General features: G+C 38.0%; 6 protein-coding genes across 6 annotated transcripts; 3 read left to right on the forward strand and 3 right to left on the reverse strand.

Annotated features, from left to right (window-relative positions):
* Positions 1-5,573: 5,573 nt before the first annotated feature.
* LOC139743725 (uncharacterized) lies at positions 5,574-20,536 on the reverse strand. The gene is made up of 7 exons (XM_071654177.1): positions 20,406-20,536; positions 16,944-17,131; positions 15,326-16,084; positions 11,449-11,565; positions 9,258-9,378; positions 7,128-7,318; positions 5,574-5,749 (listed from the first exon to the last, which is right to left on the reverse strand). Exons 1-7 carry the CDS (start codon positions 20,534-20,536, stop codon positions 5,574-5,576), a joined length of 1,683 nt encoding a protein of 560 aa, XP_071510278.1.
* A 5,780-nt stretch (positions 20,537-26,316) lies between these two features.
* LOC139743692 (uncharacterized) lies at positions 26,317-29,091 on the forward strand. The gene is made up of 2 exons (XM_071654151.1): positions 26,317-28,453; positions 28,544-29,091. Exons 1-2 carry the CDS (start codon positions 26,317-26,319, stop codon positions 29,089-29,091), a joined length of 2,685 nt encoding a protein of 894 aa, XP_071510252.1.
* Positions 29,092-47,332: 18,241 nt separating this feature from the next.
* On the reverse strand, positions 47,333-52,965 carry LOC139743724 (uncharacterized). Its single transcript, XM_071654176.1, has 4 exons — positions 52,711-52,965; positions 50,138-50,721; positions 49,401-49,542; positions 47,333-48,886 (listed from the first exon to the last, which is right to left on the reverse strand). Exons 1-4 carry the CDS (start codon positions 52,724-52,726, stop codon positions 47,577-47,579), a joined length of 2,052 nt encoding a protein of 683 aa, XP_071510277.1. The 5' UTR covers positions 52,727-52,965; the 3' UTR covers positions 47,333-47,576.
* A 15,196-nt stretch (positions 52,966-68,161) lies between these two features.
* LOC139743709 (uncharacterized) lies at positions 68,162-69,883 on the reverse strand. Its single transcript, XM_071654166.1, has one exon. The coding sequence runs from the start codon at positions 69,881-69,883 to the stop codon at positions 68,162-68,164; it is 1,722 nt and encodes a 573-aa protein (XP_071510267.1).
* A 14,714-nt stretch (positions 69,884-84,597) lies between these two features.
* Positions 84,598-115,841, forward strand: LOC139743710 (glycerol kinase-like). The gene is made up of 16 exons (XM_071654168.1): positions 84,598-84,672; positions 87,833-87,906; positions 91,540-91,724; positions 92,442-92,521; positions 98,920-99,057; positions 99,789-99,898; positions 100,424-100,526; positions 102,111-102,178; positions 104,558-104,681; positions 105,279-105,357; positions 106,312-106,408; positions 109,215-109,299; positions 110,614-110,734; positions 112,236-112,367; positions 113,482-113,578; positions 115,621-115,841. Exons 1-16 carry the CDS (start codon positions 84,598-84,600, stop codon positions 115,718-115,720), a joined length of 1,668 nt encoding a protein of 555 aa, XP_071510269.1. The 3' UTR covers positions 115,721-115,841.
* Positions 115,842-126,539: 10,698 nt separating this feature from the next.
* Positions 126,540-139,908, forward strand: LOC139743693 (tyrosine kinase receptor Cad96Ca-like). Its single transcript, XM_071654152.1, has 12 exons — positions 126,540-126,600; positions 127,470-127,622; positions 128,634-128,664; positions 131,678-131,745; positions 132,370-132,540; positions 132,939-133,040; positions 134,481-134,674; positions 135,652-135,747; positions 136,598-136,724; positions 137,906-138,002; positions 138,673-138,772; positions 139,820-139,908. Exons 1-12 carry the CDS (start codon positions 126,540-126,542, stop codon positions 139,883-139,885), a joined length of 1,266 nt encoding a protein of 421 aa, XP_071510253.1. The 3' UTR covers positions 139,886-139,908.
* Positions 139,909-144,179: the final 4,271 nt, after the last annotated feature.

Raw genomic sequence — 144,179 nt, forward strand, 5'->3', positions numbered from 1 at the left:
GTAATCATACTATTCCAGTAGTATGTTTGTTTTTTTTTAACCATACTTCTACACTTTTTTTGAACTTTTTTTATAACAGGGTCACAATGTACATTTATAGTGAGATACTTGATATACCTCGTAATGACATAATTTCATTTTCATTTTGTATTGTTTTGTTTTTATCCATGACGTAACAGACCTGAGGCCCGTTTCATAAAACTCGTCATCAGTGACAACTGCCACATTTCTATGACAAATTTGCTTTCAGCCAATCAGATGCAAGGATTTCAGGAGCTTGTCACATCTATGACAACTGGTCACTGATGACAAGTTTTATGAAATGGGCCCCTGATAAAACAGGGAAACGAGTGTTCCCAAGCAGCTCATGATGACGAGGACCCCTGTATTTGATTTTTGCAGAGTTAAGAAGTGGCTGCCTGTTTTAACTACATACAAATGTAAATCATACTTCTCACATGATACCTTGTAGAGTTCCCCCCCCCCCCCCCCGAAAAAAAAAAAAAAATCTCTGAAACCTTCCAATTGTATGTTCAAATGTGTATCTTCATAGTGTCAAGTACTTGCACAGATGACATTATCCTATTTATTGTATTTACCAGGTGTTAGGCCTATATTTAAAGTAGCAATTTACTGCCTGATAAATGTTCTAAATGACCACTGGTTCGTGAAAACAAAAATCATGTTGTATGTAGGTGTACGTTTGTCTATTAAATACAAACATGTAAATTATAGTAATGAAATTGATACATTGTGCATGTACTGTTTACTTTGTGTTAGACTTTATTGTGCCCTCAGCTTGCTTTCTTGGTGCGTGTGTGTGTGTGTGTTTGTAATGTGTGTGGTGTATAATGCACAGTGCATTGTATGGTAGTAAGTCTACTACTCATCGACCACCTATTTTTAGATCCACCACCTTGGCGCAATGGCATCCTTGTGTATAGAATAAAAAGTACATGTGGGACTGGGCGCAATAGGCTGGAACATTCAAACATATAGAGAGAAATGCGGTGGGTAAATGTAAATGACTCGAGGAAACAGAAGGAAAAAGAATTTAAGAAAATCTGCATTAGCAAATAAACATAATTGATGTTAACACGTCTTTGCCATCCGCTAGATTTATATGCTTTATCAATAGAGAACAGGCAGTCGGTTAAAACGATGAGCTACAAGTGTAGCCCGGCGCACAGTGAAAAATGCCACTTATGTTTGTGACTGAGAATTCTGTGCATACAGTATGACTCAACAATATAAGCCGGTGATGTGAATCAGCGGTATTTTCTGCAATTGTGAAATGAAATTCAGGTGGAACTGAGGAATATTTTCTATAAAGATACACAAGGTATTTAATCCAAAAGTGATTGATGAGCAGCAGGTCCAACCATACTGTATTCTGTATCGTGGAATTGCTGTTGGTACAAGATATATTAATATTGTGAACATGGACGGCTGCTGTAGATACACTTCCAAGGAAAAATTGAATTTTCTGGAAATGCCAGGGAATTCCCCTAGGAGAGCACAAAGTAACTAATGCCACGAAAACAAAGTGCACATTTCCCCGAAACTGACAATTTGTTTCTCTGTCCCTACTGTGTACTCTCTGTCATCTCTAAAGATCTCTCTCTCTCTTTTTTTCTCTCTCTATCTCTATCTCTCGATATCCTTGCACACAATCTTTACTCATGGCCCTAGACTCCTGTGTTCATCACAATATACAAATGATGCACAGGTCTGAGTGCATCAGTCGGAATTATGTGCATAAGGTAACTATGGAATGCTTAACCCACGAGGTAAAGCTGAGTGGGTTTAGGCTAAATAGTTACCGCATGCACACTATATTCTGACTGACACACAAAAAGACATGTGCGTCATCTGTGTTTAGAGCAATATAGAATGGGTAAATCTCTTGCCAAAAATAACTTTCTATCATGTTACCCGATGAAAATTTACTGGATGCATTTCCTCTTGGCTTGCCATAGACAAGAGCCCGAAAATCATGCATCCAGTATTTACTGGATGCATGATTATTTAGCTAATGGGCATCTCGTACTGAGTGCGCGAACGCTTGCTTAGTGCGCAAACCTTTGTTACAAGTGCGCGATAACATGTTTACCACTGTGACTCAGCATGTGGCCAGTACAAAATCAACACATACTGTATCTCTCGACCAATGAGATCGCAGGATTCTAGCTACCCATTCTATAATGTCTATTGGTACGTGACTTTTCTGGTAATCACAACACAGGGAAATCTGAGTGTAATGCTACTATACCTACATTCATTTGACATAATAAAAATATGTACATTTATTACATAACACATGGAAATGTACAACTTATATTGAATTGGTGTAAACAAGCACACCATAGATAATATGTACAACTTGCATGTCTGTAACATACACAACTGTATTGGGCAGTTACAAATGTAAATGACTAACAACATGCAATAAGACTGTTCAAGGGAAATACCTCCCAGAAAAGTGGAAATTCAGTACAACCAGGGCCCCATTTCATAAAAGATGTTAGGATAGCAACTCTTGCTGGAATGGCAACTTCCAGTAACAACAGCCAATCAGGAAGCTGGATTCTTGTTGTTACTATGACAATTGCCATTCCAGCAAGAGTTTTTATCATATCAACTTTTTATGAAATGGGTCCCAGATCCTTGGGACCAGGTGAGGACATATTTGTTCTTTACATTGTGTATATCAGATATATTGTTTCATTAGTAGTCAATAAACAATACAAAACAAAGGAAATTCATTGGGACCAGAGAAATTAGTGTGTTATACAGTGGAAACTCAGTATAATGGAATCCTTGGGAACAAGACACTTTGTTCTTTATATCAGATATTTTGTTATATCAGTAGTCAATAAACAATACGAAACAAAGGGAATAAATTCATTGGGACCAGAGAAATTACATGTAGTTTGTTATATCAGGTATTTTGTTATATCAGATCTTGATATCAAGTTCCACTGTATTGCAAACCTTTTTTTCTTTTAGTGCAATAGTGATATACACATACTATTAAATTGTTTACTGTAGTGTGTTTTGGTCAATCCTGTAATGGCTTGGATATCACTACAATATCATTCTTGATATTAAAAGGGAAACATGCCGATTATACTTTGTTAATGTGTTTCTCAAATACAAACGACAAGTTGAACTGTACAACTTCAGGAAATTTTGGCACAGACTCAAAAGACATACTGAAATTTTGACAGAAAAAAAAATGACACTAATCTCATGCTCACATATTTTGTAAGTGGATGTACCTTGTGTTTGCTGTACACAGAGACAATAATCATGAAAATGGGTGTTTACGTTGAAATTATAGTTTGCTGGAGTGTTGTTTCAAATCCGCAGGTACCCTTGACTAACAAAGATTTCACAAGGGATTAGCATTCATAACACTTCCCAAAATAAAACTCATTGCTGCCAACTGCAAAGCAATTACAAAATAGTCAATACTAATACATTGTGCCATTGTAAACTTCAGAGACTACATGTACGTTCAGTACAAACACATAATAGATCCAATGTAAGTGAAATTATGTTCTCTATTTGACATACAGTCAACCTTGCCTAAGCTGAATCTATTTGAACCGAAGAAAACGCTTTGACTTAGAGGCAATCGACTTGTGAGGGATTAAAATCAATAGAATATAAAGAGATAAAGAGAAGAGACATGATTATTCGACTTAAGCAAGGTCGACTTAAGAAAGGTTGACTGTAATTTCTTATCCAAATTCATGAATTCTTCCGTCAAGTTTATGATTGTAACTTACTGACTAATACACATTGATGTACAGCAAAATTGTTGCAACATCATTTCTTGTTCTGCTGAATCCGAGGTGGAGCAAACTGTGGATATGCCGTGTGTCCCCCCCCCCCTCCCCCCCCCTCCCCCCCCAAAAAAAAATACAACGGGACCCTCAGCAATTATAACTTTAAAAATAGTGAATCAATACAAATACAATTTGAGGGTGTGAAACTATAACTTATTACCCACATCTTACAGGGGTCAAAGAGAAATGAGGATTTTTGTAGAGCATGTCAGGAATCCCTTCCCTCCAAGTTCTATCCATTGTGTTCACACATTAATATGCAGTTCGAAGAGCATCCATATGCTACACTTGGCAGAATCAGACCCATAACATGCTTTACAATGATTCATATTTCTCTGTAACCACTTAACCAAATTGAATGGGGTTTTCTGCAAAATATAGCTAAGATTTTGAAATAGACTTCAAACAATTTAATCATATTGGAAGTTACCAAATGCAAAAATCTGGTTGTATTTTTTTTTTATTTATTTTTTTTTTTTGGACATACTGTACAGGTCTGAGGTAGACCCTGGGCATCACTTCCCATTTTAATATGCATGATATCTTAATTCATATACTATAATGATATACAAATTATGAATGTTTATGAGTGCCATGGATCAATAATTTCATCTTTCACCGAATGAAATATTCTGTCCATTGCACGAATGAAGAACATTTATTATTTGTTTTATATAACACCTAAAATAGATCCTTGTCATTTGATGTTTTATGAATTTATAAACAAGAGAAATGTGCGGGATATGAGATCAAGAGAGTGCTTGCTGAGCACGTTATACGCTAGCATGCTGTTGCATGCCGAGCTCTCGGAGTGCGTGCAATGGAGCAATTGTATGGATCCAAGATTGCACCGTAAATGGAGCCACAATTGCACCAATGATGGCATAATACAAAAACGGGACAAATGATCAATAGAAAACAACCAATCAAATAACAAGGATCTGCCTAGGTGTTTAATAATTATATAAAGTAAAATATTTCATCTTGGTTGATTGGTACCATCTTGAAAAGGTTTTTACCGGTAGATAATTCAATAGCACCAATTTGATGCTTACATACCTAAGCAACCAAAACAGACACAAAAACGAACATAACACAAAAACAAAAACAAACACACACACGACAAGAAAAACTAACACAAGTCACTAAACAAGACACACAATCAACAAACACAGACATTAAAGGTGCATAGACCCGGTGTTTGTGAGGGTGCTGTTGGATGATAGTGCCGATCACCGTTAGCATTGATACGAAGATTGCCAAAATTGAGCTGTCATCAAGAGTAAAGCGCATAGGTGTTGCTATAGGTAATGATGATATGATGATATAATGATATCATTATATCATCATTGCCTTCACTGTCTTCTCTGCGCATCACGCAGTCTGTAGTGATGCCACAGGGTGCGTGCTTATGATGTCACAAAAGAAGTTTGCTATTAAAAGCTGTCATCCCCCTCAGCCGAACCATGAGCCGAACTGTGATCGGACCACTGACTACAGTGGATCGGACTTCCTCTGACTCATTGAAATAGGTCCGAGTGTAAGCGCTGAAGAGAAGTCCATAGCGTAGGTCTCTGTAGGAAACTTGTGCTGTGCGCCCGCGTACGCATTTGACTAAACCACTGGGTCTATGTGCCTTGAACAGAAACAGCACAACACATACAATGTAGGAGAAGGTTGAAACACTTCATTTTCTGGCGAAACCAGCTTTTATAGTCTCTACATGTCCTCGACACTCCACTTGTAGGCCAATTCACTGGTAGCTTTCTTGTCTGCTTGCCGCTGGAAGTACTTGCGCTCGAATCCACTGGACCTATCCACGCCATCCCATCGGTACCCAGGTTGGATGTTGAAGCGGTTGGGTGGAGGCTTCGGTCCTTGATATTTCGGTTTCTCTGTAAAAAGTAAAACAAGTTTACGTTGGACTACTGAACACGATATTTGCCAAAATTTTCACAGAGTGGTTTTCATTTCACAAATTTTGCATTATAGACTCTTCTTCACATAAGAAAAATATTGATAATAATGAAAGCAAAATCTAGTCTGGCACTGGCATGTACAAAGTATGTGCATGCTGAAGCTGAATGCTTCTTGCTATTGCGACCTCCTCCTGCTTAAATCCTTAGTATACTTGTATTTTTGTTCGAAGAAATTTGATGTTATTTCAAGCACAGTTTTAACAAAACAATTTGTTTGAAGAGTCACACCATCTTCTGAACGTTTGTGTTACAATTTTTTTTGTTGCAATTATGATGAAAAAGCCACAAAGAGTGTAATAACTTGCGAAAATGTCTGATCAACTGCTATTCACGACGATACAAAATATCAGTGGGCACAGCATTAGAAAAGCAGACAATTCAAATCAGCAGACAACTTGGAAATCTTGGGTTATTTTGCTACAACTACGAATAAAACTGAGTAGTAATCAAAATACGCTGTATGTGTACAACTAGTAAATATCTTGGACATCTTTGACATAAAAATAAGGCAAGCAATGGCCACCATCAGTTATAAGCAGCCTATTCATAATTATCTTCCTGCTAAGTGCAAAGAAGTAGAGAACATTTTGATATCTCTTTACAGCACTGAGTATAACTGTGATGAAAAAAGTGAGGATTTGTGAGAGAAGTTAATGTAGATCCATTTAAAGGGGAAATCCAGTCCAAAAATAAGTTAATCTGATAAAAAAGAGTAATATCTTACGAGTTCAACGGTAAAAATTTGACTGAAATCGGACGAAAAATAAGGATTTTATGAAATTTTGAAGTTTTGCTGATTTCTGCAAAACAGTTCTTGTACAGTGGGTATGAATATGCAAATACGTGAGCTAGCCACGTCATAACCTCACAATTTTCCATTGATCGTGTACAAAAAATGATGAAAATTTAATGTTTCTATCATTGAAGTCTGAAACATGACGTTATTCCTGGTTTAATAAGTTCAGAATAGTGATCAGGCAGATATACCAGGATTTGAGCCTCGGGCAAAATTGTGTTTTAACGAAAAACTGGAAATTTCAAAATTTTATGTACAAACTATTTGGCAAGTTGTGAGGGGACGACATGCTCACTTTGCCATTTGCATATTCATATTGACCGTTCATGAACTGTTTCCTGAAAAAATTTAAAAAACTTCAAAATGTCATAACTTCCTTATTTTTCACCTGATTTCAGTCAAACTTATACTGTTGAATTTGTAAAATTTTATTCTTTCTTATCAGACTAGCCTAATTTGGACTGGATTTCCCTTTCATGTGAGGACAGTGATATTTACCTTTAATACCAGCCTTGGCCCTGGCCTTGGATTCTCTCTTCTTCAGGAAGGCCAGCATGGGGTCTCCCTCTCGGTCCTGTTCCTTCAGCATCAGGTCCAGGTCCTCGTCATCTTGGTATCGTGCTAGAGGCTTAGCCATCTCCTTTACTATGTCTTCCACTTGGTCCTGTTGCTGTTTGACTTGGGCCAGGCTGGACGCAAAGAATGATCCGACACAAAACTTTTAACATACATCTTCTCCCACTCCATGGTCTTTCAATGATCTTTGCTTTAATAGATTCCAGGCCCTGTTTCATAAAGCTGTTCGTAAAGTTACAAACAACTTACGAGCGACTGGTGATCAGTTCTGATGTGCTATACTTATCAGAATTTCCATAAATCAGCACAAGAACTGATCACCAGTCGCTCGTAAGTCAGTCGGAACTATACAAAAAGCTTTATGAAACACCCCCCAGGTCTTCTATTACCACACAAGGCAAGTCTTCCCTCCAGATAACTCTTTTTTACCCTTTGTTCTATTTCTACAGATATTTATTTGTTGTTTTTTTCAAAATCCAGTTCAAATGAATACAGTGCACTCCCATTATTATCAACACAGTTATAACGAAAATCTGGTTAAAATTCAAGCTGCAACATTATCTGCTGTATGTTTTTTTATTGCTTATTTGTTCCGTTAATGAAAGTTTGATACACAATGAAAGAAAAATGCTTGTCCACAGGACTTCGTTGTTATGGGAGTCAACTGCACACTAGCATCACAGGCCTAAATTCTTAAAAGTCATGTTTTGACATATTTGGCATTCCATTGATTTTTGTTGTCGTCATTATTGTATTTGAGAGACTTTATATTATATAGGAAATAAGAGTTGAATTGAAACAAAAAAGGCACAATTTCTTAAACACAACATTGTACCGTTTAGACAACTAAATTCCACTTTTGGTACAGTGCTCACTTCAGAGTCATGATAGAAAATTTCACAAATCCCATGAATGATATTGAGTTTGTATCGACTTGAAGTCAAATGAAAATACCAATGAATAGGACTGAAACAATTCATGTCTATTTAGTGAAAGAATGTACACACTTCCAACTAAGCCAGATCATATTTCAACTGAGAAGCAAGTGAATTGAAGGAGAATTTACCGCAATCCTACAATTGCCGGGATACTGACACAGTACATATGAGATTCTGAGCAAAGCCACATTTGGGACTTTATAGATAAAATCATCTCACATTACATGACAGCAGCATCTTTGGAGACCGTTTAACCCGTTGAGGACAGGCTGATTTTGCTACAACACGCATTTCCCATAGATGCTTGCCTGAGTATTCTCGGGACTGGTCCTCAACGGGTTAACATGTTCACTCATCAAAAAAATCCTAAATGTACGGTAATTAGCAAATATTAGTTCCTCTTCTACAACAAGCTGTAAACACTAAAATTTTATTATCATCTGCATTAGTATTTGCTAACACACCATACCTTTAGTTTCCCTGCTCAATTAGTTCAACAATAATCATTGTTCAGACAAGATTATATACAGGGGACTCTCATTATAACGAAGTCCTCAAGACCAGTAGCTTTCTTTTGTTACATCAAAATTCCATTATCGCTGAAGAGTAAATTACACTAAGATATTTAGATAATAATTTTGGGACCTGGATTTTTTTCTTTGTTCATTATAACAAGAACTTTGCATCACGGCAGTGTTTGTTATAACGAGAGAACATACTGTAGTATCCTAATAATTTCAAGACATGAAAGTTGTGCCAGTCCCATGACCAATGCAAATAAGAATCAAGAATTGTAATCTTAAGTCTAAACACAGACAAGTCTTCTATGGACAATTCATTCTCAGCAAAGAAAAAGGGAGTAAATTTGAAGTGGACTTCACACTATGGAAGGGTCGGCAACTTTCTAAACAGCATTGCAGGGCCAACAAGGCACATTTTTCATGGGAAGACATACTTGTATTTTCACCTTTCTTTCCATAGACACTTGGAAAAACCATATTTTACATGAAACTTGCCATTATTTGGCAATAAAAAAAGGAAAAAGGAAAAACAGTACAAAATACTGCTCATAGTAACAGTTGGCATCTCTGTTATGGCCAAAAAATTCACTGACCCTTTCCCCCACTGCATGAATTTCTCGTCTTTCTCTGCTTGCTTCTCCTCCTCTTCACGTTTAAAGCGACGTTCAGCCTTCAGGTCTCTCCTCTTGCCACTCTTGTCTCTGAAGATGGTCTCTAAAATTGGCATCACACAAAAAGAACTCATGATAAACATCTTACAAAACACTGCAGCAGAAACCTCACACAAATATTCACGGGGATGCCAGCCTTGTCAACAGCACTGCTGTATTCCGAGGACTGAAAAGGCATATTTTTGGTGGTAAACCAGTATACCGTAATCACCCCTACTACAACAGACATGTAGTAGTACGATTAAAAATTTGAAGAAAAAATAAGCCTTTTCCATGACACTTACTGCATATGGCATCTCTGCATTCAGCCACAGCACATCAAGTCATCTTGGAGATAATAGGGAGCTTTTGATTTTCGCGGGAGACGTTCAGAGGAAAAAAAATGTTCTGAGCATGAGCAGAAGTGCTCGTCAAGTTGATCTATTTTTAGCTTGCGTCGCCTGAGTTTTTCACTACGCGCACTGGGCTATTTTTACGTCCGCACAATTTGCAACATAGAGAACTACTTCATGCACCGATCATATGGAGTTGCCATCTTATTTTTTATACGTTGCATCCCAGCGTAATCTAAAGCTACTGTAGGGGAGAGGAGAACGTCCAGCGCAAACGTCGTCTCAAATGTCCGCACGTCAAAATCTAAAGCTCCCTAATATCACACTTGTTAAACACTTGGAAAATCTTCTTTGTACTGGGACAAGTGTCTTCAGTACCAGTCTTGGACGTACAGTAAATCAATTGGCATGGCTTATTTCAAATGTCTTACACTGCTGCAAAAACAGTGTGTGTCTATTCAGTAGATGTAAATTGATTCTCCACAGAAAATCAGGTGCAGATTAGCATAGTGTTCAACTTGCATAGTTGGTATCATGGAAAAAAAAAAGTGTCTTTAATCCAAAGCTAGAGGCATAGAATTGTTTGGCCCAGCATGAAATAATAGAGTCTGGATTTCCACTAACATGTGTTTGTCTTCTTCTGGTAAATGACTAAAAGTGTTGCTTTTGATTTCTGCGATGCAGATGTTCAGAGTAAAAATAACTGTTCTGCGCATGCGAAAAATTGCTTATCAAAATCCATCTTGCATCGTCCGAGTTTTCATGGTCGGGTCTGGGGCATTTTTGTGTCCGCTCAAATTCACAATGCAGAGAGCTACTTGATGCACTGATCATACAGGGGCATCACTTTACTGTGCATAGGTTGTGTCTTTGCGTAATCTAAAGCTAGTAGGGAGTTTTCGCTACACAACGCAGCCAGTAGTTGAGCATGCCAGGTGTAAAATTTGCTTCTGTGCATGATCAAATCTGAGAAACGTCCTGTCCAGGGGAAAACGAGTATGGTACTTGGCCAACATAGCGTTCGGTCCCGATGCTAAGCAGGAGTGAGCCAGCTAGCCAGCCAGCCAATCAGTGATCTTGTCCCCATGCCTCCGTCCTAACAAGAAAGCCCAGCTGCTGAGATATGGGGACGGGAGTCCGAGTATGGGGACTGTCACAGCTGATTGCTTCCGCGTATTCTTGATCTTCTCGTCGTGTAGCGAAAACTCCTTACTTTGCAACAAGAAGCAGGGAGAGAGGAGAACAGCAAACACAATCGTTGTCTCAACTTTTGCCTCCCAAATCTAAAGCTCCCTAAATATCTTAAGGATTTGTCATTATCATTAAGATTTATTTTTGTATTACAAGAGGATGTTTCACATTGCTATTGGTTAGGGAACCTTCCAAAATGTATGACGTCGTTAATAAATAAAATAATCACAGGATACAATCCTGAAAGGTACATGATTATCAGCTTTGCAACTTAATTTTTTTATCTAACCACATCCCTCCTACGAGACAATCGTCATGTATTTGATTTTACCTACACTATGCTATAGGTAAGATTAAAACACTAATACATAGATCCTGATATAGATAAGAAACTAAATGAGGGTCATAAAGCATTTGTTTTATACACATAAAATGCACTCTACTCAACTCAGCTTTGCCTCATTCAATAGAATGCCTCATCTTTCACCTTATGCAAAATCTTGCACCATTGAACTTGAGATCATTCTCTGAAATCTGTACACAAGAGAATGGGAACAAAGATGAAAAGACAGATGACAAAATGAACTAACCAGCATTTCTCCCGCTGACGTCGTCTGAAAGTTTGTTGTAGGCGTCCTCATTTCTCCTCCTCGTCGCTTCGTTCTCTCTCCTCAAGGCCGCTGCATCGGAGAGACCAGCCTTGGCTCCTGGAGTGCAAGTGGGGCAAAAGTTTATGAAGACTTTATGACATTGGAAAAAGCTTTTGCTTCTAGTCATCCATTTTAACTGACAAACATAGAATACATACTGTATTCGCCGGCGATAAGATCCCACTATTTTTAACAAAAATAAAGCAGTAAAGTTGGGGTGAGGCCTATATGCCAGCACAAGCAAATTACTGTTTTGTCTTTCCAACTCAAGAGAATCACCTGCCGAACTGACACACATAAGTATGTATGGGACTATGCAATGTGCCGATTGCTATTGTTATCAGTAGGAAATGTGTGGAAACACATAAAAATAACAAAGATTCTTTACAACGTACAAAAACATCAGTTTTGATTAGATCAAAATCCCTTTGATTTTTTTCCCCTGTTTTTCATTTATTATACCAATGTTGGGATGTGGCTTATCCAGCATTGCAGCCTTATCACCAGCAATCACTACAGTGCATATTGTCCCTCAACTCACACAATACACATAATGGAGGAATCAAAAGTACACTACCTCTTCTGGGCAAGTCCAAGATAACGCGCGCGTTACGTATGGGACATTCAGAGACTTTTATGACCTGAAAAATAGTGTTAATGGCCTTTGATCATATTGAACTTTATCACGGTGATTGATATCTAGGAGAAGTATAATCATGTAAAAAATTGAGAAAAATGACCTTGGCAATTATATTCTAGAAGAGAAAATATGTTCCGTTACGTATGGGACCAGAAAAATTTTGTTTTTTTGAACATTTTTTTCAACCTCAAAACTCTCTGAAAGTATTTCATTCTAACTTGTAACTCACTGTGATGAAAGTCACAACACTCAAGATTATCACAGGTACACTGTAAGTTTCATGTCATTAGGCAAAAAGCTCTAATTACAGGTTCTAATTAAAGACAGACATGACATGTTACGTATGGGACAGTTACGTATGGGACACTTTCTCCCCCATTCATTTAGTGTGTGGAGAACCATGTTTATGGGTATTTTGCATAATTATTGAAGTAAAATCAGTTGAAACTACTCAAATACTGATCCAGATTGTCAAGGAAACAATATTCCCCAAATATTCACCATCATAGTCATATTCAATCATATTTGTATATTTTTATGACCAACCTGAGTATGCATGCCCTTTGCCCCCCATTCGTTTAGTGTGTGGAGAATCATGTTTATGGGTATTTTGCAAAATAATTTTGCAAAATACCCATAAACAAATTTTTGCATAATTATTGAGGTGGAATCAGTTGAAATTACTCAAATATTGATCCAGATTGTCAAGGGAACAATATCCCCCAAATATTTACCATCATAATCATATTCAATCATATTCAATATTTTTTATGACCAACCTGAGTATGTATGTCCTATTTTTATCATGATAGTTACCACTAAAAAATTGAATAGTTTAAAGTGTTTACTTCCATTGATGAAGGGCAGTTTGCCATTTAGTTTCAATAAAAAACAACTTGACACAAGAAATATTAATTTTAATAGATGAGCAATACCTGATGCGTGGAATTCCAGTAATCAAGTCGATGTATGATGTCTGTCTAGCAGTCAGGTCATTGATTTGAGTCACACCTCAGTATGTATACCCATGAATTTTGTTGTGGCTACTATTGAAAACTGAATGCTTGAAGGACAATTTGTGTATCACTTGCAATAAAAAAAAAAAATCATTTTATTTTTTGTTGTTGTTTTTGATAGCACAACCATTTCAAATTGGATCTCCATCAAATTAACTTTGAATTCCTCTAATCTTAGAATTGTATGCTCTTTAGTAATTCATATTATTGGTTTCCAGTCATCTCATAAAATGTTGAAAACTGATCCCCATTTCTACAAAAACTGTACCATCCTTTTAATGCTGATTTTCATAAGTGTATTTTGCCATCTTCCCCTCCCCCTTTCTGAAAATTGTTCAGTCAAGTACATGTATTGTTTCAAGTGTCTATAACTAAAAAAGTATCTACAAAGTTGGGATGCTTTCTTCAGGATGATTGACCATTTGTGTACTGAGAGACCTTCCCAGCTAGCTACATGCATTTACATGCAATATATATGAGGATGTCCCATACGTAACGCATTTGTCCCATACGTAACATTATTTCAATGCCTAATAAAAAATATTTCTTTTACTGTTTTTTCTTTTTTCTATGGTATTTAATTTCTCTAAACAATAAATAAGAACTTTCCAAAAGGGCATTCCAATAACCTTAGCAATTTCGGAAAAAACCTAAAAAAATGACCTCATTTTGTTACGTATGGGACATGTCATGATAGGACACGAGCTAATTTGCATAATCATTTGCATAATCCCTAAATTTTCACACCAAGTTAAATTATTTGATGAACTTCTTATGTCCACATATTAATCAAATATCATTTGCTTTCCTTTGAATGAATATGAAGTTTTATAAATGTCCCATACGTAATGCTGTGTTTTACATTTATGCAAATGAAGCCCTTGAAATTTGCATAAATTTACATAATATCATTTTTTCTTCCATGGAAATCAAAACTTCAACTCATAAGCTTCAAAATGATACCAAATATGTCAATATTGAGCAAAGATGAAATTTTGCCTTCTGAGGGGACCTTATCTTGGACTTGCCCTTCTACAGACTATTGTAGATGCAATATATTTGCAAGTTTTCATCTTTGCCGGTCGGGTGGTATTTGTGAATTTAAAGGGGACCTCCGGATGATTTTCAGACTTTTACATTTTAACAACTATAAATTAGCTAAACTGAGTACAGAGTTTCAGAATTTATAGTGATTGGGATGAGGAATGAGAATGTTTTCAAAATCTATAACAAATTGCAATGAACAAGGATGGTGACATGGCAGCCTCACCATAAGAATGTGTGAGTTGGGACTCGAGGAAGCAGAACAAAAGAAGAAGGCATGTATGGATTTTTCACAGGTGAACTTGTTGAGCAAGTGGTCTTGTAATGGAATTACACTGCTACATTTCTGAAATATATGAGGCTCTGATGTCATCAACACTGTTCAGTGTAATTTGTTTAAGATTTTTAATTTATTGGTTTCTCTGCTAAAGGATCACAATAAATTCCACGAATCTATACATGGAACTGTCGATTTATGTACTACATGATGTGAAATTATGAAAATTGTCCGGAATGCCCCTTTAATCCATTGTGTACACGAACCTGGTGGCCTGCGTATTAAGTCAATGGGCATTTCAGAATTCAGTGTGGAACAGGTTAACAACACATTAAACTATCAACTCTGATTCCCACAGTAATGTGTTGTCCAAGCTTACATTTCTCCATTCACTATTGCACTTCATGATCACGAATTCGTCATTTAGTCCAGATTCGCAAAAAAACAGACTCGCTAAATGTATGATGTATACCATATAAACACACATCCAAAAAAGCAAACACAATGCTAACTTGAATATATGTCAAAGACATATGAATGCGCTGGAGTTTTTCTTGGATATCAACAGGCAGGCAATTTCACCACAGTTGTGTCTGTCCATTGACAAAAACAAACAAAACAAACAAACAAACAAACAAACAAACACAACTGACACACTATGTACAAGTCAATGTTACATGACTGCAGCACCGACTTGTGAGGTGTAACATTCTCTGTCTACAGATAATTACACCAATACAAGGTGTACAGTGTGCTGTGACAGTATTTTACAGACTTCCAATGCAAATAGGTCATAAACACTACAAATGCAAATTTGCAGCCTATCATTATGTATCCCACCTGACAGAGTTTTGCTGGGTTTCTTCAAGCTCTGATTATCATGCTTCTTTCCTCCCCTCCTCTCAGGTGAGAAATCCGAGTCAGATTCCATCCTCCTCCTGGAGCCTCCATCTTGCCCTGACCTCCGTGGGGGCGAAAGGTCAGAATCGGAACTTCCCCTTTCCCCTCTCCCAGATTTTTGCCTCGGTGGGGAAAGATCTGAATCCGAGTCCGGTGGTCTTGACGATGCGTTTGACTTGCCTCGAGAACCAACCTTATCTTGCCTTCGAGGCTGACCATCCCTACTTGACCTGACCGGTGAGAGGTCAGAATCGGAGTCATGCCGTGAACGTTGACCCCGGGAGTCTTTAGTCTTTGATGGCCTGGGTGGGGACATATCAGAATCGCTGTCGTGTCTCCTTGATCTATGCACTCCTCTCCGAGGGGGTGACATATCGGAGTCAGAATCGTGGCGCCCTCGTGAGGCGCGCCCTTTTGTCCTCTGGGGTGAAAGGTCAGAGTCTGAGTCATGGCAACCTTTGGACCTAGCCCCTACATCAGCGTCCTCCACTGGTTGCCTTCTCACAGGAGACACGTCCGAGTCCGAATCGTGTCTCTTTCTGCTGCGAGTGTGGCTGTCCCTTAGAGGCGAGAGGTCAGAATCTGAATCCGCGCGACGTCTGCGTTGCTTGACCACAGCGTCAGATGAATTGTGATGACCTTTACTACCCTTCACTGAGGTATTCCGATGGTCATTTCCCTTGGATGCCTGGTTATCATCTAAATATAAAAAACAATAACAGAAGACTGACAAGCATACACTTCTGCATAAATAATAAATTCTACTCAGCATAGTTAATAGTCTTAAAACATCAGTGGTTTGTATAGCATTGTGAACAATTGTCCCTGATATCAAAGTATTATGAGATTGGACACTTATTATATTAGAAGAAGAAGAAGATAAAAAAAAACTAGAAAAGCACTCGGAGAGCACAGACCTCCTCCAAGCCAGCAACTCAACAGAAGCATTTTGTTTACTTCACTGCACGGCCCCTTGCCCGAGCTGAGCACACGCTTTAGTGTGCGTATGTAAACCTCCATTACACACAGCTAGAACCCCAAGTTCGTTGACCATATATGCCCAAAGATGAAAAATCCTTCAAAAAAATCCATAGAAATTCCTGGATCACTACCAAAATTGAATGAGGTGTTCCTTGTGTCATATCAACTTATTATGCAAGTTTCATTTTAATTGGTATACAACTTTTTGAGTTATTTTACAGACAAACCAACGCTGATGATCACTTAACCTCCTTCTTCCTTGGTGGAGGTAAAAACTCCTTGGGACCATTTAACTCACTGTGTCACATTATTTCATTTTGTGCTTTTGTTTTACCATTAAAGGGTTTTGACACAACAAAGTACACAGAAACATGAAACTTTTGGGCTGGCATCAATAAATTACTCATCTTCCATCATAAAACTGGGAGGAAGTTGACATGATCCATACATTGTGAGTCCACGATCTCTTTGCAGTCTTCATTACACCAACAGCTTATCGTTTTATTTTCCAATCTTTTTATTTAACAAGGGAATACAAGGGAGTTTATTTCATGGCAGACATAGAACAGGAAAGTACCTTCATCAGCAAATGTCCTCCATTTTCCACTGCTCCTGTATGCTTCTAACTTGATTTCTTCCTCGGGACGTTCATCCACGAATTCAGCTACCAGAGGGGCCTCATCCATCTCATCAAGCATGGATTCGTCATCATTGTGGTCTGTTTTGTTCTTCCGGATGTCAAAGTCATCGTCGACGACCATCACTCTGTGATGTGAAAGGAAAAACCATGTTCCTCTATTAAATGCTAGAAGCACACGGGGTAAGAGTGTCCTATTCTAAATGAGTCAGCAAAAATATAAAGAGAATTCAAAATATCTTTTACGAAATGAAAGAGCACTTGAGTTACCTCTTTCAAAAGGCAGCAGAATAACCACCATTACCATATTAAAGTCAGTAGCAAGTTAAAGAAATGTGTACTTTGAATAAAAATAAGATCTTGTGAAATTCTCCTGACAAATTATAATCTTCTCATCCAGCCATGGTGGCACCAAAATTTAAAAATTCATAACTTTTCAAAGGATTGTCCAACTTTCCTCAAAGTCTGCTGATGTGTTTTACTTTTGAATGTACATGTATACTGCTGCATTCACTCAATCCACACATGTAGTTGGGTTTCACTCCCTGTTACAGTCCAACCGTCAAGCAACTCAAATCCTAACAAATTCTTGGTATCCCTGGACACCATGGTCTGCATACCCTAGGATAATAAACAGGCTCTTAAAGGAAACCAAAACCCAAAGAGCAATGTGGATTGAGTGAAAGCAGCAACATTAATACATGTAGTAAAACACATCAGTGAAAGTTTGAGGAAAATAAGACAATCGATGCAAAAGTTGTTAATTTGTAAAGTTTTGGTGTTGTAATTACTGGATAAGGAGACTTATAGAGTATGACGTCATGTGTGGACAACAATACAAAGAAAATATAAAGAGAATTCCACAAAAATTCATTTTTCAGGAAAATTACACATTCCATCAACTTGATACTGACAAATGTTAGGGGTAATAATTATTCCCCCTGCTTTCTAAAAGAAGTTAGTCAAGTGCTCTTTCATTACGCTAGAAAAGTGAAAGCATGTTGAATTTTCTTTATATTTTCTTTATAATTGTTGTACTGTAGCAGTGTAGCCTTTTGACCAGGCACTCTTGCTGCGCGACATCATGTGGTGCCCGATTGCTCTCTGCTGGTGTGGGCGCGTTTCACTCGAACCCTTTCGCTCGCCACTATACAGCACGCAGCGAAAGAGCCTTGTTCAAAGGCTAAAATCATTGCGACTCTCATGCATATTCATATCACTATCGCCAATGCGCAAAGTGCCACGCAAAGGTTGCATCAAAAGTTAAAGAATGAATCATGGGAGGTATGGAGATGAACTCGTAGAAAAACATCTTTTCAAGACCACATGGGATCAGTGTGGATATGAACAAGTGAAAATATCGTATGAATTAGGTAAAAAATTTTCATTATGTACATATGTATATTAGAAAAGTAAGCCTTTTGCTGGTGAAATTATAATTTATAGAGGCGCGAAAACTTGTGTTTCTTTTTCACCATTGTACAGAGATAGCACTCTTTTGACTCAGGGTGCTCTCACAGTATAAACCTAACTGTGTGAAGGAGCGCCCCGGGGCGGGGTTAGGGGTACATATGAAATTCTTGCCATATTTTCTTCCTATCGTTCTACACATGTGACATCACAAGCTGTAGTAGCATAGCCATAGGGAAAGAAACGCTATTGGAACATTTACTTCACATCCGCATCCCATCATCGAACACCTAGAAGTTAGAACCTAATGTCACTTACCATAAGGTCGCCACCATTTTAATCCGCCACCAACATGTAGGTTGTTTACTTGAATCCTTTGTGTTTTGAAACTAAAGTGGTGAAAGGCCCTTCTGACAGGCAAGTTCAATGGCCGATAAAATATCTTTTCGTCATGTAATGAGTCCGTAGTCTCCGCGGGAATATTTGTTTTTACGGAACCCCATTGAAAGCCGTGTACTAGCCTATGCGATCACATGACACAGTCGATCAGCTTGGGTGAAAATCAGTGAATGCCCAATTGGAATCTCTTGTGCGGAGGCTAACCGGACGTTAGACTGGTACGCCTAATCATTTTGTAAGCGAAACTAAGGGAATAGACTGATATCACTTTTGATGGGGAAATAACTCAATATACAGAAAAAGAAGGGGTGGCAGCTTTGGGAAAATACCACCTGTCTTCCCTGGCGGACTAAGGGTAGTGCTGGCGAATGATTTAGCCCGTGTGTTTATACTTGCGTAATGCAGTGTTGGCGCGATGGTGATATGTGAATGTTTGGGTGCAGAAGATTCAAGGTGTATTCACCTGTCTTGTCGGGCTTCTGGAAAGACAATAGTCTTGTAATGCCCTCCCACTTTCAGTACGTTTCCACTGTATGTCAAACTTGAGTACCTCTTCTTCTTTATTGTAGTAATGACTGCTACTATTTGAGATATTTACTCTGCGGAGTATGTGAATTTGTTGTACTTCTTTGACAGGAATGCATCGACTTCTGACTTGAATTTCTGTTGACTGTAGTTGCTTCCACAGCTGACTTTGGTAGCATATTCCAGTGAGATACTACCCTGTGAGTGAAGTTGTTTTTCCTGATGTTCAAGGTGTATGGGATGTATAGATGTGGAAAATAAAAGGCGTGATTTGTGAGAATGTTTGTTTCTTCCTGTGAAAAAAATAATGAAATTTAATAACTTAAATGTATTTTGTGAAATTAAGACACAATCTCTAACAGTTACATGTAGCGTAAAGATGAGCTGTTAAATGCGGATAAACTTTCCTTGGCTTTGTTGCATGGTTTAAGAGTGCTTGTGAGGTTGCGTGTGGGTAGCTGTCAATGTGCACAGCGCGGCGTGGCGCACATATCAATAAATTATAGCCTTTAGTTTAGCTTTAATTTTCATGACGGGGATGTTCAGACTACCAGAGGGAAAAAAACATGGTCTGAGTGTGCCCAGAATCGCGTATCAAAGTTGATCTATAGCTCGCGTCATCTGAGTTTTCACTAACTAGTAGTTGTCTAGACTTAGACTCTTTATTTAGATAAAAACCACCAATTTTCGGACCTTACCAAGCTTTTCTGCAATATTTGTTCAACTCAAATAATACAAAATCACCATATCTATAACAATGTATGTTAAATAATTCTTTATATTGAACTACTTTTTCCCAATACTGATTTTGATAAATACATCATAAAATTTCACAAAACCCCAAACATTATCTTATAGTTATACCTTATGGTAAGTAACGTTAGTTACAACACGTGCAATAAACAGAGGCAGGAAAGGAGGGCCTGGCGCTGAGCGAGTCGGCGATTACCAAGTGCCCGCAGCCGCTGGCGTGGGTAGTAGATGTCGTCGAACTCGATATTGGGCAAGTCTCACAGATGCAACGTACCCGGTACGTGTCTAAAAAATCAACAGATTCTACATTCATACCTTGAAGTCTTTGGTTTTCCTGATGCATTTCCCGTTCCTTTGAGTTTCTTTCTCCTCTTTTTCTTCTTCACTTCATTCTCGCCTCCCGACAAATACCGTTTCAGATATTCTTTTTGATTAATCGCCGTCATTTCGAGACATCGAGACTAGCTAGCTGTCGAAGGCTCTACCTTTATCTTATTTATGGGGTTATTCACATTACAATACTACTTCTTTGATTTTTTTTTACATTAAACAGAAATAAAATCATTTTTCTTGTAAAATAAATTTCAACTCAATTTAAATGTCAATATTTTTCTTTAAGATAAAATTTATTGTCTTTTTACAAAAACATTCTGAAAGAGGATGCAATGAGCTATCGCATCCATTCATTCTGCTTTTTACGTACAGGATGCCAGATACTCAGTAACATTCAGCTGTGAAACTTGAGCCTATCGCCGCCCGATAAACATGGCACTAGATTCCACCAAGTTGTGAAGTGCCGCATTGCTACACTGGTCGTAAACAGCGAAAATGGCAAAATTTCGCTGTTTTTCTCAGTAATAGTGGACTTGAATTCTCCCCTCGTTATGGATAGAGGTAAGAATTTCCTTTACATCCGACCGAGATTCCGATTTCACTGTGTGAGAAAGTGCAATTGGCAAATAATGAGCCTTTTCCAAACTCCGTCCAAAAGAGAAAAGTGAAGCCAAAGGGTGAACATGTTATTGTTAACATGTTGTTACCCTAACGTTAGGTATTTGCACACCATTAAATCTTACATTTACAACATGTTAGTCCAGAGTGTTTTTAGTCATAGACCATACCATGGCCATGCATGCCCATCTTGAACTTGTCAGTGTAATCATACTAGTGTCAGTTACTGTATAAATTTACTAAGTATTAGTATGGCTTATTTACTGTAATACTACTGTGCATTGCCGTCATTGGTATGCATTGAACTTTAGGCCCAAAACCACTATTTCGGCGCAATTGGTCAAAAATCGTGTCGCTTATGTTCCTACTCACCTAGGAGAGATAAAAAGCTCTTTCAAAATGCCCCTGTGATTTTATGTGATGCCAAGGGACATATAAACAAAAACTGAAATCATTTCGAAGGCGAAATTATACCAATAAGCCATTGGTGGAGGGTTAAGTTCGGCCAACAGGCTTAAAAGTGCATGTCGCCAACGATGATTTTTTATGTTTTCTCAACTTTGTGGGAAAATATGAGCATACATGTAAAGAGGAAGCTTACTCACGGTTGCAGAAAAGTGGCTTAAGGTTCTATGAAAACCTAACACAACTTTTTAAACTAACCATTCTTTATCAACAAAATAACTGATGGAAATGTGTCGCCAGATCCGCTGAAACATACGTTACCATCTTTGTACTGCCAATCTGGTTATGCTATTACAGTGAGTACTACACAATTGTATTGTTTTTCTGACCAAAAGGGGTGTAAGTTTATGTTAAAAGATATTTCATCACTCAGCTTCAAAAGACATGAGACTGCTAATCTCGCAAATATAGATTTTAAAAAGGTAGATTTAAGAGAAGTAACATATGTTACCATCTTTGTAAAAAGTATGAAGGTGCATGGCTCTGAATGATTGTTCTAGAGTTGAGACTAATGGAGTAGATTGTCGTCATACCCATGGGTGGCAAAAGATTCATTATTATGTTGCTAACTTATACGATTTAATCCACAAGTGTAACATACGTGATGTAACTTACGTTACCACCAAATGACAGAAAGCTTAATTACACCATTAATTACCACCTAAATGTACATTTCTCGAATCTGTGCCGTCGATTTGAGGTCATGGGATAGCTCAGCAACTTCTTTCAATGGCATCTTGAGCATTGGCAGCGCGTAAAATACCTTTACATGATGTGTTGAAAAACTGAGTAAGTATTTGATTGTTGGAAATGTGTTGTTGTTTTTCATAGAATCATGCTTTACTTCTGTTTATTGTGTCTTTATTAAGTCAGTATATTCCACCGTAAAAATCCAGTTATTGCTTTGCTGTACAGGTTTATTCTTTTGAAATAAATCACTCAATTTATTACGTAACGTATGTTTCAAATTTTGGTAACGTAAGTTTCAAGATGTTGTCATGTTGATAACAGACAATCCACAGAAAAGCCCATTTAATTTGAGACAATTTAATTGTTGCAGTTATGATGCTGATGAGTTTCTCCGTCAAAACATATCAAATTCATTTACAGCTGTATGTTCTTGTTTGTTAGGAGGATGCAGTAAAAGGGGACATAATCATAGTATCTTTGAAAAAAAAAATCGTTTGGTGGGCGTTGATGTTCAACTTGGCTTTAATGATGTCATATTCCAGGTATAAACAATGAATTTAACATTGTTTTAAGAAAATTCAATGAATAGCTAATAAACTTAGGGATTACGCAGATCTCTACTTCAAAACTATTGGATCAGGTCCCTGCATTAATATAGTAACGTAAGTTTCTAGTTTTGGTAACGTAAGTTTCATCAATTCATGTCATTGAAAAAGGATATTTTAGAGAATGTGCGTGGATAAAAATAACATTTAATTGTTCTAGAACTATAGTTGAAGGAATTCCATAGGGAAATAAGTCTTTTCAATTATATTTATCTTCGGTTATCATAAATCAATATGGTGACTTACTACTACCTGACTATTTTTAACGGAGAAAATTAACTCAAATTTGTGTCGCTATATCGTTGATGATCTCAAAGTGAAGAAAAACACACTTTGAATGAAGAAAAGGTAACAAAAATACATGTGCATTAAAGAAATGCAATTTTAACTATTACTGAGTGTACCATCATAGATCAGGCCTACATGATAATAATAATGCTAATAATAATTATAGTGATGTATGTTTCAGTAAGATATATGTTTAAGACATCAACATTTTTTGTTCTTCCTTCTCGTTGAAGTTAATGCAGTTGCAATGGGGAAGAGCAGTGCTGAGATTAAAACCCCATATATAGGGAACGTATAAGCTGCAATCAGATTGGCGAAAAATCATATCTCTAAGCAAAGATTCAAGAAAAAAAATGTACCCGTCGCGTAGTTGACAAAAAAAAAAGAAGCAAAGTCACGCATCTTTTTTTTTTTTTATTTACCCTACCAGGGTAAGTATAGGGGAGGGGGTTCGAGGTCCCCCGCCCCTTTGCCAGCAGTCAAAATATAAACAAAAGGAAATAAAAAGAAAAAATGAATCGCAGAATCCTCCTCCCCAGTTTGAAATAAACAAATAAAAAAACATGAAATTGGGCTTGTACTGGCAGCATAGAATTAAGCTGAAGCCTTTCTTTATATTTCTTCAATTTTCTTTTCTTTCTTTTTTTTTCTTGCTTGTCAGTCGATGAAACCCGGTAAAAGAAATGAAACAAAAGAAAAAATGGCACGGGAGCTTTTATTTTTCTCCCTGTCAGGTGATTAAAACTGGAAGAAGTAGACTTTTTCTAATTCTGACCCCATCCCCCTCCCCATGAAAATTCTACTTACGGGCCTGCCTGTAATCATTATCAGTACCTTTGTTGTGCATGTATAGCAACTTGTCCTTTCACTTTTCTTTTGAAAGATTCAAAAACATTTTTCCATGCAGGAGACAAAGATACGGCAAGAATTATTAATGCAAGACTTGTTATTCTTGTTATCCTTGTGGATTATACTGTCTTATGCATACATAACAAGGACAATCGAGTACATCATTTCACTAATGACAATTTCATTCATCCTACCCAGTATTGTGCTAATGCAACTATGTAATTTGACGTTGTTTCATCGACCTCATTTGCCATAGTCAACTTAGTAAAGTGGTCATTTATTTAATTAACAAAGAACATTTCTTGGTTCCTTCTGTCCCTATCTCTTGTTTACCGAGTTCAGAAATTTCAAATACAAGCAATACGGCATTATTGTTCATTATGAAGCACTTTAATAGAGTAACCATCTCGTTTCTACCGTTTCTTGTTTCATACAGGTGTTAAAAATTTTGTGAATACTATTGTATTGCAACTGCTATTTTCAAACTGTTCCTGCATAGAATAACTGTTGCGACAGCAAAGTTATGGAGTCTGTAAAGTTATGGATTCGAAACATATCTTTCAACAGCATGAAGTGACAGCTGAAGATAACAAGTTACAAGACATCAATATGAAGATAACACGTTACAAGACGTCAAGCATACGAAAACTTCCATTATGATAAAATTGAAGTGAAACCTACGTTACCCACCACTCGTTTTATATTACACGTACATCATGACAATATTTTCGTCCGTGAAGGCACGTGAAAGCATGTTCCCAACTCTTATCATTTCAATGCCATAAATTCATAAGTATGAAGCCAATTGTCTTCAAAATATCAACAGTAACGGATTAATGTTCTACTCCAGAGTTTATACGCGGACATGTTATAAAGTCTTGCAGTTTTACAACTATTTCAATTGTAATTTTTGAGAATTGTATCACCATGATATTGCGACATCTTGATATAATATACGTTCACTTAGAGTTGACGAGAAATTAATTTAAGAATATATACCAAAACCAAAAAGAAAAAGTACCAAAATCAGTTGCACATGTAGTAGTATTATCTTTGTAACTTACGTTACATTAACGTGAAACATACGTTACGTGGAATCTGACGAATATATTTTTGCGCATATAGATTCACATGTTTCATCGATGATACTCAAGAATTGGCTGGCAATTTGGGACTGATAAATGTTGAAAATATTTTCTGAAGAAAGTCTGACATCAAATTATCAAGAAAACAAATGAACATTACATGAAATAAGATTTAACACAGTAGGACATGCTGTGTTCAGTATAGCATACAGGTCATTTGCCATCCTTCCCATCTGCAGGCAGCATTTACAAACATGGCAGCCGATGGTATACTTCACATCTGACGCATAATTATCTCAATCATAGACTGTAGTCACCAATCTTAAAGCATTTGAAATAGAATGACATTGGTAACGTATGTTACATGATGAAATCTACGCCCTATGAAAGAAATTATCACACCACAAAAATAAAGCAAGATTGTGTGTTCATATTTTTCAACTGCAAACTTGAATATTTGTGTCATGGATTGGTATAAAAATTAAACCTATTCTAAAAACTTTAATTTTCGCGTTTTGCGATTGTCCAATTGTGCCGAAATAGTGGTTTTGGGCCTTTAGAACCCCCTAGATAGACAATACCCCTGCCTATCCCACCACAGCATTTAAATTATTCTCAAGTGGGATAAATTAAAGTAGATTTTACATAGTTGTGCCAACCAGCAATGCAGCATGACCAGTGGTCTAGTTCTAGTCTCATCATGACCGATCATAATCATCGCAAAGAGCAGGGTGTTTAACCCGGTGAAGTGGTTCCACCTCTCATCCAACTGGACCCCATGGAAGACCAGCTTCATAGCTGAATATGGGCTATCCAGCCATCTTCTCAGATGGAAATGAACAAACAAACAAACAATCAGACGTGGCTGTGAGTGTGAGCTGTGGGACACAGTGTGAGAATAGAATAGATGTAACCGTGTTAGAATTGACTTTTTAAACCTACACTGTACACGTAACCCAAATGCAAACAGGCCAAGTTAGGCACATCTTCCATATGCTAGAACCCATGTCTTTTTGTGAAAATTGTGGAAGGAATGGATATTAGCATAATGTTTTTTATGAAAATTGTGAAAGGAATGGATATTAGCATAATTGTTGTTGCCTACTCAAAGTAGATCTACAATTGTACTCTACTGCAATTTTTTTTTTGGCCTAGGCACAAAGTTTAAAGCTTAAAGGTGACTGATGAAAAAGTCAAGTTTATCTACCTCCACCTCCCCCCACCCTACGTATTTTCCCTCTGCAACTGACACAACACTCAATACATTGTATATGATTTTCTCTTTCTTTTTCAATGCCGTCTTTTCTCTTTCCAGAGGTTGTCATATCGACATTCCCCTGTCAGTTTTGTGGTGAAGAGTTCACATCCAGCATTCTGCTTGCTCAGCACTGGCAGGACCAACACGACAGCAATCAGTCAGTTGGCGAGGGGGCAACAGTTCTACACACTGTGCTTCACGCAGTTGTTACAACAGGGTTCGTTACAGACTATACTGACCTTGCAGAGGAAAAGACCATCGCCACATCAGAGACGATTTTACTTGACGAAGAGGGCCAACAAGATGGTGAGACCAACGTGGTGATCTGTAATTATCGTGAGCATCAGACAGCTCCTCAGGCTGTCGAGCATGTCCAGACCCAGACTTCTTCGAAAAATGATCACCCTCCATTGCAGGAGGAGCGCTCAAATGGAAAGTGCGTCAAGAAATATTGCTGTGAGATATGTGGCAAGACGTACACGACATCATCAAACTTTTACAAACACTGCAGAACACACTCTGGAGCCAAATTTAAATGTGCACATTGTAATAAATCATTCACATACAAAGAGACTTTAAAAAAGCATGAGAGAATCCATGAAGGTGGCTACACGGCTGAAAGCAAGGAGGACGTTGCGACTGAATATCCATGTCCCTATTGCAACGAAAAACTGCTAGACAAGCAGGCACTAGCTATCCACCTGCGTTCTCACCCGTTTGAAAAGCCCTACAAGTGTGACATTTGCGGTTCTTCCTTCTCGCAGAAGAGTGGCCTCAGCAGGCACAAATTAATGCATTCAGGAGAAAGGTCACACAGGTGTACGATGTGCGATGCAGCTTTTGTAAAGAAAGGAAGCCTACGACTTCACATGAGAACACACTCCGCGGAGAAAGCATTTGCCTGTGATGAATGCGGCAAGAGATTCCTTCTGAAGCAGACACTGGAACAACACAGGAAAATACACATCGTCAGCGAAGCAGAGGCGCGAGTGTACAAGTGTGGAGTGTGTGGGAAAGGTTTCCGACAGCGAGCCACTCTTTGGGGTCACGAGAAAATTCACAAGAGAGCAAAGGTGCACAAGTGTAAGATTTGTGACGAGAGATATGGCACCCAGAGAGAATTGGAGAGACATGAGCGGAAACATCTTCGAGACTCAATGGAGAAGGCAAGAACAGAGAAAGGTGATGGAGACAACGCCTCGAAGAAAGCAAAACTCTTTGCCTGTGAGCACTGCGACCAAGCCTTCACCCTGCGGTCGGTTCTGCAGACGCACCTCCGCAGACACACAGGCGAAATGCCCTACTCGTGCAAGGTGTGTGGCAAGGCGTTCAGGCATCTGGCTTCTCGCCGCAGACACGAATTAGGCCACAGGGGTGAGAAGCCATTTAAGTGTGACATATGCCCCAAAGGCTTCACCAAGAAAACATACCTGGAGTGGCACGTGAAGAGATTCCATTCAGGAAGTGGAGCATCTGTCACAACAGCAAACAGTGCAATGTCAGGGAATAAATCTTATCTATGTGGAGGTGAAGTAGAAGGACAGTCAAGTTTCCCAATGCAGACAAATGAAGGAGTATCCACGCAAGTGAATTCAAAGCAGAAGAGGAGAAAGGATGCCAAGCTCAGAGCAAAGTCGGCACCAGACAACCATACCCCTCAAACCCGTAGCACTCTGTCATCAGAGCCTTGTCAAATTAATCCAGACAGCAGCAGTGGTGATACTCTTTCGATAGAAGACTGTGTGCTTTCCTGTGATGAAGCGGATAGAACCAATCGAGATGGACAATCTGTTGTCCAGATGAAGGTATCTGATCAGGAAATTATTTCACTGCGGGACATCTATCAGCTGCCAGCAAATGAGGAGTGTGTCGAGACAATGAACCTCCTGGATCATGTCATGCAGTTGGCAAATATTTCACAGTCAGACGTGGCAGGGGAGCAGCTCACGGAGACTCTTCATCCGACTCAGCTCGGTGCACTACCTGCCAACAACATCATCCCAAGTGTTGCCCAGAATGCCACTGAGGAGAGGGTTTCTGCAGATGTCAAGCAATTTGTCTGTGAGCTGTGTGGCCGCATGTACAATTCACACTCCAACCTCTTGCGGCACAAGCGGACTCACACGTCGCCCCGGCCGCATCAGTGCCCTCAATGCAGCAAGTCCTACAGTCGTAGGCCACTGCTCATGGAACACATCCAGTTTTCACACACAGTCGGGGGCAAAGTGCATCAATGTAGCTACTGTCAGCTGTGCTTTCCCAATGCCGCAAGGCTGTCTCTACATAAGAGAGTCCATACAGGTGAAAGGCCATTCAAGTGTCGAGAATGCCATAAAGCCTTCTCCGACTCGAGCAATCTATATCGGCATGAAAGAGTGCACAAGTGTGACAAATGCGATCGCAAGTTTGTGGAGAAGTCAGCCCTTCATCGCCACCTTAGGAGACATTCCCAGTCAAAGCCATTTACATGCGAACACTGCGGGAAGTCGTTTTCCCTCCGCTCAGACCTAAAGAGCCACGCCCACATCCATGTGGCAGCGGAGAATCCAAAGTGCGCCCTCTGTGGGATGGTGTTTGCCAGGCGTGTGAGCTTCAACAACCACAAGCGGTCCTCCAGGAGGCACGACTGGTCCTGTCGGATCTGCCATCAGGGATGCAGCAGTGCCTGCACCAGGAGGCAGCATGAGATCCGTGCCCACCAGTTTCTCATTGGGGAGTCCGGCTTTGCCTGTGGGATGTGTGATGTCAAGTTCAGCAGTCAACGAACTCTCATCCGCCATCTGAGGAAAAACTGTGGCATTGTAGAGTAGGAGGTCGTGAGGACTTTGAGATTTGCCATTTTTCTGCTGTGCTGTTCAGTTGGAGCCTTGTACACTTGAGTTAGAACTGTATAAGGGACACAACCAGCTGCAATAGTATTGTACACGTTTTTGTAATTTAAGAATGTGGTCTGGACTAATATACATATACTTTGCAAACACTTTTGAGTGCTACAGTGCATTCCCATGAATAGCAAACATGGTTAAGTAACAAAATTCCGCTCACAATGAAGTAAAACTTCAAGCTGTAACATTATCCTCTCTGTTTTTTATTTTTTATTTGTTCGGTTATAACGAAGTTTCAATATAACGAAAGAAAACTGCCGGTCCCAAGGACTTCGTTGTAACAGGAGTCCACTGTATGATTTTTCAAATGTTTGAAGGACTTCATTGTAACATGAGTCCACTGTATGATTTTTCGAATGTGTGAAGCTCGGTAAGGTTATCATTTGTAATCGGTCATGCGTCTATTATTTTTGAATTGGCACAAAGCCATTCCTGTTAGATATGGTAAATTAATAATACAGAGAGGTACATAACTCTACTGATTGAGTCATCAATTGCCTTTATGACAAGTTGGTTCATCTTCAGCTGACTTTCGGCTTTTTCATGATCGCTGTTTCGGCCTGTTTAACTTTGTGCAATATGAGGAGTTTTCAATATGAAAAAAAAAAAGCACAACAGTGACGACTGCCTTAGCAGAAATAAGTGCATAATGTAATATTGTTTCTCAAATTCCAGTGTGCTTAAAGGGGAAATCCAGTTCAAATGTAAGTTGGTCTGATGAGAAAGAGTAAATTATTATGAGTTCAATGGTAAAATTTTGTTCGAAATCGGATGAAAAATAGGGAAGTTTTAACATTTTGAAATTTCGGTAATTTTTGAGGAAACAGTTCTTGAACGGTCAATATGAATACGCAAATGGCAAAGTGAGCAGGTCATCCCCTCACAAATTGCCATATAGTTTGTACATAAAATTGTGAAATTTCCAGTTTTTCATTCAAACACAATTATGCCCGAGGCTCAAATCCTGGTACATTGTTTATCTAACTGATCACTATTCTGAAGTTATTAAACCAGGAATAACATGTTTCAGATTTCAATGACAGAAACATTGAATTTTTGTCATTTTTTGAACATGATCAGTGGAAAGTTGTGAGGTTATGACATGATCAGCTCACTCATTTGCATATTCATATCCACTGTACAAAAACTGTTTTGCAGAAATTAGCAACTCATCAAAATTTCATAACTTCCTTATTTTTCATCCGATTTCAGTCAAATTTTTACCTTTAAACTTGTAAGATTTTACTCGTTCCCCCTTAAGATCAAAGAAATGATATCTGTAGTGGTTGAAACAATGATATTAGTGGCTTCATGGATTCAGTTGTACTGGAAAGTAATAATGATGTGACAAGAGTTCCATAAAACTCCACAGGAACCTCAAATACCTTTCTTTTAATAAAAAAAACCACCAAACAATCAGCACTTAATTTTACTTCATTGAATAGAAAGGAATGGCTGTTGTGTGTGTACTATTCAACATTTTAATGGAAAAGTCAAGTACAATGTGTACTGGAAAAAAAACAACAATTAGACAAAACAACAACTCTCAAAATAGAAAATTTTCAGAGCTGTAACTAGGGAAGTATTGTAACTTTGTAAAAATGAGTTAATCAAAGAATGAATGCTTTTTCTGAAACTGGTAAAGAAGTGCAGAGTGACTACAGAATGTGAAGATAAAATGACTTCCTTTTTTTTAATTATGCTTTTTACAAGATAGTGTTTGCAGGCATTTCATCTTTGTGAAATGAATCTGAGTGATACCAGGCAAATTGCATGAGTTGTTTCAAAACAACAGCAAGAAGTCCTTTGCTTAGTAAAGGAAGATCGGAGAGGGAGAAAATACTGAACTGCCTCTGACATTATTTTTGCATTGATTATGATTTTTTTTTTTTAGGGTCTGAACGGTGATACAGTACATTTCTGTTATAACAAACACAGTTATAACGGAATTCCGGTTACAATGAAGTAAAAATTCAGGCCACAACATTATCCAGTCTTTGTTCTTTATGGTTTATTTGTTCAGTTATAACGAAATTTTAATATAACAAACGAAAACTGTAGGTCCCAAGGACTTTGTTATAACAGGAGTCAACTGTACTAGAGAAGATGCTGTATACCTGTGACTTGATGAATTTTGAGGTGATATATTCAGTGTGTTTGAATCAAAATATTTGAAACAGAATTACATTCGTACAGCTGTGTGTCTACCCTTTGATACCACAGTTAAGGAAAATACAGAAATTTTGTTCTGCATTATTTTACCCATCTTGAGTGTCTCAGGAAACCATAATGTATTCTGGTACAACTAAAGTTTGATGCCTTTACTGGGGAGAATATTTCCTTAGATGTGTTTATTGCTGGTGTACAATATACACCTGTAATTCAAATGATGCTCAGTGCTAGCTTATGGAGTTTGTGTATTGCAGTAAAAATGTGTGCAATTATAATTATGACAGTGTTTGTAAAACAGAGTGTGTATATGAATGTGCATTTCTGTTGGTAGTATATGTATGTGTAGGGCCTACATGTATGATGTTTTGCAATGATGTATTGTGATGAAATATGGTGTTAAAAGTTAGTGAAGCTGAGGCAGTGAACGCAACTAACGTTTGATGCCTTTTGAGGGAAAATATTTCCTTAGATGTGTTTGTTGCTGGTGTTTGATTCAAATGATGCTCAATGCTAGCGGAGTTTGTGGTGTGTGCAAGTACACGTGTATGATTATGACTGTGTTTGTAAGACAGAGGGTGTATATGAATGTATGGTATGGTATGGTATGGTATGGTTTATTAAATGAAATGTTCTCGCAGCCAAAAGGCTGAATTGCAACATTTGTTCACACAATACATAGTTGATTAAAAAAAGACAGTATTTACAATTTTCAAATCATTCATCACTATTTAAAGAATAACAATTAACATCATTTACAACATTATGATGAATGTGTGTTTCTGTTAAAATATGTATGTTTACATGGAGGATGTTCAATTGCATTAATGTATTGTGATGACAGAATCTGATGGTGTTCAAAGAAGTCAGTGAAGGCAGTGAATGCAACTCTCCATAAAGGACATTAATTTTGTCAAGATGGAACATACAGATGCACAACTTTTGTCTCGTTTTATTTCTTCTTCTACCCCCCCCCCCCCACATTTGTCTTATCACTGTCTCTTCGCATTTGTATATCATAATCCACAAACTTCTACACGTATTTATTATTTTTTTCCACCTGTTTCGACCTTTTCATCGCGCCGAGGTCACGAATAGTACTCTACATATTGATGGTGTAGCGCCCTCTCAGTCCGATATCTGATCACTCAACAGGCAGGTCTGCGTGACTTGTCGACGAACCGATAAAATAAACGGGGAAACTCAAGTCAGTGGTCTATACTGCCCTACTTTGGCAAAAGGAAGCAAGTGACATCGAGTACAAATGCTACAAATTAGGAAAATAATGTTTTTTGGTAGGCCCTTCAACATGGAAATTTGTGATGAGAAATAATCATGTCGGTATTCTTGTAAGTCATATGGTGATGCATTTATGACAATTCGAAGAAATTTGATATTCCCATGGAAACTCATTATTATGTAACTTGCTACCTTTTGCCAAAGTACTATAGATTTATAGCAAACATGAAAAATCTGGCAAAAGGAAGCATGTGACAATCATATCATGAGTGTGTTACTTGCTTCCTTTTGCCAAAGTGTTATAAATTTGAAGAGTTTGTTCGCAAAAACCGATAAGTCCATTTTTGAAGATTTTGAAGTACGGTCTCTGTCATAAAGTACAAAATAATACCTTTTAAATGATATATTGGTCACTACATGCAAAGGTAAATTTTTGAAGTTAATGTCAAAAGAAGCACATTTTTTTTTATTATTCTCCTTATTTTTCTTGACCTTTAATTGCAAATACTGTATCTCCATTTGGCAAATATGGACATCGGTTTTTGCGAACAAACCCTTTATTTGTAGCAAACATCAAAAATTGGCAAAAGGAAGCAAGTGGTGATCATAAGGATGTCACTTGCTTCCTTTTGCCGAAGTATTTTATATTGTGTGCAAATATAAATACATTGGCAAAAGGAAGCAAGTGACAATCATATCATGAGGTTGTAACTTGCTTCCTTTTTGCCAAAGTATTTCAGATTTTTAGCAAACCTGAAAAATCTGTGATCTGGCAAAAGGAAGCAAGTGACAATCATATCATGAGAATGTTACAGGTGTACTTGCTTCCTGTTGCCAAAGTATTATAGATTTGTAGCAAACATAAAAATTTGGCAAAAGTAAGCGAGTGTCAATCATATAAGGATGTTACTTGCTCCCTTTTGCCAAAGAATTTTAGATTGTGTGTAAAATATACAATGTATAAATGATTTGGCAAAGGGAAGCAAGTGACAATCATAATCATGAGGTTGTAATTTGCTTCCTTTTGCCAATTTTTTTTCATGCAATTTTGTGCACTTGCTTCCTTTTGCCATCCGAATATCTCAGAAATGGGCCCAAATTGTAACTTTTTGATTTTTCAGTTAAATAGAGCATGCCTCCAATATACCAAATCAATAGAAAAGTCAATATCCATAAAAATGTCACTTCATTGAGTATCTGAATATAAGAATGACCCAAGTCCATGGAAGGCCATTTCGAGTAAACTTAAAAAAACTTCATGTCTTTTTTATTTGTCCAATAATATTCTATTCAGCTGTGATGGGAAGGCAACATTGTATATGCAAATTAGAACATATATTATCATGACAATTAATATTTATATACATTAATTGTGGAGAGGCCAATTTGTGTGAGAGACTTTGGTCGTTCTTTGAATCATATTGACTTGGGTCGTTCTTTGAATCATAACAGGATAGGCTGCTATATGAGATGAGAGAAGCGATGAGAGAGGGCGCTATAATATGAATGTAAAAATGACCCAAGTCCTGGACTTGGGTCATTCTTACATTCATATAAGCTTTCACTCATTCATTTCAGACACTTCCGGGGGGTAATCAGGATTTATCATGATACACAAGATGAGTCCATGCATAAGCTACAATTTCCCATGTCAAACTGACTTTGGCCAAAAATTGGACTTGGGTCGTTCTTCTTCTTCTTCTTCTTCTCTATAAGTACAGGCCACCGTCGGGTGTATTTTCGTACTGTTGTGCTGTGCAGGCATATGTACAGTGTCTGGATTAAGAAAAATCTACATGGAACGTACTATGTGCGGCTAAAAAACAGGCATCCGTGTCTTAACGGAGCTGGGTCTTGAGTACCTCTCTCTTAAAGCTTGACAGAGAGGTACAGGAGACGGTGGCCTGGGGTAATGAGTTCCAAAGCCTGGTTGCATCTGGGAAGAAGCTTCTTTGTAGGACTTGTGTTCTTGCGAATGGTACTTGGAGTTTCTGGTCGTGTCCCCTGTTTGAAAGAGGTAGCGATGGGGTCAGAACTGTTGCGGGGACGGATATCATGGAGTTCTTAATGCAGTAAATCATTGCAACCTTTGCCTGTGCTCTTCTTTCTTGCAGGGATGGCCATTGAAGTTTTTGAAGCATGGCTGTGACACTGCTTGTTCTGTGTTGGTCATTGCAGACGAAGCGTGCATACCTCCTCTGGATCATTTCCAGTTTCATGATATTTGCCTGGGTGAAGGGATCCCAGATTATGCTTCCATATTCCAGGACAGGTCTGAGCAGGGTGAAGTAGCAAAGCACCTTGACTTTGAGTGGACATGATCTGATGTTCCTCTGGAGAAAGGCTCTGGTGGAATTAGCCTTTTTTGCTACTTGGTTGATGTGGTGGTTCCAGCTGAGCTTCTCATGGAGGTAGACTCCAAGATATTTTGCAGTGTCTACTTTCTCCATGGTTTGTCCATGAATGGTGTATGACGTCATGATGGGTTTACGTTTGTTGGTAACATGGAGGACCTGGCATTTTTGGGGGTTGAACTCCATTAACCAGTCGGCTTCCCATCGTTCCAGTGCCTTGATGTCTCCCTGGAGTTGCACGCTGTCTTCTTCTGACCTGATGTTGTGATAGATTAGGCAGTCGTCTGCAAACAGCCTAACAGTGGTATTGTGTGACAGATACTCTGGTAGGTCATTGATGAACAGAAGGAATAACATGGGGCCAACAACACTACCCTGTGGGACTCCAGAAGTCACATGGGACTTGGAAGAGACGGATCCTTCAAGGAGCACCTGCTGTGTGCGATCCTGAAGGAAGTCAGCTATCCATGCATGAGTAGAGTTTCGTATGCCATAGTAATCAAGTTTTTGGAGAAGTCTTCCATGTGGCACCTTGTCAAAGGCCTTGGCTAGGCCGTTCTTATATTCAGGCCCGTCTTCAATTGCTTCCTTTTGCCAAAATAGGGCAGTATAATAATTTGGTCTATCATAACACTTGATTCGAGGTATACCATCAGAAGAGTGGGGGGGGGGGGGGAGGGCCATGACGGTTCTGTCTTACATCAAGGCTAAAAACCATAACAAAAAGATAAATCATCATAATTCTCTCGAGTATATATCAGGCTTGTATTATAAAAATGATTACTTAGTATACTGTGTGTGTGTATAAGTTGTTATTTTCGAATACAAATATTTTTGCGAATGAGGAGGTCGCGGACCTTTTCGCGAGATGTTGTTTTCGCGATTTTGACACCGACGCTATCATAAGTGCCTGTCAGTTCGAGATATTTTCGCGTGTTGTTAACTTTGCGGTCCAACAGTGATTTGAGAAATTCGCGAAAATTGAACCCTTGCAAAATTTGCGAAAATAACAGCTTACTGTCACGCACACAGAGGCAGATAAATCCCTTTGCATGACGGAAACAACCGTCACACGATACAATGCAAGTCTCTATAACAGCCGAAATTCACTTACATTATTTTTGTTTTATGTTTTTGTCACCTATTCTAATGACACCAATCGCACCATTTTTGAACTGCAATGAACCTCGCATAAGTGAAAATGGGATTCTTCAATGCGTATTATACTATATACTCGCTCATAGAGATAGACAAGTTTAATTAAATTTGCACTCAATTTACTCATCATACAAAGAAATTACTACATAGTGTACATCATCAACCCAAACCACGGATCTCAATCTACAGATGGTTAAAGGGATAATACAGTATTGGTGGAGGTGAGAATTGGGCATTTAACTTTTTGCGAGATACCAAGAAAACACTTATGATATAGTACAGAGCATACCATTTTGAAAGGAATTCAAAGTTTATTTGATGAAAATCGGGTTTGAAATGACTGAAATATCCAAAAACAAAGTAAAACAAAGCGATTGTAATAAAGTATGGGTCCCACACTTTATTAGAATCGCTCTTTTTTGGATATCTCAGCCATTTCAAAACCAATTTTCATCAAATAAACGTTGAATTCCTCATAGAATTATATGCTCTTTCATATTTCATAAGAGGTTTCTCATTATCTCACCAAAAAATGTTAGAAACCTAAAATTAGGTCTCAACCAAAACCGTACGTTGCCTTTAAAGTCTTCTCCCGTCCGTTGTCATCTATACCGTTTCCACATCTTGGAAAAAGAAAAAAAGTTGCTGAAAAGTGCCTATATACAGTGGCGGCGAGACATGCAGTAGAGTAATGGAGTCAAAACCTGTTTCAACATCTTGGTAAATACAATCCTTCCACCTAGGATGTCCTCTGGTCTTTTTATTTATTCATTTATTTATTTATTTATTTATTTATTTATTTATTTATTTCTTTCTTTATTTATTCATTTATTCATTTATCTATTTACTTATTTATTTTTCAGGCTTTCTCCCTCCTAGTACATGTAACATCAGCTGCTCACCTATATCAAGTATTTATCATTACAAAAACAAAAACCTTATCTTAAATCTTATTCTTTATGGCAGCATCATTTCAGAAGCGCGCTCATCAATATATTTCTTATAGCAGCAAACCTTAATTACCACCAAAGACGCATGTTTCACGCCTTTAGAGCGGCCAAGGGGCGGGGGAGTGGGGGGATATGACTATAATCATACAATGTCTCGGAGAACTGCATTGGGTGCACTGGGAAGGATTGAGTATCATGACCATCTTTTATCATTGCTGTTTATGCTTTTACTAATTTAGACCATTTTTTTCCATTTTCTGACAATTACAGTATCATTGATATCATTTATTTCTGTTGTCACAATCATCATCATCATCATCAATATAATCACCACCATCATCATCACCATCACCATCATCATCATCATCATCAGTACGATCATTTATCATAGCGCATATACTGTCATTCATATACCGTGTTATATTTAGTATTAAAATCCAGAGTAAGAGTTCATGATAATACCCCCTCCCTCGTAAATTCTTCTCTTCATTCAATGCTCACGAGGTCTGACGGCAAGCGACAATCAGTATTATCAAGAATATTTAGGAAATTGATGGCGATAATGTCGATGAAGAAGATTGTAGTACGTGTAATGATGGCCGGATGAAACAATATGACATTAATCAAAATCAATACCATGTGTTCATTATTTTGTTACTGTTATGACAATTATTGAATCAGAACAATTCTATAGCAATAGTAGTATAGTAGTATATTAGTAGTAGTAAGTGGTAGTAGTAGTAGTAGTAGTAGTAGTAGTAATAATAATAATAATAATAATAATAATAATAATCATAATGATAATAACTCTCATTATTATCACTGTTATTATTATTATTATTATTATCATTATTATTATTATTGTTGTTAAATTATCGTCATTATTATACTGATATTACTATTAGCATTATCATTTATTATTGTCATCAAACTTGTTATCAGAATTAAAATCATTAAAATTACCCCGCCTCCTATTAGATAGGCCTATAGTGAATATTTTAATTCCATTCGATCAGACCTCTAAACCTTTGAATACAATCCAAAAACCAGGATAAGAAACGTTGAAACCAGTCTATTCCAGATCGTAGATAGTGGCGTATAGGGTAAGTCAACAGTGCTGGTGACCGGTCGGCCGCACTGGCGGGGGACACCTAGTACAGCGTGCAGCTGCACGAGTATACAGGGACCGCTGTGTGTGTTCCTTGACCTTCACTGTACAATGACATTGACATCGATAGACCTATATATATTTTTTTTCTCTCTCTCCTCTCTCTCCTTCTCACTCTCTCACTCACACACACTCTCTTTCCCATCTCTCTATAAGTATATCAAATTTGTTATTCTCTATGGCGGTATATGGAAGAAAATTCACCCCTTTTTTAATGTTTGTTTTTTTCACTGCAGCTCAACGACAATAGGCCTACTTGTAGACGATGGAGTCAAGAGAGTCTTAGAAATGAATAGCGCTATGCATGTAAAAAAAAAATCGTGTATGTCTATAAACATAATAATTATGTATACATTCGTATTAATGTGAATGCAAGCCCTACGGCAATAAGTATGAAACATAAAAACCGATTCATGTCCACTGAAGTTTCATTCAAGTGTCGAGACGCGCCCCTCCCCTTCAAGAAATCTTTATGACGTCACTCATAGAGCGCGAGCGATCGCACTCACGTTTTTTTCCTTTTTCAGTATTGATATTATCATAGGCCTGTGTGTGTTTAATGTTTCTTTCCATGTCTATCAATGATGCTGCTGCTGCTGCTGCTGCTGCTGATGATGATGGTGATGATGGCGATGGCGATGATGATGATGGTGATGATGAGGATGATTACTCTTATTGTCATGTGATAAAAACCTAAAATGGCATAAAAGACGCTTCATCCTGCCGGGGAGGTTAAAGGGATGGTACAGTATTGGTGGAGATGAGAATTGGGCTTTTGAATTTTTGCGAGATACCATGAAAACACTTATGATTTAGTACAGAGCATACCATTTTAAGAGGAATTCAAGTTTATTTGATGAAAATCACGTTTGGAATGACTGAAACATCCGAAAACAAAGTAAAACAAAGCGATCTGATAAAATGATGGTCCCACCTTTTATTAGGATCGCTTTGTTTTGGATATTTCAGCCATTTCAAAACCAATTTTCATCAAATAAACGTTGAATTCCTCATAGAATTACATGCACTTTCATATTTCAGAAGAGGTTTCTCATTATCTCACCAAAAAAATGTTAGAAACCTGAAATTAGGTCTCAACCCAAACTTGATCCTTTTAAGCGCATGTTTTAGAAACCAGACACCAGACAAGTTATATAGTCGTCTTCATCGGCGATCAGGATGAGATGTCATGTTGGATTAAAATCCGTTTCTGAAGCAGACATAATGATACACACAAGGTTATACGTCTGCTCCTGGTCGATGATGATGATGACTCTTTTTCTTCTTCTTATAATAATAATAATATAATAATAATAATAATAATAATAATAATAATAATAATAATAAAATTAATGATAATAATTATAACATTAATAACAATAATAACAATTATTATTATTATTATTATTATTATTATTATTATTATTATTATCATTATCATCATTATTGTTATAATCATTATTGTTATTGTTATTGTTATTGTTATCGTTATCATTATCATCATCGTCATCATCAGTAATCCTATCATGGAAATGGAAAGCAAAATTAAACACAAATACATGACAGACACAATATATATACTGAAAAAGGAAAAGAAAACTTGTTCGACTGCTCGCTCATTACAGCATTAAAGCGGGAGCAGTCATTTATGAATACACTCCCACTGGCGAGATATTATACATCCATTGATTAACGAAGTGTGTAGGCCCCTAAAACTTTTTTTTTGCACGTGTGTGCGTGTGTGTGTGTGTGTGCGTGCGTGTGTGTATTAAACCAAGGAGGTATACGGTGGGCGAGCCTTTACAAGTACATGCACCTCCTTGGTGTGATTTTATATCTCAAGAGTGTGGGGTGGAAAAAAAATACTCCGATACATAATGATATAAAAAAAATAGGCCTATATTCAACGCCAACGCACACGCGCGCACACTCACACGCACACGCACAATGTCAACGTTGTCCAGCTAGCTCAGCTGTTTGCACACTTCTTAGCAGCGCGAAGTTCAAAGTCTGCATATCTATAGCGAGATAACTCGGCGATCATCAGATGCACAGCCAGCAAACAATATGAACTTGATATGATATTTTGTCTATTCGCAAGGTCAAGTCTGGGTTATTAGCAATGGTTCAAATATGTGGTCACGTGCTGAAACACACGACAGTTTTCCGCTACATGTATAGCATTTCTGAAGTTCCTGCAATGCGTTCAGTCACAGTACAAACGTAAATCCGCACAATGGTGACGAAGATTATGCGTGTATATGACAATTTTACAAAATTACCCATAATCTCTTATGCGATATAAGCTAGCCTATATAAGGATAAGAAACAACCTATATGTCATGTGTTTCGCAGCAATGGGAGCTGTTGGATTATAAATTGCTCTCTTGATCAACCAGCAAACGTGCTTTGAAAAAAATCCCCCAAACCACCAACAACTATAAAACATCCGAAAACAAGGAGTACGTAAGATGGGGGGGGGGGGGGGGGGGGGGGGTCATGACGCAACGAATGTAAAGAAAATCCATCCATCTATCTGTGTATGACGTTATAGCTTATCAAAATTATTCTACACCCGTCCTGTTATAAGCCTATCTCTATCATAGCAATCAATAAAATTGTGAAAAATAATACATGTAAAGGAAACAAAAACACATAGAGCAATCTGGATCACTGAAAGCAGCAATTAACATTAGTAAAACGCATCAGTGAGAGTTTGAGGAAAATGGGACAATCGATGCACAAGTTTATGAATTTTTAAAGTTTTGGTGTTGTATAATGACTGGATAAGGGGAATATACTAGAGTTTATGATGCCATTGCATGACATTTGACATGTGTGGACAACAATAACACTAAAGAAAATGAAATTTAAGAATTCCACAAAAGAAAAATAATTTTTCATGAAATCCATTCCATCAACTTGTTGCTGTCACTATGTTAAGAGTAATATCATTCCCCCTGCTTTCTGAACACGGTTTGCTGATGAGAAGTTTATAGTCAAGTGCTCTTTTATTAAGCTAGAAGAGTGAAAGTGTGTTGAATTTTTTATATATTTTCATTATATTTCCTTTAAACATTAGACTATATCACAAAACATACGAAAAGCGAGCTGTAACTCTCGCGCTTCAATGAAGACTCACTTTACGGTTCATTGCTATCATGTTATACAAACCCACGCTGTTCGATATTTTACTGTCTTTAATTAGTACTCATAACAATGTGCAGCGAATTCCTGCTTTCGCACTATTGTTTGCAAAAGTTCGATCAATATAACCCCATCAGTGTGGTCTGTGGTGCGATGTGGTACACAAACAGAGTTACGGATGAGTTACAAAGATCTCTACATAAAGCAGCATAAAGCAGCACCCGGAGCATATAAATCGCAAGGCTGTGCATGAAATCAGGGAGTTTTGAGAAAAAAAAAAGTTTCTCTCAATAGGTCACATGGTCTGTAGAGGCTTCTCACTTTTCTTTTCTTTCTTTCTTTCTTTTTTTTTGCCACCCTGCTGAATGAGAGAGACTTCGATTAGAAGCTCTTGTATGCCGTATTGATATACACGTACGTTGTACCAAGCTATGGAGGTGTTCTAGTACATCCATGTGTTGCTCTTTGCTTCCGTCTGCTATGTTCAGTTATGCAGTCTCTGCGCCTCTGGAATTTTCCGTCGGTAGACACGTGACTCGGGGCTCACGTTGCCCGGTGCAGCACGGACGCGCACCTTGGAAAACCCTGGGTGTGTACATGCCCCTGGCTCTATCATAACCTGCCTTTCTACTACATGTAGATGTTTAATTTTTATCACTACCCCCTGGCAACTTACTGGCACGTGATACCAGTGACATTCGCAAATAGTTGAACTTGAATGCTTTTTAGGCAAAATACAGCACCTTTTATCAGATGTTTTAAAGGGGACCAATTTTGAGGAAAATAAACAGGAAAAGGTCTTTGCAGCAATAAAAACTATACTTGATGAACAATGGAAAAGCCACTTAGGGCACAATGGTCTCGCGCCATCCTTCTTGAATCCCATTGTCATCCTACAGCAAACATGAACACATGTATTGAAATGTCAAGCGTTTAAAAAGCCTATGTATACACTGAAAGAAATGAATTGTGTACTCCGCCTCGATCGCTAGCGCCATGTTTGTTTTTTTGCGTTTTGATTTGAATTAAATTGCATGTTTCACGTATTATTGCATGATAATGACGTATCCTTATAATTTCACCTGCTCCACAATTCCAGGAGGGCGCCACTTATGACACGTCATTACTGATGGCGCATTAAAAGAGGCTAGAGGACTACTGAGTATCATTTTAACATACTACATACACCATTTCCCTTCCGACAGTGTGTATTACCTCTTTGTTATGTTTTCTATTTCCCGAGGGGCATTGTTTGACATACAAACAGCATCACCATCTAGTCCTATGTGTGCATGTGTCGGGAGTAGAGACATTTATAAATGCATGTGTGTATAAGCATTGATTACCTAATGGATATCTGTATCTTACAATATAGGCCTACATCTCACATTATATCTAATATACATCATCGTTTTGACAAAGGTAAGGATCCATACAGTTGTATAATGCGTATGTAACTCATGTTTTAGTGCTGATTTTAAAGTGACCACACATACCTAAATAAAACACACCCTGTGGTTATAAAAGTATTCAACATTATCTTCTCCATCAACATTGCACCAACACTTGTACAATATATACACGTACACGTGTGTGTATATATAATCTCTCTCTCTCTCTCTCTCCCTCTCTCTCTCTCTCTCTCTCTCTCTCTCTATATATATATATATATATATATATATATATATATATAATATATATATATATATAATACCATAAAAACCTAATTAGATCTATTGCCATTTTAGGTTTTTATCATATACTGTATATATATATATATATATATATATATATATATATATATATATATATATATAATATAATGAAATATATAAGATCTGTATAATTCTCTCACTGTCTTTTCTTTTCCCATACTCCACTTCATACAGTATTTTTCCTTTGGGTTCAGTGCTGTTCACATAACTCTCCTCACAACACTGAATTCAAACTGTGGTATAAAAGGGCTCACTTTTTTCCCCACATTTTTCCAACAGAAGGCATTTCTATCACCAACACTGGGCAGAAGAATCCAAGATGGTATATCAAAATGTGGAATGGCCCAGTAAAAAGAAATGCAGAAGTCAAATAAATCCTGATTGTTCAACTGCAATGGCAGAATGATCTTTTGATGAGTGAAAAATAGCAGGGTTCGGGAGAAGGGCTTGCATCAGCTATCACTGAGTACAGAGACAGGCCACTGTACTTCTCGTATACCGATAAATACCACAAAACGCTCCTACAGTCTGTATTCAGCAGCTCAACGCACTCACATATGGGACTATCAAAAGTCTGATTTTCCACAAAAACACAATCTGCTTGTTTTGTTTTACAATTTATTGGACGTTTTTGTAACAAATCTCACGACAGTAACAAAACGAAAATGAGAATTGAATCTTCACCTTCAACTTAAATATATTTCACACTGTTTCCCTCTCTCACGATGGGTAAATTGCAGAACATGTATAAAAAAACCAAAGATATATATGGATGAAGTACAAAAACAAAGTACATGCTGAATGAATCATCATCATGGCGATGATAGTACACCGGTCTACAGTGTCTTAGATGTGCAGAAACTGACAGTCTGCCTGGCAAGACACACATTGCCTTCAATGCACATCTGAGGAGTTGTACAAAACATTTTGATTTAATGTCGGTGTTTTCAATACAGCACGCTGCTTGAACTTCAAAGGCTCTGTCATTCTTGCAACAGAAGTTGGGGAATATACATGTAGCTTTCAGTCTGAGTCGAGTTTACATTATAGGTATGGCAAGCGAAATCTCAGAATTTAAAGTGTGTGACAGTGACTTTCAACACATATTAATTGTAGCTTGAAAGTGTTTCAATAGGGAGGGATGGACAAGTGTTGACTTATCCCACATGAACTTGGCCCTATCAAAGTCAAAATGAATGGGTGGGTGGGGGTTGAACACTGTTTTTTCAGAGCTCGACATGACAGTACTACTAAATGCCATGTCCTCAAAATTATAATGTGGACAAGTAAAGGATAAACTGGTGGTCTTTTCCCACTATGATATGTAACATCTTTAGTGCATAGGTGCAGGGAGGCACTTCTTTGATAGTTTACTGATGTTAAAAGTTTGTATTTTATTGTTTGGACCATCTATCGTGAACATCAACGTCTTGTGATGTAAACACCAGCAGTGGTTTGCTGAAATGACGAGATACAAAAAGTTCAATGTCCCCCAAAATCTCTATCAATGAGTTCATCAAGCTATCAAAACCACATCACAGCTTCCTAAAAAACAAACAGTAAAAAAAAATTATATCCTTGTGAAAAGTGCGGGAAGAGAGCCTATCGCCTGTAGGTTGTCGACCTACATCGTCCTTGACGAGAACACATGATGCAAAAAAGAGAGGAAATAAGGTGAAATGATGCTGTCCAGCAGCTCTCAGATTTATACAATGCAAGGTATGACCAACAATTACAATATGGATGAAGAAAAAAATATGCTGATATTGTGACATTGTACTCATAAATGGCACAGGAACACAGCTGCAAACTATAATTGTAACCAGGCGACTTGTAGGAGGTAGTCTCCTTTCAGCCGCTTTAAATAAAACAATGTCCTCATTACTTTTTGAATAACTTTTGAACATGTAAATCAAAATTGCAATGAATCCTCAATTCCCTTTTTATTTATCTGGACTTATGCCAAATTACCTGATACACAAATAAACTCAAGTTCATTTCACTAAATGCATTCTTAGGTCATTCAACTTCAGGAGTAAAATGAATGCACACGCCCATTTTTGTCCAAATTTATCCAAAGATGCGGGATCACATTGTAATATGTGTGTGCCTACTTGAAAAACATGAATGCCAATATCTAGCATTAACTACAGGCTGTATATATATAGATTTGGTGTTTCCCATGTCTTTGAGGCAAATCAAATAAAATCTAGCTGATTAATCAGTGTATCAAACAAATTGAATATGAATGAAAAAAAAAGCCAACATATTAACTACGTCATGTGAAAACGATGGTTATGAAACACAGGCAGTTAAATTTAACACAGCCAAAGCGAAGAAAGCAAAATTTGCCATAATTCTCAGTTGCCTGAGTAAAGCTGGTGAGACAAAACCAAGCTAGAGTACAAATTTCAGCAAGATCGGACACGGCTGCACGTACCAGGAAACTTCTTGTAGTTTAAATGTCAGATGGTCCTCTACCACGGGGTGAAATGATCTCGTAAAAATTGTACAGCCCTCATGACAATCGTGCATGATTTACTATCCAGACTGCTGCTTGTCATGGTTATTCAAAAGAAAAAGAAAAAATCTGAAATTAGTGGAAGAGTTCACTTCCTGTGTGCAACACCATTCTGCTTTTGGAATACATCTAGCGCAGCTGTGCAAAAACTAGTCTTTTCATTCATTATTGTGACTTTTTTTTTTTGGCTTTGTTCTGAGCTTTGATTTACACAGACAAGAAGACAAGAAAAAATTTTGGACGTTTCTACCTCAAAGCATTAATGGACATGTTCCCCAGTATCCTCACTTTCAGATCCTCACCATTGCAAGCCTTTGGCTTCACAAATCTATCACAAAGTGCAGTGAAATTTGGCAGCTTAATACAAAACAACTTTAAGAAAACAAATGCATTTCAGTTACAACTGTATGAAAATAGGTAAAGTTTGTATCCATAGCACATGAGGAATTCAATACAGACAATAAAACATCATAATGGTTCAATAACAAATGATATGCTGCTCCTAGCCCTCCCCCTTAAAAAAAAACAAGCAAATTAACTCAACTAAATTCGACAAATCATTGGTTCTATGAAGAGGTCATTCTGAATACAGTGCACTCCCATTATCATGAGCATGGTTATAACAAAATTCTCATTAAAACGTAAAATTTCAGGTACAGCACACTCTTGTTATAGCGAACAGAGTTATAACAAAATTGTGGTTACAACAAAGTAAAAATTCAGGAAGCAACATAATTGGCTCTATGATTTCTTGTTGTTGTTGATTTGTTTGATTACAATGAAATTTCAATATACACGAATAACAAAGGATTTTAATGTAACTGGAGTCCACTGTACCAAAATCATCATCATCTATGTATCCATCTTTACTTTGCTGTTCATCTACACCGAAATTTCAGTATGAAGAAAAAATAAAGCTGGTTCCAAGGACTGATATAACGGGAATGGTTATACGTACATGATGTAACCAGGTAAGTAGTCAACCGCACACATCACAAACAGAAGGACCAGTATACATTGTACATCTAGACAACTTGCAAAATTTGTGTGCTTGAGTTTGGATTCATTGCCTCTACACCCATTAAAAGCAAAATTTCTTTGTAAGCAAGCTTGGTGTAATAATGGGGTTTCCTTGCACAATTTGTGGAATACTGTTTGTTGAAAAGAGCTACAGCTGTTGGGAGATCCCTTCAGTGGATTATGTTAGACTCTGCTTTAAAACCTGATTCATCGTTTGAAGCCTAACAGACGGCAAAGGAATACTTCCAGCAATAGAGATAGATTTATTAATGTAAAGATTCAAATTAATATCAAATTTGCAAGCCATATAATTGAATTACAGAGTATCAGAAAGATGTGTTTCTATGAAGTGGTTTGCTCTCAAATTCACATGTGGTAAAAAGCAAGGGGGGGGGGGCATTCTGATCAAAATTAAATCAAGAATCATACTTTGGCAAATGTAAAGTTACTTTGTGGGTACGAATGGTAGTGACATTCCACTGTAGCAGAAAACACTTAAATTGAGAAGTTTTCCTCAATTTGTCTGTCCTCTGTACAGTATATTCACCCCTCTCCTTGATAATTTCTTGCTTTCATTAACACTTACACTGCTGGAAAACAAAGACTTCAGAAAGAGTGTAACAAGATACTGTACAAGAAGCATGCCATATTCACAGGCATTAAGTCAGGAAGTTTTGATTTTGGAATTTACAAACGTCTCATCTGTCAAGTAGGTGTACCCCAAATTCAGATGTAAACAAAAGCAGCCATTGGTGTTTTGGAAAAGCACAGTACATTACAATACTGGAAAAATGTCTACATGCACAGTAAGCATTGTTATGACACCGATTCCACAATATAAACAGGGTCTACAAGATCTAGCTGGTGAAATAAATACTTCATGACTTTTCAATGCCACTTATTAGTTGGTGTCAGCCCTACTCTCACAGTCTACTCACTTGTGCCATCCGATTTCGAGAAAACTACCCACTATTCTGGCTCACATTTGATCTTGATCAGTGGGGCCGGTGATGGTTCAGAGGAGCTGGGAGACCATGCCCCAGAAAAAGAGTTTGCAGCACCATCAGAACTACCCTGGACTGGACTATTCGGCTTGCTGACCGCCTGGGTGGCGTCCACATGAGATTTCTCGTGGGCCTCGCCCTCAGCTTTGGAGGCAAACCTCTGAGGACACAGTCGACACTGGTAGGTCTTCTGGCTCTGGTGGGTCTGCATGTGCAGCTTCAGGTAGTTGGCATGGGTGAAGGTGAGACAACACTCCTTACACATGTAGGGGGTGTACTCCCGCTGATGGATCTTACAGTGCTCCTCCAAGAGACACTTCTTAGAGAATCCCTGGCTGCACAACTTACACTGGAAGCGTTTCTTCGCCGACTGCAGGGGGCTCTTCTTATTGAAGATGCCAAACTTTGTCTGCGGCAGCTGGTTCTTCCTCGTCACTGCAAGCTTCGCTATGTGGGTCTTTGCGTGAGAGTCCAGTTGCACCAGCGTTGGGAATGTCTCCTGGCAGATGTCGCATTTGAATTTGCGGACAGTGGATTGCAAACACACGTGACTCTTCAGACGCTCAATTTCCGTGAAGGCGTTGCCGCACTGGTTGCAGGAGAAGAGTTTCTCGCTCTCGTGCACACGCTCGTGCATCTGCTTATGCGACATAAGCATAAAGGTGCGGTCGCAGAACCTGCAGGGAAACCGCTGCTGTTCCTGTTCCACAGAGTGCAGTAGTTCGTGGGCCCGGAGGCCGGCAGCGCGGTGGAATGCCTTGCCACACATGCCGCACTTGAAGCTCTTGATACTGCTGTGTCGGCGGACGTGGAGCTGGTACTTCGCCTCCACACTGAACGACTTCAGGCAGACGCGGCAGACAAAGTGACTGCGACCCTTGTGCACCAGTTTGTGTTCGTGCAGGTTAAACGCGTGCATGAATGAGAGTCCGCACTCTGCGCACTTGTACGCTTTTACGCCATTGTGCTGCCGCTCATGGCTCTTGAGGTTGAAGCTGAATGCAAACGACTTATCGCACTGCGAACACTTGAAGGACTTCTGCTTGATGTGGTTCAGACGATGTCGGTTGAGGTCGACACGGCAGTCGAAGGCCTGGTCGCAGTCTGGACACTCTACCACGTTGGACGGCATGGAGAAGGGATTCCTCAGGAGCTGAGATGTACTGGGAGCATCAATGTTGCTGCTCTGCCTCTGCAGAGGGGATTTGTTGCTGGACTCATTCTGAGAATGCTTGAAGGAGCATGGACATCTTCTTCCTGGTTTCAGTTCCTCATCTGAAAGTCAGAGCATCCATTAGCAAAACAATAGAATGACGGCTTAGCATCAAGAGAAAAGATAACATTTCTATCATGCTAATTTCAACAAATCCCTTTCAAACTATTATAATCCTGTGCCAGTTTTTGTTATAATCTGAGCTCATGTTCGCTAACTGTTGAGTTTCCAGCACTATGACGTATAATCACAAAGTATGGGAAATATTTACCAACAGCAAGCTCAAATGTACTCATTCACAAAATATTTAATGGAAACTCAGATAATCAAAAATTATAGTCATCATGTAGTATATACCTCTGACATAAAAGTAAATTTTGTTCTAGTAGACCTGTACAGGAGGCCATTCTTTTCTTTAATCATTATATTCATTTCTATAAAATGTCCATTTATTGATGCCTTCACTGTATCTCCCTTTCGTTAAATGCTACCTTTACCCTTCCATAGAATCATATAGATAACGGCTCTAAGTTATTTTTTACTCCCGCAATTGTCTGTACAAACAAAACGTCATACCATCTTCATCAAAGCTCCATTCTTCGTTGTCGTCCTCGTCGATAAACTCCTCATCATTGTCATCTTCGTCGTCATCTTCAGAATGGCTGACATCGTCTATTCGCCTATTCTCGCTGTTGTTCTCCATCTGTGGGTATTTTTCCTGCAACAGAGAGTGGAACAAAAGTACAAAAAAGGATTGGAACAATGGGACAAGTTTATTCCTTAATGCTTTATCAACTGTGCACAGCCTGTGCATTACACATCATTTAACAATTACGTCAGCTGCTCCCCCCCCCCCCCCCCCCCCCCCCCCCCCATCTTCAAGAGAAAACTACAATATACGTGTAATGCACGTTTGGTCTACTTTTCTTTGAGGAGGAACATGTTTCAGCTGCAGGGGCTTTAATGTAATGTACCATCGGATTGTGTACAACGGTATTTGGTCATAAACATTAATCATGAGCGCCCTGGGCACCTCTGAGTGGATATGTTATGCATTATAAATGTCTGTACATTATTATCAACATAATTAATAAATTTGTCCACAAAAGTCATAGAAACATATTCTCACCATTTGGTGATATGACAATAGTTAATTTTGAAAAATTTAACTTCACAGATATCATTTGGATAACTGTTCATAGATCTGTAAATCCTATGAATACCATAATAAAACGTACAATGCTACATGTATTTATGCATTAACGCTATATTCATGCATTAACACAAAAGTGTTTCATTTTCTGAAGCCTCACCTTACGCAACACATTGACAGCTTCCGCCTCCCTGCCATTGCTCCCAAGGGCGAGGGCGACAGACTGAACATGGTTCACCGCTGGCAGGGCGAAGAATCGGGCGATGTTCTGCGGGGAGACTTTGTGCATGGTGTACAAGCCTCTTCCATTGCCCTGAACCATTTTAACAACTGCTGAGGTGTCCTCCGGGGACACTTTTCCGAAAGAAGAATGATTCGGTCCTTCAACTTTTGTTGATAATGTCTCTTGGTTGGTGTTCTCAGTTGGGGTTAAGTTTCCGTTCTGGGACTGGCAAGCTAGAGAAGCGTTTTCCCTCTCAGCATTCAGTAGAGGAGAGGGCTTCCCTGGAAAACTTTTGACAGTGTCTGTAGACGCGGCACACTCAGCTGAACTAGGCTGGAACAGTTCGTCTTTCTGGACAATTTTTGATGACTTGTCTTCGTTTAAATTCGCTTCTTCTGGATCTTGGTCTTTTCCTGAGATCTGGCCGTTGTTGGTGTCAGATACGCAACATTTCGAAGTGGCTGAAGTGGCATCTAGAGACTCTGAGGGCTCGACAGTGGGAGGCAATCTTTCACCATTATCTGCACAAGGAAACAAAAATAAATAGAGCAATTAGTGCTTAGTAGGTGCCTTTGGCTGTCTTTTTGTTTTTTCCATCATTTCCATGTAGAGTCAACTTCAGTGTTCATGTAATGCCTACTGGTGTGTTGATTCAGCTCGCTACGATATTACCGAAGACAAGGTTTTCACCTCTAAGACCTTAAACTTTAATTTGAGGGTCGAGGGTACATTCTGCTAGCCACATCTCCCGGGAGATATCTTTTTTTTTTCTTGAATCATAAAGTTTTCTTCTGTCACATTTAGTAGCAATGCTTTGCTTGATAAAATGTCAGTTTGTACAGTCATTAAATAGCATTGTAAGAATTGTCAACAGTTCCTCCAGAAATTGTGCCCTCTAAAAAAAAGTTTTTTTTTTCTGTTTTTTTTTTTTTTCCCCTGTCCGGTTCCAACATTAAAAAGAGGGTGATGATTTCAGGGGTATTAAGTAAAATTGGCCATAGAATCTCGACTCCAAGGGAACACAATGAAGAAATAGAAACCTTCTGTAATAAAATTTTTATCAATACATGAGTCATAACACTCGTCCCTGGTCCAACTCTGGAATCCTCATAGCTTACAATGCAATGTACAGGGAGTCTTCAAGCCTGAAGGACGAACAACTACCAGAAGAAAAAGAAGAGATGAGTCCAATTCAACTTTCAAGACTCCTTTGAGTATGGAATGAGATTTCTTCATAATTGATTCATACAATGCAATGGTCCCCCGCCCCAAATTGAAAGGAATGATCAGTTTAACATTTTCTTTTATTATTATTTTTTTGTTTGTAATATTTGAATAAAGATTAAAGTGTTGCATATTTTGTAGAGTTCTAGTCCTCCCTAATCCCAAATACTGATCAGTTGGGCCATTTTTAAGTAAAAACTGTGTACAGGGACTACTGTAGTTATATATAAAATATGTAGACCCTCTATGGGTAAACCTGGCCTAGCGGGTAAACTTGGTGCCAAACTACAATTGTAGGCCTGTGTCCCTTGAAATGAGGGCCTGGCGCGCCCTAGGGGAGTTTACCTGCTAGGCCGAGTTTAGGCACCTACGAGTACTACCTCAATTCAGGTACCTTTCTATTTTTTTTTTTTTAAATTAAATATTCTACTTCTATAGAGTCTACACAGCCCTGTCGCTGCACCTTCTCACTGGTTAGCCGGGCCGGGCTACCCTCATCATCAACATGCCCTTCTTCGCAGGACCCCCACCAACCCCCCCCCCCCCCCCCCCCCCACATAGCATGGATATAGAACTTTAGGGGTCCAACATTAGAGCTTGACAGAGGTATTAAGTCTAAATTAAAACAAATCTGGTTGTGTAAATTGGGCCTAGGCCTACTGCTGATAAATAAATGCCTTCAATCATGCTTGGTTATATGTTGCATCATCAGGCATACATGCCGCCGAGGCCGAGGAGGCAAGACGGCGGTCCCAGGCCCCAGCGGGCTGGGGCGGGGGCTGGGACGGGCGGCCCGCGGTCGCGGAGGACTAACTGACCCACTGTGAGCACCGCACACTGCGCCGCGCCGGCGGCAACCCTGCAACGATTTACCAACATAGCAACACACATCCACACAGACACAGTGCTGCCGACGGCCGTCTCTTTGTGTACGATTTCATACTTTGTGCACAAAATATTGAAAATAAATTGAATTATGATGAATCACTTACATTCAAAATAAATTCTTTTTCGTTTTAATAAACTCTCCTCTCAGCGTTGTCAATCCTGACACTTGAGAAACAGGGGCACGAAAAGTCTGAATTCATCAGCGCAATTCGTTCGATTGATCAGCCACAACGCACGGGTAGCATTCCCAATGCGGGTGGGTACGCACGTCGTAACAAGCAAGTCGATGAGGCGTCTGCCTCGGACATCGAATAGAACTTGTATGAGTTAAGAAAGAAGTAAAATCATACTTATTCCCATGAAAAGCAAGCATTAATCACGAACTATAATTAACTCACGTTTCTCAACATCCATAACAACGGTAAATCATCGAAAATCGGCCATTCCATCCTCCCGAATATATTATCCAACATACAAGCATCCCGGCATCACACATATCAACATACCTCTGTGTACGTACGTCCGCTACGATGCAAAGTTAACTGCATTACACACAGCTGTTTACGTGCGACGTGCGAACGCTCACAGACTGCTGATCGGAAAATCCCCAAATCGCCAGCCAAGAACACTTCTATCGTTCTGCACGAGCAACACGAGATCGATTCCAAAATAGTAATAATCTCTGACGGAATAAAACGTTCCAAGGCTCACAAATTTGATAAATCCGCTTATGAATGTTCTTAACTATGATTATTCAAAATGTTTATCGGGATGAAGTTCCTGCTATTATAAAATTAAATCTATATGCATGTCATGGAAGGTGCTTAGAAATGTAATCGATTGATTCAGCAGCTCTTGATCGGAGCCATGCCAAGGTACTGAATGGAAATATTGGGGAGCAGTAGGCGATATTATGTTGTGCTCAAAAGCCCAACCGGTTCTCTCTGGTTCGTATGAGGGGAAAGTCGGGCGATAGCTAAGGACGGCTCGCGAACCAACCCCGACCAGTTTTTCCGGTGCACGCCAAACTGTGACATTTGTCTTTCTCACCGATGACTGCATCTTTATTATCTTTCCCATTTTTTTTCCAAGTAGATAGATAGTAATCATTATTGATAGTAGAAGCTGAAATTTGAACAATTTCACAGTTAAGCAATATCGAAGGAGGAGTCTTTGCCTGGTAATCTTATCTCCTATGGCATGTATGGCGACCAGGAATGACATCTCATACTATAGTCATAGCGTTTTGGGAAAGGCGCTAATATCAACTTCTATGTTTATTACTACGCAGCCTTTGGCAAAAAATAAATAAAGAGATAAATAAATAAAAATAAAAGAATTAAGAAAAAATGATTTCTGTTTTGCCAAGTAGAATTGTGTTTGACTTACACTTTTTGACAAGAATTGTATTGCGAGTCGACTTTTGAACGAGCAATAAAGCTCTGTTTAAAATCAACATCTGCATTATATCGTGTTTAAAAAAAAGAAAAAGAAAAATAGGTGGTGCCCGGGAAATACACAAGATGTTGAGTTATAAGTCAAAATATCGCGTATAATACCAAAATCGAATGGTGATATTGTTATTTGCTGTGAAGTATGATTAATATTGATGTTATGATGGTCATGGTGATAGCGGCCTCTATGACAAAATGAAGGAAGAGACATATTTTTTTCCCCATTGGTGGGATTGGGGTCCTATAGGCCTAGGCCTCGGTGAACTTAATCTATCTGAACATTGGCATTCAGAGTCAGGGCTGCCAATAAAAACTAGTCGAGAGGGAGACTAGCTCCCATAGGCCAATGCTATCGGAGTCAAAATGAGTGAGATCAAATGCATGCAAATAAAATAAAGTTTTAGAGTGAGAAAGGATCAAAATGAGTGAGAGTTGGCAGCCCTGTAGAGTAAACTTATTGAATGTTGAAGCGATTTACCATCAAATTCTAGTATTAATCGGCCTGTTTTCATCCCAATATAGCTTCATGTACAAGCTGCTTCAAGGGATTACTGTAGGCCTACTCAGTACATCAAGGTATCCCAAGGTTTCCGCTACATGTATGATGTAGGCCCTAGGAGTCCTTTTATTTAGATGATTTAGATTACTGCTGGTAAATTCAGGGCCTATAGGCCTACTTTCCATTTACAATCGGAATCAATTTCGATCGTTTAACTGACAACTTTGGGGGAGACACAGGTATAATGGACATTGATTGATTCAAGGTAGATTGATTGATTGATTGATTGATTGATTGATTGATTGATTGATTGATTGATTTGTTGATCGATTAATTAATGGAGAAGTGTAATTTACATGCGTCGAGTATGTTCGTGTATATTAAAGTAGGCCTACATAGGTAATCATGTACTCAGTAGATGGCATTGTGTGTATGATCTGTGTGTTTGCGTACGAGCGTGAGCACAAGTGTGTGTAGAAAGGGAGAAGGGCGTGTTGGGGGTCAATACAGTACTTTGGGCGGTGCTGGGGTGACTGGGGAAAAGGGGGGGGGGGGGTGGTGGGGAGTGTTTCATCAAAACTTAAATTCATAATTCGTGATTACATCTCCAAGGGCTAGACCAGACTACCCTCTTCCTCACCCCTCCGTCCTCAATCGATTTCTACTTTCAGAAGTATTCTGTTATCGTATCTTTACATTTTTATGAACAAGAATCCATGCACTATACGACCTAACGTGATTTCAATACCAAAAAAAAAAAAAGAAGAGACAACCCCCCCCCCCAAAAAAAAAAAAAAGATGCTGCTACCATAGCAATGCATGACAGCCTATTTATTTAGCCGGACAAAACGAAATAACAAAGTTTTGCATGGCATTTTTAACATTTCACATTAATTCCCGCCAAAAGCATAGGTCCCTAGATGCATTTACCCTACCAATGGCTACAACCTACATGCCCAGTAGACGACCACGTGCCGTCACTATACATACATGTACGTCTTATGCACGATCTATAAATGTTCCATAAATATTCTTCTTCAAAATTAGTGCAAGCATGAATATTTATCATCTTTCTCTCAAATCATTCAAGAATAAAACGTAAAGATAGTGCCATGGATTTTATGGATTATCAGGGGAGGATCCAGGAATTCCGTAAAGGGAAGGCGCCTTTACAAAATTTAAGGGGCGCACGCGTCCTTCTATTCTTTTTCATTTCTTTTGTTTTAGCAAAAAGTAAAGAGGGGGCACGTGCCCGGTGCACTTCCTCTGGACCCGCCACTGATTATGATGAGATAAAGTATTAATGACCGAAAAGAATTGTTTTTACGCTCCGTTTATGTACTAGTCAACAAGGAATCGCTACATTTTCAAAAGTGAAAGTGACGATCCGATACCGCTGTAGTATAATGGCCCGATTAGACTGGAAACATTGCGTTACGATGGTAGTGCAGGCTATCCGATAGTGTGCTCGACTGTATAGGTATCATTTGAGGCCCTATATATGCCTACCGATTGATTATAGATATATATTATATTTCATAAAGGATACTAGTAATCGTTTCTCACATAGGCCCATAACAGGTGTCTATAGGCTACGTTCAGTAACATCCCACCGTGGCATTTATAAAAGTGTTCTAGATGAGTCAGTGCCTTCCGCTTGATGACACGGTGAAACAAACTATAGAAAGAAAACACTTTTTCAGTAATCTTTATTTGTCTTCTATCTAGTATAATTTCACATATTCCAACAAAGACATTCATCTTGAATGCAAAACACAAACGGAGCCTAAGCATGAGCAATGTTCGACTAAAAAAAAAATCCTTGAATCTGTGCACGACCCGAAATACATAGGTTCTACAACTTACATTTTACGCGTAGATAGCTTGCAAACAATAACAACAACAACAACAACAACAACAACAACAACAACAACAAGCAGCAGCAACAATTAACTCTTCCTACCTGCCCTCTTACCAGTCCCCACCCCCCCCCCCCCCAGTCACGTGCAGTATGTGAGGGTCCCCGCTCACATCTCGATCTCTATACACCTATAATAAAGTTTTTTTTTTTCATCAATCAAATTCTACAACATATTCACATCCTATTATGATATACATCATTTTACCTAAAGCATCATGCATTGGCCGTGAAAGAAACTATCAGAAAAAAGGAAGAGAGAGAGAGTAAAAAAAAAACCCCACAAAATAATAATAGGCGTTCACAGCAAGCTCCAGAGAGAAGTACAGAACTTTAAACCCTATAACAAATCCCAGTCGCACTCTAAAAATCAGTTCAATAGATAAACAACATTTACTAATTTGTTCAATCGTGTCAATTACCATATTTCCACTTCATTAATGCAAAGCTAATTTCATTCTCTTAATTGCCAGTTTCTTTTCCTCTTCAATACATGTAGTTTTCCTTATTCTCTTCTGAATTATGTTGAATGATGATAAAAAAACAAACTTGTTCTTGCGTTGAAAATGATATATTTCAGAAAAATTTATCAAAAAATAACAGAAAAGAACCACAAACAAACACATTTTTGTTAGTTACTCCTATGACAATCACGGATATCTTAGAAATAGACGTTTCACTTGATTAAAAATTTCGTGTGAATAACTCCCTCAACCTTGCCCTTTCGAATCTGCTCATTCCTTTTTCGTAGGGTACCTGATGATATTGATGTACTGTCTGCTGGCCAGCTGGTTTATTCCAGCCCCCTGCATTGGCCACGCCCCGATTAGCTTCATTTCAATGCAACATTTGGTAATTTGAACCAATGAGGTGGGAAGAAGACGGACGAAAGAACGCTCACCATGCCTAAACTGAGAAAATCACTGTTGGCCATATAAATAACTAAGACTGAATTAAGGCTAAGAATCGGCAATGTGCATTTGTTTACGGTATCTTAATTTCAAGGCTTCTAAAGTATTCTACATACATATTATTCTGCAGTAGGATCTTAATCTGCGAATAACAATAACTTTTTTTATGAGTTTATAAGAGATACCATTACAGACCTAAGAATATTTAAAATACATGACCAAAATTAGCAAAGTATTCCATACTCGTAGGTATCTATATATGCAAACAATTTGTACTGAGGCAAGAGCCACACGTGCATGATGGAAAATTACTCCGTACAATTCTCCTCGTAGGAAAGCCACTGAACTGTGATACCTACCCGAATGTCATGTTCCGTGCACGTGCTACGTGTCGAAGATAATGCAAAGCCTGTTGATCGATCATAATCGGTAGTGCACATAAATAGAACGTGGATACTGAGTAGTCTATGTCCTAGGCATAATCGATCAGACATGACGACTACTATATTTGGCGAATATTACTCAAGTATTCACACTGTCAGGTAGAGAAGCTTGAAAATTTACAGCAGACGATGTAATAAAAGCAGGATCAATCTCTACCTGGCAGTTCCTTTCCCAGACCAAGGAGGTACTACGCACCTCCTTGCCCAGACTACACTTGTGAGTGGAAACACAAGAGGACACATTTTGTTTGTTTTGAAGAGTTCTAAATTCACTGAAAATGAAACCCAAGTAAGTGGATATAGTTATGCTTCCTATGGGATACCTACATAATACACGTGTATTACTGTGTGTAGATTGAGGGAATAAATCCGAATAGAGGTTATGAATTATATAAAGTTTAGGTGTCGCCGTCTCTGGATGAGGAGACTACCACAGTTCGTGACGTCATGCATGACTGTACAAAGATTGAAAATAGAAGAAAATCAACACAACGCCTATAATTGCACTTTTATTAAATGCATATGAAAAACACTTAGGCCTACTAGCACCTCTCTCAGAAGGGGAGGGGGGGAGAGGGGAATAATATTATCCCAAACATGATATTATGCCAGTGGCAAGCCAAAGGAATGTAAAGGCCTAATTATATAAGAAATTAAAGTTTGTGGAATTTTCTTCATATTTTCTTTATATGTCCGTGTACGTGCGCATAAGCAGCGATGGTGCCACCCAATCTTTAAAAATTCATAACTTTTGAACGGATTGTCCGATTTTCCTCAAAATTTCACTGATGTGTTCTACTAATATTGCTACACTGACTCCATGTGTATATTTGGAATTCATTTCCTCTTTTAAACTATAGTGATGTGAATAACCACGATTGTCAGCCTCCATAAACAACTGCTCAAAATTCGACACAATCATAATTTCAGAACTCACGGCATTGTAATCAAGGTATCTATTACAGCCAGGTTGATTTCGGCAGGAGTTATTATAGAACGATCGATCGCTTTTGCACTAACAAAATAATACCTCCTTCTAGGAATATATGACATTATATTTTGGATCAAAAATATATCCCTTTCGTGATTGGTTGAAAGAGCTTCACGTGATTACATGCATTTTCAGCTATGTCAGAGTGTTGACACTCCATGGCGTACTATTTGCAGAATGACGTTACTTTTATGACATTAGTAATACAAGTGTACTATTTTTTGTGAAATGATGTGCAAAGTAATTGTGACGTCACAAAGCAATTCTGACATAGCGCACAGCTTCATGTGCTTCATGTTAAAATGTAACGGTTAATGTGACATCACAAAGCAATATTCTGTCATCGCGCGCTGCTTCATACAGTCTAGTCACTCACTCGGTGATATGTAACAATTTCTAATAAATCAATTGTGACATCACAAAGCAATTTTGACATCGCGCGCTGCTTCGTATGTCACTCCGTGAAACGTAACAATTCTAACAATGCAATTGTGACATCATAAAACAATTTTGACACCGCGCGCTCCTTCGTATATGCACGTCACTCCGTGAAATGTAACAATAATTTCTAACAATGCAATTGTGATATCATAAAGCAATTTTGACATTGCGCGCTCCTTCGCATGTCACGTCACTCCGTGAAATGTAACAATTTCTAACAAAAGCAATTCTGGCATCGCGCACTGCTAGATCGTCGTTTACTAGTACTTGCATAATTTGCGAAATGGCACATTATACTAGTAAAAATAACATTATCGAGCCCTAATTCATGTGTAATTCCCTTGTAGGATCCCTCCACAACATCGCATCCATGCAAAACACGACTTCCCGCCTCACATTTTCCTCTTCTTTAGTCTAAAATTTTGATCCGTATAATCCCAGGTTTCAATAAGAGAAAACATAGGGAGGCCTATACTCTGCCTAATTTCGCGTTTCTGGTTAAAGCAATTAGGAGGTATGAGAGCGAATAGTATTATTTTGGAGTTACTTCTGCCCATAGTTTTAACCAGAAACTCTCAAGGCAAAGTATATTATTTTGTATGATATTTGCTGACAAAAAAAAGAAAGGTTAGTAAAGATGATAAATATGTATATCTGTCTTCAACATGAAGCCTGCACTTATTTATTTTCTTTTTTTAACGGAAGAAAAACGATAATTTGATTTAATCATATTGTATGATTGCTCGGATTACATGTATAACAACCATAATGCTAATCATATAGATGGGAGTACTATTGATAAAGAGTAGCACTTATCATATAGATGGCGATTAGGCCTACAATATGAATTGTAGGCCTGCAAATTTACAATGATAAGATAGATAATGTCAAAAATGGTCAATGATTTATAGTAAGATGATAACTTTTTATCATAGAAATGATTATAATTTCTCTTTTGAGTTGCTTTTTGCACCCACATTGAATTATTCAATCATCTTTATCATAGTCCCCTGACATCACCATTGAAATTGTCAAATTTCCGCTAGTGGTTATTGGATGCTGGTATGCGGTTGTTGTTTTCATTTTGTTATTGAGTGACTGTGTGTGTGTTGGTGTGAGTGGGGGGGGGGGTGTCATCGTGGTTTATAATAATGATAATATTGGTTTCGAGTTTTGTTTTGGGTGTCTTTTTTGTCAAGAATGTAAATAGTTTTTTTTTAATGTCACAGTAAACTTTATTTGCATTCTAAAACAGGTATATGTTTTTTTATTTATGTTTTATTGAAAAATTATACAGAATCACACTATTTACAACAATTAACTTGATTAGAATAACACAACCACTGAACAATGTAGAGGAATTGTAAAAACGAACAAAAAAAAAAGCAGAACATTAAGTTACCATACACAAATCAGATCGTGTTCAAGAGCGATATTCCGAGATGGGGAAGGAGAATAAAACAAACAAACAAGCAAACAAATTAATGAGTGACCAATTAACAGTTTCATCCTCCCTTCCAACTGAAAAAAAGTGTGTGCACTGCAGAGACTGGAACAAGCCAAACCAGGAGGTAGAATGTTAATAGTTACCGACTATATCGAATTCATCCACTTTTGAAAGATATTCTTCTTTATAGTAATCATGATGGTAACACACCTACATCACACCATAATCGTCATTATCATGATAATCATCTTCATTAAAATACAGGACAGTTTCGCCTCAAAACCTAAAGAGTGATGACTCATCTTATGTGAATAGCGCCTCACGCGGTTTTTTTTTTTCGTTCCCTCATGGTAAGTGTTGACCTTCGAATATGCCTGCTTTATGATGATTATGCCCACATGAAGCCATTAGACATGCAGACCGGTGAGAACCGCTCCGTCCGAGTAAAGAATGACCGTAATTTGTGCCAAAAACAGAAGGATTTTGCCAGTCCCGTACTGATTATTCCCATGCAGAAGTCAGGGCAGAAGTTTAGTTTATTATCTAAACAGGCTAAACAGGACCAGGGCATTAAAAGACAACTTCTACAAGAACAACATGTAGGACGGCAACTTGCAGAGCTTATACAGCCAATCAGCTTCACGGAACTTCTCGGTCCGTGTTCTATTGCTGTCGTTGAAAGTTACATGTATGTCGAGCTGTTGTTTTTTTAGACTTCAGAATATTTCACGTGACTAGACATCGATCACTTAACGACTTAAATGGCCAGGCAATTAGCACAAGGTCAGTCCGGGTCATCAAAATTGTGGCAGCGTCAGTCCGAAGGTGACCATTTGGCACAGAAGTGGATTTCGAGGGACAGATAAACAAACAATGCGACAATCTGTGTCCAAGTTCTTGTGGGCTGCGAGCCCTTTACTTTACAGCTGAAAAGTATGAAATCAATGTTGCCGTTTAAATCACCGAGACATTCCGAAACGAATATGACGTGTATAGCTATTCAGACATAGGCATTATAAACACGAATGCGATTGAATATGAATACGATTATAACTTTTTCTGAAAACTATGTATTGCACCTTATCACATTGCACTCCTCTTCAATGTTTTATTTTATACTGTATAATGCATGAATGATATTGATGTAAATAATCATTTTAGGCTCTATATAGGACAGCTCTTTAGTTTACAGCAAACAGGTGGGAATCTCGGTCCTTGGCCTGCATAAGCCATAACGAGATGAGAGAGATTTTGGATTAATGCATAAAAAAATATGATTATCCATTGTTCCTCTCCATGATCGAAATTATTGATTGATTGATTGATTGAATGAGCGATTATTAAGTGAGTATCAAGTTTAACCAAACAGAACGGTGGAAGTTTCGTTCAAATCTGATCAAGATTTTAAGCAAGCGTGAAATTGTAAAATTAAGGTGTTCACTGATTCCGCTTACCGGTACTGGGGTCGAATATGCTATAATGAGATGCAATTGTTTGGGTGATGATCGTCATTCCAAAGGTTCGGTAATCCGAAATTAAAAGGAAGGTGCGTAACCCTCGGAATAACGACTCTCATTTTGCATTTGGATTAACGAATTTTTGGAATAACGAACCTTATTTAATTTCAGATCAACGAACCTTTATAATAACGACTGCAACCGATGCCGTATGACTCGTGAGTAACTCTCCCCATTCATATAACTATCTATTATCATTACACAATATTGTAAATGAAGAGGTTATATTTTGAGGGGTCTCCACTCACTTCACTGTTACTTGACTGGAAATGGTGACAGCTCACACACATGATTCCCACAACGAGGGTTGTAAACGGCTGCTCTGTTTTATCAGAGGGTCTAAACAAGATGACAAGCAACCCCGAGTACAGAATAGATCATGATTCTTGTCGTCAAGTTTCCAAGATGTCGTTCAGATTCTATTGATTCTTTTGAGGCCTACCTCTTGATCTTTACTAATTGTTTCTTTAGCGTCAGTAACAATAGGTGCATTAAAATGCTGTACGCAAGTCGATTTACCCTCTCAATAATCATCATGGGCCCTTCAGACGAGCTACGTCACATTAGTGCAGATAAGTGCCTCTTATATACGTCATAATACAAAGATAAGCGTCTTGGTATTGTGACGTTTCTGCATAAACACACGGTTTTCCAATCAATTAGTCCGAAACTACAATCCCCTCCCGCTTTAAAAGTTAACATAACCGACACTCTGTAACACTTTGGGCGTAACTGATTCAAAATACAAATTCAAGTCATTTCTAGACAGAAAATTAAGAGAGGGTTCGAGTACAGGTCTATTTATGAGCGTTGTTAGGCGATGCCGTCGTATAACCTCTTCTACCTGGCAATCAACATCACTTTTTACAAAATTGCTTTTTTACTCTTGTATAGGGGATAGGCCATAGCGGTTATTTAATGTCCGTATTGGGCGCAAAGTCTGTTGTTGTTCGTTTGACTTTACTCTCTAAAGCTGTGACAGGGACTGCTGTGAATAGTGTTTAAAACGCAATGGGGGTTTCTGTACCATTTGGCACTCAGCACATTCATGCGATTGCACAAGAAGCAATTTCCATTTCTTCCTTTTTGTTCGAATGAAATTTCAATCTGTCTATGAAAATAATTTGCTGGAGCAAATTGTCGATTGTAAACTGCAAATTGTACGGTATTAAAAAAGTTTCTATATCGTTGAAAGTTTTGAAATTTTACGGAACCACAATCTAATGGCCACTAGACTCGAAAGAGGAGTCCTCCCCCTTCTGCTCCTTTCCTTTTTTAAATATCTTTTTTTTTAATTTCTTGTCCTGAAATAGGATTCTAAAGCCTGAATCTTTTTGAAGTACTTAAGGAGTAAAATTCAATAACCTTCTATGAGTTGCAATGTATCAATGTATGAAATATTTGCCATCGAATTGGAGCATTCTTTAATCACACTTTTCATGAGAACAAAAGAGTTTGCAGAGGGATGTTTATCTATTGATGAGAGAGACGTGCACAGAGCATGGATGTATCCAAAGATATTATAACCATAGAGGCATAATTCAGGACGCCCGCCTATATCCCGGGTTATATCCCCATCGCTACAGCCATGGTCTTGGTCCGTAGTAGTATACAGTCGGTGAGAAAGTCCTCCAAAGTTTCTTAACCTTATGAACGCTTTCATTCCGTCTGCGAATACCAGCGGCAAACGAACCTGACTTATATCATCGTTCACACAACTTCGCAAATTCTACGTATACTCATGATGTAACCGACTGGATAACTTTCATCAGGTTATCGGGTTCAGAACATCAAATTACCGGCACACTCGCCATGTGCCATCTGTGAGGCTAAACTCGTCCGAAAGACACAAACTTCAAAGACCACATGGGTGGATTTCAGGCAGGGATTTCAGGTCCCTTATTTCATTTCATTTTTATTTCATTTCCGGCCAAAGCATATAATATGACAATTTCATATAAACAATTAAGTACAATGTAACTATTACATTTCCAAATGATTAGATACACGTCATTTGTTTACATGAATCAATAAACATATACTATATGAAGAAATACATGGGCAAAATGTGACTGAATCATAAGAAAGAAAAGGTTGGAAATGGAGGGGACTGCTAAAAAGCCAAGTTTGGTAGAATGCAGTCCCCTCGTGAGTCGTGAAAATCATAGTAATAATGCAACAAGACAATTTGATATAGTCCTCGGGAAACAGAACATAAAACGAGTACGCACACACATTGCAAGATGATAAATAAAACCCGAAAGTTTAAAGGAGAAGAGGAAGGAGAAACGGAAGAAGAGGAAGAATGAGAATCAGAAAAAGAAGAAGACGAAGAAGAAGAAGAAGAAGAAGAGGAAGAAGAAGAAGAAGAAAAGGTGATGATGAGAACAACAGGAAGATAACAAGAGAGAGAGAGAGAATTAGAAGAGGAAGGGAAAAAAAAGACAAATTGGAAAACATCAAACAGAAATGCTGAAATGAAACTGTAATAAGATTGTGTCATTTCATCCAATGATCACAGATTGTAAACGGTTGGTTTAATCTCCTCCCCCTTTAAAAAAATCCACAAACGATGATAATGATACCCAGTCCAAGTTACTTAAAGATGAATTTACTTCATTATTGTTGTTTGTGAGATGAATCATAAGGATCATAAGGTTACAGGGTTAGCTGTGACAGTTCAATGTTGCATCTCTGGATTGTGAGATTTGAGCAAGACATTTAACAGAATACCCACCGATCTCTATAGTTTGCTTGTTTGTTTGTTGTTGCTACTGCTGCTGCTGCTGCTTGTGCTATTGTTGTTGTTGTTGTTGTTGATGATGTTTTGTTTGCTTGTTTTGTGGTTTTGTTTGTTTGTTTGTTTGTTTTTTAGCCATATCAGAGACAAGTGAGAATACCACGCACCAGATTTATTACGTCTAGTTGTCAACAGATGGCGTTCTTTACTTTTGCCTGCTGTTGCCGCTGATGCCACTGGTCTCACAGTAAGTACAAGTACATTCTGTGAGTTGTTGTTTGTCAGAGCAATCATTTATTTCTTGACAATGATGACGCTATTGCTTGTAAAACAGCAATCCTGCGTCTCAGCGCTTTGTCGGGCTTCCGCGCTGACTGTGTAGCTGCAGCTGAATGAGGATAGCAGAAGAACAGTCCCTTCGGAGAGTTTGTTGACAAAGCGAGTGAAACGTCATTTCTAAACATGTTAAAGTAAGTCCCTCATCAGATAGAGCCAAAGAAATCCTGTCTAGTTATTCTTCACTTGCTGCACAATAAGCAATATTCTTGAAGTCGTGATTAAACATAATATGCCCCATACATGTTTTTTTTTTCCTCTCAATATTTTCCTCGTTTTTTACAACACGTTTGATCGCATACTGTCTAATTGATCGTTGGAAAAAGCAAGCATTAATTTTCATCTTCAAACTGTTTAATAATTTTCTACCAGAATGTTTATGTGAACGTCTCGAGAAGAGAGAAAGCCACTACGATCTACATAATCATGAAAATATTCTTTACCTCCCTAAGCCCAAATCAGCTATTCTTAAAAATAGCACTTTATAGGCCTATTCGGCATCGAGATTATCTAATACATTACCAACAGAAACAAGATCCTAAACTTGAATTACTGCATTTAAAGAGCAATTTCGTACATTTCCTTTGATGATTATTGTACCTGATCATATCAAATTTCTCAAAGTACACAATGCTTATGTAATGACCGTCTCCCACTATATAACTTGTCACATGTTTTATTTTTCGTTTTTTTTTTGTCTGTACTTACACATTGTATACTCTCTGACTTTTCATGTCTTTTTTTGGGCGTTCGTTTGTAATGATTATTTTGTGTTTTTTATGTGCATTCTCTTCATTGTATGATTTCTATGTTTTGTTATCATTGCACGGCCTTGCTGAAAAATAACTGATAGCTGATAGCAAGCATTTTACCGTTGTTAAATAGATAAACTCAACTCAACTCTACTAAGTATAGCTAAGTCACAAGGATGTGGTAACATTTATATAAGTCTTGACCCATTGTCTCCCAAAGCACACACAACACACATACATGCACATACATGCACATTATACACACATACTCATGCTTTTTTCCTTAACTGATGCACAATCATTATAAATGTGAATTTTACGGCTTATTTAACTCTAGTTCATATCTTGAGCACACTCTACTCTCAAATTGCCTGAACAGCCATTGTGCAACCTTTACTCTCTGTCTTAGTGAAACAGCAGCTTACTGCACTAAATTGGCTAATTACAATGCACTCGATCGAGACCGTATAGCACTAAGTGTTATAATTATGGTATATAAGAGGGTACAGACAGTCTTGCATGTAGAGAAAGAAAAATATGAGTATAATTATACTATTATGTAATGTTATGCATGCAGCATAATCATATGCAATCATACGATTATATAGATCGATAGATAGATACAGACATATGGATAGATAGATAGATAGATTAATAGATAGATCAGATAGATAGTAAAAGAGGAGAGGGAAGAGAGATGAGACAGACAGACAGACAGACAGACAGACAGATACGACATTTTGCTCTTTCGACACGTTTGCTATTTTCTCCAAGGACTTATGGTTAGGATATGGGTTGTGATAGGGTTTTAGGTTTAGTTTTGATGTCAGAATTAAGATTAAGGGCGATATAAGGGTTATGTTTGTGGGTATTATAGCACGTACGTTTTATGTTTAGCTTAGCTTGCAGATATTTCATAGGAGCAATATCATTGTAACAGGAGCTAACGTCACGGAACCGCTCAACTCACTGGCTTAGAAAGGTAGACGTCATGACTCGTACTGTAACAGAACTTCAGATACAATATACGTACATCGTGTGGAAATGTATTTTTACTGTTTTATTGTCTTTAATCATAAGTAAATAATTTTGTTATTCGTTTATATAATTACAATTATAATATATTAGCTCGCTCGCTCATTCATTCATTCATTCATTCATTCATTCATTCATTCATTCATTCGTTCATTTATCCAAGAGTTCGTTCGTTAACTTGATAGCTTGGGTGACAGTCGTCTAGAACGTGTAAAATTTGTGACATATTGTTTTATCGGAAAGTGGATATCTGAAGGTAACACGTTTACATTATATCCACAGCCATTCAGTGTACATGGGGAAGGTCGCAATTAGCATTGTACCAAGATGGCTAAACCAATAACGTAGACGTGAATGCCAGATTAGAATGATGATTTAAATCCAACGTGACAGAGACGTATCACGAACTTCTGAATAATATTTACGGGTCTCAATGTAACATAACGGAATTATCTTTGATATGGCAATAATGGATTTTATACACTTGTAGTAGAAAAATTCACGATAATCAGATATTTTATCGAAAAGAGTTGTTGTGCTGGCATATTCACAGCGACACCGCGAATGTAAACCCAAAAAATTTGATTACTTTCCTTCCGCTTCTCATCTTATCTTAATTTGGGAGTGATATGCTATGGAGTGCGCGGACAACGCCAATCGATCTCGGAGAACCGATTGTCAATTTTCAAGATCACTTCCCTGGAAGAATAAGGGATTGCTTGCACAAAGTGTGCATAAACTTAAATGACGTTGATGTATTTTCTCTACACTTAATCCATATCAATTGATTTAAAAGAATCAACCATGCTTTTTACTTTCAAAATGTCATGAAACGTTATTTCTCCCGTAAAACCTTGTAAACAGAAATGAAATTAAAAGCGCATTCGAGGTTGCAATGGCTACCATATAACGTTATGCCTTAGTGGCCGTAAGTGGACAACCCTTAAAGGTTTATGGTAATTTATGTTCATCCTTGTAACTCTTTTTGTGTCAGGAACTTTCGACATTGTGTACGTTTTTGGCATTTCGAAGCAAATCAGCACTCAATACGCACAACGGCTTAATGACATGCAACATTGCGCATAATTGTCAAATACTGATGTGTCGCACACAACCAAAATGACCCGATATCAGTTATACGGTCAAGAGAAGAACATAACTCTCAAAAAAATTCCCACCGTCCAACCTTAGTAATAGACAACATTATAACCATAACATTAATATAATATTTAGCAAACTTTTACAACTACTGCTCTGGAAGTCAATAACATGTAAGGAATTTGCTGATCGTCATTATTCGACTGCAACACAATGGCAGAGATCATTTCTATAGGACAGCATAGTTCAATGACTGAAGAAGTATAATCATAACGAATTTAACAGTTCTTCAAATCTCGTCAAGTTCTGAAGACTTTTCGACTGTCTGAACTTGCTGTCCGCTTTCCGCGAGGCGTTTGTCTTGAAGGCCGTGTTCACGTGATCGGGCAAGCTAAATTTCCCCATCGACTTGTATAAATCCCTTGATCCGCTCGAATCCGGGATCAGCGAATCGGCGAGTAGTGTAAACCGCGGATCTTTCATCAGTTCGGTTCTATCCGAAGGGTGCAAGCCGCGGGAATGGTGTCCAATTCTTCGGGGCCGCCGCTTCTTCCTAGAGTTTGTGTTTGTTCGTAAGAGCGCAATTTGTGCCGCCACCGTTTGAGGTTTTTTAGCTTTTTTGTTCACGTCACCTGGCGAATCCCTGCCTTCATCCACATAACTCAGTCGTTTACCTGATGTGTGCGTGTACGCCATTCGTTTCATTCTGTCGGGAGTGGCACTTCCTCTATCCTCGACCCGAACGTGGTCTACCGCAGTTGCTGAACCACTCGGTCTTGATGAAGGCTCAGGCTTTAATAACTCAACAAATAATTTCCCTCTGCTAGGAGGCTTTGACTGTTCCTTAGAGTCTCCTGACTCTGTCACTCTCTCTACAGGTGCAGATGCATTCTCACCGGTATTCAAAGCCTTTTGATTGATGCTGAGTTCTGTTGTCGGAGGCGAAACTGGGGATGCCTGCTGCCTTGGTGTGGACGAGCTCTCCGAGGTCTCCTTGATGTTCTGAAGCCGTTTCTGGAGAGCTTGTTTATTGAGAGAGCGTTCCTGACTAACAGGCCTCTTCATTTCCATGTGCTCGCTTGGCGCCCCCAATGGCACTGATTCACCATGCCGCTGGTTCCCGTCACCATCCGCTGCTGCAGATCTTTCCCTTGCTGAAGCCGACCGCGATTTGTTGCTTCCCCCTTGAGAGGCAGCCTCGTTGGCCTCCCGAATTCCTTCCAGAACTCGATTTGTATTCTCCTCGTCATTGATATTGCTCAAGCACGCCCTCATGTAAGGAGTGTTCAAGAATCTCTCCGTTTCCCCGACGGCGGAGTCGTGTGATTTGTCTCGATTACAGCTCAGGGGACGCATGTATCCCGGAGATTTCCCCCTCGACTCGGTCCGCGGCCGATCCTGTGAGGACAGCATGTCTCGGAGATGTTGCTGAGTGGCGCCAGTAGGGTGAATGTTTGGAAGGTGTTTCCGATCACTTTCACTCGTCGTCGGCACAAGCGGCGAACGCCGGCCGTCGGCGCGGGTAAGAGTCTGTCGCTGCTGAACCTGTTGCTTCTCGTTGACAAACTCCCGTTTCTTCTGCGTCATCTGTCGCTTTTTCTGGTCCTCGTCTTCCAAGAGCTTCTTGAAGTTGCGATTGAATCTCCGCACCTCGTAGTCGTTGGTCTCCATGATGCACTTGCCCACTCGGCTCTCGGCGATGTTCTTCGCCATCTCCAGTCCCTTCTGTCGATCCATAATGGATTTTCGAGACATCTCTCGGTTCGGTTCCGTGTTCGTATACTTGGAACGCATCTCGGCGTCGATGCTGGTCTTGTTGGTGATTCTCAACCCGACCTTGCCGATGCTGGTCAGCTTCAGCTTCCTAGCGATGTCGATAGCGGCCTGCTTGTTGATGTACCGGGGAGGAGGAGGGTCGCGGGGGTTCCTGAGTGAAGACGGCTTCTTCGTCTCCACCGGGATCCCCATTGCTCTTTCCATTCGGGCCATCTTGCTGACAACGGGATGGGTTCGTTTGCTGAATGGCAAATAAAAAGTAAGAGATGTCTGAAGTCCTCTACTGCTAAACACTAGTCATATCATCCTTGGTCATGCTGAGGGATTGGACAGCGTCCGTATCATGCGCCTTATTGTTACTTTCTTGAAGTACTGGTGTGATCCTCTGCTGAAGAGCATAGACAGTATCAAGGAAATGCCAATTAGACTTCCACGTAGACGTTTATTTCCATTTCATTTTTGGTCATGGTAGCACTCTGGAAATCTGCAATAAATTACACAAAAATAGAAATATTAGCAATTATATAATGTATCGTAACATTTACTATGCGTGATAAAGGCAGAACGTGGGAACGCACCAACACAACAAGAAAATACAAGAAAAGAGTCAAAAGCAAAAATTAATGTAAGTATCTCTTTACATCTATTTTCATTTGTACTCTTTCTATATAGAAAAAAGAGTGTCATCAAACAGACCAAATTTTTGTGGATATACCTAAATATATACACCAACAGCATGATTATAATCATACAGAGATCAGGAACCGAAAGAAGCGATTTCGTCACAACCCAGCAAATATTTGGCGAAGTAATACCCTCTCTAACAACAGCACTTACGAATATCAGTCGATCTGAAAGAGGAGGAAGTGAATAGATATGATTTAATTCTATTTTATAAGTTATCCACTTTCAAAGAACATTAACCCTATAGACTGCTGTGATAATAATGTTTTTGACAATTTTAATGCAAAGTACAATCATTATTGTTGATCTCGATTTTTGTTTATACTATACGGAATATATACATAAATGGATTTGGAACATAATATGTCCTTTTCTCGTGAAATCATATACTTAGTACATATCATAATTATAATTATGTGAAATAGAACAAATCATATTTTTCTGTTTGTTTTGTTTTACAGCGACGGCTGTTATAGATTTCAGTATCAGACAAGAATCATCCATACATCGCATGGGCTGTGGAACAGTTAGGAGGGGCCTAGTGAGGGTTTGAACTTCCCTCCTCGCACAAATATTAGGCCTACACAAAGTGAATAAATACTGTCATGACTGTTATGCTTTATGATAATAAATTGTGTTTCTTACATTCGTCAAATCAGGCAAATTTGAAGAGGTATATTCAGGTATATGGTTACGACCGCTTTATGTTTCGACTAACCAATAGCATAGAAACTGGTTCAGCAATAGCAATACAGGATACAAAACTCACATAACTTTTTTTGCCTATTCAATGACGTTTAAAATATAAATTGTAGCTAAAAGTTTGCATGTTCCTGCGCGATAAATCTGCGATAATGAAGAAACATAGCGATATCTAGTCGATTTCAACTCTTTCGATTCGAATGGATAATGAAACGAGCAAAACTTAAATGCCACTGGAACACTATGTTTTAATCGCTTTTGATATCCCGTTAGTGTCTAATACATAATTATCGCAGAGTATCAAATGACAACGCTAACACTTTGTCTAATTTGATTGCCATGATCACCTCTATAATCTAACGTTGATTCCTATACATAGTTTACAATAATGTATGCATTTTTTCCACAGCTGTAGGATTATTAGTGTTGCAATATATCTATGGACTCTCAGTTTAAATACTTGCAGTCCTTCTTTGTTCACTCGAACATTATAGAATATAGGGCCTACAAGATATTATGTAAGTAAGGCAATGCATTTTATGTTAAATTTCTCTTGCATGACATGACTGTGACGATGCACATACTAAAACACTGATTTAAAATTTATTTTATAGAATATCAATGATCAAGACAGCTCAGCATCATATTCTTTTTACAATGTTGCTTGTTTATAACCACAAATTCTGATGAGTGACCCACGATTATTATTTTGGTATCAACGACATAATGTCGTGACTTTTTATTTTATGTTCAGAATATTCAAGGACGAAGAAATAAAAAAAAAATTGAACATAATATATTGCTTCGTGTAACCTTCGCAAGTATAGATTTGAACTCAGATTTCAGTCCTAGAAATTTGTTTACCTTTCAAAGCGGGGATATTTTACGAGCGAAATTTAATTGGCACTCTGAAAAAGACTATAGATTAGGCAAACACGCACTTTGACATCGTGTCTTTGCATGAGCAATAATGGCTCCCAATTATAGAGTAATACACCAACGTGTCACATGACATTATTATCTAACTATTGTAGAGAGTTTTATACTTTTATACACAATTATGTTTCAGTTTAGAAAACCACTCCTGATGCCAAATAACTGGTAAAATATACGACAACTTAAGACATTGCGGAATATGAACACATGTTGGATTGTCGTGTGTCAATCTCATGAGAATGAACGAATGAGTAATTCTACAGCCATCAATGCAGGTGAATATACAAGGTATAAAAACTTACCATAATACCAGTGGACTCGGGAATTCATCTGTAGATTTGACGAATGCTTTTCAAAATATTAGTTCCGTTCGGCTGAGTTGAACATTTTGATTGTGTCGTTGCTGTTGTTTTCGCGAGCAAACCTCGGCCAAATCATGAAAACAATCGTTTTGCATGTATGGTCCTCCAGGAAATTTTCTACTTTTCGCTAGACCACAGCACAAGGAGGTACATCGCATCATGTACAGAGAGGCGTGCGTGCGGTGAAGGGGGTAAGCCCTTGCCCCGGGACACGTCGAGCGATCGAAGTATACGCGAAGGTCCGTGGTCTGTGTGTTGCTATGGGAAGCCCTTTGCATAGCGACACACTGAACTCTGCCCTGTACTCAACGGATCAATGGCGCCGGGGTGTTTTTATCACAACCTCAGAGGAGAGATAGAAAGGGAGAGCGAGAGAGGCTGGGGGAATGAGGATGAGTTGGTGTTCGTGCTGTCGCTGGGGAATATACTCAGACTGACAAAGTGCTTTTTCTAAATGAAAATCAAATTGCGTTTAAAGGGAATATTCCTCCTTATTCAGACGCCTCAAATTTCCTTGATCTTTCTCCTCTGGTGATCAGCTACAGAATAAAACGTCACGACTTTTAGATCCAACTATAAATTTGTATGTAAATGTATGTTATTTTATATAGCAATGTACACGATGCAATATGAAATATTTCCCCGCAGTTCTGCTTGGTTCCTGAGATAAAAGTACTCTCTAAAAAAGAAGAGCGAATAAGAAAAAAAGAGTGAGTTTCGAGTAAAATTAGAGTGAATTTTGAGTGAAAATGTTCATTTTCACTAATTTTGGAGTGACCTCAGGGATCACTCGAAGATTTTGGAGTGATCCCTGAGGTCATTCCAAAATTAGTGAAACTGAACTTAAGAAACCATCTTCCTCTGATTAAAAAGAGAGGGGATCATGAAAGAATATTGCTTAACCAATCTGTGGGCCTACTAATGCTAAAAAAAATCCTGATATATAAAATGCATGCATTTCCACTCCATAGTGATATTCCAGCTACCTCTCATAAAATGGAGCGAAATGATTCATAAAGGAAGACGTCTCTTGGAGAATTGGACACCTGAGGAAGGTTATTATTTAACGTAAAATTTGTAATTATTCTGACAAGTAGTAGGCCTACGAGTCATTCCAACAAACATACAAATCTAGATGAATTTTGAAAGAAGGATATTATGAATGAGAGGGGCGAAGGTTGAGGTGTGACTTTTTCTTCAATTACATCCAATTCAATATCAGCAGTTGTGATCTTATACAAATTTCATTTGTAGAAGGAGATAAAAATTTGGGAAAAACTCACACCTCAACCTCCATGAATTTTGTTGGGCATGAGATCAACAATAGTCACGTAACACACACACACACACACACACACACACACACACACACACACACACACACAAACGTTGTTCAAGGGCTTATCGAAATCGGATTCTGAGAAAACTGCAATTATTCTGCTTAGTATTATCTTACTTATTTTTTATTTCATTTTTAACATGAACATGACAAAAAAAAGGAATAGTACATCATTCAAACATATCAGTGTTATACTATAATACACATCACATGTTTTGATACGTTTAGTCGACGTGAGGATATCAAACATGGATGATTAAGTTAGGGTGATGATGACGCACAAAATTGATAATTTCTCTTGGCGTTTTGTACATTTTTTGCCTTTTGTTATTGAAAGCGAAACGGACAGACTGATGAACAAATATGAATACGAAATAGGATTCGATTGAAAAGAAATAGCAAGGGTGTGTACTCTGCGCCATTCCGAGAAAAATTCGAAGCCTCCGGTGATCCGATTTTTCTCGTCGCGGGACAATGTGGGTAGCCACACACAGGCCATTCAGTAGCAGTGGTTTGTTGTTGACAGCTATAGCTTTCCTCTGAGCCTGTAAAGATGCTATACACAGATTCGATCTTGTTTGTCTCGCAGCGACATTCTTTACACAATGCCGCTCAATACGAACCTATTGTATTTCTGTTTACAATTTCAACCGGCTTCTCACGCACACGAAGAGAAACCTCTGCCCTTTTTCTTCAATGAAAACCGCTATCGCGTTGTATCGAACAATGATGGATCGACGGTGGATGAAAAGTAAATCATTGTCAAATCTCCAATAACTATCATTCAGTAACGTATAGAGGGCGATACAGACAGTTGTCTTCATATACTGGCAAATCAGCCTGACAACGGTAGCTAATGATTTTGAAAAGCTCCGAAAATGTGTGTGAGTGTCTAAGTGTAAACTGCATAAAAATTAATTACAGTGGTGTGTGCGTGTGCGATTGTTAACGCAAGTAAAAAGACAAGAATCGTTTTAATACTCTGATGATTCCAAAAATGTCAAATTTCAAACATAATTTGCCAGAATACAATAACAAACCCCTTGAGAAGATAGCACCCATGATTATTGCTTCTTTCATTAGCAATATTTTGTACCTTTATTCATATTGCAAGATAATATGTCTTCGGGAAATTACTTATATCACAGTAGTAGATGGGCAAACGATACAACAGTGATGACAAAATTAGGACCAAACTAGAACGGGTGCATTCTGAGAACAGCGCGAAAGAAATCACGAAATCAATGAATAGTACTTGAGAACCCTTTTCTAGCGATCTGATGAGATGAGCTCTACTTTATATTTAGATAACATCAATAAAATAATAAGAGAACAACTCAAGTCCAAAATTTTTGCGACCCTTTGGAGGTCCTTAACGAAGTCATGCCAGGCCCGTAGCCAGGATTTTTCAAGGGGGGTGCGGTCACTAAAAAAACGGACCTTCGGTACCAATACCAATGATGACACACACACACACACACACACACACACACAATTATATATATATATATATATATATATATATATATATATATATATGTATATATATTCTTTGGACGACCGAACTACAAAAGTTGTATAAGAATTTGCGCGCGAAGCGCGCCGCAAATTGTGAATTTTGACTGTTTTAATGACGTTTTAAAGTCTCGAGGAAATTTGTATTTTTGTCTGTTGCATGCAATCGCGTTACGGTATTTCATCTAGGAAATAGTAAAAACTCATTTTGCCAGGAAGTTGCAAAGTTTAATTGTGTTCGAGACTCTGCGCGCGTAGCGCGCCGCAAAATTGAGAATAGTGATTTTCCTGGTGTTGTTTTAACTTTTATTTTTTCTATTGTATATACCCGCGTTAGCAGGCCTGAAGCCAGGATTTTTAAAGGAAGGGGGATTGCGTTAATTAACAAAACGGTCCTTTGATACTGTCCCGGGAGGGTAGCGACAATTAAAAGTTGGACACCATGCTCATACATGGACTTTCAAAATGGCCCCTAAACGAGTAATGATCATATGATTTTTTTGGGCCTTAAAAACAAGTATTCCTTAAATGTTTCCTGCACCCTAAAGAAGTACTTCATCATGATTGAACAATATACCATTTTCCCAAATTTCGGCCTTTTTGATACCCTTTGATTATATACGCTCGTACATCACACTTTCCATCTAATCCGTGAGAAAAAACGACCCCTATTACGCGTTTTCTTTAGCGAGTATGGTCACGGTGTCCACCTTTCAGTTGGAGTTTTCCATCCCATTGGATGCTGTTTGGAAGATGAAACATTCACTTTACTATACAGTATATCAGCCGTTGGTATGCGAGTTTGTCAAAAACGAAAATAAATAAGAAAATTTTTAAAACAAAATGAATTGTAAATGTGAACCATTTATATTTTGCCTCCTTGTGGTAGGATATTTCCAGCATTTCCGAACTTTCAAATAATCATTTTAGATTTAATAATATCAAAGGTAGTAGATCCGATTCGCAAACATCTCCAATATCAGTCAAATGTCATATTAACCATCATGCTAAGAAGGTTTTCTTTGTGAAATTTGGAGGTCAGTGAAATTCAAAAATTAAACATCCATTAGCCATTGGAAGAAGTATATAAGCGCCCGATTGCAGACAGCAGGTGGCAAGGTGACCGTTGCAACTACGTACATTATTACCACCTCCGAAGGAAATGCACCAGTCCGACTACAGCCATCATCGAAAAATGAGATGGAATGTGGAATGTATTTGGTCGTTTTTGCTCCCAAACTTAACAGTTATGTTGTCAATAAGGCTGCTACGTATCTAGATAATGTCTCACATATAACTGTATCTGGATATTGCGTTGAAAATGATATTTGGCGAGAAACAAAAGCTTGAAATCACAGGAATTCACACTGCTGACAACGGCAGACAGTGAAGGTCAACGGCTCAAATTTTCGTTGGTAGTCTCGTCACGTGATAGTTCTGTATGGATTGTACACGTTCCCTATGACAGCAATTGTGAATGGGTAGTCTAGCTTTACTGCAAATTTGCGTCAGGACTGCTCAACCAATGGACAAGATTCTTATGTCACAAAAATGGGCAGAACCTCTACTTTCTGAAACCGTGCGCCCCAAGTTTGTGCGATCTTCCGTTCTCGAGATATCCCGTCTGGAAGAATTGCAAGACGGCAAAATATGCTCAAATTCGTCAAATTTGGACTGTTCGCCATAGACAATTCTACTCATAAGGTACTTTTCTGATCTAATTTGCGTCACTGCTACAAATGTTACAATAAAGATATATACACATAAATAATCCCTAAAGTGTCCACTTTCAGAATCCGGGCGCCCCAAGTTTGCTTCTTAAACAGTTTAAAAGTTATGGCAGATTTTGTGGAAAAATGCGTCGATTTTTGACCCGTTTTACGTGTTGTACACTCTTAGAAAAAAAGGTTCTTTTGAGCACCATTAAATGGTTCTCAGCACTGTCACAATAGCGACACCCTTTTTGGTGCTCGTGAGAACCTTTTTTAAATGGTGCTTGTCGGCACCTTTTGCAAAAGGTGCCCATTAGAACCTTTTTCCCGATGAAATGGTGCTCGTGAGTACCATTTGAAAGGTGCTCATGGGCACCTTTTTGACTAAAGATGGGCACCTTTTTGACTCTTTTCAAAAGGTGCTCATGAGAACCATTTCATAGGAAAAGGTTCTGATGGGCACCAATATCAAAAGGTGCTGACAGGCACCATTTAAAAAGGTTCTCACAGGCTCCAAAAAAGGTGTCGCTATTGTGACAGTGCTGAGAACCATTTAATGGTGCTCAAAAGAACCTTTTTTTTTTCTTAGAATGTAGTATGTGAATTGATGTCTGTGTATTTTTGGTGTTTCACACGCAGTGCTGGTAAGTTGCTTCACTGGCACCATTCTTAAAGGTACATTTGTACATATCTGTATTGAAAATGTGCATCACAAACTCATTTGAAATGAAATGAATTGAACTGAATTTCATCTCATCAGTCAAACATACGTACAAAATATGTATTAGCAATACATAAGCATGTCATACATCATCGTTGACACTGGAAAAAAAAAAGCAAGGATAACACACCCATGCACACACAGTTTCACAAGCATGAATACAAACGTGTACATGAAGGTTTTGTTCGCAAAAAACCTATAAGTCCATATTTGCCAAATGGAGATATTTGCGATTAAAGGTGAAGTAAAATAAAGAGAATAATAAGAACATTTTTGCTTCTTTTAACAATAACTTAAAAAATGTACCTTTATATGCAGTGACCAATATATAATTTAAAAGGTATTATTTCGTACTTTATGACAGAGACCGTACTTCAAAATCTTCAAAAATGGACTTATCGGATTTTGCAAACAAACTTTCACATGTACATGAAATTCACCATTATTTTTTTCATGAAACATCACTCAACAACTGAAAACCATAGAAATTTGCTCTTTCACAAATTCGCAGAAATGTATTTATTCACCTTAACTTTTACAATCTAAAGGTGAGGTTTGTATTTGTCATGTTATAATCTGTCAAATATTCTTAACAAAATATTTTCATTTGTTCACTAATTTTTTTTTCCACAATATTTGTCATTTGTGTACCGAGCAGTTCTTGAAACACCATCACACATCTCTGTACAGATGATATGAAATAGCAAGAGGTGCATCAGGCTTTTGAAATACATAACAAAATGTCTAATTCTCTGTGAAATAATTCCTGCATGGATGAGATACAGTAATTGTGTCATTAAGATAGGCAGAAGTCAAGTACATTACTTACAGTTATTGTAAGTAGTATGAGGAACTTTTTCCACATATTTGCTAGTTTGTTTGGTGTTGGGGTTTTTTTTTTGTTTCTTTTAAAGCATATTTGTCCTAACAGCAACTACAAAGGGCACGAAAACAATTCCATTAAACAGGACCTTTGGTATTGTCACAGAAAACATACATTATATTGCTGGTATGATACTTGGGAGAGGATAAGCTTTATACTCCTCCACTTCACTTCACATTTATAACGTCGAGTACTTGAATTAACTTATCTTTGTTTGTATACGAGTGACCTTTTGTTGTTGTTGTTGTTCTGCAATTTGAAAGCACCATAGACAATTCTATACAACTGCAAATACAAGAAGAGTATCAATTCAGGTTAATCATGAGCTCTGACAATTTACAGCATGTCCTACGAAAACACACACACATACACACATACACACACACACACACAAGAACACATTGTATTATAATGTGAAAAATAATAGGAATCCCAAGGGGAAAAGAGCTAGGATACCACACCCACACAGTTTCACAAGAATGAATGAACAAAATTCCTCAACCATGATCTAAAATATATAACATTGGGAATCAATAAAAATTTACACTTTTTTTAAAAGCAGAGCCATAAATTCATTAGAGTAAACTATATACAATGCAGGCCTAAAGCTGAGGTTTGAATTTGATGTCCTATAACCTGCCCATGACAATATGTTGTTAGCATTTGTCATTTTGTTCACCAAATTTGGCAACAGTCTTTTAAACACCACCACCACGTACAGATAACATCCCGTACATTTTGTATCTCTGCAAAAACAATATAAACTGTTGACAAGAGGTGCATCAGTGCTTTGAAATAAATTACATAATCTTCAATTCTCTACACAATACGTAATTCCTGCGTGGGTATAAATGCAATAAGTTTTACCAGTCTAGGTGCAAACTTTAAAAAGTGTGCAGAAATTGACCACACAATAACTGGAGAAGTATAAAGAGCATTTTCCATCTGTGCTTTTAAAGTTTAAAACTATGAATGACTCCACTTCTCAGATTGGCATCTGGTCTGATCTCATTTAATACGTCTACCCCCCCCCCCCCCCCCCCCCCCCCCAATACAGTTGATTCAAAGTTGTTAAATGCAAATTATACTGAAACATTATCACTGGTACATTGTAAGTTGCAAATACTGTATTGGGATCATAACAAAACATATGTGACCCTCCATCACACAAACCAACAAAAAGTCGCCAGACATGAATTTTTGGTTGACGGCAGATTCTGAAAGAGCAGCTATAAAATACACTATGTGAAAGTCAATGCAAACGGACTTACCTACCCTATCTACATATTTCTAAAAGGTTTTCTCTGGCAGCATCAGTGTTTTCTCTTTAACTCAGCTCATTCTTGGCTAGCATAGGTTTCTGGTCGATGCTGTCAACGGGCTATCTGGGCCAAAATTGTCATTCTGATCGATGTATTCTTTTGGGCACCCAGCTCATTCTTTACTATCCCAGGGTTCTGTCTGATGCTGTCAACGGGCTATCACGGGCTGTCATTCTGATCGATGTATTGTCTTAGCAACACAGCTCATTCTCGACTAGCCCAGGGTTCTGGCTGATGCTGTGGATGGGCTATCCCGGGCTCTTATTCTGATCGACGAATTCTTGTGGCCGCCTAGCTCATTCTTGGCTAGTGTTAAGCCTACGGTTCTGGCCGCGGTCAACGGTCTGTCACGCACGGGTTGTCTCTCTGATCAATGTAGAGTCTACCTTGTTCCCTAACCGCACCAGCGACCCAAACACGTCCGTACTGGTTATCGTCCCGGCCGGAGTTACTTGTTCCCTGGTTTCTGTGCATGTTGGTGTGTCCACTTCCCTGACATATGAATTGAAAGATACAACAGACCTACACCGCGTTAATAAAACAAAGTCATTGCTATAATTCGATAAACAGAACACGGCATTACATGACGTGACTCCTTACTTAGAATAAGCCTAAAAACATACTGAAGAGATTTTGACCTAGGCCTACTGGGCTGTAGACAGACCTCTATTGGCTCTATCAAACGTTAATACTTAACATTAAACAACAGTTATAACTTATATAGAACAAATTTCCTAATTGCATGTACCGGTATAGGCCTTACCCCGGGGTGCTCCTTGTACACAGTATATATCTTTGCGTTCGGCTGCGTTTCGGAGTTTGACTCTACTTTTAATAGGCATAAACGTTACATGCAGGCCTAACTAAGTAACTTAGCTCGGCCCAGTCGCTGTAAAAACGTGACAGCCATGCTCCGCACGGCGTCTGTTCGGGCTAGCCCATTGCTATGCCAAATTTCTAATTGTAAAGTTTTAACGTTCGGCCTAACATGTTATTAATTGTTATCTGGATCTACTGTACCTGGTAAACATTACACAAGATAGCTGCTACGATCAAATCAGATCTTACATTAGGATCTAACCGTTACTTAAAGGTTATCACTGTAGCTGTTAGATTCTACTGACTGAAACCGAAAACTGAGTGATCAATCTAACTTGATTTTGTACCAACGAATGTCATCTAAAAATGAGATAAAACCACATTAAAACTAAAAATCTTACCTATTCTCCTAAATTGTGATGACTGCCTAGCGAAAATGGAATTGACATCAGTGACACGTTTCCAGTCCACTTTGACAAAATTAATGTCTAACGTTACCGGGTGCCGTTCGTGTGATGCATAGACCTACTGTGTATGTGTCTACTAGCCGTCGTCTAACCTGCAACTGCTGCTGCTGCTGCATGCACGGTATCGCATTTACACTCTACCCGCTGTGTGGTGGTAGGTTTGCATAGGCAGGGCGCAGGCAGCACAGAGCTACATAGCCGCGGCGCGTGCCGCGGCGGTTACATACACAAGATTCCCATTTGCGATGGTGCAACAGTGCAGTACAAGTATGTGTGCGTTTACGCGTACGCATATCTGATCGAGCGCTAAAATTGGATGGTGGCAGGTATCAGTTGGCACGCAGCCAAGAGAAGTCATTAGTCTACGATAAAAAACAATATGTACTTTTTATTATCACAGCAGTAGAAACAAATACAATATTTTTGTACCAATACCACATTTTTGGTGATTCTTACATCTGGCATTCGAATACACAGCAAGGGGAAAAATGAAAGTAAACCTAAAGATATTGTTTGACCTGCAGGAGTACCACAAATAACACTCGGGGACTGGGTCGCATACTAGCAAATGGTGACGAACGGAACCATTTCGATTGGGAACCATTTAAAGGTGCTCATCGGAACCATTTTGCGAGAACCATCTGATGAGAACCATTTTGGAGCCGACGAGAACCATTTGAGAACCTTTTTTTCTTAGAGTGTAGCGTTCGCGCGGAAGCGCGGCTTCGCAGATGACCGAAAGTTTTCAATGTAATAGCTCGCACAAATTGATACATAACATTTGTGTTTGTGTGCATGGGGACGATCCGATGGTTCATACAACAAAAGGGTTTCGTACAATTATTTTTAACATTGTTAAACGTACTCTTCCACATTTACGTAGCATATAATGTGTCTTTATATTTATTTGGATTGTTATCTTGAGAATTGCTAAAAACCGTTATTATGAAAAAGTGGACCTTTCAGAATTTGGGGGGGGGGGGGGTGCGTACGCACCCGACGCACCCCCCCTGGCTACGGGCCTGCATGCAAAGATAGATAATCAGTCAAGTGACTGTTTTACATTTGAATTTGTATATATAATCTTCCAATAACTGAAAAATACGAATATTAAGAAGTTACTTACTTATTTCCATTTTTCCTTAATTTCCTGCAATTGATTTGGGTCTTTCTTATATTCAGGTATTCTGTTGTATAATCAGATATTACAGATGTAAGTACAATATTGCGGAGGTTCGTATGGAAATACAACTGTAGGAAAAAGGATAAATATGCCTTTTTTAATGATTGCGTGTTGCATAAAACAGCCAATTAGTAAGACAGTCACAATAAAAGGTATAATTATAAAATGATATTAAAAACAAAAACAAAAAATCTTAAGACGAGTTAAAGAGTTTTGAGCAGACTGCTTTAGGAACTTGCAACATCAATGCAATGTCTTTTTTCCGAACGATTTTGCTTTTTATCGAGCTTTATATCCGTGGAAAATCAGGTAACGACCAAACAGTCCTCTTTCATTTCGTGCATGCCGACATCTCAAACATAAGTTAATTCGTCTGACTTAGCAATAGTATATAATTTTGTTATACAGGCTGACACTATTGAGGTGTGAATTCGTTTTCTTGTGCAAATTTACTCGCATATTTGCAAATATTTGGCAACGTCTAGTTCGCCAAGGTCAAAGTAATTCTGAAAGGTCACGACCATAAAGAATTTGTGATATCTGCGGTGTCTTTCTGTGCATAATCATGCTGTGTCACGTGTTTTGATATTATTTCGGTTAACCCTAAGATGTTTATTGTCATTCTCGCGTTCGCGGATCGGCTTCAAACAAGGGTGAAACGTAATGATAAATCTTGAACGATCATGAACATGATGGATAGTCTGTAACGATCAGAAATCATTTTATGCTCCATTCTCAAAGAATAAAATAAATGTAACTTTAAAAAGAGAAGAAAGCAATTAGAAACGATGAAATAATTATTGGAATGAACTGATGCAACTAACAGTGACGAATAAATTCAATCACTGTACTTTGATTGGTGCATTGGACCATCTTTGCAATCAAGAAAATGAAGAGTTTGTTCGCAAAAACCGATAAGTCCATATTTGCCAAATGGAGATATTAGCGATTAAAGGTCAAGAAAAATGAAGAAAATAATAAGAAAAATTTTGCTTCTTTTGACCATAACTTCAAAAATGTACCTTTATATGTAGTGACCAATATATCATTTAGAAGGTATTATTTTGTACTTTAAGACAGAGACCGTACATCAAAATCTTCAAAAATGGACTTATCGGTTTTTGCCAACAAACTCTTCAAATATTCTTGAAGATCACTTTCTCTATCATAGCAATCTCAAATCAAATAGTTAAACACTCATATGAGAACCAACCATTTAGTGTGTGTGTGTGTGTGTGTGTGTGTGTGTGTGCGGTTGATGATAAGTTGTGACAAAACTTTGAAAGTCAGAGGAGCCAGTGATGTTTGGGAGAAAACAGCGGCCAAAAAGTCGAGATCCTCCAAATCAAGAAGTAGATAATACCAAAATAACAGTTAGACCCCTTCCCCCTAAAGTATCAACTGAGCTACTCATTCAACAGAACTTTTACTACATGGACCGAAATAAATAAAAATGTATTCAAACGGATATTTTATCCTGTCAATTCGCTCTTCAACATTCTATCAGTCACCTGCTCTGTGTGTTCATGGGATACGCTTTCTTAGTACCATTCCTTCTTGTTAAACACTTTGTACCCGCGTGGGAGATGAATGGAGGTATACCCAAGTGTGTACTGTATGCCTTTCTCTCGAAATACCAGTACATTGTACTCGAGTGTACTAGTATGTGAAAAAAAGTTATGAATGACAGGTGTGAAGGGGGTGTGTCCATGACCGACGTGCCATCGATAGCTTGCTCCCAGCGTTGTGGGGTAGTGCAGCGCAATTTCGCGCGGGTCGTTTTCTTTGTACGACAAACATTAGTGCCCGTTTTATTGACTGCGCCCTGGATAATGCGTGTCGCGTTATCGGTGCGACTGCATCTAGTCGTATGAACATCCAGTCACTAGTACAGCTAGTAAATCACCACCACCACGGGGCATCCGCAGCAGATTCGGGTACAGTACACATTGTATGCGTATGGTGTGTACCGGTACGATACGATGCTATGCGGAGCATGCACTGCTGAAAATAAATTTAATGAATCTCACTTGCATTTGGAGGCAAATTGGACGTATTCGTGCCACCGCCAGTGAGTAGGCCTAACAAGTTACACCTGGCGTTTTGGAAACAGTTCACTTGACTAGAACATCGTCTAGAAATCTGCTTCACCATCAACTTCAAGTCATACGTCATACACAGATTTACCTGCTACCTAGACGTGCTAGACTCTGGCGTGTCTGTTGTGCTCCTCTTCGTGACCTTGTGGCTAAACCAGCAAACGAACGATCATTAATTAAATCATGGCTGAGAGTGGGAAAGATCTCGGACCTCTAGTTGGTGCCGTAGACCAGGGAACAAGCAGTACAAGGTTTCTGGTGAGTTTATGCATAGACTTCTACTGAGTTTCAACAAGAAATTCAACGATCGTGCTTATGGTCTGAGCAGATCTTTGCCAACACGTATGTCAGCTTCTCTGCTCGGACCGACCGCCGCACCGCCAGCTTTCGTCTGTCTGCGTGCGTGCTGCGCCTGTGGCACTCAGCGGGGCTGCGGGAACGCGGCAACATTCGTTCGAGGCCTCCGAGCCACACCCGCACCCCGAGATGCCTGGCCAAAAAACAGCTGCAGACTTCTTCTTCTTCTTCTTCCGATAAAGTGCTGCCCTCAAATGGTCGAGGATGAACGCACTGCGAGAACATGCGCATACGCCGCACCGGGGCAACAGAAATTTGAAATCAGGTGAAAAATATTTACAGGTGCGAGTAAAAATCTCTGGATGAAGAGTTACATCCTACAGAGTTCCCTCAGCGCAGTTTTGAAGGCGATGAGGGATGGGTATGTGGCAGGATCAACAGGCAGGCTGTTCCAGTCCCGGATGGTGCGTGGGAAGAATGAGTTGGCATACGCTGTAGACTCTAGTATTGGTGTGGGGGATAGTGAATCGGGAACAGTGTCCTCTGGTAGATGTTGAGAGCTGGGTCAGGTAAGTCTGCCAATGGATGTCAACCAAGTGATGTCTGATCTTATACATCATCAGCAGACGATTTTGGGAGCGACGTTCCTGCAGTGGAGGCCACTTGAGATGATCGAGCATGGCTGTGACGCTGCTAGATCTTTCGAAGTCGCCCGTGACAAATCGAGCTGCACTTCTCTGAACCTGCTCAAGCTTGTGTATGTTCCGTTGTGTGTGCGGATCCCATGAAGTCGCTGCGTATTCGACAGTTGGTCGGATGAATGTTGTGTAGACAGCTTCTTTGACTTTTTGGCTGCTATGACGTAGGTTGCGTGAGAAGAAAGCTTTCTTGGTGACGGTATCCACATGATTGTTGAAATTCAATCTTGAATCGATATGGACACCCAGGTATTTGGTTGAGCGGACAACTTGTAGTACATGGTCATGAATGGTGTAGGAGGCAGAAACGGGATTCCTCTTGTTGGTGACCTGCAAGACCTGACACTTGGTAGCATTAAATCGCATCAGCCATTTCGCTTCCCATTCTTGAACTGCATCTAAGTCCCTCTGCAAGCGGGTTGAGTCAGCAGGTGAAGAAATGTGCCTGTAAACCACACTATCATCAGCGTATAGTCTGACAGATGAACTTGAGATGCAGTCCGGCAGGTCGTTGATGAAGATGAGGAAGAGCAGGGGGCCCAAGACACTTCCTTGTGGGACTCCCGATGTAACAGGGGATTCCCTGCTCTCCTGGCCATCAACAAGAACAGATTGTGTGCGTGAGTGGAGGAAATCAGATATCCAATCTGCTGTTTTACCACAGATTCCATAGTGCTGGACCTTCTCCATGAGGTGTCGATGGGAGACTTTATCGAAGGCCTTCTCATAATCGAGAAGGACCACATCAATTTGTGACTTCATGTCTAAACCCTTGGCAAGGTCATCCAGCATGCAGATGAGTTGTGTTTCGCACGATCTCAGTTTGCGGAAACCATGCTGGGCATCCGAAATGATGTTGTTGTCAGTCAGGTGACGGATTACAGCACAGTGAAATATGTGTTCACACAGCTTACACACTTGTACTGTTCGTACTCTTGTATAGAGTCTAAGCCAACCATTGATCAGCCGATGATTGGCAGTGAAGGGGAAGAATGTGAAAAATGAATCACGCTGGTAAACAAGCGTTAGTCTTTCCTCGTTTATGACTTGAATTTATGGTCAAAGTCCAGATAAAAAAAGTGACGTGCCAATAATTTTTATGCCCTGCGCCAGTGGTCAGTGTTATTTCACCCTTGATCTTGCTGGCAACGTGTGGGACCCATTAAAGGGATCAGCGTGGAGATCCCTGCTTAGATTTTGAACCTGTCACATAAAATAATATGAATATTTTCAGGCCTATAAAAAACAAAACCCAAAACCTTTGATGCTCGTTAATCATGTGTGATGTGATGTGATCCTGTGACATGTGGAGTAAATTAATCTGATCTCATTTGGACATGATTTATTGCCAATCAAGCTATGGTAATTGCTATTCTTCACCCCCCCCCCCCCCCCCCCCCAATCGTCACCTGCTGGAAAAGCTCAACCATCCCAGTTTTTCTCCCCAAGGGCCCTGGGCTTTAAATGTGTTTTGACATGCATTGTTAATGCTGCTATGGTAACAGTGGCAATGTAACAGTTGCTATACATTTTATTGCAGTTGGCAACCAACAAAGTGGACCTTGAATATGGTGGCAGAGAAATGTTCTGATGTAAACAAAAACAAACAATTTTGCTAAATTTGTATCTGAATTTTTAAATGTAGCAGTGTTGCAATATAGTGCCATTGGTTGCTCCTCTTCAATGGTAATTGTCTGTACAGTCATCTAGAAGTCTACTGTATGTACAATTGTTTTTCATCTATATATTGTTTCAAAATGTTTGAAGTGAGAGAACAGTACAATGGTAAAATGTATTCAGGTTTTGAATATCACAAAAGGTCTTTATAATTATATGATGTCCTTCGTTACACAGGGAAAAAGAATTTAGTGCCTCAAGTGATTTGTTAAAATCTTTTAATGAAATAAATTTATTTGGAACAAGTTCACATTTCCTGACAAGAGGAAGCATTTAAAATGCTGAAATGAATCAGCTACCATGGAACAAATGGCCTGAAATTTCCTACATTTAGGACAAGGAGGGAATAGTGCTTTGTATGAAGGTGGCTGACCTGCTTTTCCAAATGGACGTGAACCAGAGACCTCAGAATTTAGAGTCTAGAGATGGTCTTATCCACCCAGCCACAATACCTCACCTGTGTAATGTTACAGTATGAGAATATATTTACAGTCTGTAGCAGGTACGATTATCTTTAGGAACTCTGTAATGTCAAATGGGTGAATAGTCTTCATTCAACCACATCATTTGGCAATAGAGTTCAAGGAACACTCACAGTACTTTGGAAAGAGTTTTACACTTAATCTTGAACATTTAAAGTTCAGTTGAGTTATTGTTTAAAGTTAGTAAAATGTTTTTGTCACTGTACACAGCAGCCTTCTGGCTTTCTGATTACAAGATTTCAAAACTTTTGTTGTTTTCACTAGGTGTTTTCAAGTAAGACGTCGGAGCTGGTGGCCCACCATCAAATTGAGCTGAAGCAGTCTTTTCCCAATGAAGGGTGAGTCATGGGTTGAATGAACTTACATGTATAAAACCCATTGAGGATGACTCCCAAAATCTCGGGCAAGTGTCTATGGGTGTGTGTTATAGTTCATAGCAAAATCAAACCGTCCTCAACGAGTTAAGTCTCAGGCGTATAATAAAGTAAGAACTGAGATTGTTTTTAAAGAAAAGTGGAGAAAGAAATGAATAGAATCAATAAGTGAATAGACTTCCAAACAGCTAATAGATACTACAGGTAAGTGATATACACTGTCGTAAGAAACAGAGAATTTTCATCACATGTTCTTACATTATACTTCTTATTGATGCATACAAGTTGACAAATTATGTTAATAACAATTCTTTATAAGTGACACAGCTACTAAGTAAAATATTTATGAATGCATCGATGAATGCCTGGTAATGAGCTATTTTGTGCTTCAGCTTCTCTAAATTGTGGACTAATTAAAGACATCCCATCTATGTCTGCTTTTGCTGTGTCAGGCAATGCACAGCAGGCATCATGTTTTACCATGGTAATCTTAGTCATAGCAGGAGGCATGAGTTTGTGTGATGCTAGATCAGCAAACTGGTCCATTGTTTGTGAGTGTGAAAGTATGCTTTGAAGTACAGTGTGTCCCCCCCCCCCCCCCTAAAAAAAAAAAAAAAAAATACAATCAGATTTTTTTTTGCATTGATAACTTCCAATATGATTAAACTGTCTAAGTGCTATTTTAGGATCTAGAAATATAATATCTTACCTTTATTTACTGAAAACCCCATTCAATTTGGTTAAAGTGGTCACAGAGAAATGTGAATCGTTGTGAAACATGTCATGGATGTGATTCTTCCAAGTTTAGCACTTACAAATGTAGGATGCTTTTGGACCTGCATACAGTGTACACCTTGTATATTTAATTTTATCAATGTGTGAACACAATGGACAGAACCTGGAGGGAAGGGATTCCTGACATACTTTACAAAAATCCTCATTTTTATTTGACCACTGAAGCAAATCAGATGAGGTTTTCTGCAAGACGTTGGTAATAAATTATAGTTTCATACTCTGAAATTGCATTTGGATTTATTCACTATTTTTAAAGTTATCATTGCAGAGGGTCCCGTTGTATTTTTTTTAATTTTTTTTAATTTTTTTTATTTTTATTTTTTTTTTTTTTGGGGGGGGGACATACAGTACAGTGCACCCTGTTGATTTTGCAGGATTTCAGGTATCATTCATCAAGCTGGGAGCCAAGTTGGTTGTCATAAATGACTTGAATGTCACCTCTCTATGTGTGTACTGCACTAATCCCAAAGAACCATGATTAACCCATTGAGGATGGACTGATTTTGCTACTACACGCATTTCCCATGGACGCCTGCCTGAGTTTACTCGGGACTCATCCTCAACGGGTTAACAGCTGATGTCTCCAAAAAGCACAACACCTGTATCAATACCAAGCTTGCCCAAAAGCCATTGCCAGTTGTGTTTTTCCACACTTTCTCCCGGGACAGGGTTAATTTGATTAGGAAACTCAATATACTGACCTCATCCATGACACAGGCTTCACTTCCTGTACCAAGCTGACAGCTCTCTTCTCACTTTCTCTTTCTATCTGTCTGTATCATCTGTTGTTGTTTATTCACTCGTTTATCTATTCATTTATTTATTCTTGTATTCAAGAAGATATTGAATGTATGCATTTATTTATTCATGTATTCATGGAGTCATTGAAAAAGTGAAATGTATTTATGAAGTCATTCATCTATTCAATTGTTTATTTGACATGTATTCACGAAACAATGATCTGTTCATTTATTCATTTATGTATTCATTAAGTCATCCATCTATTCAAATTAATTCTTGCATCATTTTAGTTATTCATCTGTTAGACTCATTCCTCTATACTGTATTCTTTCTTTTGTGCTTTCTCTCAATGCTTATTTTTCTTCTTTTCCTTTCTCATTTCTTCTCAACTTCTTATGTTCCTTTTTACACTTTGTACATGCAGTAGTCATTTTCCCCCTTCTAACAGCATACGGATTAATATCATATTGCATTGGACAAATAATGTGTTATTTGTTTTATAATTCATAATTTGACCATGACCCATCAGACAATGTGTACCGGTAGTCGGTCCCTGTCCAAACCATTTCCCACCATTTGAGTTTTACTGATGATCATAACAGCTTACAAGGGAAGTTCAGTAAAGTGCAGTTTGCTGTTAGTAGGGCCTAATCCTTGATTACTTTTTCTTTTATACTCTAACTATTCTTCCACATTGATCAGCTATGATAAGTCCTCATATATGGATAGTCTAAGGCACTGGATTTTTTTTTTCTCCTTGTGCTTCAGTAAAAGATTCAGTGATTCCAGCTGAATGGATATTGAAAGGTATTTGTTAAAGTTACCCTTCGTTTTCAACCGTACTTTCTGCAGAGAGGAAACATGGTTTGAAGAATTTAGCAGCAAATTTAGTCTTTTAAAGATAAAAATGCAAGTCCATTATTGATAGACCTGGGGCCCGTTTCATAAAACTTGTCATCAGTGACAAGTTGTCATAGATGTGACGAGTTACTGAAATCCTTGAATCTGATTGGCTGAGAGCAAATTTGTCATAGAAATGTGGCAGTTGTCACTGATGACAAGTTTTATGAAATGGGCCCCTGGATAAAACACTAGTTAGCATTTAAAACAGCATGTGGATTTAGACACCATAAGATAGTGTGTGAATATTAATTACTTCAGAGTGTTTTGATACTAACATTACCTCCTGTCTTAATACATCAGTTGTTGGAGGTGGTGCAGTGTAGATACAGCTGGACTACTCTATCTGAAAATTTGGGTTATAAATGTCTGCACAAAGCCATTTATTGTCACTATGTCTGCTAAGGTTCATCCTGTACATTGAACTTGGCCCAGGGGGTACACACTTGTATTTGTTTTACTGTGTATTTAATAGGCAGCATGCTGTCTGCCAAAAATGGCATCATAATCTCACAAGCACAGCTTTATCAGCATTTTATCATCTGAAGAACATCTCTACAGCATATCTTACAATCACAGCAATATGTTATGAAAGGGGGTGGGGGGTTATACGAATATGGGTGCTTACGCCAGATTACTAGTGGTTGTTTAGATTCTGAATAATGGACAAATTTTGATCCTGTTATGATAGCAATGACAATAATAAATTGTTATTGTTATGAAAAAAAATGATATTTATATAATAATGGAAATAATAATGATAATCGTATGAAGACATAAATGGTAATGATGAAGATAATGATAATCATCATAATGATAATTATTCAAACGATAATAATGAATCTACTTAGAACTACTAAAGATTATATCATTTTCAATCATGTTTATTATGGCGAAGAATATGATCAGAACATAAGTAAATTTGAATTTAGATAGTCATAATCTCCACCATCATCATCACCATAACCATCATCGATTGCCTAGAAGACCAGTTTCAATGGACTTTGAAGGCACATTCGCACAGGGCCTACTCTAAAACATGAAATTGACCTGGACCGACATTTCGTGGTTCGCCCAAGGTGACTAGCAATAGTCAACAAACGCTATCAACCGGGCGCCTATGCTTAAATGAATGAATCTTTTCTCCTGTCTGTCTTCCAGGTGGGTTGAGGAAGATCCCAAGGAGATCCTCTCCACAGTCAAGGAGTGCATCGAGAAAACCGTCAGGAAGCTGAGAGACCAGGGCGTCGACCCCGCCGGTATCAAGTCCATCGGTATCACCAACCAGCGTGAGACCACAGTGGTGTGGGACCGGACTAATGGAGAGCCCCTTCACCCTGCCATCTGTGAGTATGGTGGCTGTTAATACTCTATGATTGTCAGTTTATGAGTATGGTGGCTGTAAAATAAATGCTCTGTAACAATTGGTCTTTTTGTTGCCCTGTTGATAATGTTGTATGATTAATATTTTTATGACTATGGTGGCTGCAAATGCTCTGTAACAATTGATCTTTTTGTTGTCTTTGGAAGCACTTTGCCATAACTGGCCATTTGTTTCTGTTTGCGCAAATTCTTCTTAGAACTTGACAATGCTAGTGAGACTTTCATCAGGTGTAATAGCATGAAGTCCCACAAGACGGCCATGATGGTATAGGAAAGTTGAGGGAGATAAAATGATCTCATGTCGTGGAAACTTAGAATGAGGATACAGATATAGACAGTGCATGTGAATGCTTGTGATGATCTGTGAACACTATAGTACGAGTCATCATGGACCTACAGGCCCAACATGAATATAGTCTGCTTTTTATGAGATAATTACTTGTAAAGTTGATGAGTGGTAAAATGCAAATATCATAATTCCAGTAACGGAAAATGTCCAAAAATCTATATTTTCTATGTGATCTTTTGTTTTGAAAGAGCCGTCGTATCAACCAGTACTCAATTGGATTTTTTGTACTCCAAAGAATAAAATGAATATCATAGGTTATGCTTTTCTGAAGTGAGAATTATTTATTCATTTATTTGTTCTTATAATTAATATATTTGTTTTATCTTTTTAGTGTGGCTAGATGCAAGGACGGCCACCACTGTTGACCAGCTGGTTGCTAAGACACCAAGCAAGACAAAGGAACATTTACAGGTATTGTGCTCAGTGTGTCTGCAGAAACTTTACCTCTTTGTTCAAGTTTACTCCTGTGTGTGATGACATGTCTGCCATGCAAGTCTTTTAATGCCAGTAATGCTCTCCATAACAAATGGTGACAGTAAACTTTTATTCTCTCTAAAATGTGAAACTTTCCTATTTAATTTCACAAATTGCACAAACAATAGAGATTCTGATGAACTTCTGTGAATGATATTCACTGAAGAGAAAGAAGTTAAAGGACAAGTTCACCTTCATAAACATAAGGATTGAGAGAATGTAGCAATATTAGTAGAACACATCATTGAAAGTTTGAGGAAAATCAGACAATCCGTTCAAAAGTTATGAATTTTTGAAGTTTTTGTGCAGTAACCGCTGGATGAGAAGACTACTGCAGTGTATGAATAACTTAGATGTCACATGCGTACAACAATATAAGGAAAATATAAAGAGAATTTCACAAAATTCCATCTTTTGAAAAAAGTACATATTCCCCTGACTCGTTACCGACAAATGTTATGGGTAATATTATTCCCCCTGCCTTTAGAAAGAGGCAAGTCAAGAGTTCTTTTATTATGCGAAAAAAGTGAAAATATGTTGACTTTTCTTTTACATTTTCTTTATACTGTTGTACGCATATGACTCACAAGCTGTAGTAGTCTCCTCATCCAGCGGTTCCAACACAAACATTTTAAAAATTCATAACTTTTGCATCGATTGTCCAATTTTCCTCAAACTTTCACTGATGTGTTCTACTAATATTGTTGCATTCTCTCAATCCTTATGTTTATGAAGGTGAACTTGTCCTTTAATGTCATCTTATTTCCCGCTCAGATACAATGCACCTTGTTTGCGTGTGATACGTGAGAATTTATGACTATCAATGTATTCTATGTAAGAAACATTTCTGGTTGGTGCATGTTAACCCCCCCCCCCCCCCCCCCAAAAAAAAAAAACAAAAAAAACCAAAAAACAAAAAACAAAAAACAAAAAACAAAAAACAAAAAAACAAACAAACAAAAAAACACACACACAAAGAAAAAGAAACAAAGAGCAAACAAAACAAAACAAAAATGTATGTCTTGGAATGTACAGAACATCATTTCATTTTTTTTTTTTTTAAATTGCTATTGCACTGTGTGGATCATACAGCTTGGAAAGATTATAGACCATTGTTACAGTGCATGCACCTGTGTTTGCTGTGTTGCATTAGGGTGCTGTAATTCTGAAAACTTTCTGTGTTTTACTGCATACTAAAACTAGCACCTGTGCAAGCAACATCTTGGCACCACATTAAAGCAAGGATTAAAGGGATTATATAGTTCTGGTTGAGACCTAACTTCAGGTTTCTAGCATTTTTTGGTGAGATAATAAGAAACCTCTTATGAAAAATGAAAGAACAAGTAATTCCAAATGGAATTCACCGTTTATTTGATTAAAATTGGTTTGGATGTGGCTGAGATATCCAAAACAGAGTGATCCTAATAAAAGGTAGTACCCACCTTTTATTACAATCTCTCTGTTTTATATTGTTTTTGGATGTACCTCAGCCATTCCGAAACTGATTTTCATCAAATAAACTTTAAATTCCTCTTCGAATGATATGCTGTGTATCATTTCATAAGTCGTGTCCTGGTATCTCGCAAAAAGTTAAAAGCCCAATCCCCATCTCCACAAATACTACACCATCCCTGAAAAATTTGTGTTAGAGACTGTCTTTGGTGCTGTTTTGTGATTAGAAGCCAAGAGAGTAACACATTACTTCCTGTGGCATTCAAAGGGCAAGCATGCCTCAACCCTGGAAACAGATCTTTCTCTTGGTGAAGGAGGACACCTGTCGTCAAAATTTGATTGGCTTTGCAGACTTTGCTCCATGCCTCTAAATCGTGTCTGAATGAAAATTCCATTGTTGTCTTCCTTTATGCCCCCATGCCAGCCTGGTAACTAGGCCAGTTGGTTTAGATTTCCTTTATCCAATTGATTTACCAATTATGCATGGCGTATTGTTTGTCCAAAAAGTGATTTATGTATAAAGCATACAAATATGAGCATTACCTAGGCTATGCATGTCTCTGTACAAATGTGCACACATACATTATCATAATACGATGTACTTAATATACACATGTAACAAAGTGTCATATCAATATAATACACACAGTATATATACAGTAGAGATATTCATACTATGTATGCATATGTTCAAGTAAAACATAATACAAATATATTAAACATCAAATGTGACCTTGCATCACAAAACGAACAAAAAGTCGCACCCCTTGTTTTTACGTGAGGACTCAAAAGAGGTGAAATGGGTCAACCAAGTCATTATCGAGTTTTTCATAATATGAAAGTGTGTTTTCAGCAGTTTTTCTACAACCCTTTTATGGGGGAGAATAGAATGATTGGGTATGTCTTAGAGTATCCTTTTCATTTCTTGAAATTTCTTGAAAGTCTAATAACTTTTGAAAGGATAACGCTACTGCTTTGAAAGTTGGCATTAATCATGGACAGAATATGTTAATAGAACATGCTCAATTTCAGTTTCATCTGATAATCCCTTCATTGTTACCCACGCCGATGAAAATCGGCAGGGGGTTATGTAAAGGGTTCCGTATGTTTGTTTGTTTGTTTGTTTGTTTGTTTGTTTGTTTGTTTGTTTGTTTGTTTGTTTGTTTGTTTGTTTGTTTGTTTGTGTACAAGATAACAAGAGAACGGGTAAACGGATTTGCACGAAATGTTCAGGGAATGTTTGGATAATGACAGGAAAGAATCGATTAGATTTTGGTGATAATCGGTTGACCCTTGCAAATTCTGTGTGACCTTGAAGTTTTGACCCCATGGTATAGTGACCATTCCGAAAATTTCCCGTTTCTCACTTTGCGATTTTCCGCTACCATACGAAGACATAAACTCCCCAACGATCCGACTTCGCTGCTCAAATGTTCGTAAGAATTCCGAAATTTACGTTTAGGCCTATTTGAGGGACTATGTCCTTCTAGATTTATGAAAGTTCGTTCTCCGTCATCACAAACTGGCCCGTATTTTGATGATTTTTCAAATTAACATTGATTGTTTTTTTCGTTGGAGGAGCATTTTGCGCGGTCGCAGTCACACTGCACGATATGCGTGCTCAATGTCAATGCGTGTGCAAGGCCGCTGAAAATGCATCGCGCTCTACACTGTTGGTGCAAAATTGCACCGGGGACGTTGCGGCGCTCGTTGGTGGCCGAATACTGGTGCAGCCGACATTTGCATTCAACCCTTGCATTGAATAATTCCCGTAGACACTAATCATAGGGGTAATTGCCTAGGGGGTACGTAAATTTTGTTTTTCTTTTTTGCTTTTGTGGATACCATCAAAGATCGTACACTCATACGACCTTTGATATTTGATGATTTTTCAAATTAACATTGATTGTTTTTTTCGTTGGAGGAGCATTTTGCTCGGTCGCAGTCACACTGCACGATATGCGTGCTCAATGTCAATGCGTGTGCAAGGCCGCTGAAAATGCATCGCGCTCTACACTGTTGGTGCAAAATTGCACCGGGGACGTTGCGGCGCTCATTGGTGGCCGAATACTGGTGCAGTAGACATTTGCATTCAACCCTTGCATTGAATAATTCCCGTAGACACTAATCATAGGGGTAATTGCCTAGGGGGTACGTAAATTTTGTTTTTCTTTTTTGCTTTTGTGGATACCATCAAAGATCGTACACTCATACGACCTTTGATATTTGATGATTTTTCAAATTAACATTGATTGTTTTTTTCGTTGGAGGAGCATTTTGCTCGGTCGCAGTCACACTGCACGATAATATGCGTGCTCAATGTCAATGCGTGTGCAAGGCCGCTGAAAATGCATCGCGCTCTACACTGTTGGTGCAAAATTGCACCGGGGACGTTGCGGCGCTCGTTGGTGGCCGAATACTGGTGCAGTAGACATTTGCATTCAACCCTTGCATTGAATAATTCCCGTAGACACTAGAACCAATATAGGGGTAATTGCCTAGGGGGTACGTAAATTTTGTTTTTCTTTTTTGCTTTTGTGGATACCATCAAAGATCGTACACTCATACGACCTTTGATATTTGATGATTTTTCAAATTAACATTGATTGTTTTTTTCGTTGGAGGAGCATTTTGCTCGGTCGCAGTCACACTGCACGATATGCGTGCTCAATGTCAATGCGTGTGCAAGGCCGCTGAAAATGCATCGCGCTCTACACTGTTGGTGCAAAATTGCACCGGGGACGTTGCGGCGCTCGTTGGTGGCCGAATACTGGTGCAGCCGACATTTGCATTCAACCCTTGCATTGAATAATTCCCGTAGACACTAATCATAGGGGTAATTGCCTAGGGGGTACGTAAATTTTGTTTTTCTTTTTTGCTTTTGTGGATACCATCAAAGATCGTACACTCATACGACCTTTGATATTTGATGATTTTTCAAATTAACATTGATTGTTTTTTTCGTTGGAGGAGCATTTTGCTCGGTCGCAGTCACACTGCACGATATGCGTGCTCAATGTCAATGCGTGTGCAAGGCCGCTGAAAATGCATCGCGCTCTACACTGTTGGTGCAAAATTGCACCGGGGACGTTGCGGCGCTCGTTGGTGGCCGAATACTGGTGCAGTAGACATTTGCATTCAACCCTTGCATTGAATAATTCCCGTAGACACTAATCATAGGGGTAATTGCCTAGGGGGTACGTAAATTTTGTTTTTCTTTTTTGCTTTTGTGGATACCATCAAAGATCGTACACTCATACGACCTTTGATATTTGATGATTTTTCAAATTAACATTGATTGTTTTTTTCGTTGGAGGAGCATTTTGCTCGGTCGCAGTCACACTGCACGATAATATGCGTGCTCAATGTCAATGCGTGTGCAAGGCCGCTGAAAATGCATCGCGCTCTACACTGTTGGTGCAAAATTGCACCGGGGACGTTGCGGCGCTCGTTGGTGGCCGAATACTGGTGCAGTAGACATTTGCATTCAACCCTTGCATTGAATAATTCCCGTAGACACTAATCATAGGGGTAATTGCCTAGGGGGTACGTAAATTTTGTTTTTCTTTTTTGCTTTTGTGGATACCATCAAAGATCGTACACTCATACGACCTTTGATATTTGATGATTTTTCAAATTAACATTGATTGTTTTTTTCGTTGGAGGAGCATTTTGCTCGGTCGCAGTCACACTGCACGATATGCGTGCTCAATGTCAATGCGTGTGCAAGGCCGCTGAAAATGCATCGCGCTCTACACTGTTGGTGCAAAATTGCACCGGGGACGTTGCGGCGCTCGTTGGTGGCCGAATACTGGTGCAGTAGACATTTGCATTCAACCCTTGCATTGAATAATTCCCGTAGACACTAATCATAGGGGTAATTGCCTAGGGGGTACGTAAATTTTGTTTTTCTTTTTTTGCTTTTGTGGATACCATCAAAGATCGTACACTCATACGACCTTTGATATCATCACACTCTCGGCTTGCTATAATCAAAATATCCCGCAAGAAAACGGCGTATTTCTCGATTTTTAGCGCTTTTTCCGCGACCCATCGCGTAGACAATACTCTTAAAACTGGACTTAATTCGCGCGCGCTTGGAAAAGTTCCGATTCTGCACTTTTGACGGTGGAACTTAGGATTTTCGATGGATTTTTGGAGGAGACTTACGGACTTTCCTGTACGTGAATGAGTGTTAATACCGTATGTGTAATTATGTGATTTGCGTGTGATGTGACTGTAGAACCAAAGATCGTACACTTCAGTGTACGATCTTTGGTAGAACTCACTGGCTGGTGATAAAGCACACTGGCAATTAAGTGGCCGAATTCTGGTAGATGACCGAATGCACATTATGTTTACCCCGACTTTGTACTTAGGCGTGGGTCTGCCGCCTTTGACGGCCCCTCTCTAGTTGTTGCTGTGGTGGTTTACTTCCTGTGTTTTGTCCCTTTCATTCCACAGCTAGCACAGCTTGGTAAATATTAAGTGCTTGAATAGACCCCGTACTTCAGAGCCTCTTTTCTCAGTTCACACTTTTCCAGAGTGTGTGCTTTCTTTCTAGTATTTAGATAGGTTAGGGGAGTCCATTTGAATTGAGTTATACATCATTTTAAAGCTTAGAGTCTGCTCTTTTAGAATCTGCCCTTAACTAAAAATCCATGTCTGGCGACTTTTTGATGGTTTTGTGATTGCAGGGTCACAAATGTGCCTGCCACATTTACAATAATTTATGCCTGTGTACATCTGCCAGCACAGTGTAGTGGAGGGTTTGCCACGGGAACACATATCCTAGCCTGAAGGAAACATTACCTTCCTCATTCATAACTCTCACTTTTCCTCTCTCCTTTTTGAATAACTCTCTCTCTCTCTCTCTTGTCCAGCCACTGTGCGGTCTGCCACTCTCAACCTACTTCAGTGCGGTCAAGCTGCGATGGCTGCTGGACAACGTACAGGAAGTGGCCGCTGCTGTGACTGATGGGAGATGTATGTTTGGCACCGTGGACTCCTGGGTGATGTGGGTAAGACATGCTGTAGAAATATTTGAATGAGTAATCAGGTGTGAATATGTGCTCAATTTGAATATGAATATGAATATGGGTGTGTTTAATTAAGAAGTTACATCGTGTAATGTATGAACATGCGTACAAATATTAAATGAATATGAATTTTTAGATAATAAGGTAGGTAATAAGATTGTGGGTAACAAGAATATTTATAAATTCATTGCTAGAAGAATGATTAAGTGCTTTAATTTAATGTGATTTTATTAAGCAATATTCAAGCCTTTTCAATTTTGTATCCCTTGTTTTAACCCTTTTGAGGACGAACTGATTTTGTCATACAAAGTGTAACACACATTTCCCATTGACACCTGCCTGAGTATGCTTGGGACTAGTCTTCAACAGGTTAAATTCATCTGTGCAAAATCAGATTGAATGTCAGAACTTTAGAGTTTGTCATCCCTGAATGTCAGATAACACACTTCATGTGGGGAAACATCCTAACTGCCGGAGAGGAGACTATTGCTTTTTAAACCAAGCCATAGAGGAAGAAAATGTATGTGTGTGATTTCAAACATTTGAATATATTAGAGTCTAGTATCACTTTGCATTTCACCACATTAACAACTTGTATATTTCCATTGTAGTATGGCATCAATCATTTCAACTGGCATTCTGTGATTATTTTAAGTCACAGAAAATGCGTTTTATGTGAAATGGGACATTTAAATTTCTGTTCAATCTTCTAGAATCTGACGGGAGGAGTGAACGGTGGTCTTCACATAACAGACGTCACCAACGCCAGCCGCACCATGCTGATGAATATTACTTCTCTTCAGTGGGACACAGAGCTTTGTAGGTCAGTATAGGAGTCTATGTTCTGTTTCTGGTGAACAGAACATTTTGATTCCAAGTTTCTCAAGAGGAAATGTCTTATTTAGAATATGAGAATATTGCACTCTTCAAAATGATATTCTCATCATATAGGCCTACATTCTCTGTGTACAAATATTCCTCCATATTAGTATGAGACAGAGAGAAAAACAGAATGTTTTTAAAGTATAAAACAAATGATGATCACAAACTGTTTCCTGCAACACCTGTAAAATCCATTTTGAGAAAGAATAATATGCAAGAAAAAACAACACAAAGATTTGCTGATTTGGCCGTGTTCAGTGATGCAATGGAATGGTTTCTGAATGATTCGAAGGGAGTGATATTTGTGAAAGAGTGTTTTAACTCCCTCAAAACAGAATCTTAGTTACAGAAAGCCCTTCTCATTTGACCCCTGTCGATCATGTGATATTAATGAATCTATCAGATCTTTCAACTTAGCTCGAGTACATGTGACTATTTTACAACGTGAATACTATCTGTTTAACAGCTTCTTTGGGGTGCCCAAAACCATACTTCCTGAAATCAGGAGCTCGGCTGAGATTTACGGAAGCTTGGTGGACACTGCTCTCAAGGGAGTGCCCATAGGAGGGGTGAGTGAACGGTCAGAACCACTGGACTTTGACCTTGTCCTGTACCTCCGTTCCATTCCTTAACAGTGGGAAAAAATGGTGTAAAGTGGCCCATTGAGTTATCAGAATATGTGAGGTTCTTGGCAAGAGTTACAGTTAAAATGAATTCTTTGCTCTACCAATACAGGATTTGGAGATATATGGTTTTTGAATTAATGTTCCTGGACACCTTGTCCCTTTTACTATCTTTTCTCCTTTTTCCTTCTCTTCCTTTTCTCGTTCATTCTTGTATCTCTCCTGATATGTGACATGATTGAAGCAGAGCTTCCAAGTCTTCTTGACTCTGCAGGAAACTCCTTGAAAACTTGACTATATCTCCCCATATCCACATCAAAGAATGCAAAAATCTCTCTGATTCAGGAATTATTTTTGCCCATTAAGATACATGTAATAATGATAATGATACAGGGGTACTTATACTAGTAATGCGCCAATTCCACATGACTAACGTGCTCAAGGCGCAGTAGGAAAAGTGAGTTATGAAATACAAAAACCATTACACACACATGCACATGTAACACACAGGTATCTCCCTGGTTGCTCTTTGGAATCTCACTGATTTTTGTGGATGAATGTTGACAGCCCTGTTGAAGGGCAACAAGAGAAAAAAAAATCTCTCTTAAGTCCTCTTCAAAACAGCCTCTCAACTCAGTCTAGTGATGCTAAAAGGAAAAAAAAGGAGAAAAAATGGGCAATCAAGTTCAGAAAGAGAGCATGACAGCCTGTATTCCTGCAATGACAAATAACCATATTTTCCATAGTTCCACTTTCTTTGGGTGCATTTATCTAAACATTTTCTGAGGCAGAATCACGATCCTTAACGCCTTTGAGGCATTTTCAGCAGTTAGATAAATGCTAGTACTGTGTTTTCAAATGCATTTAGAAATGTCGATTTGAAATGCCGTAGGGCGATTTGAAATGCATTTCAGACCCTTTCTGCCTTTCTGTGAGTAGATAAATGTAACGCCGTTTTGAAGCATGTTTATATCTTCGAGCTGCCATGGTCAACTTCCAGTGTACATGCCGTCAATTACAAATAAGCGGGCCTCAGTTGACCTTTCCTTCCGGGGTCAAACGGTGCAAAGCAGCTCCGCAGTGACAACACTCTAATCGTGATTATACGATGTTTAGATAAACAGGACACCCCAAGGATCGAGTTTCAAATCACCTTGGCAAACGCCATTCAAAACGCATTTTGAAACATGATTCTCTCTCCTGAGTTAGATAAACGCAGCCTTAGATTCAACAAGGTGGCTTTACATTAGTCCAATAAAACCAGACTTCCAAACACAAAGAAAGATGATGCAAACTTTACACTTGACTGGAATGGAAGAATGTTTGAGGCTGGATGATGTCCAACACCGGCTCTTGATCTTACGACCATAAACTTGTACCGTGATCCTGCTCAAAGCAACTCCCTGGTATCATCTCATGTGTAGAAATGTATATTGTTTTAAATGCAGTTGTCAAATTGATATTATGAGAATTTCTCTTGTCTCTCCTTAAAATGTTGCTTGAATGCATTTTTTACCCTCCTTTACATAGATTCTTGGAGACCAGCATGCAGCATTGGTTGGTCAGTCGTGCTTCAAGAAAGGCATGGCGAAGAATACGTGAGTAAACAAAACAATAATTTTATTACTATATTACTACTACTCCTACTACTTCCACTTTTAATACTATTGCTACTATTACTACTTCTGCTGTTGCTGCTACTGGTACTTTTACTACTACTACTACTACTACTACTACTACTATACTACTACTACTACTACTACTACTACTACTACTATACTACTACTACTACTACTACTACTACTATACTACTACTACTACTACTATACTACTACTACTACTACTATACTACTACTACTACTACTACTACTACTATACTACTACTACTACTACTATACTACTACTACTACTACTACTACTACTACTACTACTACTACTACTACTACTACTTTGTCTTCTACTGCTACTACTGATAACAGCAGTAGTAATACTAATGATGATAGTAATGATAATACTAGTATGTACATCATATAAGAATACTTACACTAATGATAGCGATTATTGGAATTTTAATACTGTATAAGCTGTTATTTCCATGAGGGTTTAATTTTCATGAATTTCGCGAATCACATTTGGATTGCGAATTTAACAACACACAAAAATGTTGCCATGCGCCAGGGTACCAATGCAATTTTGATATCGTCTGTGTCAGTTCACGAAAACAGCATCTGCTGAGAATGTCTCTGACCTAATACATGAAAATAACAGCTTAAATACAGTACTAATGATGTTGATGATGATAATATGTCGGCAACAGGTAGCAATGGGAGTTGGTCTTTACAAGACAAGTTTTCATTTGCCCTTGTCATCAAACATATCAAACACGTTCAAGTTATTGCAGAGTACAAGTAGACTGTGTACACATAGCGTTATATAATGCCCCATTGAAGCTGTGTGAAAATGAGTATGTGTGTGTGTGTGTGTGTGTGTGTGTGTCAGGTTTCATAAAGAGGCTGGCAGTATTTTATGCAAACATGTCAGTGTTTGACCTTCGGAGATAACGTAGTGAGTTATGTTTGCTGTATTATCTTAACAGCTTCCCTCAGTGTCTATTACAGTATCTACCTGTGGTTCTCTCTTGGGTCTCAAGAGTACACATACTTGGCCTACTGCCTGTATGTTCCATTAACACTGTGTTTGCTTACAATTGTGAGTGACTGTCATATACATAATGGTCACATTAAAGAGAACATATAGAGTATTATTTCATCTGAAAGTTTTGCTGTGAGTGTAGGGACTTGCACCCTCCCATTAATAGCATTTCAAACCTTGAGTTCAGCATATTTTTTATATTATTCTTAAAAAGACAAAAGTCATCATTTGTTGTATTGTACATGCTAGTCAGAATACGTAATGAGTGATAGACATGTACCTTGAAATGCATTTTTTTCTTTTTTTTTATGGTAGCTATATTCATTGCATTATCATTTATTTTACAGCATGTGTACATAGTGGGTACTCAATCTTATTACGTGTCGCTTCCCTGAAGATTGCAGCAGCTCAATTTCTAGCATCAAATAGAATAATTCAAAACCTGATTATGTTCAGGTGGCTTACTATATCTCCATTCTATTATTTGTATTATTTTACATTTATTTACTCACCATTTTCCGTCCCACAAGAGAATACTGTAAAACAAAATATTTTCACAGCATGAAATTTTCGCGAATTGGAGCCGACGACTTTTTTCGCGGCGTGAAATTTTTTGTGCTTGCCTCTAACATTCAACGTATATAGTGTAGACAAGAACTTTGTGTGCATTGCATTTTGATTTTGCAAATCTTGGCTCTCGCGAAATTTGCGAAATTAAAATGCATGCAAACATTCCTTGCTTTAAAGTAGTAAAGACAGGCTACAATCGCATAATCATAGTTTGCCAATCACTGACTGATATTTGGACTGATCATTATGACGACGACAATGAAAATGACAATGACAATAAAATATGAGTAGTTGCTTATGCATCAATACACTAAAGTTCTAAGACACTCACTGGTGATTAGCAATAATTAGCAAATAAATAAATATGTTTTTTATTTGCTTTGTTAAATGCTTCTTGATCGAGTTGTCTCGATTCTGCTTTCTATTCCAACAAGGTCATTATGATAATAATGATGATGATGATGATGCTGCTGCTGCTGCTGATGATGATAATTATGATAATGATGATGATGATGATGATGCTGATGATGATGGTGATAATAATAATAATGATAATAATAATAGTAATGATAACAATAACAATGATAATAATAATGATAATGATGATAATGATGATGATGATAATAATGATAATAATAATAATGATGATGATGATAATAATGATAATAATAATAATGATAATAATAATAATAATAATAATAATAATAATAATAATAATAATGATAAATAATTTTTTTTATTTGAAATATTTGTAGGTATGGTACTGGCTGTTTCCTGATCTACAACACAGGGGAGGAGAGAGTGTTTTCCAAACATGGACTTCTGACTACTCTGGGCTACAAGCTTGGCAAGGATGCCCCTACAATCTATGCATTGGAAGTAAGTTATTGTCACAGTGAAGTGATGTTTTATAAAAGAATATGGCGTATGTTGGTTATTTCAAATTGATTAATTTCTGTTTCAATGTAATTAGGTATTTCCAAGGTAAAAGGGTCGATTATAGGGACGTCAAATTATTTTCTGTTTCCAGTGTGCACTAGCCCCAATACAGCATGATGTTAGAGAACACTTTAATGAGAGATATCTTTTTTCTTTTCGTTTTTTGTCAGTGCATGCATTTTATGTTCACCATAAAGTCTAGAAATGGTATAAAACACAGTGTTCAACAAAATCCAAGGGCTGTTATTATCTTTGTTGTCCACACATGATGTCATAAATTCAAGTAGTCTCCTAATCCAGCAGTTTCAACACCAAAAATTTGAAAATTAGTAACTTTTGCATCGATTGTCCAATTTTTCTCAAACTTTCACTGATGTGTTCGTCTAATGTTGCTGCTTTCACTCAATCCACATTTCTTTGGGGGTTTTGGTTTCCTTTAACCAAAATTTGCCAGTCAAGAGTATAATTCATACAAGTACAATTTACTTCTTTTCCACCTCACATATAATTTTTAACCTCGTCCATTTATATATCAAGGGTTCGGTGGCAGTAACAGGTGCAGCTGTGAGATGGCTGAGGGACAATTTAGGAATCATCAAAACTGCACCAGAAGTTGGTAAGTCCGAGCAATTCTCATGCTTTTTCTCCCTCATGTAAAGATTGACTTGTAATTTTACCCTGTTGCATAGACAACATTTTCTGTAATAATAACCAAGATATATTCATTTTTTTCAGCTATGGCAATGATTATAATCTTGAGTTAAATTCAGTAATGTCTGTTTTTTTTTTTAATGGTATAATAGTAGTTATACGTGTAAGCATCATGGTTTCATGACATTTACTCTTATGACAGTTGCTCCTATGAAATATCTGCATGCTACCAAGCCAAACATGAAACCTACCCACAAACGTAACCCTAACCCTGATCCTAATCTTCACATCAAACTATGCTAAAATCTAAAACCATGTCACAGCCGTAACCCTAAGTCCTTGGGGAAAATAATACCCGAGCAATTGTTGCAGGAGCAAATGTTTTGTCACCATGCACCATACTGAGTATTTGATTTCTTGTTGGTGTAGATTTTATTTGAGCTTTGAGTCAGGTGGTCATTTGATCTTGGATATCATTGATATAATTTTAAATGATCATCGTTCTCCATATCATTGTAATAAATCATCTCTTGTTCAATATCTAGTGCTATTGCCTCTGGTACTGCCATCATTTTTTTTTTTTGTTGCTGTGAGTTACTTTAAGGATGATGTGCTGAGTAGAAAAATTAATGATATAAGATGTTAAACTGTGTTACTATATGTTTGGGGGAATGCACCCTACAAGATTTGCTTCTTCAGCATTCCTCCCCATCTCCTGCATTTTCTTAACTTCAGAATGTTTTTGTGTTTTTTCTTTTTCACCGTATTATTTGTATATCCATAAATTCCATTTATTATATTTTGTAATATTGACATACAACTTATATCTTATATGGAAAGAAAAATGTATTTTCAAGTTCTGTTGGAGATGGAAAAAAAATAAAATGAAAGGAAATGAAATGTTCTCCATTCTACTTAGAATCGCTTGCCAGGGAGGTGTCCAACAACGGAGGAGTCTACTTTGTACCCGCCTTCTCTGGTCTTTATGCCCCGTACTGGGAGGCTGACGCGAGGGGGTAAGCCATACAGGTCTACAGCTCAATAAGCCAGTTCGTAGTTAGCTCATGTACACATTGGTACAAATGACCTTTCTTTTTTCTCAGTTGGTTAGGCGCTTCACTTGTTTTCAAAGCAGCATGATGCATTTATAAGCATGCCCACAGTTTATGGAAGTCATGTTCAAACAAAGAATGAACCTGCACAGAGCAGGTGACAAGAATGGTCTGTCAATTGACACTTCGGCAGGCATTCATTTCATAGTTTTGTGTTGAACGCATAAACAAACATGACAAAGTCTTTCTACCAACATTGCTAAATACCAGGCTTGCTGTCAGGTGGATAATGTGCTAGTGAGCACCATTTACAAGGGTTACATGAATAATCATTACATCAGGGATGCTTATCGAAGTGAATTCAAAGACAGACACGCCTGATAGTACAAATGTGACCGGCGACAACGGTTTCAGGCATAAGTCTGGAATTTTGAAAATTCATTTTTTCACTGAATCACATTGCCCATTTCCTAAGCTTTGCATTGATATAAAACACTTGTATTCTTCGGCACCATAAGTGGGCATAGAAAGAGAAATAAACTGCACTTTTTAAGTTGTTAGCCTGACAAAATTGCAAGAAAACAGGCTTTGAAGATTCACCTCTTTCTCAAAGACAATGTCCGAGCGGCGATGTGAGGGGAGAATCACCCATCCGTACGATGGTGCCAATCGATGTTAAGCCCCGCCTCTAGCAACCACATCGCCTTCTGATTGGCTCACTGAGAGAGTCAAATTTCCCGGGCACCTTCCTCGGAGCTCAGCGTATGGAGCCGAAAAACAATGCGTTTCGCTCGGGTTTGTTTACCAGTACGTCTTTCAAGATGGCGAATACGATAATTGCACGTATGGTGTACATGTGTATGGTGCACGCAAGATGATGTGTATGGTGCACGCATTACGCGATGACATCCACACGACATGACTGTGTGTATGTAACGTAAGGAGCGGTGGCGAATCCACACATTTACACATCGCATTTTCATTGTGGTTGATTTGTCTTTATCATTGGCGACCCTTTTGAAGGCAGAAAAGTGCTAGTGCTGGCAAGGGTCACGCTTCCTGTTTGTTTTGCTTTTACAAGCCATGCATGTTGCTTTGTTCGGTGGTGCTAATGAAATTAAAACAAACAAACAAACAAACACGACTCGTTAGTTTGGTGCAATCTTGACTTGTAGTATTTGAATATAATTGGTCACATGTGACCGCTCCTTTCCTCTTATCTACTTTCCAATGAGTCAGTCTGCTGTCATAATTTTTACTACATGTACATTTGTACAAGTAGAAAATTTGAGAATATTTAGTTTTCTTTTCACACGATTATGTCATGCTACATGATTTTTCTTTCACTTCCGTTGTCGAAAATTGGGTTAGAATAGTTTGGATAGAAAGCCAAACGAAGAGCACGCACTTCAGAGCGAGTGTATATAAACCACTATAGCAAGAACAATGGAGCATGTAATCGTGCACGCGTAGACAAAGCATTCCCCGAACGCTGCAACTGGTGTCTCCGAAAGCCGAATTATGTAAATGTATGCGACGCACCAGCCAATTGCATGCGACACCCTGTGCCGTAGCAACACCGGGGATATTGGCGCGGCGTTCGAAAGAAGCTTGAAACTGACGAGTGCGATCCAACATAGGGTGCTTAAAATTCCATTTTCGATAGGAAAAACTTAGTCTTATGCTATGAAATTTAGTGTAGATGTAGAAAACATATCAAAGATTCGATTTCTGCAAAAAACCTAAATCGACAAAAATAATGGTCAAAATCTTTGTACCCCGCCTAGGAGGGAATTTGCTCTTGCGACTTTTACCTGAAACCGTTGTCGCGGGTCACAAATGACCTTTTTCTGCTCATGCGCAAAGTGGAACTGTAAACTGGCTTATATTATAGACACAAAAAGCTTTCGGCATCCATGATGTAACAGTATTCAGTGAGCTCTTCAACCCTTGAAGCACTGCGGTACTTAGATTATCTTTTTACCCCAAAATGGTTTGGATTGTGTTTTATGAAACAGTTTTGCAAGTTTTGATATTGTTTAGATTTCATCATAAGGACATAATATTCTATAAAACCTGCAATTGATTATCAATTATTTGGCTTTGTTATGATTCAAAATTTGTTTATTTTAGTCCATGTTGTTGTAACTATTTCGATATTGACAAGTTTAATTCATTCTCTCAGTGCGAAATTGTCAATGTCTTATCTCAGTTACTTTCCTGACATAAATACATGAAATATGAAATATTTATCATATATATTGGGTTGAAATTGCTTCTTCCACAACAGCCCCCAAAGCAATGCAAATATAATGCATCATTCAACAATACTCTAAAGTGTCATTGTTGCCATGTTTCTCTTGATAGAGTAAATTATACATTTTTTGTATTCACTCTTTCTGTTTGATGTAAAAGTGGAAATTTTCGCTGTGTTGAAATTTTCATGCATTTCGTGCAACAAGAAACTAAAATAAAAAAAAATAAATAAAAAATAAAAGTATGCGAATATTTTTGCAGGATATATTTTCCAGTAGTTCATGTCTTGATTCCGCAGGATTAAAAACATGTGAAACTCTTCTTAGCGGGTCGAGCGCGAAAAATTAGTCACGCGAAAATATCCACTTTTACAGTATATTGCACTCTGGACTCTGGTGAAATTTGCATGCATGCATGTAAACTCTGATGTAATTTAGCAAGTGAGGGCGCTATTCAGCTTTTCAGTGAAGACCTTTTCAAACTGGCTTCCCTCTTGTATTAAACCCATGGACAGGACCATCTGTGGACTGACCCAGTTTAGCACCAAAGCCCACATTGCCAGGGCAGTTCTAGAGGCTGTGTGCTACCAGACAAGAGAGGTACAATTGACACTAACACCATTCTAAATCTCGCATGTAGCATGAACTGTAAACACATAACACTATTCTGATCTCAGAATCACATTGGTAGTAAATACTGACAAGAGAGGTACACTTGACACTAACACCATTCTAAATCTCACATGTACATTGTACCATGAACTGTAAACACTTGACACTAAATATGATCTCAGGATCACATTGGTAGTAAACACTGTCAAGAGAGGTGTACACTTGACACCAACAGTATTCTAGATACAACACATAGAATGAACTGTTAACACTTGACACTAATATGATCTCATGATCACATTGGTAGTAAACACTGACAAGAGAGGTGTACTCTTGGCACTAACTGTATTCTAGACATCACACATCGAATGAGCTGTCAACACTTGACACTAACATGATTACAGGATCACATTGGTTTAAACTCTGACAAGAGAGATACACTTGACACTAACACCATTCTAAATGTCACATATAGCATGCACTGTAAACACTTAACACTATTCTGATCTCAGAATCACATTTGTAGTAAGAACTTACAAGAAAGGTGTACAATGGACACTAACATTATCTTAGACATCACACATAGAATGAACTGTCAACACTTGACACTAATATGATCTCAGGATCTCATTGGTAGTAAACACTGTCAAGAGAGGTGTACACTGGACACTAACAGTAGTCTAGACATCACACAAAAAATGGACTGTCAACACTTGACACTAATATGATCTCAGGATCACATTGGTAGTAAACTCTGACAAGAGAGGTACACCTAACACTAACACCAGTTTGGATATATTTCAAGTGGAAGTAAATGTTTCAGAAGTTTCTGTTTGAACACCTTCTTTCAGGAGGAGAAATACCAAAGTCAAACGGCTTTGGAACACAGCCTGTCATTCCAATATGTTGGATGCTTCTACTACCGTGGGCAACTCTCATTGATGATGATAATGATAAGATTGATGCTGATAACAGTAGTAGTAGAAGTAGTTGTTATAGTAGTAGTAATAATAATACTATTATTACAGATTGATTGTGATATAATTGTTATAATCTCTGTTAATGTTACTTATACTGCTACATTAATTACCGCCATTACTATCATCATCACTACCTTCATACATTGTAGTTCATTGTTACTACTACAATACTAATAATGATATGATGAAAATGATGATAATTCTGATAGCAATGTTCAATGATGAGAATATCATAATGATGATACCAATGCTATCAATGATATCATCATCGTCACTACTATTACTGCTTCTACTTCTACTTCTACTTCTGCTGCCTGTTCAGCTTCTAGATGCCATGAACCAGGACTCAGGCATCCCATTGGAGAGGCTTCGAGTGGACGGTGGGATGACCATGAACAACCTCCTCATGCAGCTCCAGGCCGATATACTGGACATCCCAGTCGGTAGGTTTTTATCTTGACCCCTCCCAGGAGATCTTTGGAGGGCAAGACTTTGTTTCTCAGAAAGTTTTTATCAGTTTGGTTTTATATTTCTCCAGGTAGTGTGAATTTCTGGATTCAATTCCTCACTATGTTTTACTTTGTCTTGTTTGGTTTGGTCTGGTTTGGTTTGGTTTGCTTATTTGTGGTCATAGCAATGTCAGGAATATACCTGTCTGAGGAACTAGATTAATCAAAGGGTACGAATAAACCCAAGATTTCAGTCTTCTGGTATTTCTTGATGGCACTGGTCTTATTTTGATTACCATTAGTAACCTACTAGTCTACATTACTGCACTTTATTTTACACTGATTGGCACACACTAGAGTGCTTTCATTGCCTATCTGCACAGATGTCAGAGGCCTGTTTCATAAAGCTGTTCATAAAGTTACGCACGACTTTCTGAACGACTTAAATATTGCAATCCAAGTGGGGGTCCTAATCATTGTTAATTTCAATAAATGTAGATGAAATATGGATATACAGTCATACTTTGTTAAATTGTATGGAAAAAAATCGGCAAACATATTGACACTTCATATTCCAGTCGTTTGTAAAGTCATGCGTAACTTTACAAACAGCTTTATGAAACAGGGCCCTGGAAACTGATGATTGTCAGTGAATAGAGATAAACTGTTGGTAATCCTCCTAATCCCTATTGTGTCACCGTGGCTTCCAGATGGTCTGAGACACATTGCTACCCATTCTCCCTATGTTCAGAGGATCCCCGGGAAGTGGGGGAAGTTTGGAGAGATTGTGTCTTTTTTACGGTCGACCGTCCACACGTACATTGAAATCCCCTGACGAAAGGGGGACAAAATCGCAGCTGGTGGTTTCAGCTGTGTGTTGGGTCACCGTACGTGGTGCTGCAGGGGGCGTGATTGCAAATTTATACGATTACAGTCCCCCGCAAGAATTTTGTTGCCGAACTTGACAAGCTTGCCGGGGGAGCGGGGAATGTCCCACCAAGCATTCACCCGATGGGATTGCCGGGGAAATTCCTGGCAAACGGGACATTCCACGCAAAGCGAGGGATCGTCTGAATGCAGTGTCTGAGTGGGATTGCTATGCGACTCTACAACTAGGTCAAGAGTGGATCGGTTACTGAATGAAGATGAAAAAGCATGACAGGTTAATTAGCTATCAAAGTGCTTCAGTACATATGGGGTTGGAAAAAGTGTTTTACATTTGTACCATGTGTTTATCAATCCATTTGTGTACAGCAGAAGAAAAAGAATAACATGACATTTTATACATGAGACAAATGAAAATAAGGTACTTTAGCTGTCCTACAAATGTCTCCAGATTCAGTACCATGGTATTCAGCTGTCTTGTATTGACATTCCTTTTCTTGCTCAGACTGTGAAATTTGTTTCCCCAATTTCATCTTTCACCTAGCAAAACTTATCTTGACGGATTTTGATGATTGCACTTTGACCTGTCAATTCTCTCTCCCCTGCCCAGTGCGTCCCTCCATGCCGGAGACCACAGCCCTAGGGGCAGCCATGGCTGCTGGCCATGCAGCAGGTGTGTGGAAGATTGAGGAGGCGACTGCAGGGAATGTGGATTCCTTTACACCGGCTCTGGCTGCAGAAGGTTTGTGTCTTATTCGATTCAGTTCAATTCAACACTGGTTTTAATTCGATCATGTTGCAGTTGATGACTGAATTGCAGAATGTCACAATAAAAGATAATACATGTCGTCGACAAGACCTTGTATCTGCAATTTTGGTGAAAATGACTTTTTTGAATTAATGGTCAAATAATGGGATAAGTGATGTCCTGTCCAAATCCCAAGTGTCTTACTTCAAAAATGAAGCCACCACAGCATGTCAAAGGAAAGGCTTTCCCATTCGCTATAGTGCTTTGGCCGCCCTGTGTTTTGGCTCTCCTGAACATTTTACATTTTGCAGATACGAGGTCTTGTCGCCCCAGCGACGATATACAGTACGGATAAAAGAATTATGAAATTACAAAAAGCATTGCCATTATAAGCACATCATATTTAACCAGGGGGGCATTTCATGAAGGAACTTGTAAGATAAAATATCTGACAAGTCAATTATATCCGACAAGTTTTGAAAAATTCTTTAGTCTGATTGGCTGATTTCTCTGAACTTGTCGGATATAATTGACTTGTCGGACATTTTATCCGACAAGTTCCTTCATGAAATGCCCCCCAGGATATGGACTTGAGAGGAAGTGAGGAAGGGAAGAAAGACAGAGTTACTGATAGGGGGTTAGAGAGGCAGAAATGGGAGAAAAAGACAAAGAAAGGGAAAGCAGGATTCCTCGTAAGAAAAAAAGAATCATGAACATAATCACATAAGTTCAATCATTAACATACAATTATTCATATCCTCAAAATGCTGAAGCATCCAAAAATTCAATGAAACATCCTACTATATACATGTATATATATATATATACATTTTTTTTTTCAATAAAGTCTAAAATATAAGTAGATATCACTATAAAGCATTTTTATTCTAACTATTGTTCACATTTTGTGTATTTTACAATTCGATTATACAGGTACTGCTTCAAATTTTTACATTTGTTGTTTCTATCCCTAACTGGCATTTTAATATTATTTTGAAGCACTAATGCTGGGTGTTTGTTTCATCTGCAAGTGGTAAATTATGCCTTTAACATTTCAATAGTTAAAAGAGAATTTAAAACTATACCTGTATTCTCTGTTCTCTGACAGATCGCGAGGCACACTATGCCAAGTGGAAGCTTGCCGTTCAGAAATCCATGCACTGGGAGGGCCACAGTGTTGGCTCGGCTACTCAAGGTGAACCATGATTGGACTGGCCCCCAAAATGAGTGCATGAACCGTCTCATACACACCAGTGTTTATGTGTGTGTGTGTGTGTGTCCCCTTCTACAATGTAATATGAATGCTTTTGTCCCTTGTGTGAATGCATTCATCCCATGAGTGAGTGCATTCATTCAATTTGTAAATGCATTCATTCCATGAGTGAGTGCATTCATCCCATTTGTGAATGTAATCGCCCCAACAGTGAGTGCATTCATCCCTTACATGAGTGCACTCTGCCATTTAGTGAGTACAGTCATCCCATTGATTAATGATTGCGTTTGTCACATACATGAATGCATTCTTCCTTTATTATGCGAATACATTCACTCTTTGTGGGAATGCATTCAACCAGTCCATGAAGATATCCTCTCCATATAGTAAATGCATTCAATGTGTGCGTGAAAATATTAACTCCCTACCTATATTCAAGCAGTATTTATTTTATAAACTCTATGTATGTCTTTCACACTGTACCAATATGAGTGCAAGGTTTTGGTCTTTGCCTTCAGTATTTTCTGTTGTGTGAAATCATAGCGTACCAGACAATCCTCTTGAGAGGTCACTTTCAAGGAAAATGTTATCAAACAGATTTCTAAAAAGATAACTCAAGTTAGTTTTCTTCTCGAGTAAAACATGCTTCCAGTAGAACAGAGAATAGGTAAAGTGTGAATAATCAGCTGTAATGGAACTTAAAATGTCGGTTTTGCATCGTGCCTCAAGAGAAAAAGTTCGTGTAGATATTATAAGAAGACAAAATACCTCATTCTCGAGTGCATTGACATAAATGCAGCGTGTAACATTAACCAAGATATCTTTGATGTACATAGTTTGAATTGAATGCATATTTTTGTTTCTTCTCTTCATTTTGATGCATGCTAGAGTTTACATTATTATACTGAACTGTAACCATCACCTTTCCAATTGTGTATTTTCTAGTTTTCCCGTTCAATTTTTAAAAGTGATTGTTCTAAAAATTTAAACAAGGAAGTGAAGTGACTGTTGAAGAAATTGAATGGAATCCCCCCCCCCCCCATTTTTAGATTTTTATGCCAACGGTGCTGGTAGATTGTATTTTAATTTGGCATCATTCTGATATCCAATACCAAATGTCATCTGAACACTTTGTGAAAGTGGGAAGGAGTGCAAAAGTGAAATATAATCTATATTGAAGAATTTCTTGCCAATAATAGCAAACAAAGTGCATGGAGTTGATTTATATCTTTTACTTTCATGGAGTTGATTGATATCCTTTACTTTCATGGAGTTGATTTATGTCTTTGAGTTGATTTGTGTCTGTGACTTCTCAGAATTTCCATCAACAGTTTTGATGAGGCAGGTTGAGGACATTTGAAAGATACACCATTTCTCATAAATCGTAATCCTGTTTGAAATAAAACTTTTTGGTTTCATTTACTGTGACCTTCATGGATCATACCAGTCACATGGAATGAGGACATGGAAAATTGAGATTGGACACAAGACTCTTCAGCAAAACTCTGATTAGTTTTAATGTCAGGCACATTCATTAATATGTTTGTACAATCATGATGAAAGCTTTTTGTGTGGGATGATTTCATTACGTGCCTCACCTTCATCACACACCTACTTGCCATGATTTTATTACAATAGATTTTAAATTCCACTTTTTTTTTTTTATTTGCCCCAACTATGTGAATACCCTTTCTGAAATTTGAAGTGTTCCATAGTTGTTACATGAAGTGAAATTGTAATCGTTTGATATTTGTCTTGTTATATTTCATTCTATAAAATGCAAGACTGGTAACTGAACCAGTAGACCTCTGCAAACTGCCAATCTTATTAAGTGTTACCCGTGTAATCAAGGGCATATTTTCATAATCATCCATAGCTTGCAGTATACTTTATTAATACCAGCGCCTGCTTTCAGCTCATTCTTATTGTTCTCACTGACTGACTACCGCCGTGCACAACTTCTAACCTCCTCTCCTATTGGTCAATTCTCTCCTTTCTGCCTCCATCTCAACCAGTCACATGCAGCCTAAGAGACGCCCTCCCAGCTCTCATGAACCCAAGGTCACTAGCTGCCATTTCTGCTGCCACTGCTCTCACTGCCATGCTTGCCTATGTTATGAGAAGGATCATCTAACACACCTGCATTATCTGTTTAAAATGGGCCCTATTCACATCGACAAATTAAGTGCAATCTTAGACGAATTGTCCTTGCTAATGACGAGGCTTCAAGTCGATGATGAAGACATGTCGATGCACAAAAGCAATTCTGAACCCATTGAAGACTACTTGTAGTTAGGTAGTCTTAAGTATACTTGATGAGTATACCCGGGCAGGTGTCAATGGGAAATGCCTTTGATAGCAAAATTAGCTCGTCCTCATCGGGTTGAATTCTTTTTTTTTCTTATACTCTTTAAGGACTGGAGATCTCTGCATTGGTCTTAACCCTGATGTCAACTCATGTTGTCATAGCAACAACAGAGGAGTGAAAATTACACCAAACATTGAGTTGTGTACTTTTTTTTTAGCACACTGTTTTTCTCGGTCTAGATAGGAGAGCTATTATGTTGTGGGTGTAATTGGAGTTGAATAGTGAAAACTTGTGAGAGTTCTGGTAAACAGTGTTATTAGAGAGATGCAGAAATGATCAATTCAAAGTTTGATGAAGGCTAAATATCAGATGTAAGGGCAGTGGTAGATGTGAATGCACCTCTTTATGTGTCTTTGATCAGATTAGTATCTGTTCTACCTCAATCCTCATACCACATTGGAATGATTTTTCTTTAAATCATATCATTTCTCATCAAATCATATCATGCCCGTCATGCCATGTCACATTACAACACACCAAGCTGTCCTAGATTCATATTTCTACTTTCTCCAAGTGTTTTCACTGCCATAAGTTGTTCATAACTAGTTGTATATCTTTGCTGGCTAAGAAGACTAGCACTGCTTATGATGTCATAGTAGTGGAATAATACAATGAAAGTATAAAGAGAATTATCCATAGTCTGATATTTCTTGCATATTCAAAAATGAATTTAAGATAAATTCTCCTGTAAAGTGAACTTGAGATCAACTCTGATATTAGTGAAATGTTTTGTCATTTTCTTTTGTTTAAAGCTATCATGTCATGTTGTTGCCATTTCTGAATATTCAAATTGCATTGATTGCTCTAGCACTTGTAGTGACATAATGATGAATTTCTGAAATATTTAATAGTGAATTGTTGAGATTTAGCCTCGTGTAACCTGTGTACGGTAGTGAAATATTGATCGTGTGATATTTCCAGCGTGTGCTAGAGTGAAGTACAAATTCATTGAAGTTACATAGAGATTTCTGTCAGGAAGTTCGTTGCACAAATATCATGTAAATAAGATATTTCAAATTCAGAAGAAATGATTTGTGTATGTTTGCAAGAAGTTAACTCATTGCATTAGATATCATGTCATCACAGTAATAACTTCAAGTTTCTTCCAAAATGTGTGATGTGTGATTTGTAGACCTCTTTTAAACCGAATTATCGGCCATTAGTTGTAAATCTTATATAATTATTCAGCACAGGTAGACTTTCTTGCTATCTGTAACTACTTTTCTATACTCTGTTGTACGACCGAATCATTTATTATTGAAGGAATCTTTGGCCAGTAAGATTTGTTTTTGGTGCTAGTAAATTACCTCAGATGTAAGTGAAATGTCAGATATATTCAAAGGGCTGTGTTCCATCGAACTCCTGTCACATCTTAATTTACAACCATTTCAGTTTCCATGGCAACAGCTGAAATGGTCACAGTTGATTGGTTGATATATATATCTTGCTTCAGCATGTGAAATTGTAAGTTGATAATACAGTAATTTGCTCAGTGATGCCTTTAAATTTTCTGGAGATCTGTGTGATGTATTTCATCAGTGTTAGAAAATTAAATTTTCATATCTTGATTGTTATTTTCATATTTTTCAATTTTTAAAGTAAAGACAAATCTTTACCTCAGCACCACTGCCAGCCTAGGAGAATACAAAATGTTATATTCAAAACAGAAGTAGCACTTTGAAACTCAAACATACATATAATTGTTATGTACTTCACCATCCTGTACTTATCAACATGTATGAGGGCGCTATACACAGAAATGTAGATTAGCAATCATCTTTTAACCTTACACTGTCTTCCTTAACTGAACAGGTACTGGACAAAGCAGGGTCTATGTTGTAAAAATGTGTCATAGATAATTATCGTACAAGCACAAGTTCCATTTGCCACTGTTGCTAACAACTCTATGTGTGTTTTATGCAAAAGATGTATGAGTTTGCACTACACACACACTTTGGACAGGTGTACGTTTAGTGGATTGTGTGCAAAATGTATCGTGCTATGACAATCTTCATAAGGGAATAAATGGTAACATAGTATAATGTACAATGCATTTTAGTATATTTGCATACATTTGCAGCCAAGCTTTTGGAAGAACTGTGTTGAGCAGAGAGAAATATTGTCTGCTAGTGAAAAAAAAAACACCACGAAACAAAAACAAAATAAAACAAAGCCCCCAACAAAACAAAACAAAAGAAAAACAAATCAAACAAAGAAAAAAGAAAGAAACAAACAACAACCTGAGTCCCATGCACTAAATTAAAAAAAAAAATGTTTATTATACATTCTATACAACTCCCATTTCTATACAATTTCTTGGCCTTTGAAAGTACACATTCTTCCTTTCCCGTACAAGTCCACCAATGAGGTGTATTGTCGTACTCTTCTTCTTCATGAATGACCTAGATCAAAACTACCTACAAATGTGTACAGACTATGTTACAGCATGTGATAGTGTGTTACCAAGTACTTTACTCAAGGATAAGACTGTTTAGTGTGATATGTTATTATCATTATTTCATAATTCATAGTTTCATCATTCTTCATGCTGCTATTTTTTTTTTTCCGGAGGGGGGGGGGGGGGGGGGGGGGGGTGTTAAGCCATATTTCAATGCATCAATCTCACGTGGTTCAGTTCCCTCAAAGAACTGTTGTATTGACTACCCAGGCTCTATGTATTTATATTTGCTGTGCTATCCAGTATACATGATACTAGTATTGCATTCAATGGTTTTGAAACGTGTAGAAACGTGTGGTGACTGGTGTTTCTCCTTGGTTGAGCTTGATTGATAGTTATTGCATAATAGAGCACCAAAGTGTGACGTCATAGCCATTCATTGTCATTGAAACTGGTTCTAAACAACCTCACATACAATAGCTCAAGTGTGTGTGTGAGCACAGCGGCTTTTAACCATGCTCAAACAAAAGATTATGACGTCATCACTTCTGTACTCTCTACACTACGGCTGTGACTTTCTCTTCGCTATGTACAATGCACTGTGCATTGCTCAGGTGTCCAATGTAGTTGAAAGTAATCGTAGATTACAACTGATATGTATATATATATATACGTTGTATATATATATAAATACTTTGTGTTGGAGGGAACAGTTTCGTGTTTTTTTTTTCAAGATATATGTCTTACAGCAAAATAGTATGTAAAAATATTTCATGTAAAGTGCGAGTCATTATACCTCTGAGAAGAAATTATCCTAGTGTTATTGTGGCGACAAATGAATGAATAAACAGGATGTTTCATGAAGACAATACAGCAGTTTTAGTCGCCTTATTTAGCATTGCGTGAAAAAATGGTCTGAGCTAATTGCTATACTGCCGGGCAGTTGCCATGGAAACAGCAATATCACGCTTGTCATGCTTGTGCTCTAAATTCACAAACGAATATGATGTGGACTTTGTCTCTGAGATTTCACACATGCAGTCGAGTTGAATATTATTCTCTAGTCTGGTGTGGTTGAGAGTGGCATGGGCTAGAGACAGGTTGTTGAGACGATAGACGTAGTAGCTTGAATCCTCACAGTTTGATTTTAATTCTCGAACTTTCGGGCCCTGAACTTTATCAAGACTGAGGATCAAAAACAAAATTATGTTTTATATATATATATATATATATATATATATATATATTAGTTATAGTTATATAGCGACAGAGGAAAGAATTAAAGAATGATGGAGAGAGAGAGGGAGAGAGAGAGAGTGGGGGTATTGTATTGTATTGTATTGTATTGTATTGTATTGTATTGTATTTATTCAGGCAAATTAAAACAACATGTCTAGGGGTGCAAAAAACAAAAAGAAGGCACGAATACCCCTGAAGTACATTACACACCAATTCAAACAAATTAATGATTATTATCGGAACATTGATATACAAAAATCTAAGTACACTTAAAGGGATAGTACAGTATTGATGGAGATGAAAATTGGGCTTTTAACTTTTTGTAAGATACCAAGAAAACACTTATGATATAGTACAGAGCATACCATTTTAAGAGGAATTCAAAGTTAATTTGATGAAAATCGGGTTTGGAAGGAATGAAACATCCAAAAACAAAGTAAAACAAAGCGATCGTAATAAAGTGTGGGTCCCACACTTATTAGAATCGCTCTTTTTTGGATATCTCAGCCATTTCAAAACCAATTTTCATCAAACAAACGTTGAATTCCTCATAGGATTACATGCTCTTTCATATTTAATAAGAGGTTTCTCATTATCTCACCAAAAAATGTTAGAAACCTGAAATTAAGCTCTGGCCTTCGGAACAGCGATATCGCCCAAAGAATGAATAATCTATATAAATATGTTGATAAGTGATAATGCAAAAGAATAATAAATCTATATAATAATGTATACACATTAATATTACATCAGTCAGAATAAGGTTAGAACGTTCAACAAATGAAACATAATCTGTTACATAAAACATTGTAAAATAAATTCACATACATACAAATTATCTTAATAAATATTTAAGACGAGAAAGGGATTGTGGTTAAGGGAGAGGGAGAGACACGAAGAGCAAAGAAAGAAAGAAAGATGGAAAGAAAGGAGTGAGATGGAAGGAATGATGGACAGAGATAAACGAGAAGATCAAGAAAGAAATGGGAGAGACTATGGGGGAGAGAAAGAAAATAGAAGAAAGGGAAAGAGAGAGAGAGAGAGAGAGAGAGGGAGAGGGAGAGAAAGGGAGTTGAAGGACTGATAAAAAAGGAAAGCAGAGAAGGGTTTTAAGAGGTAAAGGGTTGTAATGACCAGATGTTTGAAAAAAAAATCGTTGACAAAGGGCTATCGCACACAAATCTGGTCGGTTGCTCTCATCCCCCGCCACAAGGTTGACGCATTATGATGACGGTAATAATGAATCGCGTGTACAATGTATTCCTACCCTTATGGTCCAATAGGATGCGGAGAATCCCATACCGCAGACGCAGAGATGCGCAGAGTTAATGCAAAGGCAAACTAATCCTCCGAGAAAGTCCTTAAAGGAAAATAATGCTGATATTTTTGGTACGTACCTTCATGTTAAGAGTTAAAAAGTTTGAAAATATCAAATATGAAAATCTTTACAGATTTGGACAATAACTTTGTCTGGAATTACAGGTTTTTGAACATTTTAGTGATCACTTGAGAACACTATAGTTTATTGTGACTTCACCTCAATATGCCTTTCTTGTTTTGATTTTCGTTGAGTTTCGTTAAAGTCAACATGCACATGCATTTTCAGTCAGTGGATGAGCTAGATAATGTTTACAAAAAAAAAAGACTAAACAAAGAAAACTAAAAATCGTGACGAGTTATTGTTCATGTACGATCAAGCTATAGAGACTGGTGAGTTGACGACGTTATTGTTTATTCTAATTTGCAATTATGGAAATGGTGGAAACACGTGAAATACAATAATCCAATTACTTTCAAGTCTTCCTTTAACAAGTTCCTTTTGTTCGGAGTTACTATTATGTACATCAAAGACAATGAAGAGTGTGTGTAGATGTCTAGTTTAAATAGATGAAAACAACTGCGTTTGTTCTGTTTTGTTTTTCTCTAGTCCTGTTCCTTCATTATTAATTCTTGACGCCCCGACTCCAAAGTCCACGCCATTCCTGTCCGGGATCACACGACCTTCGTACAGACGTGATAGTGATCTTGATAACTAGCTCAAACATTCTTTATTACACGTCATTGACTCGTTGGTTAACCCCTTCTGTTCCAATGTATCAAATGTGCACAGATTTTACACACAAACATATATGGACAAGAAAATAAACGTGACACACGAAAGGTTAAATAATAACTAGATTGTCTTCATATACTATTATAGGGTGTGAATGAAAACAATCTTATCAGATGCCCTTGCGATTTCTTAATCCTTTTTCTGATATCTAGTTTTCTGTATCACTTCTTGGTTTCTTGCTGTCGTTTCCATGTAGGACGATCTATTCAAAACTACATCTACCCATTTAATTAATGAACTTATTTCAATGGACCAGTATCAAATGTCTCATCTCTTTTAAAATAAGGTATATTCTGGGTAAGATTATTTCATTTCTTTGAAATTACGCAATATCAAATTAAGTAACTTTCGTAGAACATGATTTCTATCGAAAACTTGCATAATGAGTGAATAATCAGAAATATAGATTAGTAAATATAGGGTCCTACATACATACATACATACATACACATATAAATGTATAAATGTTAATGCATCCATGTCACATTTTGATATCTTTCTGAGTCGATGCTACTCAAATTTATAATTTACTAGTATGAAAGTCTATAATTCGAAAAACTGTGTTTGTGAACTTTTGTCTATTGCATTTGGATGTGAGAAGTTTGTGGTATGTCCCCTGAGGCATATATATTCATGATGGAAGCATAGTTTCACGCGCTTCCTCGTGACTCACTGTATAATAAGTTTGTTGGCTAGCAGCTGCAACTTTAAACCGTGGTCATCACCAAATTAATGCTTTACCAAAAGACTACTTTGCGTTTGGATCGGGGTCTGCTAAAGCATTGTTGTTGTTGACATGGAGCAATTACACTAAAATAAAAAGTGAAAATCGTTGATTGCGGAAATTTTATATTAAACACACTATTATAGGATTTCATTTCATTTTCACGATGTTTATCCACAATATTATTTTCTTTCGTATTGCATGCATCCGTTCGGCCGAAGCTTCCACGAAAAAGGAGAAAAACAAACCCCAAAACAGAACTGTAAACATACTCATTCGCAGCATTTATTGGCCAGACAATTAGATTTAATTCTTCTTAAACTTGATGATAACAGTATAAAAGAGGGGAAAGACCAATTTATCTTCGATCGGAGTTTCTTCCGTTTCCAGAGTTTTGATCGTCAGCTCTTGTTATAATTGCTTGTCAGCCTTCTGTGTAAACAGTTGCCTGTTTACAATGGAATGTCGCCGATATTGACTTACTGGCAACACTCGTTTTAAAGAACGGAGACCCAAGGGGTGGACAGACGCTCTATAAACGCATCGAGAATGCTGGGGGTCGCGGGTGTGTTTCGTTCCTAGCTATAATAGTCTACCTACCTTGCGGACGAGGCGTACTTTGAAGAGAGCCCTGCCTATCCGGACCCACTACCGACCCGTCATACTAGGGAATGTTTTGAAGACTGGAGTACCATTCTAGTCTTTGTCTGTTCCTAGTGAGCTGGAACAGGTCCTGGTAATAACAATTGTGAGCATCACTTGATGTCCTTGTCTTGAATGCGGCTCTAGAAAACAGTTTAAGATATAATGATACAGGTTGATAGTGTCCGTAGATAGTACACGCGTGTTGATGAATACGTGGGACGGTGCTAAACATTATATTCCATTGGATTTTGAGACAGGGCTTATCAGGTCTCGTAGCCATACATCGGTGCTATTTACATCAGTTCTACTTACGGTTTTTGAGAGGTAATTTCTGTTATCTCAACATGGAATGGTCTTCAGACTATTGGGATGAAGACGAATGAAGGAAAAGCCTGGACACTGGATTCCTTGCCGTGAGTCAAAGGCTAATTTATAGGACAAAGCTGTGAGTAATAATTTTTGTGACAGACATTTTATATTCAATACGCTTGTAACGTTTTGTTTTGTTTTGTTTTATTTGGTTTGTTATTACGGTTATGAAGTTTACCTTTTTACCTTTACTCTGGCTTGACTTTATTGTGCACCAACTGTTTACTTAATTAATGTATAGACTTATCAATTATCTATATCAATTTATTTCAATATGCATCTTCCGATCTGACATCACAATCACACACAGATAATATTTTGCATTATAATATTGGTACATATGTTTCTTACTTTGCATCGTGAATGTATGTTATCATTTGCATGTATCGTTTCGTTGTCTGTAGACTGTGATCATCAGTGAAACTCCTGGATCATCGAACAATGGTTTGCTTCTAAATCTAAACTTTTGAAATGGAAACAATGATCTAATTCTTGAAGAAGGGTTAGCGGAAGAAGGATTGTCATTTATGTTGCTCTGTTGAATCTCTCAACACCAACACCACCTCTGGTTTCTGGGAGGGGATACTCTATATCTTTATATCTGTGTATCTGTATATCTGTATATCTATCTGTAGGTGGTTTAAATAACTGTTGGTTCGATTCCCCCATTATAGTGTTCACAATTTCGTGTTTGATATTGTTCTTGTAATATTTATTCCTACATGCATATAAATCACATATGTATTTGTATATATATAAATATAGAATGATATTACATGATTTACAACATCTAGTTGCGATATATTGTTTAGCAACTTTGTGAGTGATATGTGACACACACATTGTGGGAGCTGGGCGCCTTTGAATGTTTCTAAAGATAAATGGCGCTAAGTAAATGCTGTTACATATATCATCAACCTCATAATTATGTAGTATAGGTACAGATACTTTACTATTATACCTCTGTGTGCCTGTGTGTTTATACATCTAATTTTTTTACAGATTATCTGCGAGATATCTTAGTACATGTAGTAACCATTTTTTACGAGAATGTAATGGTTTTATTTACAAATCAGATAAGAACAACCGCAACCTGACTCGAATGCATCCTGCTTAGCAGATAATTTTTAAGATTCCCCATGTTCCCCCTTTACTTCTTTATAATGTAGGCACTTCCCATTTAACGTGACACTCAGCAGTGCATGACATCCAATTACATTAAACTTGCTGAGGATATAATTAAGTTAAATGTAGGTATGAAAAAAGAAGGGTATCGCATTTGATCTTCTGTTTGTGTTTTACCAATATTCTACCGCCAATTGGCGCATATGTCACTTTAATCTTCTACGTTAATCTATCTTCTACCTAAAGGGTAGTGCTGGCCTTAAAAGACCGCCCAGTCTTCGCCAATCGCAGTAGACATAAACAGAGATTTCTGTCAAGTATTCCGCGTTCATACAGTTAATACCAAACCAAAGTTGCCATGGTAATTGCTGTTGGTTCCACTTACGAGTTTTTCTCGTTGCAGGTCCTTAGTTATAGTGTGTCGATGTAGGCAAGCTATAGATCAATTTTTCGTCATGAAATAAAGTAAACAACGCAGGTTATTTTATATCAAATAACGATTTTTCCCCCAAAGGCTGCTAAGTCTTTGCGCCTTCAAAGATCATTCTCCGTCTTTGATAAGAACCTTCTTACTTTATTATTTTTTTTTTGCTGTTGTTGAGTAAAAAATGGACACATAATGGTCCAAAGTGCAGAATGATTATGATAACAATCTGCTGCATATAATCATATTCTGCGAACCGTCTTCTGCATATGTCTGAGGAATCAAAACCAAAGGGTAACAGAAGTCAAAATTGATTTTTTTCCTTGATTTACCACCACTTGAAATAAAAGCACTTCTTTTAAAATTATATAACTTGAATATTATGTCCTTGTAACAAAACAAAACCCACCCTATCATCCTGCGCTCTTTATCATCAATAAATTTTAGTGTTGTTCGTCATGATCCTTGAAACCACTCCTAAGATCAGAAGATTACCAAGTGGTAAATCTGGCGCCATATATACACCGACCTCTTATTTTAAAAGCAACTGAGGGTTTCTATTCTGCTGTAGACAGAACTATCTCAGTCGGCGACTTATTTCTGGAATAGAATTGAGCATTAGATATCCTTAACATTGTAAACAGCAACAATATAACATTGAGAGTGAATGATTATCATAAAACATGTGATTTGTACAATGAAGACGAGTGGCGACAGTAGTATAGTTAAAGCATAAATGGAGATACAAGTCATGATAGATGTAGTGTTTATTCATGGATGATGAAGCTGATAATGCTAATGTTTTGATGGCCAGCTAAGAACATAAAATGTTCTAGGTCATTATTCACGTCTAAGATTAATATTTACCATTTTACAATTATCTTTATGATATTCTGGGTGTCATTTTGTCTCACTTTCTGTCATTCACCATGAGATGATTAATGATATACTCCATCAGGTACGCACTGCAGATGGTCCATTGCTCTCATGAAAAGTGATATCGAGATTTTGTTGTTGTTGTTGTTCTGCCTCAATTCTCATCGCTTAAACAGCCAATTTATTTCGAGTCCCGCTATTAAAGTAAATTTGAAATGCTTTCAGAAGGAAGGGTTTGAATGTTGACTGCAATTATTACACTGCTTATCACTCCTCGTTTCATGGTGGCTTGATAACACCAATTAAAACATATTTGGCCTGAAATGAACTGTCATTATTTCAAATATAATACCTTAATTGAAATTTTACAAAGAGATCTTTGTATCCTGCATTGTTTCCATGTATACACACCTTTGTCTCTTTACTTGGCTCTCGTCACGACGTGATCTCCCACCACCCCGTTACTTCTTTGTCCATGAGTTTATACTTCATGGCATGATACCATCAAGTAAGTCTTCATTTTTTTTTCTTCCAGACGTAATGGAATACTACAGCGACGCTGATCAGCCCCATAATGCTAGAAATGCGGAAAGTGAAGTCAAATTTCAGTGACGCTGGCAAAAGGGATCATTTTGTCCTAAAATTATATTAGTATCACGTGATCAGACCACAATGAATGATACCACTGGAGACCCGCCCTACGCTACACCGAAAATAAGTCCCATACCAACCGGTAAGTCCCATATCAACCGTCAAAAAGCATCACATTCTCTTTTAGCTCTCTTACAGCTTTCAATTTTCTCGTTCCCTATATCTTTTTCTGTTGATCTCCCTCTCCCCCTCCATCCCCCCTCCCTCGTCCCACCCCTCCACCTTAACCTCTATTCCCTCCACTCCCTGTCTCTTTTTCTCTGTTCGTCTGTCTGTCTATCTCTTTCTTAATGCAATGTCCTTCTCTTGTCTTCCGTCCATCTTCTTCTACATAATCCTCCTGTCATCTCTCTCTAGGAGGTGGGAGATGGGGGGGGGGGACCCTCTTCTCTGATATATTCATTCGCATCCTCTGTGTCATTCTATTCTCCCTGTCTCCCTCCTCTCTCTACCTTCTGTTGCACACTCTGCATCCATTTCTTCTGCTCTTAGGTTTATCTGCATCTCTTCATATCTCATTTCTCGGTATATTGGTCTATACTCAGCCCCTCTCTCTTTTCGCCCATACATCTCTGTCATTCATTTTACTTGTCATATTCTTCTCATTTCACTCTGTTCTTACTCATTACTTCCACTTGCATAGACCTCATGGATCCCATGGAAGATTAGAATCACTATTATAATGAATCTGAAATGGGCAATCGATCCATTTCGTAATCTTTCTTTGATTCTTGTATGATTTATATATTGTTCCGTGTATTTTTGATGTGAAATGACGAATAAACAACAAATAAACAAACAAACAAACAAACAAACATAGTACTAGTCATCATTCTTTATACCCTCAATGACTGGAGGTCTGTTAGTGAAGAGGTAATGATATCCAAAATAATATAAACTCCTAAGGTTGCTATTATTTGCCGACAATAATCTTCTTCTCGTATCATTCAGTCCCAGATCCGTGTCTGCATTGCCCCCCTTCGCTCCCGCCATGGGGCCTCGCTGTGATTCTACTCTTCTTTTTCGCCCTCGTCATCTCGGTCGGTCTCAACGTGCTCCTCTTTTTTCAGAAGAGGCGACTCCGAGCCAAGCTTGCCGAGAAAGGTGTGTATATATCACGTGGCGCAACGGATGGAAGCATCAGTGGTAGTTGTTATAAGGCACTGGATTCAAATATCCTGGGTTCAAATCCTGATTGGCACCTACATACATCCTTGGGCGTTATACGTGCCTCTTGACTGCCTGACCAAAGAAAAAGAATGTTTTCCTCTGGTAAAAGTAACGGCATAGCCCTTAGCACAAAGAAGAAGAAGAAGAAGAAGAAGAAGAAGAAGAAGAAGAAGAAGAAGAAGAAGAAGAAGAAGAAGAACAAAAACAGCAGCAGCAGCAGCAACAACAACAACAACCTATTGTTATGCCGAAGAGGATATGGTTGTGTATGAGATCCTCAAAATGAACGTAAAGTCTCGGTATCTGTTCCATAAAGAAAGCTTTCAAGTTCGATGGCGCCAAACTTACCTAGAATAAAGAAAAGATAGATAACAGATGAGGAGAATTAAGAAAAAAATAAGCTGAGAAAAACGAAGAAAACCGATTGCGGAAACAAAAAGGATGGGAAGAGAAATGAAGAGAAAACAGGGAGGAAAGAAGTAATAACAGGAGAAAAAAAACCCACGAAGATGATGAAGAGGAGAGAAGGCAGTAAGAAGAACGAAAGACGAAGGGAAAAAAGGCTGAAAACTAATGAAAACGCTGCCCTTTGTATCAATGGACAGCTAGGAATTCTTGAAACAGTAATGGAAACTAAGGCAACAACAGGTATTACAGATGCTGACTGACTAGTACATTATAAAGGCTTAGGCAAATGATTGAAAACGATCACTGAAAAGTTCTTAAGACCCGCAAGAAATATTCATCACGAACATGTTAAGACTATTGTCAATTTTGATATTAAATGTTTAGAGAAAAATAATATTGCTCCTTTTCACCTGTATATTATATGTTAACGTATCCTCACACCGAAACTCTCAGGAAAAATTAAAGATACTTTGTTTGATTTGCTCGTGAGGTAATGTTCTTTCAAAATGTGTCTTCCATTTCTGTCTTGTTTTACAGTGAATATGGATATACATGACGCATTTTCAAGGTAAGAAAGTCTAGGAAAAGTTTTAACTTCAACATGTTCAAATCAAGTTTGATGTTTGATCACCTCTTGTAAATTAGGATAGTATATGGTTTTGTTGTTTTTTTCTGTTTTATTTTCTTGTTTCCGTCTTCAATGAATTGTAGGTCATTTATTTGCGTCATTTTTAAGGTAAAGGGCTATTAATCATCGTAAAACGATTCCTAAAATCCGAATATTGCAGCAGACTGAACGGAGAAGCAATGAAGATAAGCAAAATTAACAAAAGGTCAACAGACTGATCGCAGCATTAATTATAATGTTTACATTTCGCTTATGTGCGTCTGGTAGAGACGTATCACTTAAACATTGCATGTTCGAGTGTTTGTCGAATAGAAGAGTAATTAATTCAGCCTTCAAAGGTAGGTACTCGTTGCTCCAGGCAACAGACATTTACCAAAATTGAAGCAGTAATATCAAGCGCCACACTCGTCAAAGTCACGTGTCTTGTAGTCAGCGATGTCCTAGCTGTAGAGTTATGCAAATACAATCTTTATTGTAGTACGTGTAATGAACTTGATCGCTTAAAAGTCAATTTGATTACAGAGCACCGACTAGACAATTCAGTTGACATAAGGGAGGACCATGTTTTGAGTTTTGTCATGCACCATACATGGAGAGAGTACACCTGACGATCGTTAAATTTTTGGAAAAGGGGTAAAAACTCAAATCAATCAAAGTTACAGAGAACGATTAAGACATATGTAAGTTTATCAGGAGTAAAAGTAGCAATGATGATGATGACAATAATAATAATAGTAATGACACTAGTAATAGTAATATTAGTAATAATAATGATAACAATAATGATAATAGTAATAGTAATATTATTATTATTAGTAATGAACATTAACAAAAATCGCGTTTTGCTTTTACTCAAATACTCAACTTGAATTTTTTGTCAGCATTGAGTCCTGAATATAGCGGAGCTTGCAAGTTATCAACTTAAAGAAATGTAACAAAAACGAAAAGCATGAAATGGAACTTGTAAATTCGGGTCACTTACAGTGTTTGCCCTATATTTTTCATTGTCCTGTTGGATATGGAATAAATGTGACAAGTTGTTTACTGATTACATTGGCAGTAAGTATGATTATGACAGTAGGCCTACTAATTTGCACCGTTGTTTTGTTCATAATTATTTTTAAGATGTTATGCCCCATTCATCGTTCTACTTTTTTTACTTCAATTTTCTAAAAGATCTTAATGACTGTCATCATCATTAACATTCCTATCCTACTTTGATATCAATATTGTCAGTCTGATTATTCCGTTAATATCATAATCAAATTATCCCCTTATCAAAGACAAGAAAAAGGGATACCTGATTGCATTTACATTGAATTATAACGATATTATCATCATTGGGTTTATAAGTAAGTGTTCTTTTATTTTTTGTTGCATAAATTATCAGAAATATTAAGGATCAGTTACAGAGACTATTCTCTGAATGATTTCACAATATGCGGATTTTCACATCGAAGACAAAGCTGAAGAAGATCCTCCAAATTTACAGTAATATCACTAATGACAACTCAACATTTTGTTACATGTCCGGGACTAAGGACTCAATGCGTTATTTCTCCTCATGTCAATCATCGTTGTCAAGCAGTGTATATCACATGTTGACTTCTGTATGGACGGGACTAAGCCTTGTTGTTTTTAGCATAATTGACTTGGCTGTATACTATAAACCAGTTAAATCGTGCAATAACTGTTATCAACCATTCAACTTATTTAGCTCACACTTCACTAATTTTTCATACCCGAAAGATTTTAACGTTGTATGGTAGATATAAGTATATTTTAGGTAATCTTATGTTTTTATGGCATAGAAAGCTCTTACCAAAATCTCTGCTGCATTATTTCACTTTAAATTGCCATATTCATTCATACCGTACCAGAAACGCTGAGAATTTTCACATGCCAAAAGTAAGAACATCGTTATTTCAGAACTCTGTGTTTTATCAAGGTTCTCTTATATGGAATTCAATACCAGATGATATTTGTAAAGTTACCACTTTTAATGTATTCTAACGTAAACTTAAGGAGAATTTTATACAAAATTATCATTCCTAACTTCTTGACATGCTTGGCTGGCATTACTTTGTCATTTTTGTTTGTTTGTACTGTCTTCGTAATGTAATGCAGTGTTTTGTTTATCATTGATGTATGTCTTTTGTTTTGTTCTTACATCTGCATATTTGTTCATCCCTCATTGTTTAAAAATATGAAAATGATTACCACCAATGCATTTTTTTATTGATTATCCGGGTCGGCCAGATTTTAAGGAAACTTTTAATTCCTCGTTGGCTGCTTCCCTTCAGCTTTATGTATTGCATAGATCCGTTTTTACTCTGTGATTGTTAATCATTGTTATTCTCTGTTGCTTTTATGCTGAACAAATAAATTCAATTCAGTTCATTTCCACATTGGCCATGAAGGCCAATATTGTGGTAACAGTAAACTTACAACTATATAGACATGATATAGGCATAGACACCACAACCATCTCTTAGCTCATCGACGTTATATTCGCTACCATCGTCACCATTACTATAATGCATTATTATCTATCAACTCCATCGTTGGTGTCATTACCAATTACCTCACCTCCACCACCATCATCATCTTCATCGTGAAAATTGCTACTACCATCATCACCATTGGTAACGTCATAATCAATAGTGACGTCATCAATGACATCATCATTGGCATCATCATCAACGGCATCGTCATCATCATCAGTTACATCATCATATCGTGCAAATGACATCTTAGTGGCATCATCATATATGAAATCAGCAATATCACCATCAGCGACATCATCAGTCACATCATCATCATCATCATCATCAATAACATCATCATCATCAGCGTAAAAAAGTGTTATCGACATGAGTAAATTCCTCGTCAACCAATTTGTGTGATGTTGATAATAATAAAGAGATGGCTGCATGTTTTCCTTGGTATACAGAGCACAAGGCAGAGACTCGGAACCCAATGCCAACGGGTCACAGCAAGGCCCACTGCTGAGGAAAAAGAGTAAGTTGCAGGTTGCGGGTTCGAAATCCAAGCTGGTTAAAGTTCTTTATCATTATTTTAGTCTATTACAGTACTGATCTAGCATGCGATCTTTATTATACTTATGTACTTACGATGAATAACAAGCACAGGCAGCGCCCTAAAATATTTCTTGACGTAGAAATACGTGGGTATTCCTACGTGGGTCTGGTTGTATGAATCTTCGTATCCTGAGGAGAAAACCAAGAGCAATTGACCAGAAAAAAAAAACAACCACAAAAAACAAACAAAAAAACAAAAAAACAAAAAAACAAAACAAATTAAAGAAACCAAAAACGGATTGTATTTTCTGAGACTCTTTTCCCCTCATTCTTCTTATCCTGAACGCATAATTTGAATATATTGCAGATGTCTTTAATTAATTGAGGTATGCTGTCTAATGATTTGCTTAAAACTTGAAAAATTTGAGCGAAATGGGGCAAAATCAATGAGTTATAGATGATTTTTATGTTTCATGATTTCCTATGTCGTTTTACCGAAACCGGCAAGTTTTCTAGTAATTCTCTTTGATGCCTGATTGTCCTTCCTTTAGTCCTGTTTTACTCGGCAGTTCACTTTCATTGATTCCCCTTTTCTACATGGAAGCTATTGCGCTGAAAAAGAGCCGTGTCGAAATCCCGCGGGAAAATATTGGGATTACGGTGAGCCTTCGCTCGATTGGTGACGGGAAGTTCGGGAATGTTTGGAAAGGAGAGGCACGGGGACTGACGGTTAATGACGGTCACGTAATTCCCGTGGCAGCCAGAGAACTTCCTGGTAAGAAATTTAAGACAATTGATATGATTTAACGAACCGTATACTTGATAAAATGAGTGATGGGCCATTTTATATATAGTCACAAGATTGTAAAAATGAAGACTGTATCAATTTCTCAGTTATTAAAAACGGTCGATTGTCATTGATGGTTATGTTGATAATTATGTATATTCACGTAATATGCACAATGAAACATTATGATAAAAGGTAATAAATTTGAGGAGGTGAAAGATGTAGTCGGAGGTATAGTTCGTCATCGTAATGGTCATACTATGTATAGAAAAAAAAGTCTCATGGGGAAACAATGTGGTGTTTCACATAATCTCATATAGACCTATGACAAGATTCTTTTTTTGTACTCTGTTCTTTTCACGTTTATCTGATTGGTTTTCCATCAGCATCGTTGTCAAATCAAGACGTCATCGATAATTTCACACCTATCTGGAAGCTGAAAACTCACGACAATGTGGTCCAGTGCTATGGCTGTTGCCTAGAAACAGGTAAGTTTGCTCTGCATGTATAGGTTGCTTTATTTCATGGCCGTCTGATCTGAAGCGGATTTTCCCGCCGATTTTTTCCCCCTTTCTCCTTCGCTGCTTTTTATCTATATCAATCGAGACGCAAATATAGCCACTGCATTATTCCTGTCTGATCCGTATCATTGATTCAAGTGATGTGAAACTTGTAAAATTATCTTCTTGGAGAAATAGTAACAGAGATAGATAGATAGATAGATAGATAGATAGATAGATAGACAGACAGATAGACAGATAGATAAATAGACAGACAGATAGACAGATAGATAGATAGATAGATAGGTAGGCAGATAGATAGATAGACAGACAGATAGATAGACAGAATAGATAGATAGTTTGGTAGATAGATAGATAGACAGACAGATCCCAGATACTGTAGTAGACAGATGATAGACAGATAGACAGGTAGATAGATAGGTAGATAGATAGACAGACAGATAGATAGAGAAGGTTAGGTAGCCAAAGGAAAAAGAGAGAATTAAAGACAAACAAGAGATGAAGGATAATGGGGATGGAAACAGAGAGAGAGAGAGAGAGAGAGAGAGAGAGAGAAATAAAATGTGATATAGGGTGACATCTTTATATCGCAATATCACAATGTGTACCGCATGTAGAATAACAAGCACTTTGCATGATTAGACCTCTTTTATTGAACAATTAGTTTCGATCATGCACACGCCCAGACGACGTGTGTTACGCTCTTCAATTTTACGAATGAATGCAAAATTTGAAATTCAGAATCTTTTGTCAAGTCTGACATAGGGAAGTCACTGGTCGAGGCATCGTCTGTTCTGCCTAGCCTTAATTAAAGTTATGGGATGTCATTCCGAGAAAAACTGAAAATAATTGAGGATTTTCACTCAAATATGGAAATGCAAAATCACATACATCCGTTTTTCAATTTGGGATATGTGAATCTGCTTAAAAACAAAGAGAATATTTAACTATTTTTTTTTTGCAATTCTGGGGGGTGTTTCATAAAGCTGTTCGTAAAGTTACGAACAACTTACGAGCGACTGGTGATCAGTTCTGATGTGCTATACTTATCTGAATTTCCATAATTCAGCACAAGAACTGATCACCAGTCGCTCGTAAGTCGTTCGTAACTTTACGAACAGCTTTATGAAACAGCCCCCAGATATCTTCGAAAACAAGTCAATCTTAGAAAAGACTTCTTTTTCTATATTTGATGATGATCTTGAAACTGCTCCTTGGCGTCCGTTTTTGTATTCAAACTCTTCCCAATGTATGATTGAAGTTCTTTTCATTTGGAATTATTTCTATAACGGTTATTCAGTTTTCACTTTTGCCAAAGTAAGCTATGATTCCAAGTCAAACTCGGATTGAAGTGCTCGTACTGAAACGGTCCTCATTAACATATATATATATATATTCTCGCTGTAGAACCATCTTACGTCATCGTAGACTACGTATCAAACGGCACACTGCTCACCTACCTGCGAACGAACGGCGGAATGTCCAAGACGTACGCGAACCTGCAGACGATGAACACCCCGGAGCAGCAGATCACGCTCATGGAGCAAGTGCTTTTTGCGTTCGACGTCGCGAGCGGCATGGAATTCTTGTCTAGAAACGAGGTTGGAAAACATTTACATTCCCTTCCTGGTCGGTAATATGAGTACCCGTGCGCAAACACATAAATGAAAAAAGATTAATTCTACCACTACACTCACCCTGAATTACGACTACAGTTGGCCTTTATTGGTAACGTCTACAGATGAGTATGGTTATACGAATCAAGACGCCTTCAAAGAGCAAGTTCACTCAAATTTATGTGTCGGATGAGTGAATGCAGGATTATCAGTAGAAGATACCAAGGAAAGTTTGAGGAAAATCAGACAATCTGTTCAAAATCTATGAATTTTTAATGTTTCATTACCACCATCGCTGCATGAGAAGACTCCGGCAATCGGTGATATCACATATGAATATGATTATGAATACGATATAAAGAAAACATAAAGAGAATTCCACCATATTTCGTTTTGCTTTTTAAATAAGAAGTACTCATTCCCTCGACTTGTCATAAACTGACATGTGAGTAATGTATACACTCCTTGCTTTTTGAAAGAAGTGCTGGAAAAGTGAAAATCTGAAATTGAATTTTCTGTATATTTTCTTCAAATCGTTCGTCGTATGTGACATTACAAAGCGTATAGTCTTTCATCCAGCTATGGTTGCAGAAAAACTAATATTCACACAACTTTTGTATGGATTGTCCGATTTTCCTCAAACTTTCACCGGGTGTTCACCAAAGTGTTCTACTAAGATTCTGCATTTATTCAATCCTCTCTATATATGGGTGAACTTGTCTTGTCCTTTGATATTGTCGACTTTTCATTGTTTTTCCCCAAGCGCCTATAGGCCTTGTTGATGAGGAGGGATGAATAAGATAGACGCTTATGCTTCAAATATTATAGAGTCCCTTTCTCTTATAAACGGACCCCAGCTTCAGATAATCAATTAGCCATCTATGCCAATCAGACCATCGTGACTTGCATCTGATTGGTCGTTCCTAATGCAAACTGAACCTTTTCTACTCTTCCTATACCAGATCATTCATGGCAATCTGTGTGCTCATAACGTGCTCATGACCAAAGAGAAAAGATGTAAAGTAGCAGACGTTGGCCTGGCAACGCAACCAACTTTGGTAAGTCATCCCCAAAACCCTCTTCCATCACCCAATGAAAGGAAAAGTGACCAAAAAAACAAACAAACAAACGAACAAACAAACAAACAAACAAACAACAACAACAACAATAACAAAATGAACGACAACAACAGCAACAATAAGAACAATAACAAATAAAAAAAATCCGGTTTTGGGCTAAAAATCACGCATGAAAGCAAAGATTCTTGGGAGTGGGAACGTTGCTGGATAGTGGATAAACTTTCAACCTTTCAAGGGGAAAGTCCTCACTTTCAAAATCTGCCCGGTGCTTGATTTTTTCTTTTCTTTTTGAGGGGGAAGTAGAGTTTGCCAGGTCTGACCTGGTTTACCTGTCGGATGTCATATACGATGCCCTATGTGGATATGCAATGTTTGAAAGTGGCTCCAGTCTTGAAACTTTGCCAAACTGCGTGTGGTGTCAAGAGGAACGCAGCTATTGTATCAAAAGTGGATCTCATGTGTATTAAAAAGAAAGTCAAAATGTCTTTCTCTGTCTTTCTCCTTCAGATTCTCATCTTCCTTCATCATTCAGTTGCTTGTAATTTTTTTCTTGTATGCGTACATGCAAACTATAAACCCTTAGAAAACGACCTATCTAAAGATAAAATATTTGTTTTCTTTATACTAATTATACCTTCTCGCCGTACTCGAATTCGATAAGTTTCGCCATTTTGGACGTAGTGCTTATTGTCATTTCAAATCGAGTATAATCATGACTCTTTTGGTATCAGAGACACTTTTAAGATAAGATAGTCCTCTTCAATGCCATATATTCCAATGATTAAAAATCTCTTAAATATTGTTGGTTTTTTTTTTGTCTTCCTTGCAGAAGAAATTGATGACTAACGGTCTGTCACTTCGTTGGATGGCACCCGAGATTTTGCGACACGAGACGCTGTCGATAGAGGGCGACATTTGGTCGTACGGGGTTCTCCTCTGGCAGATATTGACGTATGGTTAGTTGTTGTTGTTGTTTGTCTCGCATGATATTAGTATTACAGCCAGAACATGGAAATCATCATTAAAAGAATCAGGTGTAGGAAACATAGAATGAAAACAGACTGTTAACCCACTGCTCATGGGAACTTAAAGGCCTGTGTATTAAGTCTATGGGGATTTCAGAATTTACGTAGTACATGTATAGTATGATTTAAGGTTTCACCACTGTACAAGCATGCGATGTTTTTCCAAAAGACACCGATTGCAAACCATGCAGTACCTCTTGGTTACATTAAATGTTCCTTTACTCCTCTAGCGCTTTGTTCACATGACTGTGGTATAAGGCTGCATATTGTCACTATACTTCTTTATTTTGTAGAATAAACTATTTTTGATTCCCAATTTCCTCACATTTTCTGAATGACCTTTCGTTATTTCCCTGTCATCGTACGCCCACGAGTCGTAAAACGAAAGGAAAAGTAAAAACTTCAGTGAAAAACAAAGAGCCATCTTTAACAACCGTCGGTGAAACTTGCATAACATTAGAGCAGTGACGCAATCCATATACAGGGGCGGATCCAGGAATTTCGTAAAGGGAGGGGCGCACAGAATATTTCTGTTGGTACTTCCGGGTTTCATCTCATTTTTTCTTTTTATTTCATTTGTTTTAACAGAAAATAAAAAGGGGGCGCGCGTCCGGTGCGCCCCCTGTGGATCCGCCACTGATGCATGGCTTAGTATTTTATGCTCAGATTATACTCTGCTCCTCTGTCATGTCTCTGACCTCTAGTTTCACCAAAAATAACACGGAAGTTGCTTTCAAACGTTATGGTTTAAATTTCAAATTTATGTCGTAATGTCAAATCCATCCTAAAAAAAAAAACATGTAAATTTTTGTATCAGCGATTTGTGTTATCTTGTTATTTATTTTTGGTTTTTTGAATAAATTGAATTGAACTGAATTGAATGTATCACACATTTATACGGAGGCGAAACTTTCATATTATACACAAGCTATATTTTTCCAAGTTCCAACCGTGGGTTTGAGACTCGCCATACCGCTAATGAGATGATAACTTTCATTGATTTTAGAAGAAGGAGGAAAAAAAAATTTCTTTTGTCATTCATATATATATATATATATATATATATATATATATTTGGAGAGAATTATCTTTCTTTTGTTATTACACTGCAGGTAAGCAACCTTACAACGAGCTTGCTACAGCCGATATAGCTAAAAATGTGATGTCGGGATATAGGTTACCTAAGCCAAAGGATGGTGACCAGGAGATGTAAGTAAATCAAGTAAACATTTCTCTAAATACACGCACACACACACACACACACACAAACCAAAACCCAAACCAAACAAACATAATGATTAACCCATTCCTAAAGTTCCCATTCCTAATATTATGCGATAATATTTTAAATCCAGAATACATGCATTATTGTTGCAATGTTGGTCCAGGTTCGATCAATTCTGTTCTTATCACGAATAACATTTCATAACGTTTTGCAGGACTCTTAATGATTTACGTTAGCGATCTGGGTAATTTCAGCATGGAATAGGCGTAGCGTGATTCAGTGTTGCTGTCAAAGTGTTGCATATTAATACAATATAAAATTCTGATATCTTATATTCCATAATGTAATATTTGTGCATATTATGTTACTAACATCATATCAGTCGGGAATTGGTGCGATAGTATGCACAAGAGACACATGCCTTGTTTCACTGATGCCATTTGTTCTTACAAATAAAATACTGATGATATGTAATAATGATTTAAAAAAAATATTGTTACCACAGGTTCACTTTAAAAATGATGACAGTAATGGTTGTAATGATGATAATCACAAAGATACTATCTACTGCCAAGTTTTAGCGGCATGATACAGTGATTAACTCTTTCAATCTAACGAATACATACTGTGCTCACCTTTTTCGCACTACTACAGCACAGAAGTCATGTCAAGATGTTGGCTCGAGACTCCTAAAGGAAGGCCGAGTTTTCAAACAATAAAGGACGAGTTCGGAGGAAAACTTGAAGAGGAGGCGGTGAGTCTCGCTATAGCTGGAAATGAAGATTTCACAAAATGTTATTATCCTTTTCACTTTGATTGCCCAGTTTAGAGACATCAACACTAAAAAGGATGGGAGGAGGGACAAAGAAGGAAGGAATATTAGAACAAAACAAAACAAAAAAGGGTGAGAAGAGAGATAGAATTGGCTGCATATAAAATGAGCAGCTTCACTCTCCGTCACACCATAGTATTGGCGAAGAGAAAGTTTGAAAGTCTCTTCCCAATCAATTTTGTTCACAGTTTTACTGTTCCTCACTTTAGGTACGATGTCTTATTTACCATTTGAATGATTATTGTTTCTCACTTCTCTTCTTTAATGCCTGAAATGTATACTACCCCATAGTATACTCCCATCCCCAAAAGAAAATGACACAGCTACCTTTTGTACCCCTGGCAATGCTTGGACGGTGCGTGAGGTCCTGTTCATATTCATACACTCAAGTGTACACAGTTCAGTTCATGTTTTATTTTTTATTTTTTCGTCGCAACACAAACAATAACCAGTGGCGGATCCAGGGGGAAGCGCACCGGGCGCCCCTTTTATAAAAAAAAAAGAAATAAAAAGAAAACAATTGGGGAGGGGTGCGTGCTCCCTTCAAATTACAGAATTCCTGGATCCGCCCCTGATAACATACATGAACAATGTACGAGAAAGTAAAGAATTTCAACATAAGTAGTCAAAAAAGGAGAATACATTATACTTTAGAAGGGGCTCATACAAATAAGCATTATACACATCAGCAAGCAAATGGAGCTGGAACTGGAACTCTTCTGTGTTATTTTTGTATATAAGTTATACACTTTGGTACACATTGTAAATCCAAGGGAGGCAAAATTATTTTGTAAGCAGCTTATGTATACCATCAATATGTAGTCATCATCAATGTCCAATGAAAGTGCAGGAACCAATAAATCGAATCAAGTATAGAGAATCAAATATTAAGCAAATGTATTAATCAAAAGTGAAGATGACGAAGAACAGAAATTTGAGGAATCTTATTTTTTCCCTTTCTCTCTGCAGGATTATTTCGCCCTTGGAAATGACGCAGAGAGCTACTACGCATGCGTGAGCGTGATTGACCATTGACAGAAGTCCAGTTGTGACGTGCGATATGATTTTCGGTGTAGCTGTTAGTTTGTGAAAGCATAATTACGATCACGCGATGTATTATGCTTTAGTAGGCGTATGGGAAGCTTATGGTGCTGTTTCCCATAAAGTTGACTGAAACCTGTAGTAAGTTCTCAAGCCAGTGACGCTGTTACTATATGTCTGCAACACCAGGGCATTAACCGTATCAATTGAAACTATTCGAAACATTATAAGAACTAGTCTATATATCGGTGATGCGTACTGCAGCAGCTGCTATATTGTTGACTTTCTTGTGATTGGTGCAACCGTACTAGTAATATAAATGGTAATAGTGTTGTTAACATTATATCAAGTATTTCATATTTATTTCTTCTATTATGCGATATATTTTCGAATTCATTTTTTCATGCGTATCAGTCTTGACTCTAAGGAATAACGTAAAGTTTGCTTTATGTCTAAAGTACTTGGATTTCGTTCTGTGACACGTGCAATTATTGCCCATGGGATGAAATTAATACAATAAAAAAGAATTAATGATGTACAACGTTTAGAATTACATCAATACAATAATACATCAATAGATTTAAACCAAAAGTGGTTGTAGGTTAAATTATGTGTGCAGATCTATAGGGAGAATTCACTGATAGCATGATAAGGGATGAAATGCTGGTATATGTGGCAGATAAAAGACATTAAAATCATATAGTTTGTTAAGAGTCTTACACTAGTAGCCATGTTGCACGTATGACACGACAAGGACTTGTGTATTTTCTATTATTCTGTTATAAATCTATGCAGTAGCTGCTATACTTTTATACTTTTCTTTTAATCATCGTTAAGTTTACTAGGTGTTCATATTATAAGGTAATTGCCGCCCATGAGAGACGGTCTAAGTTTAGAATGTAATTTTGTGAAAGAATTCGATGATTTGTCACAGAAATTCTCAGTTTTGACCCTCTATTTTGTGGGGGCGCTGCGGCGTAGTGTATAACAGAGTCTCTTAATCTCTAGCAAATGTCTAGCGGATAAGACTCCCGACTCCCAATCAGAGGGCCAGAGTTCGATTCCCGCCCAGTGCTCACGTCCTTGGACAAGATGCCTTTTTTCCATACCACGCCCCTCTCGCCTCAGGAGTATAAATATAGGTACCTGGCAACTCCGGTGGTAATAATAATGGCAGGGTCGTCTCGTAGAGCAGTGACAATACTGAAGAAGCTGTAATACCTGAATAAAGAAGACCTTTTATTTTTATTATTGTTATGTTTACTATTCTTTACAAAAAACTCAGTACATTGTGTATTGAGAAAATTCCGTGCAATTCTACATTAACTCCTCAAATAATTTGTATTCATCTCTACGATTGTCATCACGCTATTGGAAATTATGTGACCAATTGATCTGTTTATGATTATCGTTTTTAATGTTCGAATTAATATACGTTCATACATGGATTGTTTAAACCAGTTGCTCACTATCCGAGTAGATTTTTTTTATTTTTAATTTGAATGCGATATCAAATGATTACACGGGCATGTACATGTAAATAAAGATGACAGGTGTCTGTCTGTATGTCTGATGTGTGCGTATGTGTGTGTGTGTGTTTTTTTTTTTTACATTTTCTCCTAAGAATATATAAACTAGAGCAAAGTGGATTTCCGCGCCAAGCTAACAGCAACGTTTTTCAGGCAATATTGTAATTTTGTCATAGATATTGTCGTTCTATTCTGGTCACTTAGATGGAATTCTTTCATTTTTACAACTGGGCTTGTCGGTTGACGCTCTTACGCTTAGCAATGTACCCTAATATATTTCCTACCCAATATAAGTAAAGCAGACTTCATGGGCTGAACGTGACATATCCTTCACCTTTGACCTTTTACCAGTGTCACTGCAAACGCATGATTCGCTATTCATTCTTAAATTTCATTCAAACGTAGCTGCACATCCCTATCTGATGTTCATTTTCATATTATTTGACCTTCAGATTATTTTTGCCACTAATATAGTCAGCTTATGAACACCTCATGTAGCCTAGAGAGATGTTATAGTTTCCCGAAAGGTTTGTTTAATAGTTGTATTCCTTAACAATAAAAACTATGGACCTGTCCTTTGGGGACGAATACAGCAATACACCAAATATGAGTGAGTGAATGAACAGATAAATACATACATGAATAAATGAATAAACAAATAAATAAATAAATAAATGAATACATACTCAGCAAAAAAAAGTAAACACTTGCTTAAAATTCAGATATAAATTTGCATAAGACTTTAACAATAATCAATAAAGTATTAATTTCAAGGTAATAACATTTTGTCTTTCAACTGGGTAGGTGAACTCAGAAGCAAAATATTCGCATAGAAATAATGTACAGTCATTTACCTGTTCCAATGTGCAAAAAAAAGAGAGTAAAAAACAAGCCAAACTCATCAAAATTCAATTACATTGCAAACAAGACTGAATCAAACCCTAATGAAAGGTTGCATGGTTCAGAGCGCCTGAAAAGAAAATGATCGTCACAAAGAAAAAAAATGATCCTTTCTTCTTCAGTGTCAGTATTCCCTTTCTTCACAGTCTTTCTTTTCTTAGAGATCAATATCTTTTTGAGCAAACATAACTGTCAATGCAGTCATGATGGCGCATCGCACGCTGGATGTCACTCGGTGAACTTTGACCTGTGGAACGTTTCTTCACCCCTCTCTGCAGTGCTCTCTGCAGTCAGGTACCCATCCAGTTCTTGAAACGTGTCACCAGGCCGGATGCGCCCATTGATGGTCTCTGGCAAGCTCTCAATATCCGGCGAGTAGCTGGCCAGGGATCAAGTCCTTAAAGGGACAGTACAGTATTGGTGGAGATAAGAATTGGGCTTTTAACTTTTTGTGAGATACCAAGAAAACACTTATGAAATAGTACAGAGCATACCATTTTAAGAGGAATTCATAGTTTGTTTGATGAAAATTGAGTTTGGAATGACCGAAACATCCAAAAACAAAGTAAAACAAAGCGATAATAATAAAGTGTGGGTCCCACACTTATTAGAATCGCTCTGTTTTGGATATCTCAGCCATTTCAATACCAATTTTTATCAAAATAAACGTTGAATTCCGCATTGAATTACATGCTCTTTCATATTTCATAAGAGGTTTCTAATTACGCGTATCTCACTAAAAATGTTAGAAACCTGAAATTAGGTCTCAACCAGAACTATACGATCCCTTTAACAATTGACAATTGCCAGCTTGGGCACATGCGTTATCGTTACTGAAGATGGTATCAAGATGCCTCTCTAGGAATGGCACAAGTGGAGTAGATATATACCAAATTAATCTCAACAATAGTGTCCACTGTCAATGCTGTGTTCTTAAAGAGAACATTCATACGACTTTCATAAATCGACTGCGCCATGTAAAGATTTTATGGCATTCATTGTGGTTCTAGATCGGAGAAACAAATACTCTAAAAACCCCAAAACAAATTTCCTTGAAACAAAGATGATGACATCAGAGGCTCACAAATTTTATAAATGTAGAGATGTAATTATTATTACAATACAACATCCTTAGCAAGTTCACCTGTGTAGAATTTATGCATGCGTTCTTCTTTGTTCTGCTTCCTTGAGCCCAAACTCATGCATTCCTATGGTGAATCTGTGCCGTGTCATCATTCTTGTTCATTGCGAGTTGTTATACATCTTGAAAACATTCTTATCCCTCATCCAAATCACTATAAATTCTGAAACTCTGAGCCAAGTAAAGCCAATTCATAGTTATTCAAATGTAAAAGTCTGAAAATCATCCGGAGGTGTCGTAATTGCACACGTTACACCGATGAGGAACCAGATAATACCATTTCATTCCATTAGGCTTACAATTTCAGAACAATTTTTAATTACAATTTTCCTTGTGGCTATACTCAGATCCATTTTAAATCTGAACTCAGTAGAAGCTGTATCTTGTTCCCTTGTGGAGAAAGAGAGAAAGATAAAAAACTCAAAATTTAAATGACCTATTCTGTCTCTCATTTACAAGAAAAAGATACGCGTCAATTTGATATTTTCCATTGTTACAGCTGGAAAGACACAGTGTCCCGCAGTGTGAAAACAAGGTGTGAAACCCATTGTGAAACCGTGTGAACACAATGTGAAATGTCTTCACGCTGTTAAATTCGAGAGTTTTAACAGTGTGAACACGATGTGAGTCATCAATCCATAGTATGAACACTATGTGAAAACCACACTACACCACAGTGTGATATTATCTTCACAAAATCGACTATGTGAACACACAG

This window comes from Diadema antillarum, unplaced genomic scaffold (assembly GCF_040938485.1).
Source record: "Diadema antillarum isolate AM-2024a unplaced genomic scaffold, OU_Dant_1.0 seq00001103_RagTag, whole genome shotgun sequence".
In the NCBI taxonomy this organism is placed as follows: Eukaryota; Metazoa; Echinodermata; class Echinoidea; order Diadematoida; family Diadematidae; genus Diadema; species Diadema antillarum.

Bases quoted from the DNA above. Each gene is read 5' to 3' on its own strand.
- LOC139743725 (XM_071654177.1), bottom strand. From the start codon at position 20,536: ATGACGGCGATTAATCAAAAAGAATATCTGAAACGGTATTTGTCGGGA. The intron at 9,379-11,448 runs GTTAGTTCATTT...TGCCAATTTTAG, and splicing joins CGTCAGCGGGAGAAATGCTG to AGACCATCTTCAGAGACAAG. The intron at 7,319-9,257 runs GTCAGTGAATTT...CTTTGCGTCCAG, and splicing joins TTCATGCAGTGGGGGAAAGG to CCTGGCCCAAGTCAAACAGC.
- LOC139743692 (XM_071654151.1), top strand. From the start codon at position 26,317: ATGCCGTCTTTTCTCTTTCCAGAGGTTGTCATATCGACATTCCCCTGT. The intron at 28,454-28,543 runs GTAGGCCACTGC...TGTGCTTTCCCA, and splicing joins ATGCAGCAAGTCCTACAGTC to ATGCCGCAAGGCTGTCTCTA.
- LOC139743724 (XM_071654176.1), bottom strand. The intron at 49,543-50,137 runs GTGAGGCTTCAG...TCTCTGTTGCAG, and splicing joins CTGTCAATGTGTTGCGTAAG to GAAAAATACCCACAGATGGA. The intron at 48,887-49,400 runs GTATGACGTTTT...TCTGACTTTCAG, and splicing joins ATGGAGCTTTGATGAAGATG to ATGAGGAACTGAAACCAGGA.
- LOC139743709 (XM_071654166.1), bottom strand. From the start codon at position 69,883: ATGGCCCGAATGGAAAGAGCAATGGGGATCCCGGTGGAGACGAAGAAG.
- LOC139743710 (XM_071654168.1), top strand. From the start codon at position 84,598: ATGGCTGAGAGTGGGAAAGATCTCGGACCTCTAGTTGGTGCCGTAGAC. The intron at 104,682-105,278 runs GTAAGTTATTGT...TTATATATCAAG, and splicing joins CTACAATCTATGCATTGGAA to GGTTCGGTGGCAGTAACAGG. The intron at 113,579-115,620 runs ATTGGACTGGCC...CAGCCTAAGAGA, and splicing joins GCTACTCAAGGTGAACCATG to CGCCCTCCCAGCTCTCATGA.
- LOC139743693 (XM_071654152.1), top strand. From the start codon at position 126,540: ATGAATGATACCACTGGAGACCCGCCCTACGCTACACCGAAAATAAGT. The intron at 127,623-128,633 runs GTGTGTATATAT...CTTGTTTTACAG, and splicing joins AGCCAAGCTTGCCGAGAAAG to TGAATATGGATATACATGAC. The intron at 138,773-139,819 runs GTGAGTCTCGCT...TTCTCTCTGCAG, and splicing joins GAAAACTTGAAGAGGAGGCG to GATTATTTCGCCCTTGGAAA.